Source organism: Prosopis cineraria, unplaced genomic scaffold, assembly GCF_029017545.1.
Source record: "Prosopis cineraria cultivar Desert tree isolate PC_DT_omini unplaced genomic scaffold, ASM2901754v1 PC10, whole genome shotgun sequence".
Classification (NCBI taxonomy): domain Eukaryota; kingdom Viridiplantae; phylum Streptophyta; class Magnoliopsida; order Fabales; family Fabaceae; genus Prosopis; species Prosopis cineraria.
Genome location: NW_026555341.1, coordinates 29,667,147 through 29,811,325, shown reverse-complemented (window position 1 = coordinate 29,811,325; position 144,179 = coordinate 29,667,147). Strand labels below are relative to the sequence as shown.

The 144,179-nt window shown below is 32.1% G+C and overlaps 2 protein-coding genes and 3 long non-coding RNA genes across 12 annotated transcripts; all 5 read right to left on the bottom strand.

Moving 5' to 3' along the window:
- Positions 1-16,549: 16,549 nt before the first annotated feature.
- LOC129284378 (uncharacterized) lies at positions 16,550-19,453 on the bottom strand. Of its 2 annotated transcripts, XR_008586851.1 has the most exons (5): positions 19,341-19,453; positions 18,528-19,197; positions 18,036-18,172; positions 17,501-17,620; positions 16,550-17,323 (listed from the first exon to the last, which is right to left on the bottom strand). It is a non-coding gene; the product is annotated as an uncharacterized LOC129284378 (long non-coding RNA). The 2 variants fall into 2 exon arrangements; XR_008586850.1 differs by lacking the exon at positions 18,036-18,172 and having other exon boundaries at positions 16,556-17,323.
- Positions 19,454-24,516: 5,063 nt separating this feature from the next.
- Positions 24,517-37,862, bottom strand: LOC129321266 (uncharacterized). Of its 4 annotated transcripts, none has more exons than XR_008595965.1 (4): positions 37,737-37,862; positions 37,231-37,638; positions 36,054-36,188; positions 24,517-24,721 (listed from the first exon to the last, which is right to left on the bottom strand). It is a non-coding gene; the product is annotated as an uncharacterized LOC129321266 (long non-coding RNA). The 4 variants fall into 4 exon arrangements; XR_008595966.1 differs by lacking the exon at positions 24,517-24,721 and adding an exon at positions 30,943-31,028; XR_008595964.1 differs by lacking the exon at positions 24,517-24,721 and having other exon boundaries at positions 35,023-36,188.
- A 5,400-nt stretch (positions 37,863-43,262) lies between these two features.
- LOC129284549 (uncharacterized) lies at positions 43,263-61,502 on the bottom strand. The gene is made up of 3 exons (XR_008586885.1): positions 61,266-61,502; positions 60,770-61,170; positions 43,263-43,608 (listed from the first exon to the last, which is right to left on the bottom strand). It is a non-coding gene; the product is annotated as an uncharacterized LOC129284549 (long non-coding RNA).
- Positions 61,503-64,372: 2,870 nt separating this feature from the next.
- On the bottom strand, positions 64,373-75,499 carry LOC129284654 (cytosolic sulfotransferase 5-like). Of its 4 annotated transcripts, XR_008586908.1 has the most exons (3): positions 74,265-75,499; positions 73,016-73,121; positions 72,466-72,673 (listed from the first exon to the last, which is right to left on the bottom strand). XR_008586908.1 is itself a non-coding variant. In XM_054920185.1 (2 exons), the coding sequence occupies exon 1, from the start codon at positions 75,344-75,346 to the stop codon at positions 74,279-74,281; it is 1,068 nt and encodes a 355-aa protein (XP_054776160.1). In that variant the 5' UTR covers positions 75,347-75,499; the 3' UTR covers positions 64,373-64,391; positions 74,265-74,278. The 4 variants fall into 4 exon arrangements, 3 of the variants coding, with proteins under 3 accessions (XP_054776160.1, XP_054776161.1, XP_054776158.1); XM_054920185.1 differs by lacking the exons at positions 72,466-72,673; positions 73,016-73,121 and adding an exon at positions 64,373-64,391; XM_054920186.1 differs by lacking the exons at positions 72,466-72,673; positions 73,016-73,121 and adding an exon at positions 64,479-64,497.
- Positions 75,500-98,250: 22,751 nt separating this feature from the next.
- On the bottom strand, positions 98,251-100,432 carry LOC129323032 (cytosolic sulfotransferase 5-like). Its single transcript, XM_054969570.1, has 2 exons — positions 99,283-100,432; positions 98,251-98,805 (listed from the first exon to the last, which is right to left on the bottom strand). Exon 1 carries the CDS (start codon positions 100,344-100,346, stop codon positions 99,336-99,338), a length of 1,011 nt encoding a protein of 336 aa, XP_054825545.1. The 5' UTR covers positions 100,347-100,432; the 3' UTR covers positions 98,251-98,805; positions 99,283-99,335.
- Positions 100,433-144,179: the final 43,747 nt, after the last annotated feature.

Here is a 144,179-nt window from a genome sequence, read left to right as displayed (position 1 = left end):
TGTCTTTCTCAAAGTTTCCCCATTGACGGGCGTTGGACGCTCAATTCGGGCTAAAAAGTTATCTCCTCGATATATGGGTCCTTTTGAGGTTTTGAAGAAAGTTGGGCCGGTGGCTTATCAGTTGGCATTACCGCCTCAGTTAGCGGGTCTACACAACGTGTTTCATGTGTCACAATTGAAGAAGTACCAGCCAGACCCGTCGCATGTGATAAAACCTGAGGAGGTTGAAATTCAAGAGAATTTAACCTACCGGACTGAACCAGATCGTATTGTGGATGCTAAGGATAAGCAACTTAGAAATAAGACAATCCGGTTGGTAAAAGTGATTTGGAAAGGGACAGCTCCGGGAGATGCAACCTGGGAGACTGAGGATCAAATGAGGAAGGAATATCCACAGTTGTTTCCCTAGGTATGTTATCTCTTTGGTTCATGTATTAGCTTGGATTTTGGGGACAAAATCCTTTTTAAAAGGAGGGGAGAATGTAACATCCTAAAAATTTTAAGACTCAAATTTATTTAAAAAAATAAATAAAAATAAAATAAAATATCTATAATTAAATTAAAATTTAGAATAATTTGATAGAGGTCCAGAGTTTGAATTTTTACTAAGCAAAAGTTTAGTTTTATTTGATTTTTAACTATGGGAAAAATTACCAAAGTTGACCCGGGCTTTTGTGCAATAATAAAAAATGTTGGGCCATTTCTTGTAATTTTCCCCAAACTTTAAATCAGCTTTTATAAGATGAAAAACCAGACCAGAACGCAGAAAAGAAAACAAGGAAAGAAAGGAAACACGTGAGAGAGAGAGAGAGAGAGGAAGAAGAGAAGAGAAAGGGAGGGAGTTAGGCTTGGATCTAGGAGTCTTTGCGACCGTTGCGAGCTCGGCTACACGATAGGTAAACTCCCTACTTCAATCCTCTTCTCTTTCTCTTGATTTTCTTCAATTTTTGGAAGAGGAAATTTTGAATTTTGATCCCAAAGGCTTTATTCTTGTAAGCTTTTATTTCTTTGGATTCTAGGGAGCATGTTTTGAGTTTCTATATAGTGATCTAATGTTTTGAGTGAATAATTGGATGAAAAGAGGTGTTTTGGGCACAAAATAAACCTTGAGAAATTGGGTTTTTGCTCCTCAATGGTTTAAGCCTATTGATTTAGTTATAATTTTACTATTTGAGCCCAATAAGATTTAAATTAAGGTTTGGTTTTCATTATAAGGGCTAATGGTGAAAGTTGGTGGCACTAAGTAAAGGTTTTTAATTGATTAAAAAAATTATATAAATTGAAAATTAGCCTAGTAATGGCTAATAAATGGTTTTGGTGGTTAAGTGATACTATGTGAATGGTTGGTTTAATATATGGACCATTAGGGTGGATTATGACTCATTGACCTAAGTTGTGTGGTATAAGTTATAGTCTTCATTAATACTATTTGTCATAATAAGTGATGTGGATCACTTATATGTTGTAGAAAAATTGTTGGTGGAACTTATTGAGAAGTAAGGAACAAGCCGAGCCCTATTTTGTACAAGGGGAACCCTTTTAGTACCAAAGGGTTGAGGTAACAGGGGAATTTATATTTCTTATTACTTTGTTTTAGCTATTTTTGAATAAATATTACTAGTTATCATGCATTACATGTTTTAAAAGATTAAATGTGCTTTATAAGGGGTTATGGGGTACTACTTTGATTATAGTGCAAATATGTTTTCTAATTGTTTAATAACAATGTTTTTATGGAAATGAGATTTATAAATATTATAACTACTTTAGAGTGTTGAATGGTCAATACTCAGGAAAGGTAGACAAGAGTAAAAGGCATGATCTCGGTGGGAGTTCACCAATGAGAAGGTGTGGATTTTTGATATTCTATGGCACACTGTCAGTACTCAGTGTTGTCTTACGTATTGTGGGCTCAGTGCACTAAAGTGGTTAGTGTATTGAGTGTTCGACACCTCTCAGTGGGGGAGGGAATCCGACATATGAAGTGTGAGGTTAAGTGCCTAGGCCAAGGTAGCCCTCACATGGAGAGTAAGTCGGGCTGGCTCTGGGAGGGAGTTAGCTTTGACTGCTCAGGATTCACGTCGAAGGGGCATAGGCGGTTCGGTGGATTAGATCATGCCTTAGATTATGTTTTGTGCCTGTGGAGGTACAAGTAGGTATAAGGTTTACCTGCGAGTTAAAGAGTGCTAGGGGGCATTCTGTTGGTCATGAAAGGCCATACCGGCCTAGGTCATGCATTCATGCATTTTAAATGGCTAAATTATATACTATATTGAATTTATTATTCATTTATTTGATTATGGCTTACTTTGTAATAATCAATATAGATTTCACTGTTACTGAGACTGTGGTTGTCTCACCCCTTTCTTTTCAATATTCTAGGTCCAGGCGAAGGATCCAGTGGTGGACGGGAAAAAGAGCAAAGCTAGGGGTTTGCTTGTGATTTGTAAAGAACTGCAACCCCTTTCTTTTGAGCAAATATATTGTAATGTATTTAAGATTAGGGTGCCAGTAGGATATGATTATGTGTGTGTGTGTGAATATGTGTGGATTGTGTGCTTGTGTATGAATTTTTGTCTGTTTGCAGACTTGTGGCTAGGAAACTTGGTTATGGTGTGTGGTTTTGATGGATTTACTTAGTAGACCAAGTTTCTATTACAAGCAGATCTTTATTTTGATATATATGTGATTTTATAAGCAAATGCAAAGTGGTTGCATTGCAAATGGTGTGCTATGGGAAAACATACAGCTTGGATAGAGAGAGTGGGTGCGTGGGCCCCACAAGGAGCTCTGAGCCAAGTGAAAATGTTTAGCATATGTATTTATATAAATACATGGTATTTGGATTGATTTGTGACCACTCTTGTATGATTTGTGCATTTTGGGGGTTTAGGGTCTATTTTAGGAAATGGCACCCGGGTGGTCAAATTTTGATGTATGGGGGTTTTCCATCATTTGAATGTTCTATCAAGTGTTTTTAATCTTATTTGACGTGTCCAAAGTGTTTCCACAGGTTTGTGACCATTAGGATGGGATTTGGACAATTTTGAAAATGGTTTTTACCAAAAAGCTGCACTTTTGCATCCGGGTGTCCAAATCTTAATCCGACCGTTGGATTTCTCTAAAATTTGGGTCACAAGTAAAACCTTTTATAAGCTTCGTGTGGGCTTTGGAATCACGTCGATCGGATATCGGACGGAGAAACGACGCACTCCGGAATTTGGTCTGGAGGTGCTGTCATGACAGCATTAAATTGCTGTCATGACAGCTACAGTGTTGATTTTGTAACCTGTACAAAATTCAATCCGTCCGTTGGATCTTTTCAAAATTTAGTATGCTAATAGTATTCTTTAAAAGTGATATTTGGGCTTTGGAATCACTCCGATCGGAGGTCAGATGATGAAATGGTGCACTCCGGAAGTTGGTCCGGAAGTGCTGTCATGACAGCTTTTTAGCTGTCATGACAGCAAAAATAGTCAATCTTTTAACATGTCTAATTTTTAATCCGACCGTGTGATCTTTTTGAAATTTGGTACACTTATAGTACCTTTGAATGTGACGTGTGAGCTTTAAAATCACTTCAATCGGAGGTCGAATGACGGAACACCGCCTCCTGGAAGTTGGTCCAGGAGGGCTGTCATGACAGCAATAAATTACTGTCATGACAGCATCTTTTTATTCTATTTTCATCTAACTTGCTTCCGTGCGCTATAGGTAGAACCTATAATTATTTTTAAGGTTTTAAATGATTTATTTCTTAAGTTGGTTAGAGGATCAACTCCTTAACCACACTTAGTTTGTTTGAATTATGTGATTTTTGGATAACACTCAAGGCAAGTGTTACACTGTAGCTGATTTCGTACCATAAACGCACAACATTAGTTTTTTTAAATAGAAAAGCGAGAAAACATGAGGGTTTGAGCGAGTTTGACTATTGGGAAGTTCTCTAGACCATAGGAGGCAATTTTGAAGGCTAGGCACTGATTAGGAACTTGGTGGAAGAGGATTCATCCATATTTTGTGATTTCTTCTAGTTTAATCTTGTTTTTCTCCTTCTTCTCCAATGTTTTTAGTTTGGCTTCTTAATTTTGCTACTATGGGACTAAATTTACTAGTGTATAGCTAGATTTTCTTCATGATCTAAGTAACTATGAACTTATTTATGTATTAGATACTATTTTTTCCTATCATTCTATGATTAATTAATGTTAGTTTTAGGTTACTTAATCTCATTTATTGTGACTTGCTTGATGATTGGCCACCATTGAGTTAAGATTTAGGGGTTTAGGGTTTGTCTTGAAAAAGAAAATCTTAAATGGACTTTGAGGTTAGGTAATATGGGATTAGAATTTATTCTAATTTATTATTAGGATAGGAATATACCTCTTAGACCCATATAATCATATTGAACTTTTAATGCCTCTTGGATAATTGTGTTAACATTTACATTATTATTTAAGAGAGGGTTGTAATTGATTTAGAAGACAATTTAAACTAATTAGACTCTAGATTAACCAAACAAAATTAATCTTTTGTAATTTAGAGGAAATAGATTCTAAGAAGTAAACAAGGGATTAGGAGCTTAGGTTATCTCTTTTATGAAATTGTTGTTTGGCAGAATTAATTGCTTTTGAATCTTAATTGTTAGTGTTTTTCATTTATAAACTATCACGTGTGACATTCTTGACTTAAATGAAATTGGAAATTTGATGCCTACTTGCCATTGTGTTTAAATCTCTGTGGGATCAACCTTGATGCATTACTGTATTGCATATAGACCTGTATAGTGATGGAAAAAAATAGTGATGGAAAATTGCGTTGCTAATCAATGAAAATTCTATCGCTAAATGGATAGTGATGAAATATTTTCAATGGTAAAAACACTGTCATTAATTCGTTAGCGACAGAATTGCATTCTATTGCTAATTTCCTATAAAGTAATGATGAAAATTTTCTGTCACTAAGTAAGGATAAAGTTATTTTGACTTTGTGACTTTGTGACAGAATGAATTCCATCGCTAACTTTTCAATGGGTTTATTCCATCGCTAATTCCATCATAAATTTATTAGATTTACCAAAATATCATTGCCATGTCACCTGGTGGACCAATGCCATCTCACCACCACCTAGTCACTCAGTGAACCAGTACCACCTCACCGTCATGTCATTTGTCACTGTCATGTCAAATATTTTTACCTTCACTCAACTAGGTTCAAACTTGCAACCTCATACTCTTATGTGCCTTTGCGTCCAGTTGAGCTGAAAGAAATTTTCAATCTTAATTGATAAATTAAATATATAATACTGAACCACATAAACATATTAATAAATGTATTATTTAAATTATTATTCAATATAGTATTTAAATTACTAATTTTTAACATTATATTTATTTATTAATATGGAAAAATTAATTTATATATAATAATTATTTCTATTATATTTTATTTAAAAAATTATGTTTGATAATAAATTTAATATTAAATTAAAAAATATTTTATTATAATTATAATTATATTAATAAATTAAATATATTATATTATAATTTGTATCTATATAATATATAATATTTTAAACTTTTATTTTATAATTATTTTATTTTTTATTTTTAAATAAGAATAATTAAGTATACAATTTAAATTATTATTAATATATACAATAATTTAAATTATTTTAAATTATAATTTTTAAATTATTTCTTTATAGCATAATAATAAATTATTAAGTAAATTGTATATAAATATATATTATAAATAATTAAATTAAATTAAAAATAATTTGTAACAGAATTATGATAGAAAGCTTTGTGACGGCAAATTTCATCACTAAATTGGAATAAGATATCATAACCATAAGCGACAGAATTTGTCATCTGTAAATTTAGTTGGTAAATTATCTCTAACGGATTAGTGACAGAATAATGATAAAATTTTAGCGACAGAACATTTTGTTGCTAAATTAGCCATGGAAATTTATTCTGTCACTAATCCACTATTTTTTTTAGTGACATCCTTTAAGATATTAACTAATTTCTCTCATTATTATAATATTTTTTTACCATAACATTAATTAATTCACTCCTAAATATATAATATATTTTATATTTCATTGAGGATATCACATAAATATTACAAAAATTATGAAGATTCCTCATTTTTCTGGTTGGATCAAGATTGTCAAAATAGTTTTTCAAAAATGGTTCCTTGAATGGTTCCATATTTTTGGACTAGTGAAGAAATACTTCCTCTGAAGGTCACACAAGGGTATGAATGTTTCAAAGAAAAGACCACTTTTAAAGAAATGAAAAGCCATTCTATTATTTTATCATATGAGGATACCATATGTTATGAGTTGGTGCTTCTCAATGGTAATTGAAAAAGCACCTTGCCCTACAGTCAACTATTTGATTAGAAATTCATAATAAAGTAGTGGGATAAATATACAACCAAGAATTTGCAAGCACAAAAGCAGTTCTTGGGTGGATTAAAATCACTATTAAGGCAATTTCACAACTAATTAAAGAACAAGCTACTGTATCAACTGCTTTTCTAGCAAAAAGAACAAGCTAATGGCCTAGTTGGCAGCTACCAAGACAAAAGAGGAATGTGCCTCTCTTATACAAGTAGCATCCCAAGCATCGCAAGCAGCTTCAAACACAAGACATAGTTGTCGACAGGCAAAAGTAGCCACAATAAAAGTCACAAAAAAAATAAATAAAGAAATGGTAGACAAAAGCAGCCATTAATCAAAAGAAAGAAGAAAAAAAAAAGAGTGATGGGTGAATTGAGACAGTTAAAAGAAATTGGTTTTTTAAATATTTTCCAAAAAAAGAAAGAAAAAAAATTAGAGAAACTTATTATGAAGAATTAAGGCAGTTAAAAGAACATATTTATTTCTTTAAATGGTTAGAAATGTATACTTATAATAATTAAATATTTAATCCCTTTATAGAAAATAATCACCCTTTTATAAGTTTTAACAGAACTAGAACCAGAAATTAAAAATGTAGAAATAATACATTTGTTACAACAACACACCCTCCATTGAAAGAAATAATAGTTGATATAGGAGAAATTGAAATAATAGGCACCTCTAAAGATAATAAATCCTTGTTTTGTAAAAAGTTTTGCAAAAAAGAAAAAAAAATTTTGTTTTGTAAGCAATCTTGAGTTTTGAAAAGGATGTTAGTGTTTGCATTTGAGTTTTAACTCTTGAAATGTTATTTTTTTAGTTCAAATCTGCTTTAAAGCAAGAAACCATTTAATTAAGTGTAATTGATTAAGAGAAGTAATGAATAGACTATATGGAAGGAGCCTTCAATTGTTGAGAGTTCTTTGTTTCTTGGTATTATTAATTCTTTAGAACTTGTTTTCTCTCTTGCTTGAGACTACACTTATGCATTGGTTATAGGAAAAGTGATTATGACCATTATTTAAAGTGCACAAGCCTTTAGTTAACCTTAATTACTTAAATATCCTTTGCTTGGCCGAAGAAAGCCTTCCTTTTTTGTTCATTTTTAAACACTTGACCCTTATTTCCTAACAAATTTCATGTTTTGACATTTAGTATGTTTCAATATTAACTACTTTAAATTAAGCTTAGTAGATAACATCCATTTGACTTTTGAGGATATAATGCATAATTAAGATGATTTAAAAACATATTTATTTCTTTAAATGGTTATAAAGGTATAAGAACATATAAGACATGTGTGTGTTTGTGTGTGTACCAAAGAGATGGCCTAAAAAGGAAGAGAAAAGAAAAATGGGGGAATGGATAAGAGAAGTAGGAGGCAGATGGACTGCTTGGTTAGATCACATATTATCAAAAACTAAAAGTTGCAAAAAATAAAGAATGAAAATGTAAAACAAAGCTATAATAGCGATAGTCCATATAGTCTAGAAAAAAAATCAAAGTTAAGAAAAAAATATAAAGTGCAAGAGAGTAAAGGAAATAGAAGAAGAAGAAAGTGCAAGAAGGTAAAAAAGGTTAATGGAAATGTTTGTTGAAGAATGAAAAGGAGGCCTATAAATAGAACTCTCTTTAAGACCTCTCTCTTCTCTCTTTCTCCCTAGCTAAAAACTTTCCCTTGACCGGGACATTACAAGGCTTTATATATACATTTGGGAATGTATCCAGTGGTCAATATCTATTTAATTTAATGGTTAACAATCTTCATTCAATGGTTTGCATGTTGTCACTTGTCAACAGTCAGCACTTGGTCAATAGTCAATGTCAACTATCATTGGTCAAACTTTTTATTCAACTGTTAATCTTCTTCAAGGTTAATGTCAAAGCAATCATCTTTAGTAGAGTTAGGTAGCAATCAATTGTCCTTCTTTCTCCAACAAGAAGAGTATACTTTTTAATTAATTGGTTAATAAATGTCTTTGTATATGAGGTTGAAGCCAAGCATGCATGAATCTAGCTTTTTTAGTTGAGAAACTTATTGGTATATGAGGTGATGAGCTATTGGGGGTTCCATGATTAGACTGCAGAGACATCAGCTCTAAAGTCATAAAAGTTTGCATAACCTTATGTGTGAAACCCTCTAGAGAATACGGTATCTGCTAGGTGAGTTTGTATTGCTAAGGTAAAATCCAAGATAATGATAGTTTTGATGGAAAATGTAAAAGAGCTAGAAAGGTATCACCTATAAGGTTAATTTTTGATTTAAAATGTGAAAATCCTTGTTTAATGGCTATGGGTAGAATTTCCTTAGTAAATTAAAAGTAGTCCCATGATTTTATAAACTACTAGGAAAACTTAAAGCAATTACAGTCCTTTTTGAAATAAAGGAACCATGTATAATACTAGTATTTGTTCTAGTAGCACAATGTGTTATACCAGGCATCAACATAATCCTAATAATTGTATCCCATTAGCTCAAATTCGTCTGAGAATATCTTTAGTTTACTAGGATTTTGACCCCAGTCAGCAAGAGTAAGCACATTGTAGAGTGGGTCCTTGTGGTATTATGTCTTAAGGTTATGGATTCAGTGTCTACTAAGATAAGTTCATAAAGTTGTTGGGTTTTGTTCAAGTCTAGGGGCTTGAAGTGAAACAATTGAGGAAAGATTTGAGAGGCTATATGGTTTCGATTTTTTGGGAAAAATTCTAGTTCAATCTTGACAATTTCTATGGCCATGTCAAGCCATGGGATGTAGCTTGTTTTGTAAGCTAGCCATAGTCACTTGTTTATTTTTTAGGTTCTCAATGAGCTATGAAAGAGATATTATATTATTTTTTGAGTGTTGAGGATATTATTTGGCTATCTATATTTTATTCATAAATATTATTAGTACTAAAGTGTTTAATAAGCAATGCTTACTATGATCCTTGCATTCTTCTGATAGGAGATTAAGAGTTGTAGCTTTTATAGCTTTTAGACAATAATATTTTGAGGGTGTTCTCCAATTAAAGGAGGTTCATTTTATCGTAGGATTCTTATTTGATTTTAATGAAGTGGTTAAATTTCTTGGTGATTGTCCAGGTTTGGGCAGGATATCCAAAATAATGCTTTAAGTTTAGGTAGTATATGAAAAAGGTTTGAATAATGGGACCTCTATTGTAGGTTTTGCTTTTAAGTTAAGATGTTCTCCTAAAATTTGGAGGTATTCATTGGTATAATTATTTTGCTCCATAAAACTTTGAATATCCTTGAAACTAATTTTCTTATCAGTTTGTTTCTATTGAAAAGGAGATGCCAAAAGAGGCGCTCTTTTGTCATCATGAAGGCTTGGTAGCTAGAAATTTCTTTGATAAGGCAGCTTTGAATCTATTAAATTTCTTTGATAAGGTAGCTGGAAATTCCTTTAGGAGCATGCCATGATTTAGTTACATTAATTGATTTAGCAAATAGATGTTCCAATTTATTGTCTAAAGCATAAGCTTCAAACCATTCAAAAAATGGAACACTCACTTGCAACATTTCAAGGAAGCTATAAATTCAAAGAGCCAGATCCTAGCAAACTCATTTTCAATGGAGTAAAACTCCTTTTATAGAGATTTTTTTATTAATTTGAAAATTAGATGAAATGACATTAATTTCATAAATAAGGTTAAAGTTAGAGATAATGTAGATATTTGATCTTCCTCATCTCTTTGGTAGGTTGGTCTAGGGATATTGGAAGAAGTATTTAGACCTTATAAGTGTATGATTGAGTGCCTAGGTAATTTTGGAGGTACAATTGTAAAGTTAGTCATCGATGTTCATGTTGTAGAAGAGATTTCTCTAAAAGAATTCTTCTATCAAACATAAATCCTACAATTCCCTAAAGTGCTTGCTAATATTCCCAATATCATTCTACTGAATGACTTTAGGAAAGATGACTTTGCTTTGGCTCTATCAGTCAAGAATACAGTGGCATAACCATCTTCCTTTGGTATTAAAACATCCATAATGTTCTTATATGAAAGCTTTGTAATTTTATATTTAATATTAAAACATCCATGATGGTTTATCCATAAGGTAGATGGTTTTTTTTTTTTTGGTAATTATAGAAATAGATTGGACTTGCATGCAAGCTAGCTTCCATAATATTTAACATTAAGTTAAAAAAATTAGACAAGAGACATCTAATCCTTCTTTAATTAGAGGTTTTTTGGCAACTTGGACACATCTAATGTGCAATGGCATTTAATGGATTTATTAGATAGAAGGAAAAAAATTCTTTTTAAGGGGTTAACAGGAATTACATCTTCAAATTTAGTAAAAAATTTTACTTCAATTTTATAGAGGGCATTTTTATCAAACTTTTGAAATTTTTCAATCATTAATATCTTGGTTAATTTCTTGAAAGTGGATTTCTTTCCTAAAATTATTGTTTGAAAAGGATGATCCTCTTTCATGGAAGGAGGAGGAGCCAAAGATAGAAGATCGTTAGGAAAAGGAAATTTTTTTGAACATTTGTTTGTAAATCTCCTCTTTTTAGATATCATTACGTTCAAATTCTATAAAAATGTAAAGGAAGAATATTAGTCAAGATTTAAGAATCAAATCAAATATAAGATATTAATATTATTTTAGTACTTTCTCCTAGCCATTGATTTAAAATGATTAACACACACAAAATATTCATGCATACGAGTTTCTACCATTTGGGCTTTACTGCTATAACGTCACAACAATCATAAAAATTTCATTTATATTTACCAAGAAAAAAATAAACTAAGAAGAAAATAATGATATTAACACATTAATATAAGATCTGATATATAATAATTCTTGGCTTACATCTTATCAATGCATTCTTACTTTCATTTCAGGCTCTAATACTAGAGAGAGAGAAGGGAAGGGCTTAAAAAGTAAACTGGTACTTGTGCTACCTAAACTTGTATAGAAACTTAAAACTAGCACCCAATGGCTAGATTAGGCAATAGAAATTGTCTAAATGCAATCATAATTTTTCCTAAAAAATCCAAACCATGTAGCCTCTCAAATTTGTTCTTTAGGATTTTACTTCAAGCCCCTAGCCTTGAACAAAAGTCCAATAAGTTTATGGAGTGTTTGATAACATGGACCCACTTTACTATGTAGATATTAAAAGTTCTTACTCTTACAACTATTGAAATTATGTTGATATTTGACATAATATGTTTTGGTACCAAAATGAATACTAAACTCATACATGATTTCTTTATTTCAAAAGAAGTGAAATCCCTTGGCTTACATCTTATCAATATATTCTTACTTCCAATTCAGGCTCTGATACTAGAGAGAAGGGGGGCCTAAAAAACAAGCTGATAGTTGTGCTGCCTAAACTTGTATAAAAACTTAAAACTAGCACCCAATGGCTAGATTAGGCAATAGAAATTGTCCAAATGCAATCATAATTTTTCGTAAAAAATTAAAACCATGTAGCTTCTCAAATTTGTTCTCCAGGATTTCATTTCAAGTCCCTAACTTTGAACAAAAATTCAATAATTTTATGGAGTGTTTGATAACATGGACCCACTTTACTATCCAGATATTAAAAGTGTTTACTCTTACAACTATTGAAATTATGTTGATGTTTGGCATAACATGTTTTGGTATCAGAACGAATACTAAACTCATACATGATTTCTTTATTTCAAAAGGAGTGAAATCCCTTAGCTTATATCTTATCAATACATTCTTACTTCCACTTCAGACTTTGATACTAGAGAGAAGGAGAGGGCCTAAAAAGCAAATTGACAGTTGTGCTATCTAAACTTGTATAAAAACTTAAAAACACCCAATGGATTAGGCAATAGAAATTATCCAAATGCAACCGTAATTTTTTTAAAAAAATCTAAACCATGTGTAGCCTCTCAAATTTGTTCTCGAGGATTTCACTTTAAGCCCCTAGCCTTGAACAAAAATTCAATAATTTTATGGAGTGTTTGATAACATAGACCCACTTTACTATGCAGATATTAAAAGTTCTTACTCTTACAACTATTAAAATTATGTTGATGTTTGGCATAATATGTTTTGGTATCAGAATGAATACTAAACTCATACATGATTTTTTTATTTTAAAAGGAGTGAAATCCTTTGGCTTACATCTTATCAATATATTCTTACTTCCACTTCAGGCTCTGATACTAGAGAGAAGGAGAGGGCTTAAAAAACAAGCTGATAGTTGTGCTGCCTAAACTTGTATAGAAACTTAAAACTAGCACCCAATGGCTAGATTAGGCAATAGAAATTATCCAAATGCAATCATAATTTTTGGTAAAAAATCTAAACCATGTAGCCTTTCAAATCTGTTCTTCAGGATTTCATTTCAAGTCCCTAACCTTGAACAAAAATTCAATAATTTTATGGAGTGTTTGATAACATGGACCTACTTTACTATCCAGATATTAAAAGTGCTTACTCTTACAACTATTGAAATTATGTTGATGTTTGGCATAATATGTTTTGGTATCAAAACGAATACTAAACTCATACATGATTCCTTTATTTCAAAAGGAGTGAAATCTCTTAGCTTATATCTTATCAATACATTCTTACTTCACTTCAGATTTTGATACTAGAGAGAAGGAGAGGGCCTAAAAAGCAAATTGACAGTTGTGCTATCTAAACTTGTATAGAAACTTAAAAACACCCAATGGTTAGATTAGGCAATAAAAATTATCCAAATGCAGCCATAATTTTTCCTAAAAAATTTAAACCATGTGTAGCCTCTCAAATCTGTTTTCTAGGATTTCACTTCAAGCGCCTAGCCTTAAATAAAAATTTAATGATTTCATGAAGTGTTTGATAACATGGACCTACTTTACTATGCAAATATTAAAAGTGCTTACTCTTACAACTATTAAAATTACGTTTATGTTTGGCATAACATGTTTTGATATTAGAACGAATATTAAACTCATACATGATTACTTCATTTCAAAAAGAGTGGAATCCTAATAAGTTTCCTCAATTGCTTATAAAATGGTGGGACTATCTTGGATTTAATGAGAAAATTTTACCCTCAGCCATTAAATAAGAATTTTCATATTTTAAATTAAAAATTAACCTTGTAGATGATTCCTTTCCTGCTTTTCTACAATTTTTATCAAAACTATCTGTATTAGATTTTTGCTTGGCACTTATATACCAATCCACTTATCAGATATCCTATTCTCTAAAGGGTTTCATACTTGAGGTGTTATGCAAGCTTTCAAGACTATAGAGTCGATGTGTCTCTGTGGTGCAATCATTGTTAACCCGGCTCATTACCTCAGATAGAGAGACCTTTATTAATCAATTAAAAAGTACACTCTTCTTGTTAGAGAATGAAGGACAATTAGATTGCTTTGATAATTGACATAATAGAAAACTTAAAGAAGACTTCACACAAGAAAATAAAGATAATTGCTTTGGCATTAACCTTGAAGAAAATTAACCAGTGAATCAAAAAGAGCAACTGTTGACAAGTGGCAACATGCAGATTATTATTGGATGAAGATTGTTAAGATGAAATCTGAACTGTTAGATTAAATAGATTTTGATAGTTGGATACATTTCCAAATGTTTATATAAAGGCTTGTAATGTCCCTTTCAAGATCTTGAAGAGTTCTTTGTAAGCCCCCTTCAATGAAGCTTTCCATTAACTTTTTTCTACCTTCTTGTACTTTCTTCTTCTATTTCTTTTACTCTCTTGCACTTCAATTTTTTTCTTTTGTTTTGATTGTGCAAACTATTGTTATTCTAGTTTTGTTTTGAATTTTTGTTCTTTATTTTCTGCATCTTTCATCAAGATGATGCAGACTACTACATTTCTGGTAATCTTTTAATTTCTTGCATATTTTATATTATGCATCTTTGTTTTAATTTATGCATCTTTACTTTATATATATATATATATATATTATTTTATCTAAATATTGGCTAGAGTATACGTTTGGTCCTTTATATTATATATATTGAAATTGAAACATATATTCCTCCTTTAGAAATTTATCGGATGAGATGTCTTGATGCTCAACTCATGTCTCATCTCGACTCAACTTTCTCCCCCTTCTATTATGTCTCATTTCAAATTATTTTGGACCAAGATCGACATGTCCTAACATTCTAATCCATGGTTGCTTTACTAAAAGTCCAAATACAATTTCCTTCTTTTAAAGAAATTTTTCTAATAGATATATTGTGTTTATGAAGATTTATTTTGTTTAGATTTGTTATCTTCTAATATTTATGGCCAAAATCCTTTAGTCCTTTAATATAAGGTTTTATTTTAGTTCTTTGATTTTATAAAGCATATTTTTAATTCATTAACCCTTTATATTGTTAGTTTCATCACAATTTTTTTACATTAAATCTTTTAAAATATTCTCTAATGTTGACATATTAGATTTAATTTTATAAAATATTTGAAACTAACGGTGTTAAGTTAATGAAAGATACTCAATAAAATCAATAGAACTAATTGAAACCTTATATTTATTTTGCTTAGATTTAAGAATATTTTCTATTCATTAAATATTATTAGGATATTTATTAATTATTATTAAGTTCATCTATATATTGTAAGCAATAATACTCGTACATCACTTTTCATTTCTTTCTCCCAATAACTTCTTTCATGGTATTAGAATAGTTAATTATATTTATACTTTGTCTAGGTTGAAGATTTGTTTTATATAGATAAATGAGCCTTCCCTCCCTCTTTATTGTTTATTTCTTTTAAATTTTTTGGCCTAGTGATTCATTCCTGCAAAAATCATTCTGAAGTTTGCCACCTAGAGATTCATGCCTTTAAGAATCACTCCCAAGTTTGCTAGGGGAGAAGCTAGTTTACTACGACCATTATTTTTTTCACTCTCAAGTTTGCCTCCTAGTAATTCACTCCTAAGTTTGTTAGGGGGATTAAGAGAAGCTAGCATGAAATATGAATCACTAGGAGGCAATAGTGATTCATATTTCATGCCTCCAATAATTACTCTTGAATAGAGTTAGTAATTCAAGCCACGAACCTACTCAAAAAATGTTAAGGCCAGGCTTGGGCTTTTTTAAAAAGGTAGCATATTTTATGCCTAATGCAAATAAGCTTGGCTATTGAAATTTCAAGTTCTATATATATGTAGAGTCGATAATTTTGGTTAGGCTTGGTTATATGATGGGCTTTTTGAAAAGGTGGCATACTTTAAGCCAAATCTAAATAAGCCTAGCCCAAATTCAGTCTAACCTAAATAAGCCTGATTGCTAAAATTTTTGACTCTATGTGTATGTAGAGTTGATAATTTTGGCCAAGCCTAAGGGGCTAGCCAAAACCCGACTGAAGAAAGTTAAGTTTGGGTTTGATTATATGAGTTTTTTTAAAAAGATAGGATACTTTAACCCTGACCTGCCAGAATTACCAACTTTACTCTCAAATTTGTTGGAGATCGAGAGAATCTAGTTTTGTTTTAGCCATACCTTGCTTCTATATGATGATTCAACCTCCAAGAATCACTGCTAATAGGATTAAGAGAAGCCAGTGTGTTCTTGCCATACCTCTTCTTCACTCTTAAGTTTTATGCCTAATGATTCATGCCTTTGAGAATCACTCTCCCTAGGATTAAGAGAAGCTAGTACGTTCTGGCCGTACCTAGCTTCTTCACTTCTAAGTTTTTTGCCTAATGATTCAAGCTTTTGAGAGTCACTCCCAAGTAGTTTGCCCAGTGATTCATCCTCCGAGAATCACTTCAAGCATCTTGAGTTTGAGGGAAAGTGCTAGGATATATTATTTATGAAGATTCATTTTGTTTAGATTTAGGAAATATTTTCCATTCATTAAATATTATTAGGATGTTCATTAGTTAGTATTAGGTTCATTTAGAAAGCTCATTAAATCAAAAAAGTATGCGTCTTTTCCGGTCTCTATTTCTTTCTTCCATGACGACTTCTTTTAATTCCAAATGTTTCTAAATTTACAAAAGGAAGGAATAGCATCAGCAGCCTCTTAAGGAAGAAATTAACTTCATGTGAAACTCTAATCTTCCAAATACTTTTTCATTATTTTGTTTTTTTTTTTTTCAATATGCACTGGGAGCTTCATTCAACATAAGAACAACCAAAGAGTACGAACCACAAACAGAAGAGATAGAAAGAAAACCAATTGAACATCTAAAAAAGAAAAAACTACAACTACCCAAACCTATTAAGTAGGTGATTGGTCAAAAAGGTTAAAATCATAGGGAAGACTAAGAGCCAACTTAGCAAGATAGTTGGCCGTCCTAAATAATTTTCCATTATTCTAGGTGAACTTTATATGATGCAAACCCTGTCTATATACCCATCTATCTTCTCTCCTTGGCGTAGAAGAATAAACACACAGCAATCTTAGTGTCATAAATACCCTCGTCTCTTTAAAACTTCAGCCATAAATGGCATATTTTTCAAATCCTTAAAAGGACAAAATAAGAGAAAATAGGTGCTTACTTGGCTGCCGAGGATCTTTCCAAAAACGAGTGGCCTTTCCATTACCAATGCTGAGAATAACATTGCCTTCTAACACTCTTCCTTCAAAGTTGATTGATTCGGTTTCCGCAAATTCCCCAACCCAACTCACATAATTATTATAAGGGTTATATTTCCTTGTTTGACTTATTGGTGTGCAACGTGACTTTCAAATTTTTTTAGAAATGAACCTTTCTATCAAGTAATTAACCTCAATTTGTACATTGCAGCACCTGAATTTTATCACAGTGAATTAGCCATCCTAATCAAGAGTGTGATGTGTGTGCATAAGTTTATTTGTATGTGCATGTAGCGAGAGAGAGAGAGAGAGAGAGAGAGAAATAGTATGATGTATGCTCACTTCGTAATTGGTCAAATCCACTGGATCAGCAATTTTCTCTTACAAATATCATTCATGTTTTCTGGACGAGGAATACAATGACCAAACAATTGATGTCAGAATTAGAACAAAAGCTGACAACAAAACAAAGAAGAATTCAACAATTTAATCAGAGAAAGACATAGAATTGATTATTATTGCACTGAATTTGAAATTGAAACAGATTTGAAGGAAAACAAAGTGAAAAAGACATATATACCGCATGATCTAGCTCAGTCTGCAGCGGGTGGTCCTTTGCGGAATTAGTGTTCTTCGTCGACAAATACGAATTTTCCAAATCTATTTAGTTTAAAATTGATGGGTTTGACTTCTTATTTTCCTGTTCAAATCCAACACAGAACAACAAATTATCATTATCAAATGCATAATATAGAGGAAGAAACCTGGTTCAAAAGCTAGTCACAAGCAAGATCCTTTGAATCTAAGAAAACAGGATTTTCAGTTTATTTCCTTTAGGAAATATCTCTTTCCATTTTGCCATAAAGTCATAGCCGCGACCTCTTTTTGTCAATCATCCAGTTTTAGTTTAATGAAACACATATAAAGCCAGCTCTCAAAAGTTCTGATATATATAAAATATATTCAATGGAACTAATAAAAGATAAAGAGCTACCAAACCATGCACATTTTGACCAATTACAAAGAAGGAATATGTGTTCGTTCCAGTGTTTCTAGCTTGCCCAGTTTCACAGACTTTTTACAATAGACAGCACTACAGTAAAATAGGCTCTCACCTTCTATAACACTCTTCTTCCCTCAATAATGCTAGACCAAATCCGGGACGGCCTACTCCATTTTTTTAAGCCTCATCAAAACCACTCTTCGGAAATGAAACCCCCTTTAAGATTTTAGCCCACAGGTGGTTTGGTTCCTGTAAGATTTCCCAACCCAACTTGGCTAAAAAGGCCAAATTATAAGCCTAAAAAAAAATATATGAAAAAAAAATTCATATAAACAATTCAGTCATAAATAATTTCAAACCAAAAAAAAAAATCATATCAATCAAATGTTTGACAAAATTCATAGTCCAAGTTTCGTCTTTTTTTAATTAAATATTTATCCTTCACTATTCTAAATATATTGTTTTTTTTAAAAAATTCAAAGGCTCTGTTTTCTCAATTCAATAAAGAATTAAGCTCTTCTAGGCCAAGAGCGCAGCCAAACATACATGTATGATAAACAAAATCTTGTCACAGTACAATATAAAAAAGAAAGCACTAGCATACCAAATTCAGTTGACAGTCTGAAGTAGAGAAGAATGGTGCCATCTGATCTAAAGATCAAACACTCCCATAAAAGTCATTCTTGATTCTAACCATCATCATGTCTTCTCAAGGCATCAGCTAAATCAGGACAAACTTAAATATACTAATCTTCTTTCACATCAATATTAAAATTTTTAACAGCATCCAACTTAGAATTCCAAAACATCGTATAATCACGCAACGTAGAACTTAATGAATCTACAATATAAAAACCTCAAAGATAGACCCATATCTGAGTTATTTCCATGAGGAAGGGTTTGAAATAGTTTTCCTCAATTGCAGTATTTATAGGAAGATCCTGTCCGCCCTCTAGATTGTATAAATTATTCCCTCGTTATTCACTTGTTAGAGACATTCTTCAGAAGCTGCCCATTGTGGCATGGTTGGTCACTCACGGCCTCTAGCAAGATGATCCAATTATCTTGGTGAAAGAAGACAAAGATCTTCTGTGTTCCCCTACGAATCAAGAAGGAATTCTGAACAGTACAAAGACACCACAAATTTCTAGCACGACTCAATCCAGTTCTCCGATCCCCAAAATTTCTGCAGTAAAACCAGTTGCCGCCGATGACACTCCAACCACCTTCGGTGATCACGCCGTAGAGATTTGACGCTCGCACATGGGGGAACCCTAAGAGAGAAAGATTCAGGAGATACCCTGAGTTTCAGTGGCTCTCCTAATATTTAATCCGAAACAGAGGGAAGAAACGCGTAAACCTTCAAACTTTAATTTCCAGCTACATAAATTCATTCAAACATGAGAATATTAGATACCTTGCAAGCTTGTGGGCTTGACGGAGATCGGATTGTCCTCATGAGAGGAATCACCATTTTTTGTTGATAAACCCAGAAGACTATGAGGACATTGTGGCTATTTGTCTGTGGACACCAGGAGCGTCAGGTTTTACGGTTTTAAAACACTCAACGGCTAGTGGTTTTGTGACCGTTGGATGGTTATTTTCAAATGTAATAATATATCCGGAAATTAAAAGCGTATAATGAATCTAATTTAGGAAGCTAACTATAGCCCCCCATATCCAAAGCCCAAATAAAACATGGCTCGACGGTTCATTTTCAAATGGTTAAGAGTAAATATATTTACTATCCCTGTATTATGACTTAACCCTTTTATTTTGAAAGCATACATAAACTTTCCTTAAAATTAAAATATATGCGACATAAATTTCTATCTCTACCGACAAAATAATTTTTCTCCATAACTAAAAAAATTGTAATAAATAAATTTTCAAATTTTTGTTATATTATAAAATTTATTAATTTTTATTTTTATCAAATTTATTGAAACTTATTTGTTTTTGTTTTCAAAAATTTGTAAAAACATATTTTTGTTCATCACGTATATAAAATGACATAAGTTAAAGAGATTATATAAATAATCTAAATTTAAAATTTAAAATTTGTAAACTTGTTTTTTACAATGAAATTATGTAATTGTCAAAAGGGTTAATGAGCAAAATGAATCATGAACTCTTATTCGAAAAGCGCCCTAGACTCTGACCTTTTAAAATATGTAAAATAAACTCTAAATTTTTAAATTCGTAGTAAAATGAACCCTGACCGTTAATTTTTTTAATGCCATTACTGTTCACATGGTACTATTCACCGTGGGCCCAGTTAATGTCGTGTCATTATTAATTAGTGCCACAAATCCTTCATCATGCAAAATATTCATGATTATTGAAAAGTTATGGTAGTATCCTAACGAACAGGGTATAAGTCCAGACTTCGATAGAAACATGCATATATGAATATTTTATAGGTATTATCGTTTTGAAAATCGTTGGCTAGGATGGAGTGCTAAGAATAATATTAATATCTTATTATTTGGTTTGAGTTTTAAATCTTGACTAATATTCTTTCTTTACATTTCTATGGAACCTGAAGGTGATGATATCATAAAAGAGGAGATCTTCTACAAAGATGTTTATAAATCTTTCCTTTTTTTGTTGAACTATCTCTGGCTCTTCCTCCCTTCATGAAAGATGATCATCCTCTTCAAATAACATTTTTAAAGAAGAAATCCATTTTCCAGAAATTAACCAAGACAATGACATATGGAAAATGCTAGAAGTTGATAAAAATGCCCTTTATAAACCAGAAGGAAAATTATTCTTTAAATTTGATTATATTATTAGATATGTTGAAGATGTAATTCCTGTTAACCTTTCAAAGGAAGAATTTTTCTTCTATCTAATGAGTCCATTAAATACCACTGAAAAAATTATAAATTTAACAAATTGGATGTGTCCAAGTTGCCATTAAACCACTGGTTAGAGAAGGATTAATGTTTCTTGTCTCCTTTCCTTAAAGATATCTAACATGAGTTATTCTCTGACTTATTGTTAGGTACTGTAGAGGCTGGCTTGCATGTAAGACCAATCTGTTTCAATAGTTATTCAAACAAGATCGTCAGCCTTATGTATGAAAACATTATAGATATTTTGAAATTAAATGTAAAACTACATTGTTTTTGTATGAAACCAGGATCTATCCTAGCAGATTTGCTCTATAGGATCTAATATGAAGTCATAAACTTTTCAAGTTCCAGAGCCAAATCAATGTCATCCTTCCTAAAGTCATTCAATGGCATACCTGCTAGAAGAATGAGTTATGGAAAATGTAACCCTTGCTGTGCCACAGCCAACTCCTAATATTGAGAGTATTAGGCAAACATCTATAGGAATTGTAAGATTAGTGTTTGATAGAAGGAATTCATTTAATGACACTTCTTTAGGCAGGATCAAGAACCTTTAATGATTTTAGAATTATACCTCATGAATTACCAAGGCATTCAATCTCTTCAATACCCCTGACCATGCCTTCAACATACATCTACAAGGCCTAGATGCATCATCCAATATCTCAAGGCTAACCTATCAAAGAGATAAGGAAGATTAGAATGGTAAATCCATGTGGTATGGCCCACACTAAGTTTTCACGTAGTGGTTGGCATATTTCATTATTATATGTGCTTAGTATTGCCAAAAATCTATGGGTGTGGCATGGGTTGAACACAATGCTCAATATCACCAATTTTGGAGACGGTGTAGATTAAGCACGTATGACACCCTAAAATTTAAGAAAGGAGAACCCATAGTCAAACAATGAGTACGGGAGCCTTTAGCTGGGTGACCCTTCACAATTAGAGAGCAAGGCTAATATAAAAAGGGGGACTAGACCTATACGAGTTGTTAGACTATAGGTTCAATCATAAGATATAAGGAATGAGGGATATAAGGTAGTTGCATTGATCATGTGGCATAATATCATGTGTTATAATATGATTAATGTGTGATTGACCTATACGATATAAACTGCCTATTCGCTTATATGTGACACACTTTAATATAGTTTAATTAAGTTTCTCGGTTACTAGGATTGGTTAATCTCATTCTCGTTTATCAATATCATTACAGGAGACAATAAGGCGAAGGGAAAGGGGGAGGCATTAATGCCAAAAAACTAGAGTTTATCTTGTAAAGTCTCAAGTTAATTTATGAGTAACTGACATTATTTTGCCAACAATAGGGGTTTTTCATATTGACTTATATTATTTGAAGGTCCCTTGCAATGGTAACCTTAAACTTTGAGTTTAGGTATTTTTGGATTGTCTTGGCCATAATCTCTAACTTAAATTAAAAAATAAAAAATTTTAAAACTTTAAATGATAGGTGTTTCAAACACCCGTTCTCATTTAAAGTCCTAACAATATATGACGGGTTTTTAAACACCTGTCATATATTTAGGGCCAATGTTTTAGTTTCTTGAATGAAAAAAAATTTAGGGCCAATGTTTAAAACAACCGTCATTTAAAGCCTCAATGATATATGACGGTTGTTTAAAACACCGGTCATATATTCATAAATAAATGACGGGTATTCTCATTTTTATTCAATTTTCAGACTCATTTTTTCATTCTCGCCCGTTCTTCTTCTCTATTTTCTCTCTTCTCTACTTCTACACTAAATTGGTAGAAATCTCTCAATCTACCTCCATTGCTATCGTCAACCACCTTAGTCCCTCTCTGACGTGAAAGTGCTCCTCCTATGCTGTCTGTTGCCTTTCTCATTTGCTTCCTCTTTGTGTTTCATTTTCTCTTCTCCAAGGTACATGGATTTGTGATTTCTATGGTTTTTCTTCATTTTCTTCCAATATGCTTAGATTTCTAGGTTATGAGATTGGATTTATTTAATATTATGGCTTGTTTTATTAGTTGATTTTTGTTGTTTAAATTTCTCCTCATTTGTTGCCCATTTAAATATTGTGGGGTGTTAAAAATTGTTAATGTTTGATATTTTATTGACTTGAGAATAATAGTAGATAATATAGTTGGCCTTAGGATGATTATTAAGATGAAAATTAGTGATCAAAATGGGATATTTATGATGATTGTACTTTTCTATGATTTTTGACTAATTTATTTCAATAATTTTTAATTTAAATTTCGTGCATTGTTTGATCAGAGTAGTTTTATCATTCAAAACTACATAGTGAAATGTACTAGTGTATCAATTTTCATTACAATTAGAGTTCATTTTAATGACCAAAACTGACACGCAATTTCTTTAAAAAACATTACTATTTTATTGATATTTTTACATTTGTTAAAGAATGATTTGTTCTTGGCTTGAAATTGCTAATATAGAATATGTGTAACCTTAGAATGATCAATGAAATAGAAAACATTAATTCAACATGATGTTTATAGTGTTTTTCTTTTTTCTATAATTTTTGAACGAATTATATATATAATTTTATAATAATTAGAGTTAATTTGAAAATGCTATTTTGTAAGAATTTTGTTGGTTTTATAATTGTATATGGTTGGAATTAGTTTGTTGAGTGAGATGCCAAGATTGAAAAGAGGATTTTAGCTCGAGAGATACTTTCTTTATGTCGTAATGCTGCAAATTTTTTTTCGGTGTTTGAAGGAGTATGTGAATGCTCATGCATTATGACTCATGATTCATTAATTACTCTATATTATATGTAGAGCAGTCAATTTCTTTATTGATAATCTTTCTATCATTCCTTTCCTCTCCATATTCATGAGTCACTGATCACATTTCCTTGAATGGATGTCTTTTAGATTAAAAAGTTATGGATAAAGAATGAATGTCTTCCAATCAATTAAGTAAAGAGTATTTGAATGGTGTGAAAGAGTTTATGAGGTTTTCTCTTGAGCATGTAAAAGACCCTAGAAGAATAGTATGCCCTTGTGTAAGATGTGATCTTTTGAAGTAAATTAGTGCATCTGAAATGGAATACCATTTAGTGTGCTATAGTATTGATGAAAATTACAAGTGTTGGCATAAGTTAGGGTAAGTAACTTACCCATCATTTATACTAACTTCAAATGATAGATATCTTATTTACCTGTCATTTATATTTTCATTTCGCTTGTCCTTCTATAAAAATTTTATTTTAAATGATGGTTTTATAACCATCATTTATTAGTGGACTTTAAATGTCAGCCGAATAAATGATGCGTATTACCCGTCATCTATGGACTAAAATAACTGTCATTTATTTTCTTTTTTGTACTAGTGTAGCCTTTCCATTTCCATTGCCAATGTTGAGAATATAATTGCCTTCTAACACTCTTCCATTAAAAGTTGATAGATTCGATTTTTGCAAAGTTCTCCAGCCTAACTTAGCCAATCAAACACAATTATGAGCCTAAAAAAAAATCCATTCGTAAATAATTTTAAACCAAAATTTAAGGAAAAAAATCACATCAAATGTCTCATAAAATTCATAAAATAAATTAAAAAAATATCTTTTGTACGTAAGAGCATTTTGGGGGGAAAATAAACTACTCATGCACTTATTATAAGGGTTATATTTCCTTGTTTGACTTGTCTGCAAAGTGATTTCCAATTTATTTAAAAAAAATTGAACATTTCTATCAAGTTATTATAACCTCAAATTGTACATTGCAGCAACTGAATTTTATCACAGTGAGTTAGCCATCCTAATCAAGAGTGTGGGTATGTATGTATGCAAGTTTAATTGTATGTGTACATAGAGAGAGAGAGAGAGAGAGAGAGAGAGCAGTGTGATGTCTGCTCACCCTATAATTGGTTAATCCACTGGATCAGCAATCTTCTCTTCGCAAATCTCTTTCATGTTTTCTGGGTGAGGAATACAATGAATAAACAATTGATGTCAGAATTAGAACAAAAGAAGACAACAAAACAAAGAAGTAAATAATTTAATTTGAGAAAGACATAGAATTGTTGATTATTGCACTGAATTTAAAATTGAAATAGATTTGAAGGAAAACAAAGTGAAAAGGACACATCATAGATCTAGTTCAGTCTGCAGTGGGTGGTCCTTTGCAGTATCAACAAATATGAATTTTCCAAATCTATTTGAGTTTAAAGTTGATGGGTTGACTTCTTATTTTCCCCTTCAAATTCAAGACAGAACCAAAAATAATCATTATCATAAACCTGGTTTAAAAGCTGTGAATAAGAGATGATAATAACAACAACAAGCCTTAATCCCACTAGGTGGGATCGGCTAAATGAATTGCAAGATGTCATTGTGTTCTATCATTTACCAAGCCTTTATAAATATTATTAATTAAAAATCGTGTTCAACAACTTTCAAAAGTGTTCTCTTAGCTTTCTCTAACAAGGCTCAAAGTTATATATTCCACTCTTCTTACTAGTGTCTCTTGCGATCTTCTTTGTACATGCCTAAATCATCTCAAACAATTTTCTACCATTTTTTCCTCAATAGGTGCTACCTTCACTTTTTTCACGTATGTGTTCACTTTGAATTTTATCTTTATGTGTATGTTCGCACATTCATCGTAACATTCTCATCTCTACTACTCTAACTTTATGCTCTTGCTGTCCCATTAAAGCCCAATATTCACTACTATATAACAAAGCTAGTCTGGTAGTAGTGCAATAAAACTTTTTTAAGTTTATTAGGCATCTTACAGTTGTAAATAACTCAAATAGAAACCTTTCGACTCTAATGTCCTCCTCCATAACTCAAGTTTACAATTAATCTCTTCTCTTGTCTCTACTATTAGAATTATATCATTCGCGAAGAGCATACATTTGGAATTTTTCCTTGAATATGTTTCATCAAAACATGTAGGACCAAGTTAAATAGATAAGGGCTAAAAGATGATCCTTGATATAGTAGTCTAGTCTTTACAGGAAAGTCCCCCTCATACATATCTTGTATAACTTTAATAAAAGCAATCCATACTTCTTTTCCAAGGCTTTTCAAAGCACTTCTCTTAGTATATAGTCATAAGCTTTTTCCAAATCAATAAAAACTAAATCTTTATCTTTACAATGATACTTTTCTATTAACCCCTTTAGTAGATAAATCGCTTTTGTAGTCAATCTACTTGGCATAAAACCAAACTGATTCTCAAAGATACTTGTTTCCAATCTCAACCTATGCTTAATTAATTTCTCCCACAATTTCATTATATGGCTCATGAGTTTAATCCCTCTATAGTTATTACAATTTTGAATATCCCCTTTATTTTTATAAATAGGAACTTATATACTTCTCTTCCAATCGTCAGGCCTTTTCTTGGATAGTAAAATTATATTAAATAATTTAGTTAACCATCTTACCCCTTTTCACCTAAATATTTCCACACTTTAATAGATATAAAATTAGGTCTGTTGACTCTACCATTTGTCATTTTCTTAAGAGCTTCCTTTACCTCCTTATTACATATTATTTGATAAAATGACAAATTTTTTCTCCTTCACGAGTTACTAAATCCTCTAAATTACTAGACAAACCCTCTCCATCATTGAAGAGTTTGGAATAATAAGTTTCTCATTTGTTTTTAATTTCATCATTGTAACTAAAATTCTTCCCTCTTCATCCTTTATACACTTGTTCTAGATCTCTTGATTTTCTTTCCCTACTCTTAGTAATCTTATAAATGTTTCATTCTTTTTTTTGTCTTAAGGCTCTTATAAAATTCTTCAAAAGCTTTAAAACAAGCTACACTCATAGATCTCTTAGTTTCCTTTTTAGCCATACGGTACTTTTCCCAATTTTTCTCATTGTTACACAAATGTATGGCTTTAAAATAGTTCTTCTTATGTTTGATTTATCCTGTGCACTATTATTCCACCACAAAGACTCTTTATCTCTCAAACTAAAATCTTTTGATTTCCCCAAAACTACTTTTACAACCTCCTTTATCTTTTTAGCCATATCCTCCCATAAGATGTTAGCACTTCCTTGAGATTCTTAAATTCCTTTGTCCAAAAGATTTTGCTTGAAAATATCTTGCTTCTCACCTTTTACTTGTCAACTTTTTTGAATTTTACTCATAATACACACATCAAGAACAAAGACCCTATGCTGTGTCGTTACAGCATCCTTGGGAATCACCTTGCAATTTTTATAGAATCTTCTATTCATGTTTCTAACAAAAAAAAATTAATCTGTGACCTTGAGGCTCCAGTTTTGTAAACAAAAAAAACTCTGCTTGAAACAAGTGTTGGCAATTTTAAAATCATACGCCAACGAGAAATTAAGAAGAGTATATCCTTCATTGTTTAGCTCTTCAAAGCCAAAACCACCATGTACCCTCGCATGCTGACTAACCTCCCTCCCAACATGCCCAATTAAAGTCTCCTCCAATAAAAATATTTTCACTCTGTGGTATGTGGTTGAATCAAACCCTCCAAGTTTTTCCCAAAATAATTCCTTAAGACTGGCTTTTGTCTGACTTTAGGTACATAAGCACTAACAATATTAATAGTCTCACGTCCAACTATCATTTTTAAGGAAATAATTTTATCTCCAATTCTACTAATTTCTACAACATTTTTCTTCTACTCCTTATCAATAATAATGCCTATTCCATTGCGTGGCTTACTTTTTCTATATACCAAAGTTTAAAACCTTAAATATCCTTAGTTTCTTCTCTATGCCATTTTGTTTCTTGCAGGCATAGGATATTGATTTTCCTTTTTGAATCATAACCCCTACAACTTCTATAGATTTACAATTTAATGTCCTAACATTTCTAAGTACCAAATCTAATCTTGCTCTCATGGGAAATATATAAGGGCCCATCCAGGTTAAAACACACACACACACACACACACACTCTGATAGGTGGTCACGATGATTAAATGAAATAAAAGAAATAAATCAATTAAGATGGTATAGAACAAGAATCTTATTCTATATTTTCTCTCAATAGCCGTTCCTAGGAGAATCTTTAAAGGGTTAAGAATAGTTTTATTGATGATGATATGCTAGCTTTTAGTTGCTAGTCATATTTATAACGCTAAATGCAATATAAAGTACTAAATAAAATCCAATAACTAGATAACTAATTAGAATCTCCTAAAATCTAAATTACCATATAAAATCTAAATATCCAAAATAATGAATGATAAAATAAAATCTAAACAACTAAATAGATAAATAAAATCTAGGGAAATATCTAAATAGAGAAAGCTAAATAAAATACTGAATCAAATAATAATGAAATCTATCATTTTTTATCTTTTGATACTTCTTTCTTGAATAAGTCTTTATGGGTATGTTATCTTGAATCTTATCATTACCCCGCCCTTAAAAACTCAACTTGTCCTCAAGTTGAAAAGAGGGGAATTGAGCATGCAAGAGGTCATAGTCCTCCCAGCTTGCTTCTTCCTTATTGTTCATGCTATTCTACAAGTAATTCAAGCAAGATGAATAGTCCAATGATGATCTAAGACTTGATGAGGCCTCACATGGAACTCAAAATCAGCTAATAGTGGTAAGGGTGCTGGTATAAGTAGTTCTTGCAGCGCATAAGCCATATGGAAAATAGGATGAATACCAGTATCTGCCGATAGTTCCAACTTATAAGCCACCTTTCCAATTTGTTGAAGAATCTTATAGGTGCCAAAAAAGAGAGGTGATAATTTTTTAAACTTTCACTTAGTAAGTGATTGTTGACGAAAAGGTTGTACTCGACTTCCCTTTAATGGTTGTCAGTATAAGCCTTCATTTGATCTTGAGCCTTATGTAAATCATCCCTTAAAAGTTTGATCATTGTGTCCCTGGTTTCTAGTTGATCTTCTAAATCAGTTACCAAGGCTTCTCCTTTCACATGAGGAAGCAAAGGAGGGGATCTCATCCATAAACTAGCTTGAAAGGAGAAGAGTTGGTAGAGGTATGATAACCTGTATTGTATGAGTATTCAGCCTAATAAAGAACTTGTGTTAAGACATGGGTTGCTCATAGGCAAAACATCGCAAATAGGCTTTAAGACCTCTGTTTGACCATTTGTTTGGGGATAGTAAGCAATACTTTAACATGGTTTGGCTTAATCAAAATAATTCTTGCCAAAAAGTGCTCATGAAGATAGGGTCCCTATCATAAATGATTGATCAAGGCACCCCATAAAGTCGAATAATTTCCTCATAAAAGATTGCGGCAGTGTAAGGGTGTGTCGAAGCAAGAAAGTGGGCATACTTACTTAAACGATCAACTACAACTAAGATGACTTCAAAACCATTTGACTTTGGAAGACCGGTGATAAAATTAAGGGTTGAAGAAGTCCAGATGGTGCTAAAGTTTGATACTTATTTTGTTGATAAGTGGCACAATGTCTCACATATGCCTTCACATTTACTTTCATTGCTGGCCAATAGAAGTTCTCAGAGAAACACTTAAATGTTTTAAGAAAGCCTCTGTGCCCCCCAATAGTAGTAGAATGGGCCTTTACGTGTAACTTTGGTTGCAGTTGTGATGAAGGGATGACTACCCTGTGATCATAGAAGAGTGTTTGATTCACCGGTGGAATTTAGGTTGGGATGACTGATCTTTCTGTAAATCCTGGATTATGCTATTAATAAAGGGATCTAATGAAAACTCAAAAGGGAGGTCTTGTAGCTTAGAAGCAAAAGGTACTGCTAATTGAAAAAAAATTACATGCTATGGTCATCTAGATAACGCATCACCTCCCTTGTTTTCCACTCTTGCCTTGTGGATGATGGTGAAGTTAAATGGTAATAGCTTGATGATCAATCTTTATTGAGTATTTGTGGTGATATGTTATTGTAATAAATATTAAAGACTAGCATGATCTATTTTAACAAAGAAATGCCTTCCTAGGAGGTAATGGCGCCATTTTTGGACTACAAGAACTAATACAAGGAGTTCACAATCATAAGTAGACTTGAAGCAGTTAGAAAACAAGAACCTTTTACTAAAGTAAGCAATAGGGTAGTTGTTTTGCAAAAGTATAGCACTAACCCCTTCTATGGATGCATGGCATTCAATTGTAAATTCCTCCTCAAACTTGGGCAACTATAAGATGGGTGCCAACATTAATGTACTTTTAAGATGATTAAAGGCCGTTTGAGCTGGTTCAGACCATAAGAAGGCATCCTTCTTATTTAACTCAATAAGAGGACGTGCAATAATCCCAAAATTCTTCACAAAATGTTGGTAATATCTTGCAAGGCCTAGAAACCCACGTAACTCCTTTACATTTTTAAGAGTAGGCTAGTCACGTACTGCTTTCACCTTTTCATCATCAACTTCAATTGTGGCCTCCCAAACAAGCATTTTTTTAAATTGATGCAAAACACATTTTCCTATAGGGTCTATAAGACAATACTTAAGTGGTCTCGGTGCTATTGAATAGAGAAATTGCATATCAAAATATCGTCAAAGAAGATCAATACAACTTTTCACAAATAGGGGCAAAACAAATCATTCATAGCTGCTTGAAAAGTGGTGGGTGCATTAGTCAAGCCGAAAGGCATGACTGTGAACTTATAGTGCCCAAAATGAGTTCGAAATGCTGTTTTGTAAATATCCTCAAGTTGCATCCTGATATGGTGTTATCCTAATCTTAGATCCAATTTGAAAAAATAAACCACCCCATGTAATTCATCTAATAACTCATTAATGTTAGGAATTGGATACTTATCAAGGATTGTAATATTATTCAATTTATAGTAATCTATGCAAAAACACCATGAACCATCTTTCTTTGCGACCAATAGTACTAGGCTGGCAAATGGATTGGAAGTAGATTGAATAAAGCCCTTTTTTAATAATTCTTCAACTTACTTCTCAAGCTCAGCCTTTTGATAATGTGGATACCTGTCAAATGTTGGGCAGGTTAGCCCCAGGTCGTAAGGGGATAGTATGTGAGTGAGTTCTAAATGGTGGCAAGTTTGTAGGTTCTTCAAAAAAATGCAAATTCTGAAAAGAAAGGTTTTGGGTTGAAATGTTGGAAAGATGTAGAGTCAGCGAAAGCTTCTACCTATTGCATTGAATTAAATTGAGTACCTCTAGTAGTGTTAGGGACTCCCTGTAGCTTATACCTCTTGCCATTCAACCACACAATCATAAAAAGTTCATTCCAATTGGCTTGCACCATATTAAGAGATGCCAGCCACTTAATGCCCAGTACCAGATCAGCCCCTCCTAATGAAAATGGAAAAAGAATCTTCTTTAATAATCAGCTCGGTGAGCTTAATTTCTATATCTTTACATACCAGATTACATCATACAATACTACTATTCCTAATTTAGACTCTAAAAACAAAAATATAACAGGTCGAAAGACGTAATTCTTGAGCTAGTGAGTCTGAAATAAAATTATGAGTGGACCCACTATCCACTAGTAACGAAACATTTTGTGTAAGTAATGTTCCTTTAAGTCTCATGGCTACCCTTGTGTTGCTACCTAATATAGCATTTAAAGAAGTTTTTGCCCCTTGTGTAGTATCATTCTTGGTTTCATAGCCTTCAAGGGGAGGGACAACTTTATCTCCTTCCTCTATGATCTCCAGGAGGGATAAGGACCCACGACAGCAGTGCCCAGGGTAGAACAAATCTCCATAGTGAAAACACAGCCCCTTATCTCTTGATCATTGCTGTTCAATATCTAGAGAAGAGTTTCTGGTTGACACTACAGTCGTTGGTCGAGATCCCCGTGTGTGTTGACACGAGTGATCTCTGCAAAGAAGATGAGGATGAGAGATCAGAGGTTCTGGGTTAGGTGGGTTTCTGGTTGACACTATAGTCATTGGTCGAGATCCCCGTGTGTGTTGACATGAGTGATCTCTGCGAAGAAGATGAGGATGAGAGATCAGAGGTTCTGTGTAACACACTAAAATTCTTTTTTTTTAATAATTTATTTAGCTCTAAATATTTTTCAAAATTTTTATTAACCCAAATTAACTATTAAAATTTAAATTGGGATGTTACATTCTGGGTTAGGTGGGTTGCATTTTATTTTCAATTTCTAAAGATACTCACTGCCCTGTATACCTATTGAGGCTTATAGATGCGCACGTCTGATCGAAGCTCCTCCTTCAAACCATTCAGAAAGACACAAACCAAGCAGTGTCCCAGCCAGTTCTTCACTCTGGTTGATTGTTTGGCAAATTCTATGCAATAGTCTTGTACTGATCCCTCTTGCCTAATGCTATCAAGAAATTCATTTGGATTTTGGTATTTCAGTTATCTAAAATTCTCTTAGAATACTGTTACGAGATCATCCCAATAGTAAAGAGTTGTTTCAGAGCTGATCCAAGCAAATAATTCTAATACATCACCCTCCAGCAATAGAGATGCTATATCCACCTTCTCTTCTTCAGGTGTGTTATAATATTTAAAGTATTTTTCTGCCTTTGAAATCCATCCTCGTGGAACACCTCCATTAATCTTTGGAAATTCAATTTTTGTCTGATGAAATCTGGTGCGTTTGCAGTTTTCTCATTCATCTTCATAATAGTATATACAATGTGTACCTCTAAGCTTCTTGATTGCAGAGGTTTCAAGTGCCTCTACCTTTTCTTTTAATAAATTTAGAGTTTCGAGTTTTCAGGTGATTGCGGCGAAATGGTCAGACATGAGTGAGTTTGGATTTTCCAGGTCATTGTTGGATGAGTCGTCAGAAGGATTGGTTTCTTGGCCAGAATGTGTAGTAACCATGACTTTGATACTGTAATATCCTGATTTTTATATAATAAAGAAATTGTGAAATTTAAGTTTTGAAAAAAAATGATAATAATAGGAATTTATATTATTTGAGGTTATTTAAAAATAATATTATGATTAGGTATTTAATTATGAATTTAAAAATTTAAATTTAAAACCACATAAGCAATATTTAGTTAAGATATAATACATAAATAATTTTTTTTATGTGTGTGTTAAAAAAAAAGAGAAAAGGTAGAAGGAACAAAAAAATGGGGGGTGAAAGGTTGTTATTTCTAAGTCCCACATTGGTTAGATGAGGGAAGAGAAGAGGTGCCTTCATGTATAAAAAGGAGGGAGATGTGTGCATTAGGAAGCATGAGAGGCTAAGATGCAATTTAGAGGAAATTGTAACTTTTGGCCCAAAGGTTTGAATAATTAAATTCAAACCTATAGTTTTTTTTTAAATATAATTTTGGCACTCACAATCTCATTTTTATATTATTTTTCTCTCTTCCTCTCACGTTGCTCGGCGTTTTCTCGCAAGGAGGGATTATTTTCTTTTTCTTCAGGTATGTTCTAACTTTCCTGTTTAGATTAGCATTTAAAAATTTATTTAATTACAAAATTAATTTTATAGTTATTTTCTAAATAATATTAGCTTTCTAGTGATATGATTATTTTGTAGGATAGAGTAAATATTTTGATTAGGATTTTTCTATAGGATAGTTAATCTGATGATATGATGGATTAAAAATATAGGTTAAAATTCTTAGGGATATAAAAAATATTATAGAATATTTTTTTAAGGTTGAAACTCATGTTTAAGAATTTTTGAGTTAAAATCTAGATCTATATAGTTGAATTTATGTGGAATCTGAGACGTAGGGATAAACCTATGATTATTAAATATTTACTTAAGTATGAATAGGTATTTTTGAGGTTATAGAAAGGTGATTTGAGGCTTCAGGATAATTTTAAAATTTTTAATTTATTTTTGGATGAATTTTTAGAATATAGAAGGATGAAATTGTGATACTAGAAGTGAATTGAGGATAAAAAAAAATAGTTCATTAGGGTACGAGAATTTTAGAAAAGAATTTGGGAAGTTAAATGAGGCATAAATCTTAAATTAGTATTAATATAGATTATAGATCTAAGACTTTCTAACTCTTTAAATTAGAGTTATTTATTTTAATGTAAAATTAATATATAGTATTGTGAAATAATTATGTAGATTATATTGACAAAGATAGTGGTGAAAAAGGAGTTGTGAAGGGGAACTTGTTATTCAAGACACAAGGTAACCATTATTAATGTGTTGTGATGGGTGTGTTTGTGAATGGTTATGTGTTGTTTTGTTGTTTGGAAAAATTATAAATTATTGAAAATAAATACTGTTATATACTTCCGTGAAATCATTGCCAAGTGGGTTAAAATTTATTTTTGTTTATCATGATGAGATATTATTGTTCGGATACATTTCTGTTTAGATATTTGAATGATGCATGACTTGTCAGGGTATTTTAATGTATGGTGTTAATGGGAATTTCTGTTCGGTTAATTATTACCACGTGGTAAGCCCTCATTGGACCCAATGAGTGGCATGTCGCTTGGTCCAACTCACCTTTGGCCAGGTGATTTGGCGTCCAAGCATGGCGAAAGGAGGATATAAGGTGTAGTCATGCAAATTAAATACTTGTTCGGTTTGTTTAAAAATATTGTTCGGTTAAATGTTTTGTGTGCCCACTTAGCAATCGCATGATTAGTTACATCCGCATGCATCATTACATATTAATTTTTGGTTACTGGGACTTTTAAGTCTCATTCCTCGTGGTTAATATTTTTATAGGAGCGAGTCCGGCCGAGAAAGCACCAGAGGTGTAATTATGGTGTATGAGACACCATCTTTTACGTTACCTCTTATTTTGGATTATACAATGTATTTTGTGCCAACTTAGGACATATCTTTTTTGTGGAACATGTAAATTTTAATCCTTTTTATTAAATGCATTTATATGTTCAAGAGGATTATGTTTGTCCCTTTTAATTTATGACCTGATTTGAATAACATGCTATGAGGATCATGTCTGTCCCTCATGGTTCTAATTGCTTTTTTTGAGATATTTTAAGACCTGTGGTATATTGTCTTGGATGTATCATGGTAAGAAAATTTTCTACCATGATAATGGTTTTAATAATTTACGAAAAATCGGTTTGTATTTTTGAGGGTGTTACAGATACCAAATGATAGGTGCTCATGATGATTAAATAAAATAAAAGAAATAAATCTATTAATGGTATAGAACAAAAATCTCGTTCTATATTTCTTTTAATAGTCAGGCTTAGAAGAATCTCTAAAGGATTCAAGAATAGTTTTATTGACGATGATATGCTAGCTTCTAAGTTGTTAGTCATATTTATAATGCTAAATACAATATAAAATACTAAATAAGATCTAGATAACTAGATAACTAATTAGAATCTCCTAAAATCTAAATTACTAGATAAAATCTAAATATCTAAAATAATGAATGATAAAATAAAATCTAAACAACTAAATAGATAAATAAAATCTAGGGAAATATCTAAATAGAAAGCTAAATAAAATGCTGAATCAAATAATAATGAAATCTATCCTAATTTATCTTTTAACGCTTCCTTCTTGAATAAGTCTTTATGGGTATATTATCTTCAATCTTATCACACACACAGATTGAGACTATTGAGCAATTTCTACTGCATATTTCACAAGTGACAATAAATCAAGATGTTCCATTCATCTTTACTAAGAATAATAATTAATGATTAGCTAGGAAGCACTGCACATGTTGCATCCGGCAACATCAATTGTAGGAATCAATCAACATAGAGAGTTCAGCTAGTCAAAAGCAAGATCCTTTGAATCTAAGAAACAGTGTTGGATTTTCAGTTCATTTCCTTTAGGATAGATTTTATCCAAGTGATTCTGTTGAATCTAAGAACAGCTAGTTCAGCTATCCAAGTGATTCTCTGATCATGTTTAGCAGAAATATTATGAACAGAACATAGGTTACTCCGCCCATTAAACGTATCCCTGCTTGCTGAAGATTAAATAGCAAATATTTGTTTCCATGTTTGCCATGAAGTCATAGGATCTGCCATCTAGCCCTTTTTGCCCATCATCCAGTTTTAGTTTAATGAAACACATATAAAGCCAGCTCTCAAAAGTTCTGATATATATATATATATATACACACACAATGGAACAAATAAAAGATAAAGAGCGACCAAACCATGCACATTTTGTCCAATCACAAAGAAGGAACACAGAGAAGGAATATGTGTTCGTTCTAGTGCTTCTAGCTAGCCAAGTTTCACAGACTTTTTACAATAGACATCACAAAGAGTGACCAAACCATGCACATTTTGACCAATCACAAAGAAGGAACACAGAAGGAATATGTGTTCGTTCTAGTGCTTCTAGCTAGCCAAGTTTCACACACTTTTTACAATAGACATCACTACAATAACATACGCTCTCACCTTGTATAGCACTTTTCTTCCTTCAATAATGCTAGACTAAACCCAAGACCGCCTATTCCTTTTTTATCCTCGTAAAAGCCAGTCTTCGGAAAATATAACCCCCTTTAAGATTTTAGCCCACAGTTGATATGGTTCCTGTTAAATTTCCCAACCCATCTTAGCTAATAAAGCAAGATTATAAGCCTAAAAAAAACATGAAAAAAATTATATAAAAAATTCAGTCATAAATTAATAATTTCAAACCCAAAAAAAAAAAAATCATATCAATCAAATGTTTAACAAAATTCATAGTCCAATTTTCTATTTTTTTTAATTTAATAAATATCCTTCACTATTCTAAATATATTTTTCCTAAGAAATGCTAAAGTCTCTGTTTTCTCAATTCAATAAAGAATTAAACTCTTCTAGGCCAAGACGGCAGCCAAACATATACTTTTTATGATAAAAAAAAAAAATCTTATCACAGTATAATATCAAAAAGAAAGCATTAGCATACCAAATTCAGTAGAAGCATGGTACCATCTGATCTAAAGATCAAACACTCCCATAAAAATCATCCTTGATTCTAACCATCATGTCTTCTCAACGGATCAGCCAAATCAGGACAGACCAAAATATACTAATCTTCTTTCACATCAATATCAAAATTTTTAACAGCATCCAACTTGGAATTACAAAATATCTTATAATCACCCAACACAGAATTTCATGAATCTACAATCTAAAATAAATCAAAGATAAACACCGGTGGTGAAGTCAAGATGCAAAGTCAGGGGTACAAAATAATTTAACAAAAATTAATATTTTTTAAATAATAATTTTACTAGGACTAAAATTGTAATAACAAAAATTGATTGATCATCATTTTTTATTTTAAAAAATATCATATTAAATATGTTGATACAGTCTTTTATTATAAATATACTTTTCATATATAATCTAGATTATTAAAATATTATATATTCAAAAATTCTTTGAATTTAAATATTTTTAGTTTAATTCAGAAGGTGCAAAATATAAAGAATAGGAGTGCAAAATTACAAAATTTACATACTCTATTTGTAATTTTCCCCAAAGACTCTATTTGTAATTTACATGCCTTCAAGATAATGGGGCTCCGCCACTGATAGACACATATCTAAGGTATTTCCATGTGGCAGAGTTTGAAATAGCTTACCTCAGTTGCAGTATTTGCAGGCAGATCCTGTCCTCCCATAGCCTCCAGATTGTAAATTATTTCCTCATGATCCAATTATCTAGAGACATTCTTCAGAAGCTGTCGATTGTAGCATGGTTGGTCACTTATGGCCTCTAACAAGATGATCCAATTATGTTGGTGAAAGAAGACAAAGATCTTCTGTATTCCCCTACGAATCAAGAAGGAATTCTGAACACTACGTACTCACCACAAATTCCTACCACGATTCGATCCAGTTCTCTGATCCCCAAACTTTCTGCAGTAAAACCAGTTTTCGCCGATGACAGTTCAACCAACTTCGGTGATCACGGTCGGAGAGATTTACGCCCACACATGGGGGAACCCTAAGAGAGAAAGATTCAGGAGATATCCTGACTTTCAGTCGCTCTTCTAACATTTAATCCGAAACAGAAGGAAGAAACACGTAAACCTCCAAACTTTAATTTCCAGCAACATAAATTGATTCAAGCATAAGAATATTTTACCTTGCAAGCTTGTGGGCTTGACGGAGATCGGATTGTCCTCATGAGAGGAATCACCATTTTTTTTTTGTTGATAAACGCAGAAGATTGTAGCCACTCTGGGGATTGAGAGAATGTAATACTACTGAGACTGTGAGGGTATTGTGGCTATTTGCCTGTGGAGAGCAGGAGCGTCATGTTTTACAGTTTTAAAAAAACTCAACGGCTAGTGGTTTTGTGATCGTTGGATGGTTATTTTCAAATGTATTAATATATCCCGAAATTAAAAGCGTATAATGAATCTAATTTAGGAAGCTAATTATGGGCCCCATATCCAAAACCCAAATTAAATATGGTTGGGTGGTTCATTTTAAAAAGGATTAAATAAATCCGGAAATGAAAAGCTTATAATTAATTAATCTAATTTAGGTGAGGTAAAATATCCAATTTAAAAAGCTAATTATGGACACCATATCCAAAAACCCAATCAAAATACCATCGGATAGTTCATTTTCAAACGGATTCAATAATTCGGAAGACAAAAGCTTTAAAAAAATAAAAATTAAAGTGGACAAGCATAGCTTGAGGATAAAATAAAATTACAGGACAGACAATTATATCTTTTTGTCATTAATTTTTTTTGCTGAAGTAAAATTATACTTCAACAGATTACAAACTAAAACCTGAAACAGAATTAGGCGGATAACACTGTTAATCTATTAAATTATAATTTCAACCAGCACATATTAAAAATGTCAATTACGAGTCAATCTATTTAATACTGTAAGTGTCATCTCATCATTCTTTTGGGTATAATAAAAAATAGGGGGACTAATGTCGCATACAAAGTAAACTAAATGGACTTGAAGCAATCAAAATAATTATAATTAGAAGCCTATATCAAAACATATTAAAATTATAAGGCAAGAGTTTATGTTTTACCTAATTTTAATTTTCATGGGCCGGAAGGGGCACCCCAAATCACATTGTGTTTGGGGCCCAGCAACTCCTAAATAAATACACTTGATTTTTTATTTTGGTAGAATTGAGGAGAGTGATATTGTTGATATGCAATTATATGATTGGCAAATGTTGAATGCTCCCTTCGGCCTCTGTTATTAATTAATGGAAGAAAACGGTTAAAATTCTATTTGATCTTATCTTATCTTAATCTTAATATAAAGAGCACTCGTAATTTTTTATTATTATCTCTCACTATTTGTTTTTTTGACGAAATCTCTCATTAATTTTAACAAGTTGGCATGCTTGTTAAAAATCTAGTGGACAGCATCCACTTTATTGTGATCAATAATTTCAGTGAAAAGTAAAATAAAATTAGAAAGTAAAACATTTTCTACAAGTTTAATTTAAGCATATCAGTTACTCGGAGTCATATTTGTGCGTACGCGTGCGCGTATACATAGTCGCACGGTAGTTCTAGCAAAAAGTTGTGGTTATTAAAAGAGTTTGTGTATCAAAACTGCTTATTTTTAAAATTTAGTATATTTATTAGGAGCAAAAATGCATATCAAAGCAATCTTTGAACAATTTCAATTATATAACATTTTTTAATTCTTGTGAGTTAATTATAATTATCAATGATTTATAATGAGGACAGGACGTAGTATGCATTGTTTAAAGATCAATAAGTTAATTTAACTTCTTCCTATAATTGGGACAACGAGATCCTGCATTGTTTAAATATGCATTAGTTAATTAGTCAAATTATTCAAGATAAAAATTACTAATCAATATACTCTATTCAGATCCCAATATAAGATATCTTCTAGAAACCTTACCTAGTCCAAAATGTAAGGTATTATATAATTTTTATATTTGTTTTTCTAACTATACTCCTACTTCATTTATTACTCTTATATAAGTTATTTAATAAAGCTATAAATAAAAAGATATGGACATTTTTAAAAATTTAAAGTTTTAACTAATATTATTCATAAATCGTGAATTAATTAATTATGATTTATATTGCCGTTTGGAAGGAGCATATGATATTAATCAAATTTAAAAGACCATCCTTTGGCTTTTATAACTTGACTTTATTATCATTTTTGTTTTTTGTTTTTACGTTTGGGAAACTGTTTTCATTCTATTCAAAAAAGAAAAAAAAAGAAAAAAAAAAAAGAAACCACATAATCTTAGATTTAAATAGTTCAGTCCAACAATCCAAAAGTTTTCTCTTAATCCCACCATATATCAATCAAGTAGCATATATCATCCTCGTACCACGCAAGAGCCTATCCTTAAAGCTTGCTCGCATCTATTCAACTTATGGAAAATTGGAATATTATTATCCACAAATAACTTAGAAAATTAATTAATTTAAAATTAGGAGAATTAAATTGAAGTCTTCATTAGTTTAATTGTCAATGAATCTTGAAATAATTAATTTCTTTTGTGTAGGACCTGGTTAAGTTATTGCACACCTCTATACATCATCATTTCACTATATATGTGCGACCCTCTTGAAGTAGAAGAATGTGGATAAGTCGAAGAGCGGTGAAGAGAAAGAGGAGGTTAAGGTTACTGACATTGTTGCTGTAGGTATCGCTGTTCTTGTTGTTGGTATCATTGGAAGTGTGTTTGGTATCTGTGGTTCTGGTTCGAAGAGTGGAAAAACGATGAAAGTTCCAGGAAGAGACTATAGTATATTTAGAAATAACTTTGAAGGTGATCCTTCAAGTTACTTTCGTGGCTTACACGAGTAGAGATTTAAGGAAGATATGAAGGATGGCTTTTATTATTGTTGGAAGCTCTGATTATTGTTTTTAGGGTTTAATTTCTTTAAATTTTGATCAGTCATTGTCATCTTGCTTGTTCTATTTTGTTATTATCTTGTTTAAATATTTGTTGCTTGAGGAATGAATTTGATTTATCTATTTCGTAAGATCGTTATTTATAATTAAAATGATATATCTCCTTAATTTTTATTTCAGAGAAACAAAACAAATTTTTACAAATAACTTACCTAATTTCCTTAATTTATTTGATGAATTTTAGTTAACTCACTCCTATATTTAGCGTGCGTGTGAAGAAAGTAAACGTCTTTCATTCTCTTGGTTCAATTCTCTAAACTATAAAGCCACCCCCCCTCTCTCTCTTAGATGCTTCTGAAGTATTAAGTGATGCCCGCAAAAACTAATAGACAATGCAAGTATATGGATCATAACTAAAACTAGTGATAAATCAAGGTCGACTTCTTAAAGAATTAATTATAATAGAAACTAGGCATTAAATTTTTAAATTCATTCACTTTAAACTAATAAAACTTGAGATTGATTTTCAAAAAATAAAAATAAAAGTATTAGAAGTGATCAATTAAAATAACTTTCAATCTACAAACAAGCTAAAGTCAACTAATTAAGAGAAGAGAGTTCTTGAGTCCTAATCCCCTATTTGCTTTCAATCCACATTATTAATTGTCTTGAAATCCAATTTTGATAATTTGAAAATCTAAATTAATCTAAAGTATCTTCCGAATACTAAGGACCCTAATTAATTAACTTAAAGCAAAATATTACCTCAATTAATTAATTGCATTAGAGACCTTAATCTAAGAGGATTACCTTGGTCCATTAGATACACTCCTGTTCTAATAGCTAAACTAATCCTAGACTACTAATTCAAGGTTTAATTTGAGTTTCCTCTTTCAAGGTAACTAAACTAACTCAAATGCCCAAATCTCAGCTAGTGGTGGCCAAACACTAAATAAGAATAGGAAAGCTTAAGAATAAATAATCAAAACTTTATTTTTCAATAATTAAACTGTAAATCAAAGGTTATCTACACAAATATGTTCTAGAACAAAAATATTTAGCTACACATGATTGATATAAACACCATAATAGCCATGATAAAGATCGAATCCATCAACATAGAAAAAAAGGAAGATAAAACATCGATAAAATGAGGTAGACTGAAGATGTGCTGCATTTCTTAATCCCAAGCTTCAAGACTTGCCCCTTTGTTCCCTTAAGGTTTCATCCAGTTGTAGTAGCTCAAAGCTCGCTCCTGCTAGCTCCTTTGGTTTAGAAAAATGAGTTTTGTAGAATATTTTCGCACAGAAAATGAAACAATGTGTTTTTGGATTTTGGTCTGGTGCCATGGCACTCCTTTTGTGGTGTCATGGCACTATTGAGTAATTTTGATAAAAATTCTAACAATGTTCTAGAACTTTTACTTTGGAATTAGAGACCACTTTTCCTTGATTCCTTTCTCTTTGTTGCTTTAACTTTTCATTCCCCACCTATTAACAATTAATATTTCTAAGTGGAATATTTGCTTACTTTGATTTCCTATTACAATAAATCCATATGAGGTACTTAATTAATTTCTTTGAAAATGCTTCTCATTTTCATTGATGATTCTCAAAATATAACCAAAAATATATTAATTATAACATGAAATAGAGAGTCATTACACCTCCACACTTGAATTTGATCTTGTCCTCAAGATTTTTGAAAATAATTAAACGCAAAAGAACTAACTAAACACAAATATAGCAAATATCATCAAGTTAGAAGTACTTAAACCTTGAAGCACTCAGTCTACAAGAGATCAGTCTACCTTTTAAAAGAATATGATCAACAAGGTAACTAACTAGACAAAAATAAATCACAAAAGGTTGTCACCTATGGCTTGTTTCTCATCTCCATCTCTACCCAATACGCACACAAATTAAAAGGACTTTATTAAAAGTTGTAATATAAGATGATGAATGTGGAAAAAGGAAAATACCATCAACTTTAGTTAATGCTAAGCATTTCAAGGTATGAAGGAATTTCAACAGGAGGAGATTCCATTCACTGAAACCAACATTCTTTTCTAAAACTCAATCTTTTGGTTATGACGATTATCACTTTCTTTCTTGTTCTTTAAAAAAGAAAAATCTTTTCCTTCTTTCTTTCTCCCTTTGCTTTTTCTTTCTTTTTCTCTTTCTTTTTGAATATTGTGCACCAAAATATAAGCTCTTCAACATGATGGTAATATTAATTGTTTCAATTTCTTTTTGAGATTTTGATGCTTAGCATGTCCTAAAGTAATGGTATAAGAAAAATTATGTTGGTTCAAATAAAAAGGCTAAAAATTATTTTTTTAATGATAAAAATTAGGTCAAGGTTTAAATGGGCATAGTAAAGGATAAGTGTGACAAGGATGGTCATTTGGCCAAACCTTTTGCATGCACTTCATCTTTGTACATGCAAAAAGATTTGTTTAGTAAATTCTCTCAATGGAAAGTTTATGCTTAAATTCCTCACAAGCATTTTTAGACTTGCTAAGTTGAATTATCCAAGCCCAATTCTTTACCTTATGGAAAACATCTAGTAATAAGGTAGAATCCTAATCCAAACCTTATGGAAAACATCTAGTAATAAGGTAGAATCCTAATCCAACTTAATACCCTCAAGTTCAAATTCAACTAATCTTGACAACCTTCTAAAATAAACCAAACAAGACACACAAAAGATTTCTTTTTAATATGTACTAAAAACACCAATATTTACAAAAACTGAAGACAATTAATCAAAGATAGACACTAGAACACAATAATTTGAAGACAAACAAGGCAACACAAAGTTAAGTTCACCCTTCCCTACACTTGAACAACACATTGTCCATACCAATAGCATTAAGCTTCGTGGAAACCTTAAAACTATAAATTTAAGGGTTACACCAATAGCATCAACCTTCAAAAATAAACATTTGCTTTCAATTGTGTCAACACTTTGAAAATCAAAGTGATCAAAGTCCAAAGAGGAACACCTCCTTAGAATCGTGGAACTGGTGATGGCCATTGATAGACTCCTCTAGTCGATAGTACCAACAGACTTGAACTTTAACATTGACACCTTAAGAGTCAACCTCAATCCACTCGATCCTGGCTCATATAGGACGGAATGAAAATTAAATTAACAATAAAAACAAGAAACTGACACTCTCTTGACAAAATGGAGAGATGAAAGTGATTTAAATGTAGAAAGAGGATAGAATCAAGAGAAGGGATTAAATACAAACTTGAGTTTTAAAAGAGGACCTTGAAGTTGAAGAGTTTCCACTTGAGTAGAAGGAAGAAGGAAGTTTTGCACTATAATTTTGATTAGAGATCAGTTAGGAGTAATTTAGAAGTGAAATTAGGGGTCAAATCATATCTTAAGTGAAAAAAGTTTAGATATTTAGGAATAATTATTCAATATGATGGGGAAATTGATGAAGATGTTTCACATAGAATACAAGTAAGGTGGTTTAAATGAAGAAAGGCTAAAAGAGTTATTTGTGATAAAAGGTACCTATTGAACTTAAAGGAAAATGTTAGGGAACTGTTATAATATTAAATGGTAGTGAATGATAGTCTTTAAAAGTACAATAGAAGTATAAAATTGAAACAGCAGAGATGAAAATATTGAGATGGACGTGCAAGTATATATGAAAAGATAAAATTTGAAAGAAGCATATATGAGAAAAAGTGAGAGGGAAAATAGTAGAAAATTATTTTAGATGGTTTGGACATGTAGAGAAAGCTATGTGAAAGACTTTTGCTGGTGTAACAAGCCAGGTATGCTCATATTTTAGAGCTCAAAGTTATCATCATCTTTTGAGGTATGGTACCTCATAACAATTTTTTTCTTTTGAAAGAGAAATATTATACAATCATTCAAAATGAAAATTAAGTAAGGTACAGTAGTCCAAAATAAAGAAAAACAATAATAAGCAATCCTAAATAGAGCAGACAAAAATCTAGATCAAAAGAGAAGTAAAAGAAAGAATAAAAGTAAGTCCCCCTGATAATTAAGGCACGAGCGGTAGGCATCTCTCAATTATAGCAACCATATCTCGTAACATAGAGACATAATGCTAAACTTGCTTTAAGCGTGCGGTAAGATCAGTAAGCATTTGTAGAATGCACTCCTCACAAATGACTCGGATGGTATACTTGGCTTGTTATTAGTAGGTTCCACCTCTTAGTCCATAGTTGCATTTAAAGTCTTGTCTTCAATGATTGCATTCATAGGGGACTTCAACTTAAATGTGGTGGCTCCAATTAATCAGTAAGGAGTGCCGAAACCAAGGAAGAAATGAGATGAGGATAAATCATAATAAAATTAGTAGCCTTGGTGTCCAGGATCATAGCTTGTATCACCGAAGTCAAATTGGACTAGATTATGGTTGCTAAGTCAACTGATTGTTGCGTCATAATACAATATATCAACACAGCTCTAGCCTCTAAAATTTTATGAACATAGGAGGTAGGCAACACATTGTGAATAGAAAAGTAATACTAGAACTTAAAAGCTTTGTGTAAGTCTAAATGGTGAACTCCCAAATTCCATTTAGCATCTTGTAAAGTCAAGTGATTAGTGATCTATTCATAAAGGCAAGTTGACTTGCCGCAACAAGAGTTAATTGCTGGAAGGTTATAATAAGTTTGTATGGAATCCACATTGAAATGAACAAATTTGCCTCTCACATAAGATGTGCCTTCTGGATAGAATAGAGCATTGGCAAAGAACTCATGCACTAAAGATAGGTAATTAGTTTTTGGAGGGAAGTAAAGTAGTTTCTATTAGTTAGCTTGAATAATTTCATAAGCTAGGTGCAAGTGAATGCGTATTCTTATATTAGTCAATTATTGGAAAAGCATTGCAAATATTTGAGATTAGCAGCTAGCACACAAAAGATATCAGTTGGCCATGCCATAACTTGATCTAAAGCTAAGGGTGGGGGGTTGACGTGATCAAGAATACATGCATTTGACTTGGCATTGAGACAATGTGGCTGGCCTTTAGTGAAGCTTTACATTTAGTGGTCTTTTTCTTTTTGGAAAGTGCCATTATTTAGCTATAAGAAACCAATCGACATATAAGATAAAGAAATACAAGCACATGAATTTAGTCATAAGAAGTAGAAGAAAGTCAGCAATCTACTTTAATCATTTAGATAAAAGAAAGAATAGTAGGGAGAGAAAAATAGCAACTCTATCAAATTTTGATATAAAAACCAAGCCAGATAATGAAAAATTCAAAACCACTTGAATGATATATAAATACAAATACAAAGAGTATCATCAGTAATGCCTTGCCTGAAAAGTAACCCCAATGAACTCCTTGAGTTAAAGTTCATAAAAGCTTCAACAAGCCACATCATAAGTCTACTAATTAAAGAATTTTGAAACCCAACCAACCATCAGACAACATGTTTAAGAAAAATAACAAAGACATGCTAAAGGCATCAATTCATGATACACATAGTGAAGAATCATAGGCAATGTGCTAAACCAATCAAAGAAATTCATATAAAACTCATTTGAGTAAATCCTAACAGTAACAAGGTAATGTGAAAAATCACAAAGAACTTCTAACTAGCCTAACATTATTCCAAAAGTGAAAGCCACACTAAAGTGAGAAACATCATTAATGAGTACTCAGTTGCCATATGAGATCTTCCACAATAAAAGCCAAATTCTAAAGCAAGCAAAATAATTCACAAAATAATCATTTTAGAACTAGAAAGCAGTCATAACAATTCAATGGGTATAGGCAAAAAATATTTCAGATCTTAGCAACACATCAATCAGAGCAGGGGCACATGTATAATAGTCAAAGCAATGTACTAAGTACTAACCTAACTAATAAAAAATAATCAGGGACAAAATATAAAAGTGACATGTACTGACATGTAATGTAAGTAACACAAGCATAATAAGAAGGAGTTGAATCAACAAATGATAAAGACTCAACAAGACCCTAAATAAAATAAACAAATACAAAATAAAGAAAAAGAAACATCAACACCAGAGGAGAAAAATACATTGAAGAGCTTATGAAAGCCCTAAACAAACTCAAACGGCAAAGCCAAAATCATGTGGCAGTGGTGGTTGAATGGTCAATGGCATAGGTAGATGGCTGATGAATGGTGAATAAAGGTGATGCACGACTAAAAAGAAGGGAATCACGATGAAAATGGTAAAGGTAAGCTGAGGTAATGAGTTTAAAAAATGAGGACTGGGGAGGTCATGATAGTGAGGTGGTTAAACATTAAAAAAATGACCAAAACAAGGTTATAGTAAACAAAAGACGTGACAAGTATGGCTGAATTGTGGTGATTGTGTCTGATACTAAAATGAGGGATGATGTGAGGGGTTGACAGGGGGCACGATGGATGACGACAATTAATTAAGGGTTTGATTCAATGATGGCGAACCGTGAATGACGTTAAGGTGACCTAATGGAAACGGTGAATAATGAGAATGGTTAAATAGTGTGCAAGGAAATGGCATGGGGAGGATGAGAAAAGGCTAAGGTTCTCAAAATAAAATTTTGCAAATGATGAAAATGCTAAAATAGGGGTTTTGACAAAAAAAGCTTTCTCAATTCTTTTTCTTTTTTTTAAAAATATTAATATTAAAAATCAAAATTTTGATTTTTAATATTTAATTTTTTTTTAAAACCCCTATTTTCTTTTTCAAAAGCCTTGTTTTAGCATTTTCATCATTTGTAAAAAAATTTTTTGAGAACCCTAGCCTTTTCTCATCCTTTTCATGCCATTTCCTTACACCCTATTCCTTTTATATTGAAAGTTAAGGAAGTTGTTGTTTTTTCCTCCCTACTATTCTTTCTTTTCTCTAGATGATTAAAGTGGATTGTTGACTTTCTTCCACTTCTTGTGACCAAATTCATATGCTTGTATTTCTTTATCTTATGTGTTGGCTGGTTCTTACAGGTACACAAAGGCACCTTCCAACAAGCTTCACTAAAGGCTACTTTGTCCCAAACCAAGCAATCTGCCAAGTCAAGTGAATCTATTCTTGATAATGTAGACTCCCTACCTTTAGCTCCAAATCAAGCTATGCTATAGCCAATTGATACCTTTTGTGCACCAGCTATTGAGCTCAAATATTTGTAATGCTTTTCCAATAATCAACTGGTATAAGAACACGCATTCCCTTATGAAGACCCGCACCTAGCTTATGAAATTATTCAAGCTAACCAGTGCAAACTGCTTTACTTACCTCTAAAAACTAGTTATTTATCTTTGATGTGCAAGTTCTTTACCAATGCTCTATTCTATCTGGAGAGCACATTTTATATAAGAGGCAAACTTGTTCATTTCAACACGGATTCCATACAGGTGTATTATAATCTTCTAGTAATTGACTCTTGTTGCTACCAAGAGTTGATGAAGGACAAGTCAACTTGGCCTTATGAGTTGATCACTAATCGCTTGACTTCATAGAATGCTAAATGGAATTAGAGACTTTTCCATTTAGACTTAGATAATGTTGCTAAGTTTTGACATTACTTTGTCATTCACAATATGTTGCCTACCTCTATATTCATAAAATTGTAAAGGCTAAAGCTATGTTGATATATTGTATCATGACACAACAATCAGTTAACTTAGCAGCCATAATCGACTCCAATCTGATTTCGATGATACAAGCTATGATCCAAGACACCAAGGCTATTAAATTTACCATGATTTATCCTCATCTCATATTTTCCTTGTGTACGGAACAAGGGGTTCTGGCACTCCCTAATGATTTATTAGAGGCGCCATAACCATTTAAGTTGAAGTCCCTTAGGAATGCAATCATTGAAGATAAGACTTTAAATGCAGCTATAGACCAAAAGGTGGAACCTACTAATGATGAGCTAAGTGGATGCCATTCGAGCCATTTGAGGAGCATGTTCTTTAAATGCTTACTGATCTTACTATGCATTAGAGCAAGTCTAACATGATGTCTCTATGTTATGGGATATGGTTGCTACAATTGAGGAATGCTTGTCCCTCGCACCTTTAATGTCCCATTCAAGGGGACTTGCTTTTATCCTTTCTTTCACTTCTCTTTTGATCTAGATATCTATCTGCTCTTTTTAGGATTATTTTTTGCTAGTTTTTCGTTATTTTGGACTACTGTACCTTTCTTAATTTTCATTTTGGATGATTGTAGAACTACTATTACATTTCCTTTAGCTATACTATTTCTCTTTCAAACGAAAAAAAACTATTTGTGAGGTTTTATGTCTCCTATTCCATGTCTCTTGTTGTTCTGTAGATTATAAAATTTTTAACCTCTCTCTACATTTAGATCACTTTCATCTGTCCATTCTGCCAGGGGAGTGTCAATTTTTTTCCTCCCCTTTCTCTTGTTTTTATTGTTAATCTGGTTTTCATGTCTTAGACAATGTGTTATTCAAATGTAGGTAAGGGTGAACTTAACTTTGTGTTGCCTTTTTTGTCCTCAATTTATCCTCAAATTTTTATATTATCATGTTACTTTATCTTTGATTAATTGTGTGTCTTCAATTTTTTTATAAATATTAGTGTTTTTAGTATTTTTTTGCACATATTTGTTGTTAGTTAAAAAAAAAAATCTTTTATGTGTCTTGTGTTTTTTGTTTACTTGTGAAGATTGTCAAGATAGTTGAATTTGAACTTGAAAGTATTAAGTTGGATTAGGATTCTATTTTACCTTGTTACTAGATGTTTGCAATAAGGTAAATAATTAGGCTTAGATAATTAGATTTAAGAAGTTTAAAAAATGCTTTTAAGGAATTTGAGCCTAAACTTTCATTTCTTTCAAGAGAGAATTTACTTATTGTAATTCCATCTCTATAATTTGCCTTGAATTTCTTTTGAGACTTAAATATCCTTTTTCAAGCACAAAGAAGATTTAGGCATCCATTTTCAAAGCTAGTTTGGCCAAATGACCCTCTTTGTCACACTAATCCTTTGCTAAACCCATTTGAGCCTTGACCTAATTTTTATCATTAAAAAAATATTTAGCCTTTTTGTTTAAACCAACATAATTTCCCTTATACCATTACTTTATGATGTGTTGAGTATCAAAATTTCAAAAAGGAATCAAAACAATTAATATTGCCATCATGTTGAAGAGCATATATTTTAGTGTACATGTTCAAAAAGAAAGAGACAGAAAAAAAAAAGAGAGAAAGAAAGGAGGAAAAGAATGATAAAAAAAAAAGAACAAGAAATAAAGTGATAATAGTCATGACGAAAAGATTGATTTTTACAAAAGAATCTTTAGGATGTGCTGAGTATCAAAATCTCAAAAAGGAATCAAAACAATTAATATTGCCATCATATTGAAGAGCCTATATTTTGGTGTACATGTTCAAAAAGAAAGAGACAAGGAAAAAAAAAAGACAAAGAGAGAAAGAAAGGAGGAAAAGAATGAAAAAAAAAAAAGAACAAGAAAGAAAGTGATAATAGTCATGACCAAAAGATTGATTTTTACAAAAGAATGTTGGCTTCAGTGAATAAAGTCTCCTCTTATATAAATTCCTTCATGCCTTAGCTTAATTGAAGTGCTTAGCATTAACTAAAGTTGATGGCATTTTCCTTTTACCACATTCTTTTTGTCATCCTACCTTACATTACAACTTTTAATAAACTCCTTTTGATTTGTGTGTGCAATATTGAGATAATAGAGTAGATATGGTAATGAGAAACAAGCCTATTGTAGATGGATTGCAAGCCATCAAGCACATTAAGCATAGAGTGCAAACACTAAACTGGTGAGGGACAACCTTTTATGGTTTATCCTTGCCTTGTTAGTTACCTTGTTGCTCATATTCTTTTAAAAGGTAGAAATGGTTCATTTAAAGATTGAATGCTTGAAGGTTTAAGTTCTTCTAACTTGACTATATTTGCGGTATTTATGTTTAGTTGGTTCTTTTGTATTTAGTTATCTTCAAAAATCTTGAGGACAAGATTTGATTCAAGTGTAAAGATATGATGACTCCCTATTTTGTATTATCATTGATATGTTTTTTTTTAATATTTTAGGAGTCATCAATGGAAATAAGAAGCATTTTCTTTCTTTTATAAAGAGAAATTAACAAAGTGTCTCATATGGATTTATTGTAATATTTTTAAAGAAATTGTTTAAAATTGTGGATATTGAAGGAAGCAAATATTCCACTAATAAATATTAATTGTTAATAGCTGAGGCATGAAAAGTTAAAGCAAGAAAGAGAAAAGAGTCAAGGAAAAGTGGTCTTTGATTCCATAGCATAAAAGTAAAAGTTCTGAAACATTGTTAGAATTTTTATTAGAACTACTTACTAGTGCCATGGCACCACAGAAGGAGTATCATGGCACTAGAAGAAAATCTAAAAACGCACAGTTTCATTTTTTATGTGAAAATACCTTATAAAACTCATTTTTCTAGACTAGAGGAGTAAGCTTTGAGCTGCTGCAATTGGAGGAAATCTTAGGGGAGCTAAGGGGAGAGTCTTGAAGCTTGGGATCAAGAAAAAGTGGACAAATATTCATTCTGCCTCATTTTATCAGTGTTTTCTCTTCTTCTGTTTCTCTATGTTAATGGATTCAAACTTTATCTTGGCTATTACAGTGTTATATTATGTATGTGTAGCCAAATCCTTTTGTTCTAGAACCTATTTGTGTAAAAAACTTTTGATTTACCATTTAATTATTGAGAAATGAAATTTTTATTACTTCTCTTCAGCTTTTTTGTTCTTATTTAGTATTTGGCCATTATTAGGTGAGATTTGGGCATTTGGGTTAAACTTTAGAAGAGGAAACTCAAATTGAACCTTGAGAACTAGTAGCCTAAGATTAGGAGTTTAGCTAATTTGCCATTAGAATATGAATGTATCTAATGGACATAGGTAATCATCATAGGTTAGAGTCTCTCATGCCATTAATTAGTCAAGGCAATATTTTGCCTTAATTGAATTAATAAGGGTCCTTCATATTTATGAGATACTTTAGATTAATTTAGAATCTCAAATTATCAAAACAAAGTTTCAAGACAGTTAATGTGGTAATGAGAGGGTTAGGAAGCAAATAATTGATTAGGCCTCTAGAATGCTCTTCTCTTGGTTGACTTTAGCTTGTTTGTTAATAGAAAGTTATTTTAATTGATCACTTCTAATATTTTCATTTTAATTGTTCTAAAATAAATCTTAAGTTTTATTAGCTTAACATGAATGAGTTTGGAAATCTAATGCCTAGTTGCCATTGTAATTAATTCTCTAAAGAATTGACTTTAATTTACCACTAGCTTCAATTGTGACCCATATACTTGTGGTGTCTATTAGTTTTTATGAGCATCATACACTAGCTTTTCTTAATTGACTTTAGCTTGTTTGTGGATTAAAATCTAATGCCTAGTTTCCATTGTAATTAATTCTCTGAAGGATTAATCTTGATTTACCACTAGCTTCAATTGCAACTCATATACTTATGGTATCTATTAGTTTTTGTGGCCATCATACACTAGCTTCTCTTGGTTGACTTTAGTTTGTTTATGGATTGAAAGTTATTTTGATTGATCACTTCTAATATTTTTATTTTAATTGTTCTAAAATCAATCTCAAGTTTTATTAGCTTAACTCGAATGAATTTAGAAATCTAATGCCTTGTTGCTATTGTAATTAATTCTCCAAAGGATCGACCTACATTTACCACTTGCTTCAATTGCGACCCAAATACTTGCAGTGTCTATTAGTTTTTGTGGGCATTATACCATGTCTCTTTATAATTAAAATAATTGTAAACTTGGTCATGGTCATTTAAGGGGAAATTTTTTACTGTGTAAGGTGAATAACCCCAAGTGGTTAAAGTTAATGCCTTTTTTATTTTAATTTGTTTTAATTTGGTCGTAAAAATTTCCATCTTTCTCTTGATGAGTAATAAAGATGGATTTTGAAGCCACCAATATTAATTTATAATATTATTTGTCTTCCTTGAGATTATTAGATGGAATATAATTCTATATTTCTTCTTCCGCATAAGGAGGAAAAATTGTCTATATAGCAAAATCAATATTCTCGAAGATTTCTTTTTGGGTGCTAATTTGTTAGTATATTTGTGGTTTATTGTGTTTGTCTTCTTGAGAAATATAATCCTCTATTTTTAGGGATCAGTTGGCTTATGAGTTGTGCTTAGCTATATGGCTACGGCTTTTTCTTTGTCATTTGAAGAATTGACTTTATTCATTTTTGAAAATATTTTCCCTATAACAATTTTCTTGTCAAAAAATCTAGAAGAGAATTATATTATTTTTTCCCTTTATAAATTTGTATTTCAATCAAAAAAAGACAAGATTGCTTTCCATTTGGCAAAATTCTATTTGGACACTAAATTTTTAATATCTTTTTATAAAACATCTTTTGCTAATTTACAGTCTACTTTTATAAACAAAAACATTAAACATCAAATCGTCTCGAAATTTTAACACAAATAAAATGATTGATACAAAAACATTAAACATCAAATCGTCTCGAAATTTTAACACAAATAAAATGATTGATAATTTTTTTTTTTGATAGCAAAATATTTCTATTAAGTCTTTGTCCATATTCTTTAATGACATGTGACTTTGTTTTTTTTTCCCCTTCTTATTGTTTGAGGATTCCTCCATTTATATGCCTAACACATCTGTCTCCACTATCTTAGAGACTGTAGGATAGGATAGACTTTTGACTTGGAGTTTTACTTTTTTTACTATTTCTATCATTTCTTCATCCATTTTAGAGGATTTTTCTTTAATCTTATAAGAAGTAAGGCTATCTTTATCCTCATCTTTGGAAAAAAGAATTGACATGTAATTCAGACGTCCTTGATATATTTATCTATAATCTTATGATATCTTTATCTTCAGACATTCTTATTTGTAATCTTATTTAAAAATTTATCTACAAATTCTATGGCTCTATTGGTTGGAATTATCTTTCCTTGATATATCTCCATCCCTAAAAATTTTATTTTTATCTCCACCCCTACATATATATACACACACATATGATGAGATTTCTCAATGCTCAACTCGTATCTCATCCTAACTCAAATTTTTCCCCATTTGTTATGTCTCATTTTCATTTTGGGCCAAGATTAACATGTCCTAACATGACGGGTCAATCATGTTCAAGACTCTTTGAACACTTAGATTCCCTTTTAATCCTTGGTTGCTTTACAAAATGTCTAAATACAATTTCCTTCTTTTAAAGGTAAATTTTTAATAGGGTATATTATTTATGAAAATTTATTTTATTTAGATTTGTTATCTATGTATTATTAGGATATTCTTTAATTATTATTATCTATTTATTTGTTTGATAAGATTTGTTATCTATTTATTTTCTATTCATTAAATATCATTAAATATAATTAGGCTATTCATTAATTATTATTAGGTTTATCTATATATTGTAGGCTTTTTAGATCAATAAAGTGTGTCATTTTTTCAATTTTCATTTCTTTGTCCCATGACTTTCATGGTATTAGAATCAGATTAATCATGTTTATATTTGAAAGACTAGAGCTTTGTTTTGTATAGAAAAGCGAGCCTCCTTCTCTCTTGATAGTTGATTTCTTCAAAAATCACTTTAGAACATTATTTGAAGAAACCAGATCGTCCGATTAGATTGATAAATCGGTCACATGTCTGACTTGATTTGATGTATAGAGGTCGACCCAAATTGACTCGAGTTACTTTTTTCTTCTCCCAAAGACCCTAAAACAATGTCAAAAAATGAAGAAGAAGAAGAAGAAGAAGAGCGGTGAAGAAGAAGAAGGCAACGGACATATGCTGCTCGGTTCCATATATAAAAACTTGAGTAGGGGTGTTCATGATGCTCGGTTACCTGATTTGCCCACCCGAACCCGATTATTTTTTGCCCAACTCGGCCTAAAAAAAAGCTCAAAATATTATGTTCATGTTTGGGCTGGGCAATGTGTGAGCAAGGTCGGACAGTGGGCAAGTCATGTAGCCCTGCCCATTAAGCCTTGCCCGATTTTTTTAATTATTATTTTTTTAGTTTAAAGTTCAGAATTATGAAGAGTGAGAGGGAATTGCCGAATTGGTCACGGTTAGATAAAAAGAGGGAGGGAAAAGATTAGGGCTGGAATTCTTTTACTGTCGTGTGCCAGCCAATCTGCCATTTCTGGATTTCCCTAGCTAAGAGTCTGAGACGGTGAGATTGAGAGTCACAGGGGCGACTAGTGAGTGAGCGACAGGCAACTGAGATTGAGCTCTTTTAATCTTCTTTCCTCTCTAATCTCCTCTCCTGTCTGAGCTCTTAAGCTTGAACAAAGTCGGATCATATCCCAAATCCTGTCAATGGCGTGTGAGTGCAATGATCCCCTTCCCTCCCATCTACAAATTGATGCTTAATCTTTGCCTTCTCTCCCGTGTGCAAGTGCAAGTAGCAATGCGACGTGCGACTGTGTGAAGGAGCTTAAGTCCTTGACTGAACTCAACATCTCTCGCTCTACCAGTCTCCAGTCTCCATAACTGCACAACATAGTGCCATTTCTGGATTTCCCTAGCTAAGAGTCTGAGACGGTGAGATTGAGAGTCACAGGGGCGACTAGTGAGTGAGCGACAGGCAACTGAGATTGAGCTCTTTTAATCTTCTTTCCTCTCTAATCTCCTCTCCTGTCTGAGCTCTTAAGCTTGAACAAAGTCGGATCATATCCCAAATCCTGTCAATGGCGTGTGAGTGCAATGATCCCCTTCCCTCCCATCTACAAATTGATGCTTAATCTTTGCCTTCTCTCCCGTGTGCAAGTGCAAGTAGCAATGCGACGTGCGACTGTGTGAAGGAGCTTAAGTCCTTGACTGAACTCAACATCTCTCGCTCTACCAGTCTCCAGTCTCCATAACTGCACAACATAGTACCATTCCTAACTTCCCTCTCCAGTCTCTCGAGTCATACAGAAGCTCTCATCTATCTAAGTTCATGGTCTATTATTCTCATCACATAAAAGGTCTCGTTTGCCCAGGTTCACAGTCTCATCTACCCAAGGTAAGATTTTCTCTCAATTTTTTTCCATAATCTTGTCATGGTTCTTTGTATTGCAGAAATATTTGATTTGAGTAGCTCTGTTTTTAGATTCTTTTCCCTTGAGGAGGTTCCTGGTTTATGCTGTGAAATTTTTGTGCTCAAAATTGATCTAATGTATTTCTGCTAAGAAATACTAGCTTAGATGTTCAGTTTAAAGCTTTCTTTAACTACTGCTTGGGTTGGTTGCTTATACCTTAGTGCAATTATATCACATTTTGTAAAGTGTTATTCTCAATTTCCTCTATTTTTGGTTGCATTAGTGCATATTGTCCCATGCTACATGTATTTTGAAGGTCTCATTTGCCTAGAGTTAAATTTTCTCTTAATTATTCTTATGCCAAATTTTGCCCAGGAAGTCAAGAGAAAGAATTGAATTAATGGAATTGGATTACATTTTGAACTTGGGTTGACTTGGATTTGTACTTTTAAATGGATTTATATGTGTGTGAATTATTGTTGGACTTAGATTAAATTCTTCTTAACTAATAATTTATGGTTCTGTATTTATTTATACTAGTATGGAGGATCAAGCTTCGTTGCATCACCTTTTGAAACATCTCAAACATCAACCCCTACTGGACCTTCAACCTCTACTGGACCTACACAAACCCCAACCCATACTCCCCCTACACAAACAGCAACCCCTGCCCTCCTTATCCCCCTCAATCTATCCCTCCTACTGCACCTCCTTCTCTTCCCCCTGTGCTCTTCCCACCCAAACACCTACAGAACATGTCACACAAGTGATAGATGCTGAGAGAAGGGGTAGAAAAAGGAAAGAAAAGGAACCCAAACATACATAAGAGGTGTGGGATTACTTTATTAGGTTGCCTATAGGAGAAACTAATAGGGAAAGCATAGAGCAGCATGCAAGTATTGCCACACGACTTATGCTTCTGATCCATCACGCCATGAGACACATTCTTTGTTGAGGCACATCCCAAAGTGTCCAAAGAACCCTCATAAGGCCACCAAAGATAAGAAAAAAGCAATCATAAATTTGTTATCTGGTGGGACAAGTGGGCAAGAAAAATCTGTAGTCACTCACTTATATGATGAGAAGAGGTGTAGAAGAGCTCTTGCTGAATTTATTATTTATGATGAGTAGTCATTTAGAATTATTGAGAAGCCTACATTTAAGAAATTGTTGAATGAGTTTGAACCTCGCTTTCCAATCCATTCAAGAACAACAATTGTGAGGGATGTGTGGCAGCTATATCTTGGTGAAGTAAAAGTGCTAAAGAAGATCTTTAAGCAATATTCTAAGTGTGTTTGTCTCATGACAGATTGCTGGACGTCAAACCAAAATTTTAATTACTTATGTTTGACGGAATGGAAGCTTCACAAAAGGATCCTAAGTTTTGTTATGATTGAAAATCATAAAGGTGAGACTATAGGGAAGACCATTGAGCAATGCTTGTTGGATTGGGGTATTGATAAGGTGTTTATCAAAACTATGGATAATGCTTCATCTAATGATATGGCTTTGGGATATCTTAAAAGGAGGTTGAGAAGTTGGAAGGGCTTAATTTATGGAGGAGATTATCTACAATTAAGATGCTATGCACATGTTTTTAATTTGGTGGTCAATGAAGGCATTGAAAGATAGTTTTGAAGCCATTTGAAGTGCTGTGAGATAGATATGTTCGATCTTCTCCTTCATAGTTTCTAAAGTTTAAAAATTGGGTTGAATTTGAAAAAATAAAAACCAAGAGCCTTGTCTGCCTTGATGTTAGCACTTGATAGAATTCAACATATTTGATGTTAGAAGTTGTAATGAAGTTTCAAAAGGTGTTTGAGCGGATGCGTGATGAAGATGATGACTATATTGCATTCTTTAACTCTAAGCAAGAGGGAGGTGTTTTTTCTGGCCCTATTCTTGATGATTGAAAAAATGCTAAAGTCTTCATCAAATTCTTAAAGGTCTTTTATGACATAACTTTGAAATTTTCAAGCTCCCTTACGGTAACATCAAATGATTGTTTCCATCAAATTACTCGTGTTTAGCAGATGTTGCAAAAGCATATTGGAAACAATGGTAATACTTTTTGGTAGATATGAGCTTTAAGATGTATATGAAGTTTGATAAGTATTAGGGTCAGGTAGATAATATGAATCCATTATTGATTATGGCTATGATTTTGGATCCTCGGTACAAATTAGTTTATGTAAATCACATGTTTGAACTCCTTTTCAATAACCTTGAAGAATATGCATTGATGATGGATAAGGTCAAAACTTATTTGTATCGATTATTCGATGAGTATTCTGTGGGGGTTTCTACTGAATCAGGGCCTACCTATACTAGTAATGCATCTACAAGCTTATTGCCCTCTCTTAATGATGATGATGACGACGACATTGAGGATCTAGGTGCAATATGGTTAGAGTCTTTGAAACAAAGAACTTCAATGGATCCACAAAGTGAGTTAGATAGATATCTTGCAACTGACTTTAGAGCTGAAATCTTATCATCTGATTCTGAGTTTGATATACTATCATGGTAGAAAGCAAACTCTGAAAAATATAAAATTCTCTCCCACATGGCATGAGATGTATTAGCTATGCCAGTTAGATAGATATCTTGCAACTGACTTTAGAGCTGAAATCTTATCATCTGATTCTGAGTTTGATATACTATCATGGTAGAAAGCAAACTCTGAAAAATATAAAATTCTCTCCCACATGGCATGAGATGTATTAGCTATGCCAGTTTCTACAGTAGCTTCTGAGTCTACATTTAGTACTGGTGGACATGTAGTTGATCAATATAGGAGCGCTCTATCTCCTAAAATGACGGAAGCACTGATTTGTGGGCAAAATTGGCTGCATAGTGGGCAATCTCTCTTTGAGTTACTTGATAAGCTTCAAGAGTTTGATAACTTTAATGAGACAGAAAATATCATTCAGCTTACAAGTAATATTTTTTTTCTAAAGTTTAATAATTGCCACATACACATGCACACCCCTTACTTTAGTTTTTTTATTAATGTAATTGTTTTTTTTTTTGTCTTCAGATGCAACACTTGGAGGGGAGAATGCAGCAGCTAGTGCTGATTAAAGTGGTTCTTTAGAAGTAGTTTTTTTTGCTAATTTTTCTGTTAGTTTCTTGTTAACATTTCTATGATTCTTGCTAATTTTTTGGCAAACTTATATATTATTGTTGTTAATTCTCTCATATTTTGGTTCCCATTTTTCTTTAAATTTTCATGTATGTTCTTGCAATTTTTTTGTCTAGTTATGACATATTTTTCCTCTTCTATTCATACAGGTTGGGAATTGGGAAGAAGCTTTTTGTGAATTGGAGCCTACTCTTTGACATTGTTGTTTCTCATATGATGCTCCAAGCTTTTGTTATTTTGAATGATAGCTATTTTTGATATTGTGCCAAGACTTGTGATAGTTTTAAATTTCAAGTTAAATATTGAATTATGGATAATTGGATATTGTGGCTGTTATTGTGGATTTATAGTTCATGGCTTTATGGATGCTATTTTGAGTTGATGTATGGCGTTATTATTGTTGATTTGTGATAGTTTTATTTTGAAATGATGAGGAGGGTTGTGATTTTATGGGCAAGGAAATTATTTGATGGGCTGGGCAGCCCAAAGTTGCCCAACCAGCCCTGCCCAGCCTAAACTAATAGAGCATTTTGCAAGCAAGGTTGGGCATCAGGCTACATTTTGTAGCCCATTCATTTTTCGAGCTAGGCATCGGGCAGGGTCTTGCCTAGCCCTGCCCATGTGCACCCCTAAACCTGAGGAGCAAAACACGAGAGAGACTGAGCAGATATGGAACAAATATAAAGGAATAGTAGCAGGTGCAATGTCATTTCTCAATTGACATTTTTACTACTACACGTCTGCTTTACATATTTAAACAATTTTGAAATCCACTTGGCATCCTTATAAGTATTTTATTTTGAAATTATATTTTATTTTATTTTTATAATCTAAAATTATATACTCCCTCCGTTCAAAAATATAAAGCATTTTATGAGGAGTTGAAAGTTTAATAATGTAAGACATTTTTAATTTTTTTAAGGTGTAATCATTATCTTTTTTTTCAAAAGTACTCATATTAATAATGACTTTATATTTATTATAGGGTGTTTAATAGGGAGTGAGATTCAGTTAAAAATACTTTATATTTTTGAATGAAGGAGTATATGTTTACGTAGTGTATCATTTTATAATATATATTTATTTTTTTAACTCTAGATGGTTTTTTATATCTCTTTTTTAATTATTTTTTATATTTTATATTTTAACTTTTAAAATTTTATTCCTATTATTTTTAAGAAAAAGTTTTACTACTATATTTTCTACCTAATATTATTATCACTTGAATTATTATTTTATGTTGTATAAGATATTAAGTCTTGAATATTGATAAATGTATTAAGGATTAATGCATTGTTATTTGAATTATATTATTTTATTATGATTATTCTGATTTCAATTTGACCCCCGGTTGAACCATTGACCCTTGTCCCAATGTTTTGACTAGTTCAATAACCAATCTGATTTTCAATACCTTACTTTGAAAGTTTTGGCTTAATCATTCATTCCTTCAAGAATCACTTTAAAGTTTGCCACCTAGTGATTCATGCCTCTGAGAATCACTCTCGAGTTTGTCGAGGATTAAGAGAAGCTAGTCTGTTCTAGCCATGCCTTGCTTTTTCACTCTCGAGTTTTCCTTTCGCCTAGTGATTCATGCCTTCAAGAATCACTTCTGCTAAGATTAAGAAGCCAATGCATTCGGCTATACCTTATTTCTCTTCTAGGCCAAAACCGCAGCCAAACATACATGTTTTATGATAAAAAAAAAAAATCTTATGACAGTAAAATATCAAAAACAAAGCACTAGCATACCAAATTCAGCAGATAGTCTGAAGTAGAAATATGGTACCTTCTGACTCAGAACGGGCGGGCTCGGCCCTTATCTAAAACTCAAACACTCTCATAAAAATAACCCTTGATTCTAACCATCAGGTCTTCTCAACGGATCAGCCAAATCAGGACACACCAAAATATAAAAATCTTCTTTCACATCAATATTAAAATTTTTAACAGCATCCAACTTAGAATTCCAAAACATCTTATAATCACCCAACGCAGAAATCCATGAATCAAAAATCTAAAAACATCAAAGATAGACCCATATCTGAGTTATTTCCATGAGGAAGGGTTTGAAATAACTTACCTCAATTGCAGTATTTATAGGCTGATCCTGTCCACCCATAGCCTCTAGATTGTAAATTATTCCATCACGATCCAATTATCCGGAGACATTCTTCAGAAGCTGTCGATTGTAGTATGGCTGGTCACTCATGGCCTCTAGCAAGATGATCTAATTATCTTGGTGAAAGAAGGCAAAGATCCAGTTCTGAATAGTACGTAGACACCACAAATTTCTACCACGATTCGATCCAGTTCTCTGATCCCCAAACTTTCTGCAGTAAATCCAGATGTCGCGCTTTACCAAAAACAAAACCAGTAGCCGCCGATGACACTTCAACCGCCTTCGGTGATCACGGTCGGAGAGATTTGACTCTAACACATGGGGTAAAGATTCAGGAGATACCCTGAGTTTCTATGGCTCTCCTAATATTTAATCCGAAACAGAAGGAAGAAAAACGTAAACCTTCAAACTTTAATTTCCAATTACATAAATTGATTCAAACATAAGAATATTTTACCTTCCAAGCTTGTGGGCTTGACGGAGATCGGGTTGTTCTCATGAGAGGAATCACCAATTTTTGTTGATAAACCCAGAAGACTGTAGCCACTCTGGGGATTGAGAGATTGTAATACTACTGAGACTATGAGGACTGTGGCTATTTGTCCGTGGAGACCAGGAGCGTCATGTTTTATAGTTTTAAAAAAACTCAACGGCTAGTGGTTTTGTGACCGTTGGATGGTTATTTTCAAATGTATTAATATATCCCGAAATTAAAAGCGTATAATGAATCTAATTCAGGAAGCTAATTATGGGCCCCATATCCAAAACCCAAATAAAATATGGTTGGATGGTTCATTTTCGAATGGATTAAATAAATCCGGAAATGAAAAGCTTATAATTAATTAATCTAATTTAGGTGAGGTAAAATATGTAATTTAAAAACCTAATTATGGGTACCATATCCAAAACCTAATTAAAATACCATTGGATAGTTCATTTTCAAACGGATTCAATAATTCGGAAGTCAAAAGCCTTTAAAAAAAAAATTAAAGTGGGCAAGCATAGCTTGAGTACAAAATCAAATTATAAAACACAGAGAATTATATCCTTTCATTCTTAATCTTTTTACTGAAGTGGGATTATACTTCAACAGATTAAAACCTGAAACCTGAAAAAGAATTGGGTGGACAATGCTCTTAATATGTTGAATCATAATTCCATTTAGTACATATTAATGATGTCAGTGCTACCTCATCATCCTTTTAGTCATATTAAAAAACAAATGAAAAATGTTGAATGCAAGATAAATTAGAGGCACCTAGAATAATGAAAAGTGAACACAATTATAGGAATTTATACAAGACATGTTAAAATTATGAGGATAAAGAAATATGTCGTCCCTAATTTTTAATTTCATGGGCATTAGCAGTGGCACCCCAAATGACATTGATCCCTGTGTATTTGGGGGCCCAACAACTCCAAAACACTTGATTTTTATTTTGGTAGAATTGACGAGAGTGATATTGTTGTGTTGTGATATTGTTGGGCCCAACAACCCCATATCATTTGATGGGTAAATGTTATTGCTCATTTCGGACTCAATTATTAATTATCAATTAATAGAAGAAAAAGTTTTAAAACTCTATTTAATATTATCTTATCTAATCTTCATCTTATCTTAATACAAAGAAAACTTGCAATTTTTTAATATTATCTCTCATCATTTTTTTTTTTTTGGGATGAAATCTCTCATTAATTTTAACAAGCTGGCATGCTTTTAACTTTTATGGACAGCACTTTATTGTGATAAATAATTTCAGTGAAAAGTAAAATAAAATTAGAAAGCAAAACATTTTCTACAAGTTTAATTTAGGAAGAATTATATTAAAGTTTCACATAAAAAATTAATTAATAGAAGGTCCAGTGACAATTAAACTAAAGGATTGATAATACAATCATTTTTCTTAATTCAGTTATCACTGGACTTTATAGTAATTAATTTTTTTTATGTGACCTAAATATAATTCTCTTTTTAATTTAAGCATATCAACTACTCTTGAGTCCTATATATATAGTCGCATGGTAGTTCTAGCAAAAAGTTGTGGTGTTACAAGAGTTTGCGTGTAAAATTTAGGATGTTTATTAGAATTAGAAGTAAAAATGGGAATCAAAGCAATCTTTAAAAAAATTCAATTATATAACATTTTTTGTTCTTGTGGGTTAATTATAATTATCAGTGATTATAATTAACAATAACATTGTTCAAAAATCGATAAGTTATTTGACTTTTTCCTATATTGGGATAACAAGATAATGCAATAAATATGCATTAGTTAATTAGTCAAATTATACAAGATTAAAATTATTAATCAATATATGTGATATTAACTAAATTTAAAGACCATCTTTTGACTTTTATAATTTGACTTTATCATCATTTTTTTTTTCCGTTGTTTTCATTCTCTTCAAAACCCAAAAAAAGAAGAAGAAGAAGCATATAATCTAAATTTAAATTCTTCACTCCAACAATCCAAAAGTTCTCTCTCAATCCCACTGCATATCAATCAAGTAGTATATGTCACTCTCGTACAACACGACCCTATTCGTAATTCGTGATCTCCTTTAAAGCTTGCAGGCATCTATTCGACTTATGAAAAATTGGAATGGAATATTATTTGTAACAGAGTCTCCATTATCCACAAATAACTGAGAAAATTAATTAATTTAAACTGATGTTAAGTTATTGCACGCCTCTATACATCTTCCCAGACATTTCAGCGACCCTCTTCTTAAGACGAAGTAGAAGAATAGATAAGTCGAAGAGCAGTGAAGTGAAAGAGGAGGTTAAGGTTAGTGACATTGTTGTTGTAGGTGTCGCTGTTCTTGTTGTTGGAATCATTGGAAGTGTGTTAGGTATTTGTGGTTCTGGTTCGAAGAGCAGAAAAACGATCAAAGCTCCAGGAAGGGACTATCGTATATTCAGAGATGACTTGGAAGGTGATCCCTCAGGTTACTTTCGTGGCTTGCGCAAGTAGAGATTTAAGGAAGACGAAGGAAGGCTCTTATTATTGTTGGAGGCTGTGATTATTGTTTTTAGGGTTTAATTTCTTTTAAGATTTGATCAATTTTTGTCATTTTTCTTGTTCAATGAAATGATGTTATGGCTTTTATTTGAGAGTAGATCGGTAGCTTCCATTTGGTTCTGCTTAAAATTTGATTTTATTTAGTTATTATCGTGTTAAATATTTGTTACTCGAGGAATGAATTTGTTTTCTCTATTTTGTAAGATCGTTATTTATAATTAAAAGGATATATCTCCTTAATTTTTACTTCAGAAAAACGAAACAAATTTTTACAAATATCTAATTTACCTAATCTCCTTAATTTATTTGACGAATTAGTTAATTTGCTCCTACATTTAGTGCAAGCGTGAGTGTGTGTGTGTATGCACAAGGAAAGTAAACAAATAGTTATTGAAAGGCTACGTTCTCTCCTACTCTCGTCAAATTGACCACTTTTCTTTTTGGGGGAGAATTGCAACCTGTGAAAAATGTTATTCATAGCAGTAACAACTCACCACAAGTTCCCATTTTAGCCATTTCTATCTGCATTGGTCCCTGTGAACTTCTTCATAGGTAACAACCTGGGAGAAGAAAGAAACATGAGATAACAGATCATTATTGAAGATAGAAGCCAAACCTTTTCATGTAGTTAATCTGAAGCTCCAGGAATTCTTAACTTCTCTACGCCTGAAAGGTGCATATATGTTTATTACTCTCAGTCCCGACCACCGTTTCTTTTTTTCAAGTGTTATTTATTTCACTTCAAGGCTACTAAAATTCTCTGAACTATAGAGCCTTTAATATCGATTGCACAACAACATAGGTCCATCTAAGCCCAAACTAGCTCGCTTTTTAGATACATCTGAAGTGTTGAGACTTCAAAATCTCCTGCACTTCAAATGATTTAACGAGTGACAAATCAACCAGGCATTTTGCAGCACGACTTCATTGACAAGAACGAGTGCCCTATGCTTCAGGGCAGCTGCTTTGAAATCCAGTTCCCTGCCATGATGAGATTCCTTGCTTATGCTGTGATTCTCTAACATTATCTTCTCTCGGGCCCTGTAGCGACCCCTCCAAAAGCCTAAACTCGTTTTGGAGTACACAGCAACACATGATACAGCCACTAAGGGAAGAGAAGTGAAGTGGCAAATGACCAAGAGAAGTGAGCAGGCCGGCTCATATAGACTAGGTCATTTTTCACATTTAAATACATAAAAATGGGGGTTTGTGGTTAGGTTTGAGTTAGTCCTAATAACATGATAAAGCAAAAGTTTGAATTTCCACTTGGTCGTGTTTTTCTCTAATGCTTTATGTAATGCCTTTTCTTCCCAATTTTATTTTATTTTGTTTTTAGATTTTTGACTTCTACATAAAATAAAAAACATTTTGACATCTTAAAATTTTGAAATAATAAAATTTAGCATTTTTTAAAAAATATTTTAAAGAAAAATATCAAAACTGCCCTATAGACCTAGAGATCTTGGGTCTCTATACCTTGATCTAGGTTAAGGCCTTCCACGGGAATCCTCAATTCCTTGATACAAAAAACATAGATCTTTAAGCATATGAATATGGTTCACACTTATAGATTGTGATCAGATTCTTTCAGATGCACAGGTTCCTTATAGAGATAGAGTATACTTGAATCTTTATATGATATAAAAAAGATATTATCTTGTCAATGTTTCAAGAGAGAAGAGAGAATTGAAAAGAGAGAGATAAGGAAAACACTGATTTTATTCCTTAGTTGGTAGTATTTATGTACTCTAGAATGTAAATTAATTATATTCCTACAATGTTGATGCACACAGAAACTAAATGAACACCGCAAGTGTACAGGGTCAATATGCAATATAGTAATGCATCAAGGTCGATTCCATAGAGAATTAATTAAATTGGCAAATAGGCATTAAATCCCAATTTCATTCATGTAAACCAAGCAAATTAAAGTGATGAATGATTCAACTTGAAAAAATAAAATAACAAGTAAAGTAAGAAACTAAGATTTTAAAGCACTCTATCAAGAAACGATTAGGAAAGCACCCTAGAGTTCTAACTCCTCATTTGCTCCATTGCACTTAACTTATTAATTAAATTGATTTTAATTTTAGTTTTAAGGGTTGGGACACTATAATTAATCTTGAATATCTTTCAATTACCCAAAATTCTACTTAATTCTAATCCAACAATTTCTTACCAAAATTAGAGTAAGAGCATTAAGTTTAAATCCCTTCTAACTACTTAGGTCCTTTAAGTACATTTTTCTCCTAGAGACAAATTAACTATAGTTAATCATAAGCATTCAATTCCAATAGTCCAAACAGAAATTTCTTTCCCATGTTCATTCTATTCCTCCAAATTATCACTTAATGGTGGCCAATCATCAAGCAACACAAATAAAAATTGGAATTAAAACATAAAACGTCCATTAATCACAAAGTAATCGGTAAATCAAGATACAATCAGAGCAAATGAGTTCATAGGACTCTAGAGCATCAAGATTCAGCCACATATAGCTAAATACAATCTCAAAATGGTAGAATAATGGGACCAAATCAGATACATAGGAGAAAGAAGGAGAAAAGTGAAGAAAAACTCAATAGAATCGTGAATGGTGATAAGTTATCTTGCTCCCAAGTTCCAAAATTGCCCCAAGTTCTCCAAAATCGCCTTTGGACCTTTAGAGAATGTAAAAAATGAAGCCTCTTTCAAAAAACCCTAGTTTCCCTCTTTTATCAAATAGAAAAACTAATGCTGTGCATTTTTGGTACGAAACCTGCCGTAGCAGGCTCTATTTTTGGTTCAAAATTTGCCTTATAATACTGACCAGTTGTGGTAGCTGTTATAGCGGGTGATCATAACAATTTAATTTCCTTATTAAATTCATTATATTTTACTTCTCCACCTCTTCCAAGCTCTTATAGAGTTTTCTAAAATCCAAAATGACTCAAATTAATAAAAGAAAATACTCTCAAACAAAATCAAAACACAATATTTACAAGATAAGCTAATTAACACCAAAATAAACACTAAATACAAGACAAATAAACAAAAAGAAAAACTAACTGAATCTCTAAAAGATTAATAAAACTCTTTAAAATATATAAAAATATAGAGAGTCATCAAATATCAAGTTAATTTAATTTTTTTTAATACTTCTTTACTTTTAAATTCTCTTCTTCCTTTCATCCTACATGTATGTATGTATGTATGTATGTATGTATGTATACTAGGGGGCGTGAGGGTTTTGTGACTTCAACTTCAATGTTTTTATCTCCTATTATTATTTTTTGAAACTACTTCTATAGTTAGCATCTTGTATATTATATAAATTTTGGTAGTACTCTAAATGTTAATTATTGAAAGGATATATATATATATATATATATTCTTAATTTATATTTAGAGGAAAACATTATACATTTTTTATGAAAAAAACTAATTTCCCTGATATCCTTTATTTATGTGATGAATTAGTTCATTTGCTTTCTATTTAGTCTAAGAGGATTGGGGGGGGAGTTATTGAAACATGAGAGACTACAAAGTTGTTTGGATTTAAATTTCTCTCAAATATTCCATTTAAAAAGTCCACCTCAAATCCACTTGAATATGCCTTTCCTCAACACTCATCAGAGTTCCTTTTATCATTTACAGATGGACTTTTAAAAATTTGATCCTATTTTAGAGTGGTAAAATGGCAATGCTTTAACTTTAGTTAAGAGAACAATGGTTACTTAAATACACCTTACTTAATAATGATAACCATTATAATACATTGTTGTTAGAAATATGAGTGGATTCCCAAAAGGCTCTTTATTAGAAAGTTCTACCACAACCCTTGACCCTATTCGCCTTTCTTCAGCTTTTTCTTTTGAACGTCTTCCTTCCATTGTAAAAAGAACCCTTTCCCAAAAAATAGAAAATCTTATAAAATACACTATTGTCCTTGAAGATGCTTGTATCCCAGGTAACACAACTTCCTTTTCTTAATCCTTATAAACTTTACCATCAAGGAAACTCTTTCACTTAAGGTATCAGGATTTTGATTCACTCAAACCGACCTCATCTAAAGAAGTAATCCAGACATCCAGTATGGATTAGTGTGGTATTTCTACTACCACGGCTGAACAATACATTACCCTTAATATTGCTTAACCTTTAATTGATGGATGGATCAACTAGGGTTGCACCCACCTTCATGTTGGAGCTATTCACCTTATCCTTACCTTTCATGGAAGAAATGGTATGGCAGCTACAACTAAGGTTCCTTTGTTAAATACTACCTTCAAGTCATATGGTAACACTTTAATCGAAGCCATGTTGACTACCCTCAACCAAGGAAGCATAATTCTTATTGTAGCACCTGATTTCAACATCAAACTCATTGACAAGACTCTTCCTAAGGGACTAAAAGTTCAAATCCAAATTCATGGAGCTAAATAGGAACCTAATGCTACTATGGCCATTCTTTACCACTAGATAATCTTTAGACTCTAAGATTATTCATTTGCTCTCAATTTTCCTAATGCAACTAGTAATGCTTTGTTTATGGTTGCAAACAATTCAGAGGATTTATCAATTTTATAAATTCCAAGATAGCTACATACTGAACAATTAGCTGACATGATGCCTTTGGAATAGATCAATAACTATGAAAAATAGTTCTATGGTGTTTAAAGAGATGTTCATACTACAGAACCTCCTATTTTGTTAAGGATGTAAGATGAACTGTTAAATTTATCTTTAAAAAGCCTAGAACTCAAAACTCAAACTAGATCTCTGGTAGGATTATGTCTATTTCTCCAACATTTTCTGCAGACAAAGAACACCTTCCGATCGAGTGGTTTGATGTAGATGCTCAACCTATTTATATTTCACATATCTATAGTCACTTTATTTAGGATTGTGTTCTAAAAATGTGTGATCTCAGTTGTGACTGCTACCTCAGGAATGATTCTGATAATGATGACTATAGTTCTAGATAAAGGAGAAGAATTAGGAAGCCTAAACATCCTAGATCCTTATGTGTACATAAGCAACCTCCAAAAGATGATAATGATAACCATAGCCTTAAACAACCTATAAAGAGAAAGTGGGTGTTACCTCCAAACCCTCCTACAAAAAGAAGTACTTTTTTCAAACTTCTTAAATAACTTGGCCATAAAGACCTCCTCCCTCTAGAAAAACTAAATCTAGTGATACTAGCCATTCCATAATCTTGCCTGCACTAGTACAAGCTTTGCCTTGTATCACAATGATGAAACCCTATAAGGAACAATTTCCTCCTCTTAAAAGAAATCGGATAATAAGATAAAGGTGATCAGTAGACCTTCTGTCCTATAGACAAAAGTGACTCCTCAAGGCACTCTCAAGCTTGTTACACCAACTAAAGAAGTTCTCAATTGGCTGTCTCAAAATGCTGTCAGTCAAAATAGAGTTCTTTACAGGATAGATTCCAAGCTTGATCATTTGACAAGTACAATAGAAAACTTGACTTCACAGGTTAATCAAACTAATGACTAAGTAAAGAATTTATACCAAAGACTCTACAAACAAGAACATAAACTAGATGAATAACTCTGCAGGTTTATCAACCAAGAATATGATGGGCTAGAATACTTTAGAAAACAAAAAAAAATTATAAGGTAAAGAAGCAATTATAGCAAATAGAAGCAGATCTAGCCCAAGACTAGTTCAAAACTATTTAAGAGTCTTATTCAACCTTTCCCACTATGACTAGACAATTTATTACTTCATTACTAGAAGAACTCTAACCAGAACTGCATAGAGCAATTAATGCACTAAGGAGAGATATGTCACAAGTCTTTCTTGGAGAAATCTATCAACTAGCCTTGTCTACTTTGGATAAGCTTTGCGACAACAACAATTTCTGAAGTTTATGTTGAAAAGAAAGCTAAGACTTTAGTAAGTCTGTAAAAAACCCTATTTGAAGATTAAGTGCAAAGAAAGTGATCTTTGCTTCTGCAAAATGAAAACTCATTTTCATAAATACAGGCACAAACCATTCAGACAAAGAAAGTGTTGTCTCTTTATATTCTTTAAACAATGAACCTCCAAGACTAATAAATAAGACTGATGTGCAAAAACATGTCCTAACAAATCCAAAAGAGATATGAAGTTATTGCAATCCTTTAAGATTGTCATTCCTTTCAACGATGGTTAGAATGTTGAATTTGTTCTTGAAGAGAAATTAGAAAAGGATAAAGATACTCACTATGTTTTACTAGTCTCTGATGATAGCTTAGATGATGAATAGTATCCCTATCGATACACACCTCTTTATGCCATTGGGCCTAGCCAAATTAAAAGCCCTAATCCATCCCTTTTAAACCCAACTCCCTCAGGCCTTATAAATCTCAATCAACCATACTATCCACCTCAACTACCACAGCCTAATGTAAAAATCTAGATATTACCTTCCAAATTTGATGTCTCTGTCTTTGTCATTGCCTTCATGGATATTGGTTCTTGCATAAATATTATGAAACCCCACATTCTCCCTTGAGAAGAATGGATTCCTTATAATGAGTATTTTGTCATGGTTGATGATAAGCTTTTCAAGATAGATCTTATTATCAAAAGAAAAATTAGTATAAGATTCTTCCTTGGATGCACATACTGGACAAAAGTTCTTGAAAACCATCTCCCTACTAAAGACATTCTTGTCGGATTTAATGTGTATAGAGAAACCAAAGACCTGTAGAAACTCCCTAAGGGTATTCGGTTTAAAAAGTTTTTCAAGAAATACATTGTTATCCCAAGTATTATGGAAATTCAAAAATCTTACCCTCTGAAAAGCATTACCATATAGCTTACAAAGAAGTCCTAGTTGTGAAATGTGGCATTGAAAAATTCAACTTCTACCTCAGCCCTTACTACTTTGTGATAGAAATGGACAATATGTCATTCCCAAAAATTTTAGAACAAACTAGGAAAATCCTCCCTATAGCCCAACTCCTTCAATGGAAAGACTAGTTTTCCTGCTATAAATTCAAAGTCTGACACATCAAGGGAAATCACGATACCATTACTGATTACCCCACTAGACCTCAAAAGAAAAACAATCTCATCACCCTTCTAAAAAAACCACCCCTATTCATCTTAAACATTATGCCCAGCAATTTAGTTCTTCCACCAGATCATAATCTAACTGTTGTCCTAGAAGTCCAAAAGCTATCCAAAAGGAGTTTGTCTTACTCGCTCCACATCCTCCTTCAAAAAACCCAAATTCAACCCCAACTTAAATATTTTGATATTCAAGCTCCTTACCTTGCTATTCCTTTTATTAGAGGTCATATTCCGGATGAACTCATGTGGCATATTTGGTTTTTATCCTCTCTTTATATTGATGTTATAGCTGTTACTCCCCTGTAGATATTTCATTATCTATATGACTCAGCCCATGAAGATTCAAACTTATGGAAGCTCTTTGAATGGGTTGTACCTATTTTTAGATGGTGCAAAGAACTTTGCTGAGTAGTCTAAGAAGAACTATTATGGAAAATTCCATTCCAGGAACAAAATGCCTACTCTTTGTTTGTGGTTCATCATCCTTATCACCTTGACAGTAAATGAAAGCTTTACATAGCCAACTAAGCATGCCTGTAGAAGACTACTTGGATAACATAAGAAGACTCCACTTTAATTGAATTAAAAGAATTTTTATGTGAAATGAATAATTATCCAGTTTCAGATCCTAATCTAAAGTGCACATCTCTTGGTCCAATACTCCATCAACTTTTACTTCTAAGTGTCCCGTCTCCATCTATTCAGTATGAATTCCCTAAATGGTTCACAAGCCTTGCTGTACGAACAAGATACTTTACTTGGATGGAATCCTATAATGGAGAATCATCATCTACACCTCCATCATTCTCACCAGACAATCAAGACCCATATCAGATAGAGACTTAAACTTATTAACTTTTCCCAGAGTTAAAGAACACAACACCCCCAGGACTTACTCAGGATATGGATCAAGACTTTGATGAATAACTTGAAGAACCCATGTGCAATAGTCTTGCAGCAAGAAGGCGCCACAAGAAAGAAAAAAGTTGGCTCAACCTAGAATACAACTAAGAGTGCATCCACAAAAGCCTGTGCCAATCACGGAATGAATGTGCTTTTAGTCATATCTTCTTTTAAGAATCTATCTTGTAGCCACTTTTTTAAAAGTCACTTTTGACTTTTGGATAAAGCAGTTTGCTTTTAGTTATGTCATCCTGTTTTTACTTTTATTTTATATAAAGTAACCAGGCATGTGATTAAAGTTTGTCCAATTGTAATCATGCACCATCTGTCCTGATCTTCTATATTATGTCTATATAAGGAGGTTTCGATTTTCTTAGAAGGCAGAACTTGTTTGGAAACTCTTTCTCTCTCCTAAAAGCTTGATTCCTTAATGTCCTATTTCTGTCATATCTAGATACAAGTATGCTGTGCACTTGCCTCTTTGAGGAACCTGTGCATCAGAAAGAATCTAACCAATGATCCATGTGTGTGTGAGCCCATGTTACTAAGGGTATTCGGTTCAAATAGTTTTTCAAGGAATACATTGATATCCCAAGTATTATGGAAATTCAAAAGGCTCCTCCAGGATATGAACATATCAGGGATCAACTCCTTGAATCATGCTGTGAAAGTCATAATCAATTTCAACATCCATCTCATTTATGAAAGAACAAAGAGTTTTTCATTAAACTCCCTTTCAAGAAGAATGAATATGTTAATCCAATAAAAGCATCATATCTTGGGATGAATCCAGAAGATCTTGCTTTGGCTAGAGAAGAATATACAGCTTTACTCAAACAAGAATCTTTGGGACTACCATGCATGAGTTCTGCCCCCACAGAAAAGTAATGATCAGTATATATACATTTTATTTTATATATTTTAATATTTCAAAATTTATGTTATTTATGCATTTTTATTATATAAATTCACTATATCAAATCTTTATATTATATATATATATATATATTCAAAAATCAAGTTTTAAATAAAAAAAATCATATATGCATAAAACTATGTTCTTTTTAGTAGTTATACTTCTAAATATACTTTTCATCATATGCTATCTGACATTAGAAAATATATATTTAAATATAAATATCGTTATAAACTTATAATAATTAACTTTTATCAAACTCATTTTTTGATAAATAAACTTTAATAAACGAACTTTTGCCAAATATTGAAACGAAACGCTTCTTGCGTTATCTCTCTCCCCTTCAAATTCACCACCTTCTTTTGTTAATAGTTGTCACATGCTTGCCGACCATGGCCACCTGGGAGAAGAAAAACATGAGCAAACAGGTAATTTATTGAAGATATAACCTTAAGCTCCAGGAATACTCAACTTCTCGATGCCTGAAAGAGAGTGCGTGTGTGTTTCTCTGTTCCGACCACCTTTTTTTCTAGTAAAATTTCACTTCCAGGCATCTAAATATCACACACGACATTATAGGTCCATCAAAATCCTAACTAGCTTTGCTTTTAGGCTCCTTAATGCTCAATACCATCATCTTCTCTCGGACCCAGTAGTGACCCTTCCAAAAGTCCAAACTCTGTTTTGGTCTTTTTGGAGTACATCAACACATGATCAGGATGAGCTCAAAAAATGATCATTGCTTCATTTCTTTGAGATAGCACTTATTGATGGGCTTAATTTTTTTTGTCAGTATTGATGGGCTTAGGGGGATCATAAACCCGAATTTTTTTTGCATTTCTTAATTTTTTAAAATATAAAATGTAATGTTCAAAAATTTGAAATAAGGAACCTAAATTCTAATTTTGAAGTATGAATGCAGATTTTAAAATATTAATTTTAGAAGCTTTTTCGGCTTATAAAGGGCAACCTGGTACTCCCCTTTCTTTTCTCTGACCAAGGTTTGACCCTTTTCTTTTGGTTCTAAACCCCCCCCCCGGGGGGGGGGGAGCAGGCAGTTCCATGTGCAGAATTCTGACGAGGCTGCCATTTGGTAGTACAGGAACTCACAGCAAAACTAGCCTGGAAACAGCTGATCAAAATTGCAAAGCTTTGAACAATTTGCCATTGTTGCAAACTCAGCAGTGTCAGGAATATTGATGGCCCAAACAGTCCATGTCATTTAAGAAGCCCTGCTGCTATATATATTCTGGATCTGCTTTCAAGGAGGGGGTTTGGCGGGGTGGAGGGTGATATCTACGTATTTGTTTATAGTAAAATCTGGGAAGAAGATATGTACAGAGGCGAGCAATATCTGATAAGTTTTACTATTATTTAAGTTGAGTCGGTTTATATAAGAAAATCATTTCCTAATCAATAACATACATAAACACAGATCAACGAGGAGGGAAGCAGATAATAGTTTTAGCTTTAGCAGCAACATGTACAGAATAATGAATCACTGGCATTCATTTTATTATCAAACATGAATTGAACAAAGCACCTGCGTGTGTGGGACTAGATCTTCAAGCCATGTTTTGCTAGCTTCTCTTGAGATATAACATCAAGCCGTTCTGCCATGTCAAACGTGAGATGATTTTTCCAATCTCCCACTACCCCACGTATAAAATAATCCCTATTCTCTACTCCAAACATTGCAATTGACTTTCCATTTTTATTCACTTCTAGATTGCTCAAATTCTCAAAACTACAAAGCTTCAATATATCATTCACCACATCATCATCACCATTTTCTTCTTCCTCCTCCTTCGAAAAACCATGTCCTAAAAACTCAGCAAGCTCCTTCAAAATCTTAACTGGTTCGTTCTTCAGCTCCTCAAATCTCAAAAACTTTATCTTCCCTGGCCTCTCTAAACTCTCTTTATAGTATCCCAACATGTGATCCCAAAATGGCCCATAACTACTCACTCCTCCACAAAACTCCTCAAAGAAATTCTCAATCGAATTAGACCCTTTGGTTTCTGGTTTAATATTCTTCCTGAAATGCCAGAGTGAGGCAAAGATGTCTTTAGGATTTCTACACAAGTACACTATCTTACACCCTACTTGCTTTGCAGATTCCGACAATGAAATGTATGGGAAATGGCTTGCGAATATCCTCGGTGCTGGAAACGAGCTTAGATCTGGCTTTGTTTGTTGAAGGTATAGTTTGATCTCCAAGAAAGGTACAAGAGCATGAGGGTTTGAAGTGAGGAGAGGGTGAAGAGGATGATGACTAGTTCGGGTCGGATCTGGATAATGGGTCTTTCGATTGATTATGGAGAAAACAAGGGCTTTAAGCCATGTAATGCCAGATTTGGGAAAGGAAATAAGGAGGAAATCAGAGTGAAGGGCTTGAAAGTGGTTCTGACATTGGAGGACTCCATGCATAATCCTCTTGGGATACCAAAAGCCTTGGTATTGGCAAAGCTGGATCCCATGGTAATCCAGTACAGTAGGCAAGGTGTCTATGAAATCTTGGCATTCTTGAGGGTGTAGGTCTTGATCATCATCAGCTTCCTGGTAGTTCTGGGGAAGAACAGACACAGTGAGATCAGAGTCGGGTTCAGAGTTTTCTACTTCCATAGGTACAAAAGATGGGGGGAGTTGTTAAGTACAGAAATGATGGCAGTTAGAATTTTTATGCATGGTGTAGAGAGAGAGAGAGAGAGAGAGAGAATAGTTAGATACGGAAGTGATGGCGCTGAGCAGCTAGTGAGAATTTTTATCAATGGTATAATGTTCAGACTATGTATAGGAAATTGTTGGCCATTACTATTATTTATAAGAGACGAGATGGTTGTGCCTCTCACTTCCAGCATTTTTACTGATTTTCTTAAATTTCATTAACTTTATATAAAAATTCAATAAATTTTTTATTTTATACATATTAAATGTACATATTTTAAAAATAAATTATTTTAATATATAATAATCTTCCCAACATTTAATAGAGATATAAAGGCAATCATAGACACAATAATCATTGAGATATTTTATAAATATAATCAAAATAAATACTTTTTCTTTTTCCTCTTATATATAAATACAATTATTATGCATGCTAATTAATACTCCATCTGTTTTTAAAAATAAGAAAAATTTAATCAATTCATGCAGTTTAAGAAAGTTGATTAATCTTTATAATTATATATGAAATTGAAATGTTTGGACTAAAATACCCTCATGATTAAATAGTCATTCTTTTATCCTAATTTAATGACATTATCATTTGATGAAGGCCCTGATTAAGGCGAAAGATACAATAAATTTTTCTTGAAAATTGTTGTTTTGCTTAATAAGAAAAAAAAACATACATTTTGGTCCTTACATTTTGTTCGTGTTTTGCTATAAGTTTATGTACTTTTTTCGATGTTTTGGGTCCTTGTACTTTTATTTTTCTATGTTTTAGATCTTTAAATGAATAAATTGTAGAGAATGTAAAACATCAAAAAATAAAAATATAAGGACCTAAAATATTAAAAAATATAAAAATTTATAATAAAATATGAGTAAAGTGTTGAGATTAAAATATATGATTTTCTTTAAAAAAAATCACATAAAAGTTTTGTTTATATTTAAAATCTGGAGGGAATATATATGCAGAATTTGTGGTGGTTGATTGGAATAAAAGTAAAGAATTGAAATGCTTAGGTGATCAGAGTGGGGTCTTCAAATTAAAGATAGCTTACGATGTGTCGTTTTCAATGACGCCCATAAGACAAAGGACTACAGCTGTAAATCAATTTGAAGTTTGTGGAGTAAAGAAGATGGTCCCAATTAATCGAGTCAAACTCGATTCCTCCAATCTCTCCAAACGGAGTTCATATGGGAACATAGGAGATCTCCAGCGTATAACCTTGTGCTATACCCTGTGCGTGCGTGCGTGCGTGTAATATACACATAGATCAAGATATATAATACTTTACTAGTTATATTTATGCTTCTGAACTTTGAACTTCGAAGCCTTGTGTCACGGGCTGAAAGTCTGGCGCAACACACGGCGCCCGTGCGGCGTCCTGGAGGACCTCATAGTCCTCAGGACAAGCCTTATCACATACGGATCACACTGGTTTCGCCCTGCCATGGGCTCATCAGGGAGGCAGCACTCGCCCCCGACCAGTTGTGCACTCAGTCTGAAGACTGAGGCAGAACACCCCCAATGCCAATGTCACCCCCTTTACCCATATTGTGTGAGGCTAACTAGCGGATCGTTCATTATCTTGGTCTTTACACGGTCACGGAGATATCATCCGTGACATTCTCCCACACCCAATCTAGCACGCCCTTGTGCTAGGGGAGAAAGACTCCGCCCAAGGATCGTACGTACAGTACTGCCACAAACACATCAGCTTACTGCTGAGTGGCCACCCGAGTCCTGCACTCTTCGGACTCACTCGCACCCGCGAGCCAACAGGAGTGGAGTCGACAACGGCCAACCTTCCCGTTCGAGTCCCCACTTTTGAATCCACCTACTCGGAGGCCTTTCTGGAGCGGTACCGAGGTCGACCAGTCCCTACGTGGGACCCCACAGGCACACGGCAGTAAAGTACGTCCTGCTCTAATACCACTCTGTCACGGGCTGAGAGTCTGGCGCGGCACACGGCGCTCGTGCGGCGTCCTGGAGGACCCCATAATCCTCAGGACAAGCCTTACTACATACGGATCACACTGGTTTCGCCCTGCCATGGGCTCATCAGGGAGGCAGCACTAGCCCCCGACCAGTTGTGCACTCAGTCCGAAGACTGAGGCAGAACACCCTCAATGCCAATGTTGCCTTCTTTACCCATATTGTACGAGGCTAACCAATGGATCGTTTATTATCTTGGTCTTTACACGATCACGGAAATATGATCCGTGAGACTTGACTGTGGGTCGAACTCATCTTCACAGAGGAAAAAAGCATCCATACAAAGATAATCACATCACATGTCATGTCTACTTGTCCCAGCTGGTCAGTATGTGACATTGGGAGATTTGTCTTTTATCTTTGGACAGTTTCGAAAATACTCTTTCGAAGCATCTCTTCCCATTAATCTATATATGTACATATATAAAATTAGTTATAACATTGGATATATAGCAAAAAATATAAAAACTAACAAAAACAAAAGAGAAAGAGAACTTATCGGGGAGAGAAATCAAAGAACATAATGTTCTTCATTAGTTTGTACAATACGCTGTACATAACTCCATTTATAATTTGCCACTCATACACACACTATACAACTTTAAATTAAAATTTGTCTTTTGATATAGAGATTAGATAGATAATTAAGGTAAAAAAGAGTACATGTAAAAACACAAATTAACTAGATGACTAGTTTTACATGGACAGGGAAAAACAAGAAGCATAATTTAGCTTGTAAATAAAACTGAAAAGAGCTGTAAGCAAGCAACATGAATCTTGAAGTAAATGCCATGTAGGACACAGTCACATCAATAGAAAATAGAAGCTGAAATAAACTTTCCATCAAAGGATATTTCACAAGGTATTGCCATATCCCAAGCAAGATGTGCCCTCAAAAACACCTGATGCCACAATGGGCATTGACTAGAGAAAGGCTAATGGAGAGCAAACCACACGAACACCTCCAGAGGATTGCTTGGCTGCCTTCAAGTGAAGCAGCCACTTCCACATATGAAGAGAAAATCCAAAAAACACTTGACGACAGATCAGACCTTGATACATACATACATACATACATACATACATAATCCTCTATGACCTGCAAAAAAACATACAGACCTTGAATTCTTTTTCTTCGGGATCATAACGTTATCACTTTCTATAATGGCTCCTCTTAAAAAGCAAAAGGATGAAGTGGCAAAATCTCTTTCTCCTATTTTCCTTTCCTTTTATTTTACTTTCTTCTCCATTTACTTTTAGGTTTTTTTCCATAAATTTCTGAATTTAAAAATAAATTCCAAAAATATTGAAACCTCACGTGACTATCATTCACAAATTCACTTTTACTTTCACAATCACCTAATTAATTGAATTGATTTCATCACCTCTTCTCCACTACAATCAGATTTAAAAGTCACGTGCTCTCCACTTCCTTTATCCATTTTCTCTCATTAACACAATTCACTACACACACATTTTTTTTGTTCACTGCCTCTTCTCATCAAAGACAATCACGCGCACTCAATTCACATTTCCAGATTTTATTGTCAGCAAACTTCACATTTCAGGAGGATATTCCATTGACGATCAGATTCACTCACTCACTCTAACATTCACAATCTCATCACCGAATTCACACATGATCGCTCATTCATTTTTCCACCTTCTCTTTATCATCTCTCTCTATCGTCTTCTCCTTCATCTCTCTAGATTCTGCTAGAATTCTCCTCCATTTCCAGATTCCAATCCGTGCAAACTCCTCCTTATTCTATATGCACAATAACCTTTATCTTGATTCGGTCATTCTCTTCCATTCTCTTCAACTGAGATCTTCATCTTCTTTCATCAATGGCTGAATTTTTCTGCACATTTGGAGCTGGATTTGAGGCTGTGATGAGGTGGTGCTACAGGTTCATGATTCCTATGAGATTGATAGATTGACTATTGAATTCACGGACTTCAATGGCCAAGGATTTCCAGTCTCTATTTTCTCTTGATTTATTTTCTTCTCAAGGTGTTTGATTAGATGCCTTTGTCATTTTGGTTGAGGATATTTGTTACTGAAATTGTTGCTTAATTTTGAAGTCAATGATTTAATGCATAGTTGTGTTGAATTATTGGATGTTCTTGGCATTAGCAATTGTATAGTTATATTGTAAGGCCTTGACAAGTTCTAATTGAGATTAATTAGAAATTAATTCTTGGTTAGACATTGTTTTAGGTACTATTCTAAGCCAATCAGTTAACTAATGACACATTGGGAGCTTAATAATGCTAATTTAGTTTGCTACATGACTACTATTCTCTCCATTTCTATACAAAAGAGGAAAAAAACTGTATCACATAATTTAAAAAAGTTGGCTAATCACAATAATTATGTCTCAAAATAAAAAAAAATAGACTAAAATGCCTTATATTAATTGACATAAGCATGCATTAATCATTTCTCATTAATATAAATTATGAAGGGTGATTTAGGAAATGTGTAATAAATGCTTATTGAAATAGGTGATTTTGCTTATATAAAAAAGCGAGTAAAAAGTGATAGCTTCTCCTACAAATAGAAACGAAAGGAGTAATGGTTAAGGTTGTGTGTGTGGCTTTGTTAGTTATGTTTGGGATGATCTTGAACTACATTTGACCATTGAGAGTATTTCCTTAGATATTTAATTGTTGAATGAGGATTTCTATATTATACTCCTAGGGATCACTTTCATTTATTGTTGCAAACACATGTTCATTTGTTCACTCATTTTTACCAAAATTGCATAAACATTAGGTAGATTCTTAGTTGCATTTTCATACAATTAATCAAACTAGTTTCTCTTGTTGTTAATAGCACATTTGATAATCATTCTTATAAACAATTTAAAATCCAACTAGTTAGAGGATTCAATCTAAGTTGCTCCTTATGCACATTAGGGTATTTACTTAGTTTCATTTTGTGCATACGTGACTAATACATATCAAATTTTGGTACCATTGTTGGGGAATTGGATTAAATTAATTTTTGATTGATTGTTTGGTGTTTTTAATTTTTTTCCATTTGATTTTTCCTTTATTTTTCTCTATTTTGTCCAAAAAATTTATGTAAAATAAAACTTTTTTTTTTTATCAATTTTGCTTTGTTTGCTGGAATTTTTGCTGCTACTACCCATAAATCTTTGAAGCTTGCTAGTTTGAGGTTTTTGTGCATGCTAAGAAAAAATAACAACTTTAGCTATTAGATCTTGTGTTTTAGGTCAAATTCCATCGTTTTCCCCTTGTTTTCAATTTTTCTTTATTTTTCCAAATTTTTGATTAGTTTTATGCATTTGCTTGTTTAATTGTTTTTTGTAGTTTCTTTGGCTTATATTGGTTGCATTTTGTAGAAGTAGTGAGGGCATCATTCTTGATGTCTATCCCGAACTTGAAAAAAACTTTAAGGCAAATTAAAAGGGGCAAAGCATCTGCTAGTCATAAGTATTGTGATTTTGTGGATAATCATTTTGTGTTTGACAATTTAGTTCATGTTAATCAAGAACATGAGGTTAATGATGATATGGATGGAGAAAACCATATTAATGGTAAACATGAGGTGCATTGTAACCATGAGATTAAGGAAGAAAGAAGCATAAAAGACTTGACATCACTAGATTGGAACATGAACCCATATGGCATGTTTATGCCTACTAATGATATGGCTTCTTTTGAACTCAAATGTTCTTTGATTAATTCATTGCCCAAATTTCATAGCCTTATGGGTGAGGACCCCCATTGATTTCTCCATGCCTTTTACTTGGTATGTGAAAACATGAAACTAATAGGCATGAATGTGGACAATGTATAAGCTAGGGTTGTCACTTTTACTTAAAAAGAGTAGCTAAAGAGTAGTTTTATGGCTTTTTAAGGTACTTGAGAATCAATTCATGGGCTGAAATGAAGAGGATTTCTTAGAAAAATATTTTCCCAATTCAAAGACCACCATGTAGAGGAAAGATGTAAAGTCCTTACTCAAGGCGGACTTTACTATTCTTAAATACACAATCATAAAACAACAATCACATAATATCAAAGTAATAGCCCTCAAATTATTTTCAAAATGTAGGATCCTAACTTCATCAAATATATGTTCAAATAAGAGGGCTAATGGAAGCATAAACATCATTCAAGACTCATCTAGACTCAACTAATTTCCCCTAGAAAAGTGCCATGTGTTGTAGCATGTGGTACAAATTCATGAGCTTTGTTCTTCTCTATGCTATATTTTGCGGTGTGGAACACAATGATTCATGGCGCATATGATAGCAAAATCTGCTGTCATATGATAGTTCAGAAGACAAACTTCTACCATGCGTCATTTCCACATTCGACATCCGATTGGAGTGATTCAAGCACCTACGTAAAGCTTATAACATATTCTATCTATTGAGACAAGTTTAGACTTGATCCAATGGTCTGATCTAAAATTAGATACCCAGGTGTAAAAAGCTACTTTTTCTTTTAAAACTTACACCCTAAGTGCTCAATTTTCATTCCTTATCCTATTAGACTACTTTGGGCCTTAAGCTAAGTCTAAAAGAACCACATACACCTGATCGACACAATATATCATAAGTATCACATCAAATACTCAATTTGCCACATTAAACAATTGTGGACTTATATGAGGCATAAACATACAAGCACACATACACATAGACTTGTTCTACTTTCAATCATCTAACTCTCACATATGAGGCTCCACTTTACTATATAGTCAGGAATCACAAATATACTCGAATCTTTCAAATGGAGCTCAGCCTTACCATTTTGTCAAGTTCTCATGTATACACATAAATTCACATTTAATTTATATTCAATACAAGTAGAACAAGTTACACAATAGCATACAGTTGCTTATTTGGCATCTAAGCCTACCTACATACCCATCACTTTGGTGCCCTCGATGAGATGCAGCATTATATAGATACAAGTAAATTTTAATCATAATTTATATACATATTCACATATTTATATTCACATACACTTATGCATCCTAGTTGGTAACTCAAATTCTAAATATGACTTTATTCATTCTACACAATTAGTAGTCATACCACTATCAAATGAGGCTACTCTTTCCTTGCTTCCTTTCCCGGCCTTCTTATGCTCTCTCCACTTGTGTACAAAAATAATGGAGTGAGACATGTGTCCCAATAACTCAAATATAACCTAAATACTAGTTAGTAAGAAAAATCATACACAAGAGGTAAAGTAGCACGTGTTTTAGTAAAAATAATATAATATTCATATACAAGAATTCATCCATAACCATCCATCATACTCATGCTCATACATTCCTTGTTCCACCTAGCAGATTAAGCTTTATGCTCGGACCAGGACTTCCAATCTTACACAAAATAGGGCTCACCATACCTATATTCAGACCAAGTATCCTTTTCACGTATGAATGGTCTCTTAGGTCCGTCATGATAGAGTTAAGCTCTATGCTTGAGACTTTTAATACTTCCTAGCCTTACATAGAGTAGCACTATAACCCCCTACCCTAGTTTAGGGTATACTTGTGGATCATTATTATAGGTCCGTCGTGGTAGAGTCAAGCTCTACAATCAAGAACTTTAAGACTTCCTAAACTTACACAGAGTACGGTCGCGACCCTCTACCCTGGTTTAGGGTATACTCATGGATGAAATGCACATATCTATGCATATCTGTCATCTCATACACTTCAATCAACACTCACACACTCGCATGCATATTCTTTCACACTATTGCTACTCTATCAGTTCATAACATAATGCACGTAGTTATAGAAAATACTTTTAAACAATTTCATAAATGAACAAGTAAAAGGGTTACTCAAGTTACCTTTTACCCTTACTACTAAGGGTTACCAATCATATTGAATTCCCGAGGGTGTAGATTCCCATGAGCAATGTCACGAGTGCTTAATCTACACAATGCATTGTCCCTCAGTCAATTCTTAATACTCAACATAGGCATTGAGTTGGCTAAATTGAATCCTTTAACACACAAAATGGTTTAATTAATACCTTTTGAATTTATAAGTTCACTATCTATAGTCATTGGCTCTATAGGCTATTTAAATGACATTAACAACCTCTTAACACATTTATTCACCCAATTTTCACCATTTTCAACCTAACTCTTTTGGCTAATTGAGCTTAAATCCTCAAAGTTCAACTATTTAACTCCAAGCTAGTCACAAAACCTTAGTTTTGTATTCAAAAGCCTTTTTTAAACCTTTCTTTCAGATTTCAACACCTTAAAACTTCTTGATTTGATTTTTTAACTGGTTAAATTTAATGAAAATAAGGTAGAAATGAAGCTTAAGGCTGCTGCCTATTTCATTTAGTGATATTTCATTTGAACATGAATTGCAATTTTCTTTACATGATAATTGTTATAAGTTGCTGCCTCTTGCCTCTACTTGTATTGATCTTGATAGTATGCAAAGTGTGAATGATTTAGAACTTCCTATTGAGCATAAATGTACTCATGAAAATGCTCACCCTTTACTTGCTAGTACTTGTGTTGCTAATAACATATGCTTGAATTGTGTAAATGCTTATTTAAGTGACATAGACTCTTACACATATGCACATACTAGTAATAGTAATGAGTTTGTGTTGCTTAAGGATAATTTAAATTATGACCTTTTGCTTAGTGATGTTGTTACTTGTCATTTGTTAGACATCCATAACTTTTGTGCATCTAACTAAGATTTGCAAGACTAAAGTGCTTTATGTTTATTGGAAGTTGAAGGAAATGAAAGCAATTAATTGGATCAAAGGGCCATTAGAATGATAGGAAATGTGCTTGCAATATCTAGAGATGCTAGGCTTCAAATATCCAAGGGTATGAAGGACATTCTTGGATGTGAGAAGAACTACTATTGAAGATTTGGCCATGATCTTTGCTAGTTTAAATCACTGCAAGAATCTTCTATATTACACTCATTCATGTTTAAAGTCCTTAACAACTAAGCTCATATCTTTACCTCATTTTTAAGACCCTCTATGAATAGGTTGTATCTCCTCTATGCTTACTTTCACTCCTTCTATTATGATTTTTTTTTCTTGATACTAATTGTTGGATTGGGTAATTTAGAAGTATGGGTGAGTTTCTTATAGGATAGTGTCATTTTTGCTTTTATTTTATTGTTTTTATTAGTGTGTCTATTCTTCGGTACTAAGGTACCATTTTTACCTTATTATTTCACTCAAAACTTGCCCTTCCATTGCCAACACACTGTCTAACTTGTGCCATGGCACTAACAAGCTCCTCCATTTTTCACCATGACATACTCTCTAGTGCTGTGTCACACTTTAGTGAGTGCTTTGGCACCTAAGGCCCTTATTTTTTCAGCACATAGCACCTTCTTTGATGCCATAGCACCAATGCCATATTTCTCCTATTACCAACCTCTACCTAAAAGAAGAAAAAGAAAGAACTAAAAGAAAAGAAAGAAAGAAAGAAAGAAAGAAAGAAAAAAGAGAAAGAAAAAGAAAGAAAGAAAGAAAAGATATAAGGGGAAAAAAGAGAGAAGGAAGAAAGAAGAAAAACAAAAGGAGAGATGTATAGATGTTGACTAAAATCCCTTATTGCCCTATTAGTTTGTATTGTTTGAATGATTTTTACTACTTGAAACTTGTTTATTCCTTTGTATCTCACATTTGATTTGATTGACACATACATACATACATACATACATACATACATACATATATATATATATATATATCCATTCAGTTTATAGCTACCCTAGATTAAGAGAAAATTAGCTACACATGGCTCTAATGATAGCAAAATCAGCTATACATACGGCAAAGTAAAGAGAAAAAGGAGAAGAAAAGCTTAATTAGAATAATCTTAAGCAAAATTATTGATTTTTTCACTAAACCCAAGCTTCTCCCACATTCCTTTGTTTCATTTTGCTCTCCCTAGACATTCTCCAATTGCTGGAAGTGAAGAATGGTTGAAAATGAGGTCCTAAAACCCTAAAAGAGATAAAAAATGTGTGTTTTATTAAAATCATGCTTCGCTGTAGTGAAATGCATTTTAGCTATAGTGAACATGACCTGTGTACATTTTCTTTTTAAATTTACTTCCTTTGACTTGAGCTCTAAAATTTTCATCTTTGAGCCCATAAATTGAGCCTCCCTACATGTATAAAACCTAAAAATAATGATAGAATTAGTCCACTAACTTTCAATTACATTTTCATTCCTATTTGCACACACAATCATCCACTTAATCATATTTTTGCTAAAAAATTAAAATAAATGACTTTCAATTACATTAAAAACACCAATAAATTCAGTAAAATATTAGAAGTCATCACATATAAAACTTCATATGGTATCTGGCATTGTATTGCTTGAGACCAAAATTAATTAATGAGGTATGATGTTGTCAATACACATTCGCCCTAGAACTCAATAGGTAAATGAGCATGAAAATGTAGAGCTTAAGCTTTATCTAGGATGTATACATGTCTTCACTCCACAACCCTATTCTGTTGAGGGGTATATGTACAAGTTGTTTACAATAGCATGCCTTGAGATTCATAAAAATTTATCATAGACCTAGACTGAAATTCTAAGCCATTGTTTGTTCGTATTTGTTTGATGTGAACATCAAATTGGTTCTCAACCATATGAATATATAGTTGTAAATAATGTCCCACTTTATATTTATGTTTCATGAGATATATACAGACTCCTTTGCTAAAATCATCAGCAATAGTTAAAAAATAATAAGCCCCTATGATAGAAACCACCTTATATTGGCCCTACACATTGACATCATAGTGAATTAATTCAAAACGTGAATGAGATTTTATTAAACTAAGGTCAAAAGGCAAGTGAGTTTGATTTGCATGAATACAAGAATCACAAAATTTATGCTGATTATTCAGAAAAGAATCGTGAAACATAGCAACATACTTCATTTTCTCAACTGAGGCATGACCCAAATGTTGATGCCATCGATCGTAATTTTATGTGTGTTATACCCTCATAAACTTGCTCATAAAAATCTGGCTCTTTGTACTCAAGTCCTGAATCACATCAAATCCAGCCACAAATATAACAGCATAATGAAAAACCTTCATAAACTTACTTATAGATAATAAATGACATTTAAAGTCTAGAATATATAAGACATCATCAACTTTAAGTGTAGGTGACATAACTACACTTCTAATGCCTCATACTAGCACTTTGGCTCTACTTGGCATATGTACTGATATAGTACTAGTGTTTCGAATATTCAGCAAATGATTCTTGTCATGAGTTATATGAATAGAAGTACCTGTGTCAGTTATCTAAGGTTATTCATCCCATAAATTACTTGTCATATTTGCTATAAGGTGTGATTGATTGCTTGACTTTGTATCACTACCTAAATTGAGGCATTGCATGAGTTTCGAGTATTGTTCTATAGTGAGATATAGGATTAGGCTTTCATCATTGCTTACTTGAGCTACCTTGGGCCTACCATATCAATCTCTACGATCTTAGCTTCCCTTCTTCCAATCAAGTGGGTAATTGATCATTTTATAGAACCTATCTTCAGTGTGCCCATTCTTACCATAATGACTACACATAGGCTTATCCTTCCTCGCGTCCCTTTGATCTACACCATCCTTTAAAGCTTGGTTACCATTCACCTGAAAGGCAACAACCTCCATCATTAGTTTTACAATTGCTGAGATCTGCTTTTGTTACTCATCTTCTAATACTAAATGATATGCTGTACCTAACCTTGGTATCGTTTCATGCTAAGAATGTGTGTTTTGATAGTCGCAAAACTCTCCTCTAAACCCATGAGAAAGTCATAAAGTTAGTCACGCTCTCTAGCCTCTGCAAGTTATTTTTGAATGTTGTACTTGTAGCCTTCTCATTAGGCCACAGTACGATTGACTGCAACTCATCTCAATATCCCTTCAATTTGTTAAGAAGGTTAGAATAGATTGCTTCTCTTATTACATGTGTACAATGGCTCGTTTAAGCTCAAAAGCATAAGATATACTACCCTTTCTAAATATTTCCTCAAGATCAACCTAGATCTCATAAGCCATCTTGGCATAGTGAACACTGCTCCTCACATCCTTGTCCATGGCACTATTCAACCACCCTTTAACTATGGCGTTGCAACGTATCCAATGACTTAAGTTTTGTGAGTCAGCAAGCGACATTAGAATGGGCCCATCAACAAATCTAATCTTGTTCTTCACAAATAAAGCATTGCTCATATCATTAACCCATTCTCTATAGTTGTTTTCATGGAGAAGCTCCTTAATATAAACTTGGCTAGGGTTGTTGAACGCATGAATGTAGTATGGTGACATGGCATCCACTATGTTGGTCATTGAAATGTTCTCGCCATCTTTTGTCATGGCTATTTTATGGTGTTTTAAGTTTGTGATATCTGACCTATGACTCTGATACCATAAAGAATTTATTGGCAGAATAATCATTCTATAACTATGAGTGAGAATATATACAAGGCTTTGAATGCCCAAGAAATAAGTAATGTAACTCATGTATGAATCATTCACATAAGTCATACAATCTTAACTACTATATCCCAATGTTCTCTCTCTATAATATTGATATTATAATATTTTATATCTTATCATATCCTATGAATATCACTAACTATAGTAAATCTATCAACATGTAATAATAATAACACAAAATCAACATAATGAGATCTAATAAACTAAAACCAAATCAAAAATCAAATATGCCCAATGAAATCCAGACAATAATCAAACACAAAAATCTACTTAAATGGTTTCGGATAGCACTCATGAGATTAAGAAGAAATAAGAAGAAGAGAAGAGGCAAGAACTTACAGAGTTGAAAAAAACGCACAGTAAATTGAAGAAGATTGATCATAGACATTTACAATATAACATATATACACATATTTGGCTTGTAAACCGCCTATATCACACTTTAGGCCAAATCTCATTTCTTCTTTTTAATCTCATACAAGGCCAAATCTTCACACATACTTTAAACATCCCATAATCACACACACACACACACACATACACACACTTTCCTCCACTAGCCCATTCAATCATTTCACCATTCACTCATATACAAAGGGCTAAGGAGTTCAAAATTAACAAAAATACTATATTCAACACATTATGCACATGTTTGAATCCTAAGTCAACTTATACACATTTATGACTAATAACAACCAAATTCATTACACCAAATCCTTACAAAGGCTCGAATGAGAGATCTCAACTTAGCCAATGTCTTTCTCCTTTAAACCACTAATGCCAGAATCTAAAAAATGTAAATAATCACAAGTGAGATAAAAATATCAGTAACCAATATAGTTCATTTAATGCCTATTACCATAGATAACTATGCCAAAATAATGAAAACCATAGTATAACATATATATATATATATATATAGTATATTATAGCAAAATCATCACTTTCACATATACATCATTTTTCAAGCACTTTTACACCTTAGCATGATCATCTATTCATCGATCCTCCAAAGCTCCCTGACACGAAACCATAGGCTCTCTTAGATCAATCACTTATTGATCCAAGCATACTTTCAATGGTAGAAACACCCGGCTAAAGGTAATCTAACCCACTTGCAGACTATGGTTTATCTCCTCACACACTTGTGATAGAGACATTGCCAAATTGTCCGAATGTCCTAAGACAATAGTCCCATAGTATGCTATACTAGATTACCCATAGTAATAGCTTGTATAATGTTTCACTGAATATCTCATGGTGCCAGTCTGACCATATGAATTTTTTACTCACTTCTCCACACATACACACATCCCCACATATCCTGAGTAAACTCCCACCTCCTATGATCATGCTCTTTTTACAATTATCACCACTTTTCTTTACATTTTCATAACATATAATGTCATAACATATATATATATATATATCAATTGAAATCAATAACCTTTTAGATTTCATTTCACAAATCAATGTTCATGGTAAAACTATTTTCAATATTAAATCATGTATAAAACTCATAAAATAACAATTTTTTCATTTTGTATTTACTCATACATAGTTATGATAGTTAATAAATACAATAAACTATATGGTTACCTTAACCCTTCTGTCCGATAGAAAGGTTTACCCATGCAATGTCCTTACTCGAATCTCTCTCTGCTTATCTACACGTCACACACTAGAATCTATACAAAATTAGTATTCTAAAGTTAATCTTACTATTGACAAAAGTGTTAATTATCGTAATTAAGTACCTAATCGCTATCAATTTCACAATCCATACTCAATCATGTGTATTAGAACTAGTTTCTACCTTAGTAGAAGTAAAATAGAATATTTACATTGTAATTTTGATAAAGGGTCAGTGAGTAGCAACTTGGAAGTAAAATTGGGTGATCAGACCATACTTCAAGTGCACAAGTTTAGATATTTGGGAGTAATTATTCAACAAAGTGGGGACATTGATGGAGATATTACACATAGGATACAAGTGGGGTGGTTTAATTAAAGAAATGCTAAAGGAGTTATTTACAATCGTAAGGTTCCTAATAAGCTTAAAGGAAAGTTTTATCGAACTGCTATAAGACTAGCAATTTTATATGGTAGTGAATGTTGGGCTTCAACGGGACAGTAAGGGTATAAAGTTGGAGTAGCAGAGATGAGAATGTTAAGATAGATGTGTGGATATATATGTAAAGATAAAATTTGAAATGAGCAAATACGAGAAAAAGTGGGTATAGCACCTATTGAAGGAAAAATGGTGGAAAGTCATTTGAGGTGGTTTGGACATGTATAAAGAAGACCACGAGAGGCACATATGAGGACAGTGGAACAAATGACTTTGAGCCCTGTCAAGAAAGGTAGAGGAAGACCGAAGAGAACACTTTTAGAGTTGTTAAGCGATGCCTTTTAATTAATAATATTTCTAAAAACTTAATAAATGATAGAGCATAATAGTATCATATAATCCATATAGTTGACCTCACCTAGTGGGATAAGGCTGCTTCTTCTTCTTCTTCTTCTTGTTGTTGTATGGTAGGGTGATTAGATAAGTAGATTTGAGTGAAAATTGACCCTAAAAACTAGTGAGATAAGTACAAACATTTTTCCTTGTCTCACTATCTACATTTGATTCATGATCTTGCTAAGTGCGTATAGCATGGAATTATTCTCTTTGCATTTTGATAATCAATTGGATAGTTGATTGATAAATGGTCATTGGTACTTGAGTTTGTAACTTCTACCTTTTTTTACAAACTTTATTGTCTATTTCTACTCTTTATTTTTTGTTAAATGATTTTACCTGAGAGTGTAATAAGTTAAGTGTGGGGGAATTGATAATTCATATATTTTACATATTTTTACCTATCTTATCTTGATTTTTTGGCACTTGACTTAATTTAAAATAAAAGGGTAATATTTGTGGTAAAGAGCAAACAAATTTAGAAAGTTTTTTAAAATTTATTGCATATTTTTCCAAATTTTATTCAGTATTATTTATGATTCTCTAAAAAACATTTTCTATTGATTTCATTACTTTATGTGTAGAAGGCTACATGGAAAAGAGAAGAGGCACAAGAATGAAGTGGGAAAATCTCTTTCTCCTATTTTCCTTTCTTTTTATTTTATTTTCCATTTATTTTTAATTTTTTTGCATAAATTTTTGGATTTGAAAATAAACTCCAAAGATATTGAAACCTCATGTGACTACCATTCACAAATTCACTTTACTTTCACAATCACCTAACTAATTCAATTGATTTCATCACCTCTTCTCCACTAAAATCAGATTTAAAAGTCATGTGCTCTCCACTTCCTTTATCCATTTTTGCCCATTTACATAATTCACTACACAAATATTGAGTTGTTCACTGCCTTTTCTCATCAAAGAAAATCATGTGCCTTTTACTACATACTTGTTTGTTGAGTTGATTGGTCTTATGCTTTTATGGTTTGTTATTGGTTGACATCCTGGACATTACAAATTTTACACAATATGCTTATAGCACTGCATTTCAAACTTGGATGTCTATTATGGTCTTTGTCTTCAAATTCTCCAGAGTAGGTGTTTCTCAATTTCTTTGAGAAGTGAGTTCCAACATAAATGCCAAAAACTGAATTGGCGCAGCTTTAGGAATCGAGTTTGGAGCATCACACCCTTTGTGGGTTTGATAGGCATGAAAGATATAATATCCTAAGTTATAATTTATGTGTTTAATTGTTAATTAAGGGTATAATTAGTTAATATGTGGATTTAATTGCTTAGTCGTGTTTTTGAAATACTTATGGATGTTTTGAATGATTAGGCAGTACTAGGGTTAGGTCAGGAAATAGTTGGAAGCGGATCAGTGTTAAATTTGGAGGATAATGGGTGATGGCACATTCAATGCCATGCACCGCGGCATGTGCATCCTACACCATGATGCATGACGCATTAAATTAGGTTATAACTTATAACTCATTAATTGGTAGATTGGGGCAAAAGAAAAAGAGATGATATGGGAGCACAAAAAGAGAAAAAGAAAGGGCTATGCTAGGGTGATGTAAGTTGGAATACCAAAAGCTAATTTAAACTATCATGCATTTTGGTAAGTCTTTCCCTCTCCTCTCTACTTCTACATCTATAATTTCAAGTTTAGAAATAGAGAAAGAGATTATTTGTGTTACATAAGGTAGGAATTGGCTTTAAAGGTTGCATGTGGTTTTAGTAGCTTGGTTTATGTTCTGTGTACTAAGGTCAAGTGGTTTTGAGGAGAAGAAGTGAGAGAGAAAGGGAGATGATCAAGCCCTAATTAAATTATAGAGTTTTGAAGTGTGACATGTCAAGATATAAAGTGATATGTTGTAATAGAGTTAGAAGGAAGTTTAAGGGGATTGTGTGAGCTAGTTATGATCTTGATTAGCTTTTTTGTTGAGAATATGAGTGAAAAAGGGAAAAATAGGGTGATTTATGTAGTTGATTGTACTTATGCTAGTGGAAAATTAACATATATTACTTATTATTGTAGATTGAGCTATGTGGGACCTAGTGGTGATTCAAGAGGTGATTGTAGTGATTTTGATACCACGATTAAACCCTTTTAACAACAAAAAAGAGGTTAAGATAACTAGATAATTTATATTATTTATTAGCTTGTAAAAGTTAATAGCAAGTTAATTGTATATGTGATTGGTAAAATATATTTTTTATGTATATATACATATTGTAAAAGCTAAGTACTTTAAAAAAAGTGTAAAGTATTGATTGGTGAAACTTTATGTTTTTGAAATAAATGGTAAGGTTATTCATTACACATGTTTGGAAATTTGTTATGCATGGTATTGTGGAGATATGAAAAGAACTATGGCATGTTAGAATGGGTGGGAGTTCACCCTACTGGAGATGGTAGAAACTAATTCCATATGGCATTACTATCACCTCAAGAAGCCATATGTATCTTATATTTCTTTTTAGTGCTCAAAAGGGTGAAATATTGGAGAATTACTCTCCTTAATGTTGGGAAATGTACGGAGTTGGAAACTATGCTCCTTACCAACCATAGAATGATGTTAAAATAACAATACCCCAATTATGTGTAATGGGGGAACTTGTAGTCCAAATGGTCTAGGACGCCTTGATTAAGTGGTCCTATCATGGGTGGTGAGCTTAGGATTAGACATGTGATTTGAGCCTGTGGCATAGCCTACCAATTTAGTTAGGAGTATTGGAGGACTAGATTAATAGTTATCATGCATTATATTCTAGTGATAATATTGGTATTTGTGTTTGTTTTAATACTTATTTATAACTTGACATGTTAATCGATATTGTAGATTATTTTGGTTACTAAGATTTTTATATCACCCCCATAGTTGTTATTATTTTACAAGTTATGCATTTGATGTTAAGGGAAAGAATCAAACATGGATTAACATATTAGCTAATTTGCTATTGTAATGCCCGATTTTATTTTGGGTTGTGTATATAAAGTTAATTATGTGATTTTCATGAGTTTGCCAACTAGGATTGCATGTCATTTTGTTAATTGTACTTGTATTACATCATACTATATTGTATTTTAGCCCAGATATTGTATACGTAATGAATATAGGGTGATTTTATGGTGAAAGGCTAAAATACTGGTATAAGTACAAGCGAGGTTATATATATGTGGTAATAATGAAAGATTAGTGAATTATATAGTAATGGTGAGGTCGAGTAGTGTTTGTTTATGAAGTTGTGCTATTAGCCCTATAGGATGAGATTAGGGATAAAGTGGCCAAATTGTATGTTTGATGTTTTATTGTATATTTAAATGCTCAATCAGAAGTAAATTAATCTATTAGACATGGTTTAAGCTCTATATTGAGTTGGTGGGCATAACTTTTGAGGTTTGAACATATCGATACCCTATATTGATTATAAAATTTAACTTTTGCATTCGAGTATTTAAATTTCATATATAATGTCGGATCATAATGAAACTTATACCATTAGCTAGACTATCGAATAAGCTTTGTGTGAACTCTCGAATTACTCCAATGGGGCATTAGATGCAAAAATAGCCCACATTTGAAGTTTTTCCTAAAAGGTACAAGTACGCCAAATCACCCTCTCTATATGCCACATGCCACAACGCATGGACCACATGCTATGACATTTGTGCTAGAATGTATAAAAATGATATTTTAACCTTGTTTACTTGGGTTTTGGTTGCTTTGCTTTCCATGCTTCCCATACTTTTAAATATCACTTAGTTTGAGCTCAAACTATCTAATTGAAAGTTTTGGTGATCCTAAATGATTTTCAATTTTTTTTCAAATGTTTAATTGATTTAACCCTTCTACATTTACAGTAAGTTTAGGAGTGATTTGTAGATCCCAATTACCATTATGATGTGATTGTGTAGTGATTATGGGTAATGTTGAGATGAACATTGCAAAAGAGGAGTAGATCCTCAAATTTTGTGGATTCCTAAGGTCCTTTTACCACAATTTCCTTGGAGTTTTAAACAGATATGAGAAATAGGAGTACACCGAGTGACACAAGAAAGTCAACTACATTATGTGAGTGTAAGTACAACTGGTGCTCCTTCAGACAGAGAAAAAAAAAAAGCAAGGGAAAAATAGCCAAAGGAGCCCAAGCTGATATATGGACGGAGTGAGTTAGCTGTGCGAGCTGAAGTGACATTGGGTCAGAATGTTGAATCTTTACACAGGGCAAGGTTAAATTGAATTGGTTGATTGTGTAGAGTGTCAAGAGACCTCAGGTTATGCTCTTGCTACCTATTTATAAAAGAGAGTAGCGACGCTTCTTCAATTTTGAATTCTTGCCTATGAAGGTCGCTGATAAGTCGTCAATTAGTTGAGGGTGTGCCTCATCGTGTGGAGACGCATGGGCAAGTGCACCGCTTATCTCGGGTAGTAGGATGAGTGCATGAGGATAGGACATGAGCTCCCTAAATGCGGCATTCCACTAAGTTCTGAATAATTAGGAATATTTTATTTTAATTGTCTTAATAATTATTCATATTTTTAAGCAATAATTGTTATATTTATATTAATTAATTTAAAAATTTGTAGAATATTCCTATATATAATTAATTCTAGATTTAGGTCAATGCTATAAATAGCACCTTAATACGTTTATTTTTTGTACACCTTTTAGAATAAGTTTCTATTTTCTATTTACGTTTTTTTTTTTTTTGGGTTCTCTTTATCTCCTTCTCTCTTCACCTTTTCCCTTCCTCACTTTGCATAGGATGACTAGTTTGGGTCAGATTTGGATTTATAATAAATCTTTTGCTTGATAATGGGAAAAACAAGAGCTTTAAGTCAGGTAGTGCCAGATTTGGGGAAGGTAACTAGAAGGATATCAAAGTCGAGGCAGTTCGGATCCTCTCATAATCTCCTCTCTCCTTTTCTTCTCCTCATATCATCTACACTCTTAGATAATAAAATGAATAGTTCAGATTTAATTATTTTTTTCTAATAAATTTAATTTAACTATTTTATAAAATATTTATCATATAAAAATAAATAAATTTAAAACGTTAAAATTTGATCTTCACAGTTCCTAATTATATACCATTATTAATTTTCTTTGTAAATGAAATTTTTATTTATTTATTTTATGGCAATCGTGTAACTTAAATTTTAACAATTTAAAATTATTTGTTTATTTTATTGAGAGGCATATGATTTAACAAGTTGAAAAAGTTAAATTAACTTATCATGTAATATCAAATTTGAGTTTTAAGATATGCAATCATATTAAATAAATATAACAAAAATATTTTTAAAATACCCATGAAGTTGTAGTTGATAGTAACAGTTCCATATAATTGGGGTTCAAACTAGCTAGAGTGGGTATGTTTTGTTTGATTAAAAAAAAAAAAACAGCAGTGTTGGGGATTCGCTTCCAAGTCAAGGGCTTCATAGTGGTTCTGACATTGGAGGAATCTATACTAGGGTTGTGTAAAAGTCTTTCACTCTTGTCTAACCTAGTTTGAACTAAGATGGTCCAGTTCAATCCGGTCCATATAAATAATGGTCCTTCAAAATCAAAAAGACTGAAAAGATTAGATTATTTCTTTGGGTTAGACTGGACAAGCAACTGGGCATCTAGATCACTTGATCCATTCTGATCCTATTAATTTATTTAATATAATTAAATTAATTTATTTTTGACAAATGCTTCAAGTGTAATTGATGTTGAGGAGATGATTGTATGAAGATTTGTTAAGTTTGTTTCTAAATTGTTGTTGAAGTTTGTTGAGTGCTCTTTTTGTTAAAGTTATAAATTTAAATTATTTGGACTGTAACTGAAATATTTTTTCTTCTTGTTGGAAATTATTAAAGATTTATTATGATTATAAGTGTTTTTATTATCTTATTTGTGTTTATTAGGTTGAAATGGATTATTGCCTCACTCATAGAGGAAAAAGAAAAAAAAAGCTAAGCGAATATTGGACTAACAAAATTAGTCTCCTAATCCTATGGATCAAGTTCGATTTTATTAAACTTTGGGTTATCATTGGATAAGATCGGATTATGAGTTGTTTAACCCAATTCTTTTCATAGAAGAGACTGAACTTTGGGTTAAGTTGAAGTTCAGTGCTGTCCAATCTTTTATGCAGCCCTAATTCATACATAGCCCTCTTGGGATGCCAAAAGCCATGGTATTGAAATTGTTGTCCATCACTATCCTTTTTAAGAGAAGACAAGATGGCTGTAGGTAATTATTATGCATGCTAATTAATTAATACTCTTCCTGTTTTCAAATACAAATAAATTTTAAACAATTCATGCAATTTAACGAAGTTGCTAATCAATAATAATTATGTCCAAAATTAAAATATTTAGACTAAAATACCCTTATGATTAAGCAATTGAAAAAACAAGTCACAAATGCTTTTGTAAAATTGTTGTTTCGCTCATTAAAAAAAATCATATCGAAGTTTTGATTATATTTAAAAATGGAGGAAATATAAATGTAGAATATATGGTGGTTGGAGAAAAAGCAAAGAATTGAAATGCTTAGACAAGAGTGGGGTCTTCGAATTAAAGATAGCATAGTATGTGCCGTTTTTAACGATGCCAACATGACAAAGGACTATAGCTGTAAACCACTTTGAGCTCTGTGGTATAAAGAAGATGGTCCCAATTAGTGGAGCGGATCTCCCTTCCAACATTTCTATCATCTTCACTACTAAAAAAGGAAAAGAAAAAAGAAAAAAAAATTCACGGAGCATCTATATCAGAACGCTAATACCTGAAAAACCGTCCGTCAGATTTGTACTTTATCAACGTTGTTTTGTTGGATCATGTACAGTTTATATATGAATGTTCTATTTAGATATAAATTAATGCTTTTTATTTAAAAGTTTAATATATTTTAAAAAAATTAAACATATGATTATATTTGTATATTTTAATTAAATTTTTATTTTTAAACATGACTAGATTAATTCTGTTTTAATAACAGTTGGATCACAAAGCCTTTAAATTATTGCGCCCCAGTCAGTTCAATAATTGGTCTACTTTTTAATAACTTTATCACAATTATTATTTATTTCTTTATATCTTGTGATCCAAACAAAAGATATATGAATGAATCGTAGAATTGAGTAAATTAATTACCAGCGTAACTTTTGAAGATTCAGAGGATGATGAGAGGAAGGATGATTATCAGTCAATAATATCGTCAACATCGATCATTTCTTATGATAATGGAGGATGGGATCAGAACTTTCATGAATTTCCTCAAGGCTAATAAAAAGAAGCCCTGTCACATCCTAGCAGCCTACTTTAAGAGAAACCAAAGAAAGTCGGTGAATCCAACAGTACTTCGGCTCATGAAGAAGGTTAACCAAAAGGCAAAAGGCAAGTCCCAACACAGATTAATTAAAATAATACCCCTTGATTATTAATAAATAATATTACTTCCCAGATCGCCGCAGATACATATATATCCTTTATTAATTATTAATTAACTGACATTGATATTCTCGGGTAATATATATAATGCAGAAGAAGGCGAAGGTGAAAGATCTTCGATGTTCACGGAAATGCCTGAGGAAGGGGAAGAAGCAGAAGGAGGAACAAGATGGAGATTTTGATGGCACTGATAGATCTAAAAGTAGCGTCGAGGGTTTTGAGAATGAATGATTTAAGTGAACAACAGTAACATTGGTGTAAGTTATGTTATTATCATGAAAATTATATCAAGGAAAAATAAAAATAATAGCTGTAAATCACGTCGTCGTCGTTGTTACTACTTTTGGCCAGAAGTCATGAAAAAATTAAAAATAATAAAAACAAAAGAGAAAAAAAATTATCGAGCAGAAATTACAGAATGTTCTTCATTAGTTTGTACAATACGTTGTACATGACTCCATTTATAATTTTCCAGCCATACATACGCCCTCTTCAACTTTAAGTTAAAGCTTTTCTTTTAATATAAAGATCAAATATCATTAAGAATAAAAAGAGTACATATTAGAAGGCCAAATTAACTAGATAACTAGTTTCATGTGGGTAAGGAAAAACAGCAACCATAACTTGCAAATAAAATTGAAAAGAGGTACGTATGCAAATAACATAGATCTTGAAATAAACGCCATGACTGTAGGATAGACGCATCAGTAGAGGAAGAAGTTGAAATAAACAAATTATCAAAGAATGCTTCGTAGAGCATTATATAGCCATCACAAGCGAGATGTGCTTCCAAGGATTGACTAGAGAAAGGCTACACAGAGAGCAAACCACACGAACACTTTTAGAAGATTGCTTGGTTGCCTTCAAGTGAAGCAGCCACTTCCACACATGATGAGAAAATACGAACCGTACATAACATTCTAGTTTAATTAGACAACACAAATCTTGACCCATGGATTCCATGACCTGCAAAAACATGAACAAGGAAAACAGAATAAAAAAACCATAGGTGAATTCTTGATCTTCAACACCATCACAGAATCACCCCAACTAATGGCCCCTTTTCAGATTCATGGAATTTTCTGGCAGGTTTTCTTATAGGGGATAACCCACCCAACCAAGGATATCATCATCTCTCACAAAGCGCTTTATAGCGAATAAGATCTTATCCAAGAGACCATCCACATCACCATCATATTCGCAGTTTAATTTGATGACTAATTAAAGATGAATTCTCCAAGAAGATAGGTTTATTTCATACGAGTCCCATGTTTATAAAATAACCCTACTTTAGAAGAAGTTAGTAACGTCAAATGAGACTCAGGAATCAAGATAAAAGGATACAAATAATACCTTGATTAAACAGATTTAATTAACCATTAATCTGACTCATTAATTTTTAGCAATTGTTATCAAATGTAAAAATAAAATTAAATTTTTTACCATGCTTCATATCGTCTCTAGAAGATGAGATGCTTCTACAAACTTAAATGAATTTAACTAAACTTCAAGCCATGCTTTTCCAGCTTCTCCTGAGTGATAGCATTAAATCGTTCGACCATGTCAATAGTGAGAAAATTCTTCCAATCACCTACTCGCCCATGTCGGAAAAAAAGATTATATTCCACCCCAAGCAATAATGAACGTTCAGTTCTATTCACTTGTAGACTGCTCAAATTCTCAAAACTACAAAGCTTCAATATATTATCCACAACATCACCATTTTCTTCCTCCTGAGAAAACCCATAACCTATAAAGTTGGCTATCTCCTTCAAAGTCCTAACTGGCTCGTTCTTCAGCTCCTCAAATCTCAAGAACAATATCTTCCATGGCCTCTCTAAGCTCTCCTTATAGTACCCCAACATGTGGTCCCAAAATGGTCCATAAATGCTTAGTCCTCGACAAAACTCCTCAAAGGAATCCTTCACTGAATTGGACCCTTGGGTTTCTTGACTTAGTTTACTCATGAAATGCCAATACGAGACAAACAGGTCCTTAGGGTTTCTACACAAATACACTATCTTACACCTTGATTTTTTCATGGACTCCGACAATAAAACATATGGGATATGAGACGCGAATATCCTTGGTGACGATGACGGAAATGTTGAGCTCAGATCCGACATGTTTTCATGTTGTAGGAGGACTTCCAAGAAGGGAACGAGAACATGAGGGTTAGTGGTGAGGAGAGGATGAGGTTGATCACTTTGGGTTGGGCTTGGATCATGTGTCTTGCGGTTCATGATAGCAAAGATGAGAGCTTTAAGCCATGTAGTGCCTGATTTTGGTGAGGTTACGAGGAGTACATCAGTGTCACGAGCTTGGAACTGGTTTTGGCATCTGAGAACTCCTTGCTTTAGCTTCTTGAGAAACCAGAAACCTTGGTATTGGAAGAGTTGGCGTTGAAAACTATCCGATGATTCTTGGGATTTGTCTTCCTCAGTTTCTTGGTGGTTATTGGGAAGAATATCAGTAAGACCAGAGATTTTAGAGTTTTCAGCAGCCATGGATATATATATATATATATAGTGCTGGATGCTTATATAGAGAAAACAAGTATAGCTTTTTATACATCAATGTTTGAGAGGGTAACAACGTCCGTTACTGTTTGAGCGAGAAATAAAGCTCATAATCGAGGCCATTTATTCTCTTATTTTGCTTTTGAAACCGCGTGGTCCATAATCAAATAATTAAAGCTGCTCCATCATTAAGATGAAGATTGATCGTATCTTGTAGACAACGATCCCATCACTTCACACTTTACCTTTGGGCAGCTTTTTAATTTTCTTTCTATCCTCTGTGTGCTTGTTTTCCCTATTATTACTATTATTAGCCTCGCTGCTTTCAATATAAAGGAATTGAGGTTTATATGTGCTTTAGCTTCGCTTTCAAAAGTTTTGATAAGTGATGAGATATATTTTATAGATGTGAGAACCAATATATCTTAGATAATAAGTGAATAAAGGCATGGAGAAAAAAGTGGCTCCTCTCACGAAAACACTGTTAACAAAGCCATTCTATTTAATTGTACCATTATTTAAAATTTAATATTTTTCTAGTAATACAAATTTCAATAAATTTATATCATTCTATTAAATTTAATTTTATGGTTATATTATTAGACAAACTTGTTCTTTATTGTTAATTCAAGTATATATTTCATTGTTTCATTAAATTATTTTAAACCAAATTTATTAGTTCTATCTTCATAAATTTTTTAATTATAATTTTGATTGAGATGTTACTCACCAGAAATTTCTTTGGCCTCAAATATCTTAGCTGACCTTACAACTCCTATAGATCATTGAGGGGTTCTATATGTGTGTGTGTATATATAGATATATATTTTGAAAGAGGAAGCACAGTGTAGTTATCTTTTTTGTTGAAACTATATATTGTGTTATACAACTATAATTTAGTGCTCCACGTCTATAGTTATATCTTAGTTTTAATTTGATGGCATTTAATTTGCTGGTGTGGAGTTAATCTCCCTTACTAAATTGGTTGATATGTTTTATTATTGTAGAAATTTTGAGATGTCAAAGTTACGGGGGTGACTTTGTTGAAATTTCTACAAAGCACTCAAGCATTACAAACTTTATTATTATATATATAACTTATATATTGATATTTAGCTTAACCTCTGGTTAATCAAGGCTTATGAAATGTAAGTTCATCTCATATTTTATGCCGATTAACGTTTAGTATCGGGGTGTGACAATATAAATATGGCTTATATATATATCCATTGTGGAGGAAAGCTTAAGTTACTAAAATAAACTTGAGACATGTTTAAAAAAGAAAGAATGGTAGATTTTCTTTTAGGTTAATGTTGAGGCCAATGCTCAGCCATGATGGTAAACATTAATGATTAATTTCAATGTTGCTTTGTACATGAGAAAAGTGAATATTAAAATATTTTCATTACCTATTCTGCAAAGTCCTCAATATTATCTAATTTTAATTGATTTGTGAATATACACTTCATCAATTTTAATTAGCAAATATTACTATTTTTATTTATATACTTAAGTTATTTGATTTCTCATGACTAAGTGATAAAGCTGTTTTTTATTTTATGAAGTTATATAGAATCGCTCATTCTCCCCAAGTTTAGTAACTATATTATATTTTTTTTTCTTTTAACTTGGATTTAAATACTTGAAGTTACCCATCTTAATCCTTTTAACTTTATTATTGAGATGTTATTCACTGAAAATATCTTTGGTCTCAAGTAGTGTAGCTAATCTTATAACTCCAACAGATCATTGAAGAGGCTTCCTACTGAATTGAAGTTGAGTGAGACATCATTTTGGTTAGTTTCTATCTTGACATAAAACTTGAATTTATGTATATTGTATTTTATACATTTTATTTTAGATGCTCTACATATACAATAACTAGGGTCCTCTTGTTGACTAATTATTATTTATCAATCTGTTGATATTAGCAGATCTCCCTGTTTTTATTGTATTTTGGGAGATCTTTTTTTTTTTTTTTTGGTTGGGGAGGTTCAGCCTAAACTCCTACAAAAAATTTATGACTTTTATTAGCATGAAAATTATATATGTAAAAGTTCTACCCTGTATTATGAATGTGTTTATGTTTAAAAGTCAGGTGAGTTAAAACTTAAGAGATGTGAGTTCCTTTACACATCTCGTGCCGATCATACCTAAATTTTAGGGCATGACATCTCCATTTTTTTTATCCTTTGATTTTTCTTTCTCTCCTTTCATTCTTCATCTTTTTCTACTTTATTCTTTGTCTTCTATCCGTTCTTCGTCTGATTCTTTACCTATAGGATAGTCTATGCCGTCTTGGAGATAAAGCCATTAACCAAGAATTTAAGCATCATCACTGATCTGCTTACAGGGGGAGACCAAGGGACTTCGTTATGATTTTTGTGGGGACAATCCGAGGGTATTTTTTCTGATTAGTTCATTTATTTTATCTTCATTGCAGGGATCACTAAGAGTATGGAATCGAAACTTTGTTCATTTCATCTATTTTTGTTGCTGAAATTCATTTATCTGATCATGATCTAGTATAATCAGCTGGGGTTTCATGGTAACAACTCTAATTTCCTCTGTGACTAGGATAATTGCTGCCCTTCATACAAGAGTTTATTGTAGTCAACGACCCTCTATTAATATGCATGCTTCTTACCTTCGCTTGTGTTTGCAGGCCTTCTTTTGTTTACTATTTTTTGGCTATCAGAGAAGTAACCACATAACTATTCATGTATTTTTCATTTAATAAATATTTTATATAAATTTTTCTTTTTAACAAATACTTTAAAACTTAGACACAGATTTAACAAATATTTTAAGACATAGAGAAATATTTAGATACATCTTATATACATTTCTGAAAAATATTGTTGCCAAATTCGTTTAGAATTCTGTCATTATTTATTAAAAATTTAATTTTAAAAAAATAAAAATATTAGAGGCAAGTTTAGATATGAATAAATTTTATCTCTAAGCTAGTCATTCCCAAATCTGTCTGCAATACTGTTTATTTTTTTTTTAATTTAGAGGCTAACTTTGAATCAATTTTTGATTAATGTAGGGACAAAATAAGAGATGGTTGAAATAAATATGTTAGAGATCAAATGCTTTTTACTTCCAAATGTGTTTATAATTCAAAGTAGAAACAGATTTAAAGACAAATTCATATTTTTTGGATTATCAAATGTTTTAACATATGTTTAAAAGATATTAAGATGCAAATTAATTTTAAAAGTTGTTGAAAACATTTAATCCTTGTTTAGTGAGCTTCACAGTCAATGAGAATAAAAAGTTTGAAGTTTGTGTTCAAAAATATTTATATTCAGAATTTATAGAGTATTTACAAATATTTTGTATATCATTATTGAACCCTAGTTTTGATAATTACAAAAAAAAAATTTGACAGGAAAATTTAAGAGTATTTAATGATAGTTAAGGGTAATTGAACTCATATGCTTTAAACTCTAATTTCTATTTTCTTTTGTGTCCTTATATTTATATTATTTTGCCTGTACCGATATAACCATGAATCTCCTAATATTCTAAGCCATTATTCTATGAGATGCTTTCCAAGTTTAAGCATTTGGTTTTTCTCAGGATCGCTTCTTTAGCTATTTAGTTTAAGAATTCTATGAGAAGTATTTCAATTGATTTAATCTCTTTCATTTATTTTGGACACTAAAGCTTCTCTGATTCTTTTCACTATTCCTCTATACCGGTACGATGTTGTTTCTACCGGTTTCTTCGCCTATACCCATACAGTGGCACTTGTTCCCTTATAGTTTCAACTATACAGGTACTAAGTCTCTTTATACTAGTATAGTTGCCTTTGTTCCCTTGAATCTTCACTCATACCAATATAGTGGCATTTATTCCCTAAAGTTTCTCTTTATACCCTTAATGTCCAATATTCCAGTACATCCTTTATTTGGGTATAGACCTCTCTTATCGTGGTACAAACACCATTTATTCTGGTATAGTGTATATGTAATAACCCAGGGAAAAAATTTAAGTGAAATGTAAATTTATGGTGAGATAATTTAAATGTATTGTATTGATTGTTTTGAAAAGTTATACTAAGAGAAAATGTTGATCTAGTGGAAATTAAGCTAACAAGTTATCCCCAAGGTCCTTGGTTCGAACGTTGGTGAGAAGAATTTTATTTTATTTCAATCTTCATGAAATTATCAATTTTCCCTTTTTTTACAAAAAAATAATAATATAACATCATATTTTAAATTTAAAAACATTAACTTTAAATTTCCAATCTAAAACATGAATTTTTGAAAGCTATTGTTTTTCAATTTATTCTATTAAACAAATTATATTGTTGTTTGGCTGTATATGATTTTACAAGGAAAATTATATAACTCAATTATTCAAGATAGAGAATGTGGCTTGGAAAGTTAAACTTGATTTCTGTATTATCTATAAATTATATATATTTATTCTAAGTCTATTAATTTTAGTATATTGAATTACTTTCTCTTTAATTTTCATAATTGTTGTAAATTATTCATTTTAATCCTGAAAATTATATTGTTTGTTCATTATTCATTGAAAAGTATTTGGTTTGGTCCCAAATAGTGTGGCTAACATTATACATTATTCATTTTCCTTGTCTTCCCATGCATGGTCTAACAAGTATAAGTTAGATCAATTCCATTACATATCAAATGATCTTTCAATTCTATTGGTCTTATTCTTCTTCTATAACAACATTTTAAACAAGAACATATCACTCCGCAGGTCTTGATTATAACAAAATGCAAACTAAATAAACTCATATACATTATCCTAATATTCTCTAGATAGTCGATTAGCGGGCATTCACTTACGATCTATATCACTAATATAGTCATAGCAATTCAAGAAACAAAGACTTAGATTAAAAAAATTTGGCAGAGTCTTCCCTAAAAGAAAAACCTCTCATATAATCAAACAATTATATCCTATAACACAATACATTTAAACTATATAAATTAATTTATCCAAATAAAAATTTGGTAGAATAATACACCAAAATTCTATCAATCAATTGCAATTTAACAATAACCTCATTTAAAAGTGAAACCTTCCATTAGTCATAATAACATTCAACTTTAAGTTTAATTAAGAGAAAAAAATTTAATGGTAAAATAAACAACCACATATACTACATAATTTCAATATAAATAACTTCAATAACAAATTATATATGTGTTTATACCTAACTTATTCCAAAACCTATATAATAATTTATTGTAATATTAATTGTTAAAAAAATACCTCCAGTAGCTTTTTCGGCAGTCTTCAAGCGACAGACGACGGCTTCTTAAGAACAAGAGGCATGGACGGCGTCAGGCTCTTCAAGTTGAGAGCCAACCGTGATGGTGGTAGCAGCCAGATGTGGTTCGACTTTCGAACAGTGACGCAACGGTCTTTGAGCAGTGGTAACAGGAGTGCGAACAATGGTGATCAGACTTTGAACAACGGTGACCGGCTTTGATTGGACGGACAATAGTGCGGGACCAATGGATGACAGCAAGGGGCTTCAATTTCAAACAGCATGGGTTCTACTTCTTAGGTGCACTTGTGAATTGATATGCTTGAATGAAATTAACTATGATGAATGAAAATTGATATAACAAAAACTGTCAAAAAAATAACATAAAAAACCTTCAGGAGCATGCTCTAGAAGGATTTCCCTTTTAGGAGCACTCGCAAAGGTTTTTATTTTTTTTTTAAGTTTTTTCATTTAAAATTTAAGAGCCCCTTTAGGTGCGCTCTTTATAACAGCTCTCCTAAAGGGTATAATTTTTTTATTTAATATTTTAAGGAGTGCTCTTTTCTAGAGCACTCTTGAAGGCCTGATGTATAGGAGTGCTTTTTATAAAAAGCACTCTTGTATGTTCCGCCTCAACATATAGAAGCATTTATTTAAAAAGCACCCCTAAAGACCTACTCTGGAACATATATTTTGTAGTAGTGCTTGCTGACTATTGAGGCACTTTTTACTAATTTGGATCGAGATTTGTTTTGTGAATATTTTCTTTTGATATAATTATGAAATTTAGGTATTGTGTTTTGAAAATATGATTAGATGTTTCACATAGACTATAGTTAGTATTCTTATTTTTGTTATACACTTTGTCTGTTGGCTGGAAGGAGCAAAGCTGGTTGTTGTAATTTTTTGTTTGAAAATTATGTTGTAAAATTTTCTGAAGCTCCTATTTATAGGGGACGTTTTGAATTTTTACAAAAATATGGCATTTGTTTGAAAGACAAACAGTAAAAATGTCCTAAATCCAATACAAATATAATTATGATTTTAAAAATAGAAAATTGTTTTGAATTAAGGCTTAAGGGATGTATGTTTTATACACATATCTTATGCCAGTCACTCTCATATTTTAGGGCATGACAGCATATTTGATCACTATCTTTCATGAAAAGCTATCCCAATACAATTCATTTATACTCATACACCAACTTAGCACTTTTATGGCTATATGAATTTTCTCTGAATGTTCTTACTTATACTGACACAATGAATGTTTATAGCAGTACAAACATGAAAAAATATGCTCTATTTTTCATTCCAAGCCTTGGTGATTTAATTCTCACCTATTACTCAATCTCTTCATATTCTTAGTATTGTGTTTGTTCTTTAACCTATCTAGAAGCCTTTAAACACAACCTCAAATAGCATTAAACACTTATCAATTCTTACACTTTTCTTTATAATCGTATTGTATTTGACTCTACCGGTATTAACCTATCTATTTTTTTGTCAGAGCATCAAATACATATAGACATTATTTTTCTTACTTGTCGTGAGCGTGCAACTCAGCCAAAAAACACTATGACATTGCCTTATTTATGGAAAAACTCAAAAAGAAAGAAGATGAGGAGTCTAATAGCTAATTAAATATGTCTAACAGATCATTAATTATGTTCAATTATAAATAGGCACATTTATGAAGACGGATGCAAAAGAGTTATTACGCGATCTTAAGCATTCCACTTCATACCTATTTCTATAATTATATTCATTATTTGTGAGCTTTATTGATTGTATCTTCACTCTCAGAGAGAGTTTGTAATAGGAGTTATTCATTCTTGAACATACTCTTTTCATCCATGTTTTTCATATTTGAAACAAAGGACTTAAGTTCAAGAAGCTTAAGGGGGTTAACTCATTACCTTTTATAGAGAGGAGTGATTCATACTTGAAGTTTGGTTTATACTGAGACAACTCAGAGCCTGGTTTAATCTTAGTGGAGTAAGTAAAAAAATATCTCAAATGTTACTTAGGGACTAGACGGAGCTTAGCTTAAGTACTTAAAATTTCATATTTTCATTCTAAGCTTCTAAAATTATTCTCTTGGTCATTTTCCATTGAATTTTCCATGAGGAATTCATTTTTAAACCAAATATGATAAATTCCAACTCCTTACTCGTGAACCAACCTTGGCCAAAATTATGGGTATTTAACACCTTAGATTGTGCTAGCTTTCAAGCTTTTTCATGCTTCATAGTTTTACATGGCTCAAGGCTAGGTTTTAAATCATATTTTATGAACATGAACTTGATTAAATTCATTGATTTATCACAAAGAAAATAGGACAACACTTCCCCTTAAGTTCAAGCTTTTCAATTTTCACAAAACTTGCTAAACTCTTATTCTATCATGCCTAAACATATGTTAACATCATTTCCATGGTCTTAACATCATCAAAATCCTAAGGTTTCCTCATTACAAAAACAAGGCAGTAATACAACTCCATAAAAACTTAATCAAATATCAAGATACTTAGTTCAAAATAAAGCTTGTTCTTACCTCTCTCCTTTATTATAACTTTTTTCTTGGATTCTCCAACTTCCACATTTCTTGGTTGCACCAAACTCTTCCAATCAAAAACCTAAAGCCATAGGATTGTTGCTCTTGAAAGTAGATCAACTTTTGTAAAGGCACTTTGAGGTAAAAATGTGGTTTTGATGCATGGTGATTTTGCTTATTTTTCTTTTCTCTCTCTAAACCTTTCTTGCATTCTCCACAAAAGAAGCTTAGAAATTATCTCTCTTGCTTCTCCTTTGTTCTGACCAAAATGAAGAAGAACAATTGGTTAAATTGTTTGAGAGGTGAAGTTAATTGAATTGGTATATTTTCTCAAATCCACATACCCATTAAAATTTCCACTTGCCACTTTCTTTTCCTCATAAATTTTGTTTAGCTAATATGTGGCTCAATAAAATGTGAATTTTCTTCCCCCAATAAGGTCCGAAAATGATGCCATTCATGCTCTCTAAATGGGGATCTGGATCATCTCATTTTTCTTTCTCTCCTTTTCTTCTCATCATTCCATCCTCTTAAATTAAAAAGTGAACAGTCAAGATTTAATATTTTATAAAACTATTATAATAAAATAAATAAATCTAAAATGTTAAAATCATATATGAGCGGTTCACAACTATAAACTAAATGTAGACTATAATTAAAATAAATGAATGAATTTGATTAAATCTCAAACCTTGAATTTTTAATCCAAGGGTGAGGATGGGATGAGGAGAAGAAAAAGAAAGGGTGATGAGAGGATCCAAATCCCTCTAAATGGGCTAGGGTATGCCTTTGATCAATTGATAGTTTTAGGAAATAATTTTGGAATTTTCTTTGATTTAACAGGAAACAGATTCCATAATTAATTATTTGAGAAATTCCCAACCGATAAAATTGGTATAATTCCTCTAAATATGTCTTCTTTTCATATACTAATTTTATTTAAATTTTTTCTAAATTTTGGGTAATTTTCTAAAATTACAATTTGAAACCTAAAATTTTAAAAATTACATTTTGACCTTGGTTGAGCTTGACTTTTCTAGGTTAACATTCACTAGTGTTCATTTTTTAACCCTAGGAACTTTATCATAATCTCATTATATTTATTTACATGTAACTACCCTTCAACATTAGTATTTACCATTTTAAACTCTTAGTCGTTCGCTCTTCTTCTCTTTCCTTTATTAGCCTAGTTAATAATTGAGCTATCTAAGAAAATAATCAAGGATACTCTCTCCATAATAGTTAGCCTAATTTAAGAGATCTCTATAGTTTAAACTTATCTCATGCCAGTGTCTTTCTAGAGAATTGTCATGTACTCTATGGCTTAGTAAATTTCTACGATTTACCATGATCATAAGATCTAAATGCGATCTCAAGATATAATTGCAATCTCATTGAACACTCTTTGGATCTACTACAATCCCTAGGATCTAATTGCAATCCTTCATTAAAAGACTTAGGGCACAAGGATAAAGCTGCTATATAACTTTATCTCTATTTAATTTGATGAATGTATTGATTATTCTCAAGGACTGACTATAGATACCTTTGTTATCTTCCTAAACCTTATTTATTCCTTTTAGCCTATCTTTGACACTTCTAGACTTTAACTTTCTTATTTCTCAATTCTTGACATTTCCTTGAAATCTCTAAAAATATTACACTTTTACTTTAAAGTTATGATTTAGACCCTAAACCATTCTATCTTTTCAAGGAACCTTTAGGATTGGAGGAATCACACTAAAGCCCTAAAAACACACATAATTGTACTTTAGGCTTGAAAAAAAATTTGATATTACATTGCAGGCCTTGAAGCCTTTATTGTAATTTTTCTTGAGACCAAAAGTATATTTTTGCCCTTTGTTTGATTTGAATTCAAAAAATCTATGCGAAACCATACACAACATAACATCCACTATGCACAAAATAATAATACTCACGTATGCTCAACTAAAAGTCCATGCCTTTCTAGTATTTTAGTAGCCTAGGCTCAACAAAATGGACAAGTTAGGCAGACCATGCACAACACAACATTTACTATGCACAAGACAATGCTCATGTATGCTCAATTGAAAATCCATGCCTTTCTAGTATTTCAATAGCCTAGGCTCAACAAAATAGACAAGTTAGGCAGACCATACATAACACAACATCCACTATGTATAAGACAATGCTCACATATGCTTAACTTAAAGTCCATACCTTTTTAGTATTTTAGTAGCCTAGGCTCAACAAAATGGACAAGTTAAGCAGACCATGTACAACGCAATATCCACTATGCATAAGACAATGTTCACGTATGCTCAATTTAAAGTCAATGCTTTTTCAGTATTAAGAAGGACAATTACATTAGATATGAATAATTTTATGTTGGTACTGACCTAGCTACTAAAACAAGTACCCACATGAAATTTGACTTAATAATTCAAATATGATATATACAAAAAGTTAGCAACTATATCCAAAACATCTAAGAGTTGCTTCTTTATATACAAATAAAAAATATTTTGATTCTCAATTACCCAAAAATATTACTTGGGAATGCTTCTATATACATAATTATAGTTTTCTATGTATACCAAAAAAGTACAATATAATTACTTCTCATGTTGGGGTAGTATTCTTGTATGTCTTATGACTATATCTGGCCTCTCCATATCTTAAACAATGATAAATCTTTTTATCTTGAAATTGAAAGTCTATCCTCCTTATTCGTGGCCTCTCAAAAGGACAGCTGATTAAAGGCGGTTGTAAGAAAGTTTGTGATAAGTTATCTATCAATGTTGTTGTATTAGTAGGCTAAACTTAACAAAATGCACAAGTAGGAAAATAATATACGACACAATATCCACTATGTACAACACAAGGTTCATATATTCTCAACTAAAAGTTCATACGATTCTAATTTATTAGTAGGCTAGGCTTAATAAAATGCTCATGTTAGGAAAACAATGTACAACACAAAATCTACTATGTATAAAACAAGGTTCATATATTCTCAACTAAAAGTTTATATGATTCTAGTTTATCAGTAAGTTAGGCTTAACAAAATGCTCAATTTAGGAAAATAATGTACAACATAATATTCATTATACACAATACAAGGTTCATATATTTTCAATTAAAAGTCCATGCAATTTCAATTTATCAGTAGACTAGGCTTAACAAAATGCTTAAGTTAGGAAAACAATGTACAACACAATATCCACTATGCGCAATACAAAGTTCATATATTTTCAATTGAAAGTCCATACTATTCTAGTTTAATATTAGGCTAGGGTTAACAAAATGCACAACTCAACATTCAACAATAGCAACTTAAAGTTAATTTTTGCACAACAAATACTCCAATATTTCTGATAGTAGATTTTCTTCATAGTGGGTCATATTTTATTCAATTCATATGTCAAAGTTTAATATGAACAAGTCAACCATCATTACTATACAACAACTAATCGACTCTAAAACTTTCATAGCCAACTTAATAGTTCAACAACCTTTAGCTTATATCAGCAGTAAAATCACAACTAAAATTCCAATTTCAACAATATCACAATGCTGTTTATACAACAAAAAGTCCATCTCATATGTGCCCTATAAGCTAGAAATCAACCAAGCAGCATCATAATATAAGAAAATGAATGTTTTGATTGCATATTCTCAATAGACCATCCATTGATCTATCATCGTATAACAAGGAAGAGGAAGAAGATGAGTAATAGTTGTCGATGTGCAAAGCAAGAGAAAATGAGGGAGAGAACCTATGAGAATGCATAACAGTGGAGGAACAAGGAAGAATAATGAACAAAGAGGAAGATCCCCACTAACATAGTCCTCCTCCGATAGCACCGACAAGTTGTGGTAAGGCTTAGACCTTTAAAGGCGACTTTATTGAACTCTAAAGATGATCTACCTTCTCATTCGAGTGCAGCAACCTTTAAAGACAACTACTACTCACACCTTCGAGCATAGCAAGGGTCCTACAGCTTTCTCTACCCCCTTTCTTTTCATTATTCCTCTAAAGACAGCCTTTGAAGATGAAACTAGAAAGCAAAAGGAAGAAGATAGAGAGCTCCAAGGTTTACATAGGTTTTGTATTCAAATCATAAGGGAAAAATTGTACTTTTGATCTTAAGAAAAATTACAACAAGAGCTCCTAGGCTTGCAATGCAATATCAAAATTTTTCAGGCCCAAAGTGCAATATTCTATCTTTTTAGGGCCCTTAGTGGGATTCCTCCTTTAGAATTTCATGATTACTTGGGCTTAATAGCTTACTGAGTTCAACTATATTCTAGGGCCTAAATTCGGGATGTTACACTTCCTCCTTTGTATATCCACTTCATGCAAAGGTTTTTCAATTCTTTCATGAGAAAAAAGTATGTTTTGTTCATCTTTTGAAGTTCTCATCACATCGTCGTGTTCGCCGTTCTTCAAAATGACTTTAATTTCTATATTGTTTTCAACATGCTGGCTTTTCTTTTCTCCATCGCAAGTTTCTTTCTAAAGTAACATCCTTTGGTTTGCTAGTCTCTTCTTAATTTTCATCTATGCCTTTTCTAATGCGCGTGGTTATAAAAATCATCGTATATGATGGGCTAGTATGCTTTTCTTTTAGTATATTTATTATTCCATTATGTTGATGTTTTCATTTTGACCATGAAATTTAGATTTTGTGGGTCTGTGTTTCTAATTGTTTTCTTTATAGTTGAATGAAATTTGATCTTTAATTTCTTTATAAAAAAACTCCCTTCTCATCATGGATTAAACGGTGGCTTAAGATAATCATCAACATATGATTCGATATTGTTTTCATTTAAATTATGTGTGGGATCATCATGGATTAACCACCACAATGGCTTCAGCTCTAACTATATGTATTGTTTTGATTTATCAGCATCTTTAATTTGATCCATTAGCAAATTTAAAAATGCAATTTATTGGACAATTATCACACAATATAATTATAAGAAAATACTTAGATAGTCAAAAGGGAATACATTATTTGCTCTCACGGAATGACGCAATAATAATCAAACAAGATTAATGAGAATTTAATCTGTTCTGAGGTGTGAGGACATGAATGTCTAAAAAGCATCCTGGATGTTTGAATTATATCTTGCAAATTTCTATATTCACCTCTCAAATCGCTTTGCATAATCTTGATTTTTTGATCAAAAAGTTTTTCAACTTGGTTTTTAAATAGAATAAAAGCTCCCTTTACTTCACTTTTATGTTTGAGAGGAAATATCCAAGTAAATTGATTGTAATCATCAACAAAATGAACATAATATCAAAACCATTTAAAGATTGAACTAGAGATGGTCCCCAAACATCAGTGTGAATCAAATCAAGAGGATTTTTTGTATGAGACTTAGAGTTGTTAAAAGGTAACTTATGAATTTTACCATATTGGCATGCTTCACAAAATGAAGACTTATTTGTAGAGTTCAAATTATAAAGACTCAAAATATGATTTAAAACTTTAAAAGAGGGATGACTAAGACGTCGGTGCCATATTTCAAGTTCATCACTTGAAGGCTTATTCTTCAATTGAACTGTCAAACATAAAGGAGAGCTCCTCATATTATCAATGCGATAGAGTCCATTAACGACTGTTCCTTTCAGCAAAATTGTCCCATTTTCTTGTCCTTCATAAAGAGAAATTGTGAGTGAAGTTCAATATAATCATCATTATTAAAAGCAAGCTTAAAGGCACTAATGAGATTTGCAACAATATGAGGACTATATAAAACATTTTTTAGTTTTACATTTCTTCCATGATTCATTTGTAAGATCACATTACCACTATGTTTGATAGGAACAAAATCACCATTGCCAATAATAATTTTTGTATTACCTGGATATTATGAAGGGTTACCAAGTTGAGTAGGATCATTCGTTATGTGAGTGGTGGCCCTACTATCAATATACCACTCTAGATCATTAGTCATATTTAATGTTGTTATAGTATAAGCCAAGTGATAATTCTGTTGAGATCGTGTATTTTTTGTGACTCCATTGTAGTTTTGATTGAACCTATGATAACATATTAAAGCAGAGTGACCATTACGGTTGCAAACTTAGTAGTTGAGCTTGATATTGCTGTAAGAAGAGTAACCTCATCCTTGTCCTCCACGATTGCCACAACCATGATATGGTCCTCGTCTACTACCATTAAATCCATAAGTTGGATGAACCTGCGCAACATGTGCAACTGGAGGGGTAATAGTAAGAGTGTTAAATTGATTAATCTGTTCCAACCTACTTTCGTATGTGAGAAGAGTCGTTTAGAAATCAACCCAGCTAGATTGTTCTTTATCTATAAGTTGACAAATGATGGGATTGTAGTCTCCATCAAGGCTGTCAAGTACTTGAGTGACTAGATCATTTACCAAGATTGGACTCCCTGTAAGGAGGAGTTGATCAGATAGCAACTTTATATGAGTTAAATAATCTTCCATTTTCATAGAGCCTTTGCGGGTATGTTGCAACTAATTGCGAAACATTGCGACACGCAAGTGGGTGTTTGCTCCAAAAAAATCTTTGACCATCTTCCATAGTTCATGTGAGGAAATGCAGTTTAACATATTCATGGCTACTTCAGGATTGATGGTTGTGTATTGTAATGTCCACCTTGACATTATCAAAATTCACCACACAATCACAACAAACAATCATAATTAGGAGCAAGGATTTGCTCCTAATCTCATATTTTCCATATAAGGGTTTAAATTAATAATCTTTTAAAAATAATTGTGGAATAATTGGGATCCTATAAAAACCCTTTAAATTAGTAGTTTGAGCTCAAACTTAAGGATTTATAAAGGCTTTGGAAGCATGGAAAAGTTTTAGGAATTAAACTACTTCAAAATAGGGACAAAAATGTCATTTTTGAGTGTTCTGGTCCATGCGCTACGGCTCGTAGTCCGTGCGTCGTGGCTTGTGGCACAGAATGACAAGTTTCCTCACTGTACCGTGCACCACGGCGCACCTGTCCATGACAACAATGCTGTCATGACATCTTTTCTGGATGAACTTCGAATGTACACCATTTTCACATCCGATGTCCGATTGGAGTGATTCAAGCACCCACACGAAGCTTATTCAATAAGCTAACTAATGGTACAAGCTTCGTTTTGATCCGATACTGTATGAGAATTTTAGACACTCAAATGCAAAAGTCAATTTTTTAAAGCAATTTTCAATCATTCAAGTACCCAAAACTCATAACTAATACCATTAATCCATTGTGAGGCTTGAACCAAGTCCAATGGACCAAAATACACTTGAGTGACCAATCAAACACACAAAAACATACCAAACACAAAATTTAGCCACTCAATGACCATTTTGCCCAATATGGCCAAAATACCAAATCAACATCATATATGCTATTTGGACTCTATTGCCACATAATACACTACAATTACATTGTCACCACATAGATAAAATATTCCTTGCACTTGTATTAGTATTTTAGCACATTATCACAAAAATTACCACATATTCACCTCATATACAATATTGGGCTAAAATACACAACAACATAGTATGAAACAAGTGCAACCAATCAAAATGATATGCATTCCTAGTTGGCAACATATAATATCATATAACAAATTTATGTACACCACTCAAACCAAAATCGAGCTTTACAAAGAGTGTAGCAGATATGCTAGCCCCTGCCCAATTCCCTCCCTAGCTCAGTCTCACTAGTAGCACCTGTAAAATGATAATCCACGGGGTGAGATAAAAATCTCAGTAACTAAAATAATCTATATTATTGATTAACAAGCCAAGTTATAAACAAGCATTAAAATAAGTAACATAATCTCATCATATAATATCACCACAAATTTGCATGCATGATCCCTAACCATCCAGTCCTCCAATACTCCCGACCGAACCAGTAGGCTATTTCGTAGAACCAAACCATATGTATGGTCCCCAAGCTCACCATCCATGGTAGAACTACCCAACTAAGGTGTCCTAAACCACTTTTAGACTACTGTTTCCCCCTATTACAAGTAATTGGGGTGTCGTTACTCCAACACCGCATCCTACGGATGCTAAGGAGCATAGTCTCTAACTTCGCACCCTTTTGGGTACTAAGGAAAGTAAGTCTCCAACACCGCACCCATTTTCGGGCACTAAGGAGAGTAAATGCTATACCTAGCGTCCTGAGGTAATAGCAATGCCATATGGACTTAATCTTCACTATCTCCACTAGGGTGACCTCCCACCCTCTAATATGCCACATTTCACTACATATCTCCACTTGAACATGCATAAACAACTCTCTAAATAAATATAACAAAAACTTACCATTTACTTCAAAAATATAGAATTTCACAAAGCAATACTCCACTCATTTTCTAAAATAGTTAACCTTTAAGGAATTTATACATATATACTCAACAATTCATAGAAAAGCAACTTGAGAATAACTTATATAAGGTAATAAACAATGTAAATTATCTAGTTACCTCAACCCTTTTGTTACTAAAAGGGTTACCTGTGGTACTAATTCTCTTCTTGTGTCAAGGTAAGTCCTAGTAGTGCCCAAAGTTTTCCCCTTCAGGCTCTAGGTTTTCCACCCCAAAATTTGATTTTTTTCTGCTGATTCTCGAAAATTTAAGTTGCCTGCTGTGCCGTGCGCCGTAGCGCACGCCACACAAGCCGCGGCTCACGATGCAGCGAGCAACAACTTGATTTTTGCTCCTCCCAATGCCTCCTGACTTGACCCGACTTTCATCCTATCTCAATTTAGAGCCAAATATGACCTAAAAATCCAATTAGCCACCCAAAAACATAATTAAATAAATTAATCATATTTTTTAACTAATTTATCCCTTAATTAATCCATTTTTCTAGATTTGAAGTTTTAGGATGTTACATGTATAACCATCCAAGAAGCAACTGATCAGTAGCCAACCACTCAACATATTCTACGTTAGGTGAAACTTCATCGTCAACAGCAATATACTCATCTGGACATTGCATGGTGTCGAGGACATGACCATCAAGTTTGTGCCCATGGATGATAAGCAAGATAGTGGATTTCCATAGAAGATAATTGCCTCTGTCCAGCTTGATAGAGTTTGAAACACTACTGGAACTAACAGTTAGGGTTTTAGTAGAAAGAGGGGAAAGAGAGGAGGAACCAAATGTGTTGGTGAAGGAGGTATTGGAAGAAGCCATGGATGCGGCTCAGATACTAAAACAAAGTTAAAGAATAATAGAGAGGATCGTAGGAAGTAGCAACAGTATATTGCTCAAAGGAGGAGAGTTACATATATACACATAAAGTAGGATCTGGGTACGCGTTTGTATCCCTAAATATATAGGATAGCTTACAATCAGCATAATGACAGTAAATAATAGGTGATTATTGGGTATTTATAATAATAACAATGTTGACTACCAGGAACTATAATCACAGGCTAGACATGAGACTAACGGCTAGATGACTCATCATTCCTAACAGGAACTGCCATAAGCAATTAGTGTTTTGTATGAAGTACCCTCCAAATTCATTTTTCAAACACAGAAGAAAATCATCACTATTAAGATACAGTATTCATTCTCAAAATCAAACTCACATGAATAGTCTTAAGTATCAAAACTTGCCAGAATAAAATTTCATAAGTAATGTCCATACTTGCATCTATTGAGTAACCAAAATTACCAGAATTGATAAAAATAATTTCATCAATCTTAAAAGTATACTTCATAAGAAAAAATACATACATATGTCATAATTTAATTATTTTTCACCATTACTGTATAATTTCACAAGATAAATAAATTTAAATAACAAAACATCAAATACTTAACATAGTTTTTATTAAAATAATCTACATAAAAATATAGTATTTCAAAAAAATAATTTTATAGGTAAATTAATTGGGACATTATCCATTTACCAGTCATACTCCCAAATCCATAGATTTTTTTTTTTTAACTCCTAAGAAAGTTTATCTTCTTCTCAACATCCACCAATGAAGTAGAGGAATGAAGAGAAGAAGTTGAAGCTCCTTAACTCAAGTGTAATCATGGCAAAACAAGGAAAAGGAGGTTCTAGCCACGCGAAAATGGAGGAAGATGAAGTCGGCGGCACCAAAGAGGGAAGAAACCTCCAGCTCCGGCAGATCTAGCTTCTCACGCACCCACCGGCAATGTACCATCGACAATGGAGGAGGTAGGACAGAGAATGAAGGAGGAAGAAGATCTTGAAGCACCCACACAGCAGCATGGACGAAGGAGGAAGAGGAAGACTCCATTACACTCATGGTCACCGGTGACAAGCGGAAAGGAAGGCGGAGGAGGGAGAATGGGGAATAAAGGACCGAGCTCTCTCTCCGCCTCTCTTGCTTGGTTCTGGAGAAGTCGAAAAATGTGAAAGAGGGGGAGAAAAAAATCTGATACGTGTGTGTTTCTGTTTCTTGTTTTTTAAATCAGAGGGGGACCTAGCAAATGAGTTGCTAGGACCACCATTCTTTCTTGTAATAACTACTTTAACATGAATAAAAATTCAGTCAAAATACTTTGCTGCAAATTTTAACCTTATTAAAATTTTTGGGATATTACAGTGCCGGTCTTGAAACAATGTTGCGATGTGTCTGAGTCACGAGTTTGGAAGTGGCTCTGGCAATTGAGAATTCCTTACCTAGGCCTCGGCCTCTTGGGGTACTGCCGAAGTTGGTCCGCGAGAAAATCTGATTAGGCCGGTGGGTAAGGCGCCAGTTTATGATTGTAATTCTCAACTTTCAAGACTTTGGCTGTATGTCAAACTTATACCTTCACGGAGGATTCTTTCGTCCTTGTCCTTTTCTGATATTTTTAAGATATCTAGATTCATAATGGTTTGTATATATGTATTTCTTATATAGTATATTAATGATAAATTATAGAGTAGCTTTTACCCTTTTTGGCCTTTTTGACAGTAGCTAGGTTCGAGAGTATTCTTGTAAATTTCTTTTTCTTTTAATATACGGTGTATATCTTTTATTAAAATATTTTTAAAATGAACAGATCTTTTTTTTTTTTGGGGAAAATCATGTCTTCATAGATTAAGAAAAATTCTTTTTGAAGGGTATATGCTGGGAAGGATTTGAATACTCTCCATCCCCTTTTTCATCCAATACTTAAAGTTAGTTTGTTAACATCCTCCTCCGCTAACAATTCCTAACAAATTATTAATTATGGTATTAAAATAAATATATTATTCATTTAATGATTGATTGGTGATCATAAAAAAGCATTATGATGTTATATTTAAAAATATTTAAGTGATGATAATAATTAAAAGGAAGAATTACATTGAAGTCTCATACAAAAAAATTAATTACCGCAAAGATCCATTGACAACTGAATTAAACTATATTGACAACATAACCAGTTGTTAATACAATTTAGTTTAATTATCAATGAACCTTGCAGTAATTCATTTTTCTATATGGGACCTGATTGCAATTCTCCCTAAATAAATAAAATATGTATTTGAATATTATAATGAGCAATCCTCCACCAAATGAACACTTAAATGCATGCATGGATGGGATTTGATATGGATAAATATATCGAAGAAAGTGTGAAGAGGATCCAAATCTAAGGAAGGTCATATATCTCTCTAATTCTTAAAGACACCTTCAAAAAAGTTATCAAAGGTAAAGTAATCACTATTTGGTGAAAGAAAGTGCTATTTTAACAAAAATCTAGGGAAATTATAGAAAAATCTTCATAATAATGAAATCTCGTAAAATGTTATAATTCCCTTTAAGTCTCTAAGAACCTTTATGACATTCATTTTTTTGTGAAATGACCAAAATCCCCTCATTTTAAAATAAAAAAGTAACAATGTTGGACTAAAACAAAATAAAATATCAATTATTATTTTAGTTTAAACAATTACTACTTTTTTTTTGGCAATTAACTTCCCTTGTGTAAATTTATTTATTAATTATATTTTAAATATTATAAATATTCATGACTACTTTATTTTTCCTAACAATAACTAAAATGAAACAAGTAAATACAATTGCTTTTGTGCAATTTTTTTTATTCATTAAAGTCTAAGTGTTGTCAATATGACAACTGTAATTTAAGCAATAAGTATTTTTTTCTAATTAATAATGTCTAAAAGAAATGGTCCCCTAAGACTTGACAAGAATTATAGTATTTTGTGAGACCTTATTATTGTCATTTGCATATTTCACGAAATTTTTATGTCTTTTTTTTCTCCAAAAATCTATTTATTAAGAGGATGTCTCTCTAATTGGGATATGAGCCACAAATAGATATGGGAATTCAGGCAGTTTGGGCTCGGCCTAAATAAGCCTAACTTGAATAGGCCCAAACCCAAATATACTCAACTTCTTGAAAAGTCCAAATAGCCAAACTCGATCTAAATTTCCTTATTTTAAAATTTTTTTAATTAAAATTTTTTACTTTAATATTAATTGTTTGATTTTATAAAAAAAATATAAATATATATATTTTTAGATAATTAAATGATATATATGACTCAAATGTATGTTATTTTAGTATAAAATGACCTAAAGCTTAAAGAATTAATTAATATTTTTTATATTTTTTAAATGTATATATTTTTATTTATGTATTCAGGCCAAGCCCGAACCTAATCGGGCTTAGCTCGAACTATCACCTCTAGCAATGAAGATGGGTAATCTGAGATCAAATCCAACATCTTTTAATTAAAAAAAAAAAGGTGAATAGAGTCTTAATAGCTCACCAGGGTTAGAACATGCCTCCAAGCTCAAAGAGTACTTATAAATGTATCTATCAATGTTTTAAAAATCACACTAGACAATGACTAAGAAAAGTCAATGGGTCATGATTTTTATGATTTAATCGATTGGACCTGTGATTAAACTAGTGACATAATAATTAAATAAAAATAATACTTATGCTCATGTATATATAAATAAAACATTAACAGTATCAACAATATCATTTTCATCTCAAATTTTTTCAATTATAACATATTAAATTTTGATTTTCTCATTCTTTTCATATGTATATCTTTTTATTTACCTTATTTTTTTTCAATTTTCTCTACATATATTTTTCGAGAAGTGAGTTGAAATTAATATTTTTAAATTGAATAAAAAAATTATTAATAAAATAAGGGTATAAAAATGGTCCAACCTTTCTAGGTTCTAGGTTTTTGCTGAGTTTTCAAAACTTGCTCGAGTTATAGTGGGCTAACCCAAGCCAACTAGTAGAAAAGATGTAATATCTGCAAAAAGTTAAAATCAAATTAATTTAAGTAAAGGAGAGTAATTAAATAATTTAGTGTGGTGCATGATTAGAGAAGTCTAATGAATGTGCTTGATTGTAATTTCAACTTTAAATTTGAGTCCGAAATGAAGTCGAGCCACTCAGGAATCAAAAAGTAAGAAAAATAAAAGAAAGAAACTCTATGCCACATATTATGAAGCCATTCACTAATCAACCATGCACTAGTCCACAATTTACTCAATATGAACAGAATTTTCCAGTAACAATTATGTCCTAAAAACAGTCCAAAAAAGTAGCACAAGTAGTTGCAAAAATTACCTTCTATAAAGATACCAAAGAAGAACAAAATTTGGCACAACTATGATCAAAAGTTTCTACACTTCGTTGGGTGGAAACAGAATTAAAATTGTACAAATTTTCTCTCATGATAGAATTATATTTTTCTGCACTTCAATGACTAAATTGTAGTTAGAGACCACAACTTGAATTAGCAATTTTTTTTTCTAAAGATCAAATAGATAATACATAACCCAATGCAAAGAACTTCTAATCAGTTGCCAACTTATACTCACATTGCATGCTTAACTGTCAATGCAATACAGTATAGAATTATGACATTTATAATAGCAAAAAAAAAAAAACTTCAATTTCATCTCATTAATAAACAAAACACTGATCCCCTTTTTCAACTTTGGATCCTATAACTTTTGTAAAATAGAATCAAGTATACAGCTCAATAAACTAACCATATAAATATCCGCATTTTAAAATATAACCATATATACAGCTTAATAAACCAATTATATAATTGATTGTTTCTAATGTCAAATCAAAGCCGAAAGAGAAATCCAATTTTCCCAATATTTTGTAATAATTTCAATAAATATGAACAAACACTACCCACATAAATAAGAAAAAAACCACCTTCTTCCAAAATGTTTATGGAACCATATATATTAAACAAATAGATTTTAATTATACTACTTTATGAGCTATTTTTTATTACTACTTCACAATAGATTTATTGCCCTGTTCTTTGAATCTATCTTTTACAAAGTTTATTAATTGGGAGACAATCTAATTGCACGCGCACCTAGACAAATCCCATCTTCATATATGACAAGTGGGACCTTTATAGACCTTTCTCATCTCCCAGCCAGTACAAAACATTACAATAACAGATTTGACTTTTCAAACAGAAGATAGGATCAAAACCAAGTAATATTATAAAGAAGACATACGGTAGGCGTAACAAGTCAATGAAATAAAACTTTGAGGCGGCCAACCAATTAAAAAATATAGCTCTGACCTCGTTATGGACGATTTTGGTTTCAAATAAACCTTCACTGTGCAAGGACGACTTCGGTTTCAAAGCAAGATGAAGACTTGGTTTTGGATGTTTGGAAAGTTTCAGAGAGCTTGTTCAGTGGCCATGATGAAATTTCTCATTCGACAGAGTGTGGTGATGGAGCAATTAGACTAATCTGATTTGGTTCTAGGGTTTTTGTATTCTTAACTTCTAATTTTTTAGTGCGTGCGGGATGATAAAGAAAGATGCTAATGGCGTTAAACAATTTTTTTTATTGAGCGGTAAATAAATTTATAAGAAGCCAAAAACACAATTTCTTAAAAAATTATTAATTAAAATTTATAAATAATTACAACCTAAAGGAGATTTTTTTTCAAAATTTTCTTTTATAAGAAAATAGGTAACAAGTGCATTCTGTTACATAAAAAGCAATTTTATAGGGAAAAGCTAAATAATTGTTCCAAAAAAGAAAAAAAAAATTAGGCTAGATGTATATTTTGCTCCCTATATAAAACATACAAGGCAACAATAGGCAACAATAATAAGTGTCGCATATTCAACTTTAAATTATGGTTTATAAGTGTTGCAAAGTATTTGTTCTCTAAAGTGGTAATATAAACTTACATTTTGAAAACTGTTGTCTATACATATATTAGGTTACACATTTAGACCCCTTGGGACAGTAATTGTTGCTATAGACCCAAATGTTGTAGTAATTTGAAAATGGTGCATTGATCATCCTGCTATTTAAAAAATTTAACTTTGACCATTAGTTGAATTCAAAGTGATGGAAAAAGACATAAATATGACAAAAAAAAAGGGCTGATAAAATTGCACATAAGAAAATTAATATTAATTAAGTGAATAGTTGCGTTACATGTAAGTTTTAGATATTAGATGTTCTTAAGTAAATAGTTGAGGAGAAAAAAAAAACTAGGTTAAGGGTAATTTTTGTCTACCAACTTATTACTTTCGAATGGTCACTAGGCACTCTAAATTTGACTATGGGTGAATTCTATCCCTTAACATTAAAAATTCTCTCTCCTATCACCCTTTTGTTAACATGCCATTTTTTTCACTATTAGTAAGCCTCATAGTACATCTTTGCCTCTCAACTTTACCACAAAGGGTCAATGGCCACTCTAAACTCAAATATTGTATAATAAAAAATATTTAAAAATATAATGTGGGGCCTACTAATGGTGAATAGACAACAAGTTAACGACAGGGTGATGAGAGAGAGAGAATCTTTAATGTTAAGGGACATAAGTGACCTAAAGTAGAGTTTAGAATGCCTAATGACCCTTTGGGTAAAGTTAAGCAACAAAAATGACCCATGACTCAAAATACTTTTTAACCCAAAAGAGATATGCTTTAGTGGACATTAGTAATAGAAGACACAACATTTTGAAAAACAAAAAATAATTATTTCCCTCCACTAAATCAGAGTGAAATATAAGATTTCCCTTAAAATATTCAGAGAGAAATTTCTCTCGGAACATTTTGAGAGAAACAAAAGCATTTCTCTCAGAATGTATTGAGAGAATATTTGTGTTTTCTCTTAGAAATGAGCAAGAGAATGTTTCTCTTGGAATAATCTAAGAGAAATGTTGCTTGAAATAATATTTGTACTTTCTCTCAGGTCACTTTTGAGAGAAAATTAAGAATTCCTCTTGGTACATTTCGAGAGAACCTTTTCTCTCAAATTATTCCAAGAGAATATTTTTCTCTAAAGATTCTGAGAGAAATTTCTCTTAGATTTGGCTGAGAGAAACATTTTTGTTAGAGAATAATGTGAGAATATTTATCACTTCTCTCAGACTAATCCATGAGACATTTTCTCTCTGAACAATCTATGAGAAATATTAAGTGCAATTATTTTTATCATTTTTGTTTTAAGTTTCTCATTTTTGTCAAATGCTTTCTCTTAGAAATGATTGAGAGAAGATGTTCCTACCATTACATGGTAATCTTCTCTCAAATTTCTCTCATATTTTCTCTCAAAATTTCTCTCTTTTCTAAAAATCCAAGAGAAAATCTGAGAGAAAACTAATATGAGAGATTTTCAAAGAGAAAATCCAAGAAAGCTTCTCACTACATTTTTTGTTTGTGAGAAATTTCTGGGAGAAAATAACTATTTTTGTTGTAGTATTGGACTTTGTTAAAAAAAATGTGAAAGGTAATAGTGAAAAATTTTATTGTCCTTGTGTGGATTGCTTGAATGAAAGGCAAATGAGTACTATAAAAATATGCACACACTTGGTTTGCCAGGGATTTTGCAAAAGTTATACAATATGAATATGGCATGATAAAGAAGTGGAAGGCCAAGGTTGGGTATATTGCAATGGTGGAAGGTTAATGATGATGGTGATGATGATATGGAAGATAGATTAGACGACATGATTTATGATATTAGAGCTTTTAAGCAATCACATGCATATGAGAATATGAGAAATGATACTGAGAGGCCTCTATATCCAGGTTGTGAAAAATACCAACTATTGTCTGTATTGTTGAAATTAATGGTTTTGAAAGCAAGACATGGATGGAGTGATAAGAGTTTTATAGAATTACTTGAGTTAATTAAGGGCTTACTTTCAGATAAAAATGTGCTACCAAATTGATACTACGATGTGAAGAAAATACTATATCCACTAGCCATGAAATACCAAAAAATACAAGCATACCCTAATGATTACATACTTTATAAAAAAGAGTTTAAATGTGATGTGAAGTGTCTAGTATGTGAGACACCAAGGTATAAAAAAAAATATTAGAGCTCTTATAAGGATTTTGTGATATCTTTCGATTGTGCCAAGACTAAAGCACCTAATAAAAGGGATGCAAAAAATTTGAGATGGCATTCAAATGAGAGGATTGATAATGGAAAGCTCTAACATTCAAACGATTCCAAGAAATGAAAGAAAATTGATCGACTATTTCCTGAGTTTGGTAATAACCCAAGGTATCTTAGGTTAGGACTTTGTAACATCCTAATTTTTTGATCTTATAATTAGCTATTGATCAGCAGTGAATTAATAATTAGTATATTATTAAAAATTTGGATGAGTACTTGATAATTTACTCTTTAGGATGTTGAACAAATAGATATGAGTGGAAGAACTATGTTTTAGGAAGAAGTATGTGAGCAAAGTGAGGACTTTCCTCATTGTGCCACACGTCACGACACAAGCTGCCTGCACTGCAATACATAGCACAAAAAATGACTTCATAAGTCATGAATCAGCATTGGAGTTTAGAGGGAAAGAAAGGAAAAACACAAAAGGGAGGAGAGAAGAAGAAGGGATCAGTGAGGGTAAGGACTTTTAGGAGCTTGGAAGGCATTTTTGATTGATAATTTATTAGGTAAACTTCATACAATCCTTAGCATTGATTCTACTGTAACTTTTCTTAGTATGAGTTATAGAAAAATTGAATCAGAAAGACTTAAGAGGTTAGTTTCTTACCCTATAGTAATAAAAAGGTTCTTGGGAGTTAAATTAGAGTTTTGTGACTGGTTTGAAGTTGAACGTTAGAGCTTTAAAGTTATGGACTTCAATTCAGCCTTAAGACAAAGGAAAGTGGGATGAAAATTGAGTAAAAGTGAGATGGGATTGTTAGAAGTGATAGAAAGTGACAATTGAGTGGTAATAGGCCTAACATGGCTTAGTGGAAAAGAATGAATGGTTAGATATAGCCTTAAGTAACAATTAAGTATTTTTAATCAATTGCATTAATTGATTGATTGTGCTAATTATATGTAGATTGGCATATCTTATATGTAGAGTGAGAAGAGAAATTGGTAGAGACGCATTAGTGATTGAAGAAGTCCACGAGTAACCTTTCTTATGATAGAAGGGTTAAGGTAACTAAATAACTTCCTTTATCTAATTATCTATTACTACTAGTTGAAAGCATTATAGATAATGCATGAAATTATTTTTGAACTAAGCATGTTTTGTGGCATTTCATGGTTGTTGCATAAAAATAGATTTTGACTAAATAAAACAAGTAAAAGCATGCAATTATGTACTTTATATATATATGTATGGTTGAGAATGTGAACCTGTGACTGGTACTAAAGCATGATCATATGGGTAAGAGTTCACCTATAAGTAGAAGTAGCGAAAGACCACATGGCATTATTCACCTTAATATTCAATGGGGTACAGTGTTAGAGAATTGTATCTCCTTAGTGCCTTTCGAGGTATGGTATTAAAGATTATCTCCTTAATACCTATTAAGGTGTGGCGTTAGAGATTTAGACTCTTTAGTATTGATGTGATATAATGTTAGAGTCAATGACACCTCATTATGTGTGATAGGGGAAACCATAGTCTAGAAATGAGATAGAACAGCATTGATTGGGTGATTCTACTACTAAAGGTGAGTTCAGGTTTAATGAACTTGTGTGTTGGTCTAAAATGAGCTTATGATTTTAGGTCAAGGTGATTTGGAGGTTCGAATGGTAATGATAATGCTATATGCTACATTAGTGGCAAATGGTTATAGCTTATAAAAGTGGTGATTAGTAGTGAAACATTACATTGATATAATGATTTAAGATGAAATCTATATTATATGTTATGTTTAAATGTATATTATGTAATTATTGCTTATGGTTGTATGTGATAGTCAGTAGTAGATATTTATTTTGTTATTGAGGTTTTTATCTTACCATGTGGTTACATTTTTATAGGTCATAGTGGTGAGAAAGGCAAGGAGAAAGTGTTAGAACCAGCATAGTGTACCATTGCCATGAAATCCCTAAGTTTTTTGTAATGAACACTCTACTTGTGTATATTTGTATATAAAGTTTCCATTGGATGCTTACATATCTATAGTTATGAAACGATATGAATTTTGGTAAATCTTAGCCTATATATGTATATATATAGTGAAATGAGTAACAGAGGCTAATATTTAGTTGTGAACTTGTTGTGAATATATTGGTGGTGAATATGTGGCAAATGAATTGTATTTTTGCCTAAATGTTATGTGTAGTGATGTTTTGCAAATGTTGTTGATGTGAAATTAGGCTATTTAGGTCTGTGTGTATGTATGTTATGAAATGTGATCAATTAGGTATATAAATTTCTTTTGGACTTGATTCAAGATTTAGAATGGTCTAATGAAACAATATGAGTGATTCGAGCACTTGGTTGCACTAAATTTTTTTTAAAAAAGTGACTTTTTACACTAGGTGTTCAAATTTTGATTAAACCGTTAGATCGTGCCCAAACTTATCTCATTAGCTAGATTATGAAATGAGCTTCATTTGGGTGTTTGAATAACTCCGATCGAATGTTGTATGTAGAAATGATACATGTTGAAAATTTGCACCACAAATTGTCATATGATAGCAGCAGAAACTATCATGTGCATTGTAGAGTATGATGTGTCACACTACGGTGCATGGTATAAAGAAGGTCAGTCTGTGGCTCTATGCCGCATGTCGCGGTATAAATGGTACACGCCATGGTGTATGACTCAAATTTTGACACTGTTTCTTTATTTTAAAGGCATGCACTAAATGTGATGGATGCAAGAATTAATCTTCCGCTGTACTATGCTCTATTTTGTATTGAGTTAGTTGAGAATTTTGATGATTTTCAATATGAGCCTTAGGCCCAATCTTTTTAAACAAAGTATTTGAATACAATTTGGTTTTGTTATTGTGGTGATTAAGTTAAACCCTCCTAATGTTAAGTAAATATTAGGAGAGGTTACATACTTAATATGGATGGCATGAGTTGATTCATAGTTTATGGTCTGTTCATTTACAAATTATAGATAGCCAAAGAACTTTTAATTACGTGACTTGCATGTCATGCGTCAAGATCATCAAGCATGGCATCACTTTATTCAACCAAGAGGTAAATTTATTACTTTGGGTTTTGTCTTGGTCTATTAACTTTAGTTTTTTCTTCCTTTATTCACCAAGCACAGTAGTCTACTAATACTTTGGTTTTCCTTTTAGATCTTGAGCTTACTGAACTATTCCTTAAAGAGGACATTGATGAGGTTAAGTAATAGTGGATGGAGTTTTTCATAAAGCTTCATATGGAGTAGTACATAGATTTTATAAAGTTTTTTTTATATAGTTTGATTAATTTCATGAAATTGTACATATAATGTTTAGGGTTTATTTGAGTTGCATATTGTTGACTTATATGTTTTGATGATTATAAAATTAAGAGAAAAGGTTTGTGCTATTTATACAGATATAAAAGAACCAAGGATATGACAAAACCTCTAAAAGCTTGAAGAATCAAGAAAAGAAGAAGTTATATAGGCTTAAGTTATTTATTTCTTTTAAATTCAATATGAAAACTGTAAGAGCTTAATTACATTTTATCTATTTTAAAGTGAATACATCATCTTAGGCTCATAAGTCTTTATTTATGCATCATAAACTTGTCTTTGGTCAATTCAAGTTTGAATGTTATGTCATCCATGCTTGAATTGGATCAAAGAAGTTGAGATTTTCATTGCATGACGTTTCATGCTTGAATCAAAATGGTTCCATGTGTGATTTGTCACTATAGGCATATTGGCTGATGTTTCACACTTGAATTAGTAGTAGTCTACGTGTGATTTGTCACCTTTGTTTATGATGCCTTGATGAAGCTTATCTGCTTCAATTCATGCTTGAAACCTTTTCATATACATGTTTGAATTGTCATATTGTATTCCTTTACATTTTGAGTAATGACATTTCAAGCTTGAAAAAGAAAGGTTTCACGCCTGCTTTGTCACTTGGTTTCTTGAACACATTTTTAACTTACGCAAGCCTTAAGCCAATTCAAGCTCGATTTGTATCGTGCACTTACGTGATTTGTCACTTATAGGAACTAACTCTTTTAATCATGTAATCCACACTTGAATACAATTGGTTCCATGTGTGATTCATCTAATAGAATGTCTTGGTTTTGTAATTAGCCATTTCATGTGTGTGAAGTAGAGTGTTCCACGCGTGATCTGTCATCTATAATGGCTTGGGTTTTGTAACTAGCCATTTCATGTATGATAGTTAGTTTGTTCCACATGTGATTTGTCACCCATATTGTCTTTGGCATTCTACTAGCCGATAAACCATACCTAATTTGTCACACAGAATGACATATATCTTTTCATCTTACAAATCACGCGTGAGTTACCCTGATGTTCACACTTGAGTTGTCATACATACTTGACTGAAACTTGGCTAGCTCCATTTCATACATGAATCTCCTAGTTGCATGCAAGAAATGTCACCAATAGCTACATTCAATATTACAATGGCCTGTACACTGCAAACTATATACATGACACAATTCAAGTTTAGAAAAAGAATTTTGATCAATTGAGTGAACTATTTTTCATTTGAACATTCTTAAAAACTTTCAATTTATGCATTTATTCATTAATCAGTCTTGATAAATTTTGTAAAAAAGCTCTTATTTTAAGCTCTTATTGCACTTAATCTACTCTTTATAGAGAACTTATCTTTGAGAGATTTTTTTTTTTGGAAAAAAAGTTGAAATCTTGAAAAGAGATTTTTCACAACCGATTTAAAAGATGATCTTTCTAAATTGGTTGCATAACTTTAACTAGTTTAGAAGGTGTTTTTATTTTTTTTTATTTTTTTTATCTTTCTTGGACAATTTTCTAAGCCGAGTAAACAAACGATTTAGAAAGTTATTTTCTAAACTAGTTAAACAACCAGTTTAGAAAGTCCAAGCCTTTCTAAACCCCTTTATTTAAACTAGTTTTAGAATCGTTTTTTATTTGCCTTTTTCACCGGTTTAGAAATCTTTTTTTTGTACCAGTGTTAAACTCATTTTTTGTGTAATGTTCTCCTTTAATTTTTAAAAATAATGCAATTTAACTCCTACCATTAATAAAAGTTTACTTTGATTATTAGTTGACAAAAAAAATGACCTCAAATTATAAAAAAATGATCAAAAAATTATAGTAAATGGCCTAAACATTATGTACATTTTATAGAAAAATTATAGAAAAAGAAAAAAAAATTATTGGTCTTATTTTATAAACTTTGAGATATTTTTTCTATCATTTTCTAATTAATTAACTATTAGAGTTAGCTTTTATTAATGGTAGAAGCTAGATAGCACATTTTTCAAAAATTGTAGAGAACATTGTATCAAAAATAAATTTGTGGCCTCATATTCTCCTGGGTCTATAGATTATGATTTTATTTTCTGTTTTACCCTTTATAAATCTTCCTTCAAAATTTATAATTTTTTTTTTAAAAACTAATAGCTCAAATAGTGTGTCAAAAATTTATAGATAAATGTGTTTTCCACCCTAGCTCAGTTATAAATTAAAATTATGATAAATTATCAATCTTCAACTAAAATTTATAATTCCACGTTCAAAATTTTACAACTAGTGTAAAAAACACATTTACTTATAAATCATAAATGCATTGGTTAAGTTGTAATTTTCTTTTCTTTTTTAAAAATTTGTAAATCTCAAAAGTTGACGAGTAATGTCTGTATAAACGTTTGTAAACAATGACAAATATGAGTAAAATATAATGATTTCCTTTCTATTTTGCTAAAATTACAAAGACATCTCATTTATTATCAAAACTTACATCTTAATCAATCTTTAACACCGCTAAGAATATTCTGCAAAAAATTCAAAAATTCTTAATTTTTATTTATAATTACATTAAGAATTTTAAAATTATTAATTTTCTCTTATAATCTAATTGTTAGATCTCTCTCCCAATTTACACGCCAGACACTCAGAACCTACTTCAAATGGAAGTGATAGAATATCTGTAGGCCAGGATAACATGTTGTAATCATTTTTTTTCTTTTTTTTAATAAAAGGCCAAGAAAACTTGGAAGAAAAGACAAAGAGCATTAGACTAAACCAAGTCTATCTGAGGCTACGACTTCAGCACAGAAATTTGGGCAAAACCGCATCAGTTGAAAATCAGTTCCCAAGCAATGGGCATTCCTTGCAATGCTATCTGCAGTTTCGATTGATTCCCTATACGTATGACAAACTGATATGCTCCAATCCTTGTAAATTAATTCTCTAACCTCATTAATCAAGGACCTGAGGTGATGACATAATCCGCACTCCCTAAAAATGAGATTGATCGCTTCGAGAGAATCATAAAAAACCTGTAAGCATCTGAAGCCTTCTTGCTGAGAGACTTGAAGACCAATTCCGATTGCTAACAACTCAGCTTCCACAATTGAGGTCTGTCCTAATTTACTCTAAAATCCCAGGATCCACTCACCTTGAGCGTTACGACAGAAACCTCCACAAACTGAATGACCCGTCTGGCTGATCGAAGCACCTACAGCTAGGCGTACTGATCCCTGTGGTGGAGGAAGCCATCTATCCGTCGTAATAGCAGGCACTTCAAAGATCGCATGTTTATATTTATCTCCATTGGTCTCTTCCCTAATATGGAAAAAATATTGATGAATCACTTCTTGAGGTTTGATAAGAGAGCCTTCAAATAATCTACTGCAAAGTGCTTTCCACAGTCGCCAACAAATAAATCCAAAAATCCTGATCCATGGCCAATGCTTAAAGCTATTTGGGCTAGGACAGTTCTTGGAGTTCCAGAGAAGCCATCCTTGTAAATCAAAAGAGTAGAAAGCAGAAATATAGTTAGTTCCAAGAAAACTTCTCCACACAGATTTTGGAAACTCACAATCTCTAAGTATGTGTATGACACTCTCCTCCCTATGAAACTCAAAAGGACAATTAGGATCAATGGTGAGTCCTCTCTTAGCACGGAGTAAGTTAGTTAAAACTCTTTCATGGGCCACTTGCCAAAAGATGAACTTAATTTTCTCAGGAAGAGGCCATTTCCATATCGTAGACCACAACAGTTCTATTAGTCTATTGGTCTGGTTTTGCACAAACTTATATGCAGCTTTTACACTCAAACAGCCATCAACAGATTGTGTCCAACGACAAGAGTCCTCCTCAGTACCACCAAGAGGATTAGATGGGATGATTTTGTTAATTACCCAAGTTGGCAACACGTATCTCCAAGCATTTACATTTTAATGTCCTGAGGGAAGGACATATTTTTTGACCTTATTATCTGGATTAATTCTGAAGTTTGATCTATCAGCATAATGAATCAGAGGGTGGTCAAGATCTAGCCAATAGTCCATCCAAAAATTGGTATTCAGACCACTTTGAATTTTCTTCCTAACACCCTGTTGAAACACCTCCCAAACAGATGAAATTATTCAACAGTGGTTTCTTCCTAATTGGTTTCTTCCTAACACCCTGTTGAAACACCTCCCAAACATGCTTGTAATCTGACTCTAGCACTTGCAGGTATGGTGGGATATTATTTAAAAGTGCTATTCCTTGAGCATTTGTTGTGAATTTCGTGCACGAGGCTTCCTAAGAGTCAACTAGTGTAGAAAACACATTTACTTATAAATCATAGATGCATTGTTTAAGTTATAATTTTTTTTTTTGAAGAATTTATAAATCTCAAAAGTTGACCAATAAAGTGACTATAAAAATTTGTAAATACTAATAAGTATGAGTAAAATACAGTGATCTCTTTTATGTTTTGCTAAAATTAGAAAGACAACCCTTCTATTTTCAAAACTTACATTTTAATCCAATATTTAACACTGTTAAGAATATTTCGTTAAAGATTCAAAAATTCTTAATTTTTATTTATAATTATATTAGAAATTTTAAAATTATTAATTTACTCTTATAATATAATTGTCTAATCTCTCTCCCAATTTACATGCTAGACACTGAGAACCTACTTCAAATGGAAGTGATAGAATATCTGCGGGCGAGGATAAAATGCTTGTAATCTAACTCTAGTACTTGTAGGTATGGTGAGATATTATTTAAAGAAAAAATGAAAATAAAATTCCTTCAAATTATGCAAATGATAATTTGATTTCTCAAAATGCCATAATACCAATGAAGTCCTTAGGGACTTCTTTATCAATAACTTTTTAATAAAAAAAATTATTTTACCCTTATTAAAAATAACTTTTATTTAAGGAATCACAACTTTTCTTTTGTAAATTACAAGAGTTAAATAAAAAATCATAACTTGTGAAATATAATTTCTATTATTAAAAAACAAGCTCCAATCATAACTTTTGTCTAAGGAATAATAACTTTTGTTATGTAAATTGCAAGAATTGAATAAAAAATTACAATTTGTCAAGTATACTTTCTATTATTGTAAAACAGGTTCTTAAAATAACAAACTCCATTCACAACTTTTGTTTAAAGAATCATAACTTTTTTTCAAAGAATTGCAAGAGTTGAACAAGAAATCACAATTTGTCAATAAGGGTAAATTGGTCTTTTTTTAAAAAGTTATTGACAAAGAGGTCCTTAGGAACTTACAAACTCCATTCACAACATTGTTGAAAGAATCACAACTTTTCTTCAAAGAATCACAAGAGTTAAACAAGGAATCACAATTTATCAATATGGATAAAATGATCTTTTTCTTTAAAAAAAGTTATTGACAAAGAGGTCCTTAGGGACTTTATTGCTATTATGACATTTTGAAGGATTAAATTATCATTCATATAATTTTGAAGGATTTTATTATCATTTCTCCTTATTTAAAAGTGCTATTCCTTGAGCATTTGTTGTGAATTTCGCGGAGGAGGTCTCCTAAGAATGAAGAAAAGCCATCTTCAAAATGGTTTATGTCAAATAATGCAGTTACATCTGAGCTTGGGCTACTGGGCATCAAAGAATGTAACCTAGACTCTAGCCACTAACTCAGAATATTGAGCAAGGATTTTATGCGCTTAATATGCTCATTGAGAGCTTCACTATGCTGTCACCGAATATATTTCTCACATTTAATGACTTTTGTATATCTTGTTAGATGCTTAATAGTATCTTATAATCAAAGCATAGGGAGATAATTATAGGATTAAAGGATAATATTATCCTTAAATTATAGACCTAGAATGTTTAAGACCTTAACCTATTTTCTTTTTGCAATATAATGTTCTTCTTCAATATTCAAGTATGGTATAATATTCTTCTATTACTAATAAATGTAAACTTTAATGGTTAGTTAACCATAAAAATATAAAAAAAGACCTCAAAAATTATAAGAAAAAAAACACAAAACTTACATTATATTATAAACATGAAGCATGCATAAGCAGAAGAGGTTGCGATTCATAAAATTATATAAAGTTTATTAACTCGAGTAGTGATTTGACTCAGTTGGCCAATGAACATTAATAAATTGGTTAGCGGTCACATTTCCAATTTTCATCATCGTCCATGTTATTAAAAAAATAATAATACGATTCACCAACTTTATCTATAATAACTTAAATGACAAGTATTCTCTTTTAGCTTTTCTTCTCACTTCGCCGACTATAACTACTTTATTCATGACGGTTAAAAAAAAAAAACTACTTTATTCTTTATTTCCCATTTTTCCTAAACTTTTTTATAAGATTAAAGTGTATTTTTTTTCTTTACTTTCCTTCAAAGAGTATTAGACACTTTATACCAATAAGTAAGATATTTTTCTACTAAATTATTTTCCAAATGAGCAAAAATTTTTCTCCATTAGTGATCCTTTAACTCTGTCATTTTTTGGTTGATGCGGCACGTTCTTTAGTATTAATTTATCTTCAAACTTTTTTCTTAGAGGTATTAGGCACCTTAAAGTTTCATTAAAATAAATTTTAATAAATATTATTAAAATATTTAATATTTATTAAGAAAATGACCTTTTTTAAAAAATGGCTTAATATGCAATTTGAATTCTGAACTATAAGTCATGAGGTGATTTAAAACCTAAATTTTTAAAAGTTACATTATGAATCCTAAATAATTAAAATTGGGACAATTTCACCCCTACCTTTAAATTTGAACAAACATTTGTCCGGATTTAAAATTTTGGGGTCTAATATGCAATTTTTCCCAAATAAAGGTAGGACGAAGAGAGATAGCGGAGTTTGGTAAAAATTGCACATTAAACCCTAATTTAAAAAAAAACCTAACACTTTTATTCAAATTTAACAATTGGGGGTGAAATTATCCCAACTATAATTGTTTAGGTTTCAAAATGTATATTTTGAAAGTTTAGGGTTAAAATTGCCCCTGAATTTATAGTTTAAAATTTAAATTGTATATTAACCTAAGAACATTAGTAGTGGTTAAGTTTCTTAAATTTTTTAGAATATTCTCTATAATTTTTATCAACAAACGATTAAATTAACATATATTTAAAAAAATGAAGCATTACTTGTTTTTAATTGATATTTTCGTATGATGCAATACATTGATAGACGGATGTCCCAGTGTCGATCTTTTATTGCTCTTGGCAGCCTTACGCTCTAAAGTCTTCTTTTATTCTGATGGGAGAATTTTATAGTACCACCGCTAATGGGACGTTATAATAATAATAATAAAACTGATATACTTCAATTCTGTTTATAAATTATTTTTACTAACATCATCAATATCAATGTAAAAATATACAAGAAATAATAGTATATATAATTTTAAATATATTTTATATAATAAATTTAAAATCAATGGGAGCATCTCCTTCCTATCTTTTTCTTAAATAAGAATAAGGAGGCAACAGTGGAAAATGCGATTGGATCCATTGATCATTGTGGAGGAGTTGATCTGTGGGCTAATCTAACGGTGGTCATGTGTCAGATGAGAAAGCGTCATATGATTAAGCACTAAAGTCCTTTCAATATGAGCGTATTTACTATTTACTTTGATGTTTTGATGCCATATTCATTACACAACTTTACTGAGGGCAAATTAACTTTTAAATTATAAATTCAAAAGTCTTAAATTAATCATCTATAAAATATTTTTCTTTAACTATTAAAAATGGTGTAATTTGATTTTGTAGTTAACAAAAATTAACTTTGACAGTTAGTTGACAAAACAATAACAAAAAATGACCTAAAAATTACTAAAAGTTAATTTTTTTATAATTTTCTGCAATTTTTGAAATTATTTTTTATCATTTTTTAATTAACAAATGGTTAAAGTTAACTTTTGTTAGTGATAAGGGTTAAATTACACCGTTTCTAAAAGTTGAAGGAAAATACTATACAAAAATGATGTTAGATTCACAAACTTTTAGGGGTTATTTTCCTTTATTTTCTCAACAACCACAACATTTCACAAAATTTTTATGGGGAAAAAAATTAACAAGAGACTCCGTACATAATTATATCAGCCATTCTAACAAGCATGGGGACATTGCAGCAAAAATTCAAGATCTACATAATATAAGGATTCTAATTTTTTATATTGACATAGAAGTCTCTAGCAATGTCAATGAAATTATAGTATTTTGAAAGATTAAATTATTATTTATATAATTCGGGAGATTTTATTGTCATTTTTCCTTAAAAAATGTGAATGCAGTGCTACATCTGTCGTCCCTTTGTATCTCAAAATGGATATACAAGATTGCTATATATTTAATAGATTAAGGGGTATCTTTCAAATGTTGAAATATTGAAAGCAGAAAAGGAAAATTCAAGATACATAGGATAGATCTTGATCTCAAAGTCTCTATAGATATTAGGAAAAGGCTCGTACGATCGTGCATTTAGGGAAGTGGTATTGAGTAAACCACATTAATTAGCAACAGATTAGCGCGAGAGTTTTAACTTGACGGACACAAGAAACAAGAACGGTAGGTCGTTGGTAACTTGGTATCATTGGAAGATTGTTTGGGGGTAATGAAAGCTCCTTGAAGGAAGAATAAGAATAAGAACAATAAGAATGACAATCAGAATATAAGAATAATAAAAAATAAGAATAATAAAAAAAATGAGTAATAATTTGACTCATCATTCATCAGTGTAAAATTGTCTTTTTCTAATAATTTTTCCCAAGCCAAATTTATAACGACATTATTTTTTTATTCTTGCCAATTTAAAAATTTAGTTTGATCCCCCCGCTATTTTTATGCGTGTGTAAGATAAAATTTACAAAATGGGGCCATTTATAAGTTGTAAATTGTGCACAGTCCAAACACCAAACTCTAGTTTATCATTGAAAAAAACCAGGTAATGAGTTCAATCTACCAAATTAACCAACAAACAAGAATAATGAGAATGGACCGAATATTTAAGATAAATGAACAAAATTTATTGTTTAAATTTAAATAAGAGGATGTTATATAGTATAATTGTTTAGATATAATAAAATCTAGGAAACTTCATAGAGACAACAAATTGACTGATCGGTTGGTATTAATTTTCCAAGTCAGATTTGTCTAATATCCATCACAAGCACACATATAGTACATAAGCAGCAAAACAACCAACAGGTGCACCAGCCAGCGCATGATTTCATTTCCCAAAATCAACATAAACACAGATCAACGAGAAATCATGAAAAACAGAACGGGCCAGAACGAAGAAACGATAGTGCCATTCAATCTTATTAGCTAATAAGTAGCCTGATCTTGATGTAGATCTGCTTGTTTTCCAAGTCTATTTGTTGTGCAAGCTGCGAAAGTAGCCTCTAGGATTACCTTCAAAGATGTCTCTGTACATGGTTCGGCCCTTCCCACCAGAAGCTTTCATAATTTTTCTGCCATTAGCACCTCCAGATCCACAGCCACGAATAACAAGAACGATGAGAAGAACGAGTACGCCTCCCAACACTAAATGCCAAACCTTAACACTTCCTAACCAATTCATAGCTCTGAATCCCCAATTTCGAGCGCTATTAGACCAATTTGAATTTTTGGAACTCTCTATCAATTTTTTGGCGCTCTCAGACAAGTTCACGTTTTTTACGCGCTCCAGTGAATCTTTAGTAATCTCAGACCAATTCACATTTTTGGTTCTCTCTGACAAATCCTTAGTGTACTTAGACCAATTCGTGTTTTTAACGCTCTCGAACCTCTTCGTTTTTCTACTTCAGCATTTATCGGTACGTGGGTTTGTTTGTGTGTGTACACTTATATGTACATACACACACACAACAAAAATGCTTTGGAAACTGCTTGTTGCTTTATGAGCTCATCCTTTTTTGGATTCCATGACGTGTGGATTTTTTATTATGCTCTTGGCAGCCTTTACTCTCTAGGTCTTCTTTTATTCGGACGGGAGAATTTTATGGTACCATCACACTGATGGGACGTTATATTAAATAATAGGAATAGGAACGAGAATAATAAAAAGTTAAGAAGAGTAAGAATAAGATAATGAAAGCTCCAGGCAAGGAGCATCGTATATTCTGATATGTCTTCAAAGCTCATCTCACAAATAAAGTTTTTCAAAACCAATTCAAATTGATCAAAATTGATTAGGAATAAAGTTTTTTTTTTTTTGACAAAATTTGAATCCAAACTGAATCAAGTTTTATTATATTTATTATTTTTTATTCAAAAATATAAGACTTTTTTATCAAATTTTACTCCCAATAAAATAGTTACCTACTTTCAACTAATCCTGTCTTTTCATATTTATCCCTATTAAATATCCTATAATAAATATAAAGTCATTTATTAATAGGAATACTTTTGAAAAAAATAATGATTACACTTTGAAAGATTAAAAATACTTTACATTTTTTAACATTCAACTGCTCAAAAAATGTTTTGCATTCTTGAACTGATGGAGTATATACTTTTTATAAATTTGTCAAAAAAAATTCTTTTTTTGAGTTTAGTTTTTTGTAAATTGTTAGTAAAAATAATTTATAATTAGCTAAAAGTTATTTATAATTATTTAAGATAATTTTTTAATCTTATAATCAAGTATTTTAAACATAATACATGCTTTTTAATGGTTAAATATGCTAATTAATTGTTAAAAAATACTCTTTTATGCTCAAGAGATTTTTTGATTGCCAATACTAATTAATAGTTAAAAATTATCAGTGAACATGATTATATATTAGTGATTATGAAGAATATCTGATTGAAAAACCAAACCAAACTGATTAGATGAAAAAAAAACCAAATAAATCCCAGACTATAGTGAACCAATTAGTTTGGTTCAATCATATTTTTCCTCAAAACTAAACCGAATTGAACTTAATTATGAACACCCTTACCTGTAGGTTACTTTCGGGTTTTGCGCAAGTAATAATCAATAGATCAGACGTTTAATTTATGGAAGATGAAGTATGCAAGAGTTCTATTGCTCTTGGCTATGAATAATGTTCTTGTTTCTGCGGGGTTTCTTCCTCTTTGATCTGTCTGTGTGTGGCTTGTTGACTAATGAAATGATGTGATGGTTCTTAAGTAATTTGGTTTCTTCCATCAGGTTCTGCTTATAATTATGGATGTTTTGCTTGAGAAATGATTTTGGTTCATTGATTTTGGAACCTGATGGTTATAAATTATATAAACTTCGTTGTTCAGGGGTCATTTCTAATTTTTTTAAAAAAAAAGGAGTCATTTTTGGCGTGGTTCCCAAGAAGTAGAATAATAGAGAATTTTTTTTTTTAAAAAGATGTATTAATTTTCTTTTAAAGTCAATCATTTCAATTTCTTTTCTCATATGCTGCCAAAAAAAAATCGCGGAATTGTTACGATTTACTTTGAACAAACTTGTACACAGAACTAGCAGTTTAACTTGAGTAATAATATTTAAAGGTAAAAAAATTGAGTAATAATTTGACTCATCAGTGCAGAATTGTCTTTTTCCAATAATTTTTCCAGAGCCAAAATTATAAAGAGATTAATTTTTTTTTTATTCTTTTCAATTTAAAAATTTAGTTTGATCCCCTTGCTATATGAGTATGTGTCTGCAAAGATAAAATTTGCAAAATCTCGCTGCTAACCATAAAATGAGATCAATCTACCAAATTAATCAAGAAGAATAATAACGATAGATCAATTTTTTTTAGATTAAATGAAAAAATTTTGCCCTTGAATTTACTTAATGCTATTAACCCTGAACTTATTTATCGTGCCAATTATAACCTCAATTTTTGAAAATGATGAAATCTAACTCTTGCCATTAATAAAAGTTGCTATTGCAAATAAAGATATCAAAACTTATAGAAAATAACCCCAAAAAATTTCTATAATTTTTTAAGTTTTTTTTCTATTATTTTCTAGTCAATTAATAGTCAAAGTTAACTTTTGTTAACATCAAGAATTAGATTGTATTATTTTTAAAATTTGAGGAACGATTTGTATGATAAATAAATTCAAGCTATGTTGTTACTAAATGTAAGGGATAAGTTACTCATCTATCTAATTTTTAAAACAGTTACAGTCAAAATCACAACTCACCTCCACCATGAGGACCATCGACCAAAGCATTTAATGTATGTTTTAGGTTATCTATGGATTAGACCCAAAATGAGAGGTTTGGGTAGTCTAATCCCCAGTTCCGTGGTTAATAGGCTCATTGGAGCCTGAATGGTTGGGTAAAACAATAACAGAAAAAAGCTTTTGATCCAAAGCCCATTCATGTGGAAACTCTGTGGGCTTTAACTTTTAAGTTATCTTCATAAAAAAACAAAAAGAGCTTTTAATTTTTAATATTTAAATATCAATCATGATCCTAATTTTAATTTTCAAAATTATTCCAACTTTCAGTATTTGCAAGAGGGATGGAGATTCAGAGAAGCATTAACAACACCAACGTAGCTGGACGATGGAGCAAAGTATTTGTAAGGGGGGATACGAGGGTTTTTACTTTTGGGTAGAAAATTTCGTGATCTTAATTTCCCTCAGCATGCAATACTCTCCCCTTGTCTCTGAACATTTTTTCTTCTCTTCTTCCTGTTAAATACTTGCTGTTGCTGAACTATTTCGGAGAATATTCAATAAACGTACAAGTCCTTGTGGCTTAGTTCTGAATTTTCTCTATGATTTTATTATCTTGATTCTTCAATTTGCAAGTGACCATTCCAGAATCCTTGGCGATTTCATACCAATTCACATTTTTGGTTCTCTCTGACGAATCCTAGGCCATCTCAGACCCATTCACATGTTTGATTCTCCCTACTCAATCTTTGGCGTTCTTAGACCAATTCACATTTTTTGTTCTCTCTAAACAATCCTTGGCAATCTTTTTTAACACTCAAACCAAGTATATGTTTGGATAAGATTTTGAGGTTGAGATCATCCAAACCTCAGTTTAGGTCTTAAAAATCCCATTTGAAAGTTAGCGGTCATGTTTGGATAACAAAATTTTTAGAAGGGCTATTGCTCAAAAGCCGCTTTAGAATGGAAGCTGAAAACTGTGGCTTTTGAGATTGGGTTGACTGTAGTGTTGAAACATTTTTCAGTGTTCCCCTCTCTCTCTCATCTATCTTTGAAAACACTTTGCACTCAACCACTCCTTTTTGTTCTCTCTTCTGGTGAATGTGAGCAAGCCTATGTGGTTGTCATCATCCCTGCAATCACTGCCGTCACCGTCGGTGGTTTTGCAAGGGGTTCAATTGAGGTTGAGCATAGTCTTGTCTGTTCATAGCTAGCCGTCCATTGTTCATGGGTTCTTGAATTGTCTCTTGTTCGTTCACCCATGAGTTCAATCGTGGTTGCTATTCATTGTTGTAACATCTTAAAAATTTACCTCTTGTTACTACTACAAAACATAATTTTAAGAATACCTATTTCAGAGCACTTACACAAAAAAGCACTTCGAAATATGAAGGTGGGACATATAGGAGCGCTTTATTATAAAGCGCTCCAAAGGATATGTTGTACCGGAATGCTTTTTTATAAAGCACTCCTCTCAGATTATAAAAAAATATTAAAAAAAAAAATTAATGGTCTATAGGAGCGCTTTACTGAAAAGCACTCCTATAGGTTCATAAAGAAAAAAAAATTAAAAAAATAATCACTTACAGGAGCACTTTATAAATTAAAGAAAATGAAAACAAAAATATGACCTATAGGAGTGCTTTTCATTAAAGCACTCCTATAGGTTGATAAAAAAAACTTTCAAAAAAAAAACCTATAAGAGTGTTTTATTAAAAGCATTCCTATATGTCAACCTCTAGGAGTGAGCACTCCTATATGTGCCTTTTGAAGTGCTTATAATATAAGCTCTTTGAAAGGATAATTTTTTTTTTTTTAAGTGAAAGCCAACGTTAGTTAACATTGTCGGGCACGCATGCGAGGCATTCAACCCTTCTCTTCAAAACCCTTAGAGCTTCGTTCTCCTTATCCAGCCATCGCCCATTATCGTCCTTGCCATCGATACTACCATCATCGTCTTTGTTGCTATCAATCGCCATGTGTACGCTGATAGCTTCTTCAAGTAGTAGAACGTTTTCGCACCAAATTGCTATCCGAATCATCCCTGTCTTATTTTTGTTTGAATTGTTGTTGATAGTCTATTTGAAACACGTTCGTCCCTATCAAATCGCTGTCTGAATCATTCGGTCAAAATTGCTGCTTGCTATTTCAATCTTCTGCACTTTTGATCGAAAATCTACCGCTAATCCTTGTTCGAAAATCTGCCAGAATCATAGCTTGCAGTCACGCTGGAATCACTGCTGAACTAGCATTGCCAGATCTGCTCTTCTGCATGTTGCCGGTTAGTTTTAAATTTTTTAAAAATTATATAATTATATAGTAATTTTAATATGTTATTATATATATATATATATATTATTAATAATATAGGTTTGATGATAATACTCTATGACTTGTTTTTTTTTTTTTTAGATATTAAACTGCTCTCTTGTTAGTTGAAATTGAACTTGAAGTTGATTATAATTGTTATATGATTGAGTTGTTGTGTAAATAAATGTTTGGTGTGCTTATATTGAATTTACTTTATGTTAGTTAAGTGCTATATGTTGAATTGTTTGATAGATTTTTGTTACAGTATGCTATAAATTTATTTTTTGATGAATTGATATACTGAATTATTGGATTTGATTATTATGGATGTTTCACTTTTAAGGGGGTCTCTGCCGAATTTTTTAGAAAAATATTCTAAATCTTTGATCTTTGTGTTTTGAATTTTTTACGACTATATTAATGATATGGATCATAAATGGATATCAGTTAATCAATTGTCTAGAGAATATTGGGATAGGGTGGATAAATTCATTGAGTTTGCATTTTCTCGAGATCAAGACCCCCATAGAGTCATATGCCCTTATTTAAAATTTTATTATGGAAGACGAGTAAAGCTAAAAGAATTGAAAGATCATTTAGTATGTAATGGGATTGATCCAACTTATACTTGTTGGACCATGCTCTAATATCCTCCTCCTTTTAGTCCCATAATCAAAATCAAGTCCCAAGTAATTAGGGAATGAAATTATAGTAATTATCAAAAAATACAATTTTCAATAGTTAGCAAAATAGGGACCCAAGTTTATAAAACTAAATTCATTTTTGAGTTTTGTAATTAGACAAATCAGAGTTCACAAGTATCCGAAAGTAAGGGATCATTGCATAATTAAGAGCATTTGCTTAAGGATTTGAAATAAGGAAATTTTTGAAAA

Bases quoted from the DNA above. Each gene is read 5' to 3' on its own strand.
- LOC129284654 (XM_054920185.1), bottom strand. From the start codon at position 75,346: ATGGAAGTAGAAAACTCTGAACCCGACTCTGATCTCACTGTGTCTGTT.
- LOC129323032 (XM_054969570.1), bottom strand. From the start codon at position 100,346: ATGGCTGCTGAAAACTCTAAAATCTCTGGTCTTACTGATATTCTTCCC.